General features: G+C 36.3%; 2 protein-coding genes and 1 pseudogene across 3 annotated transcripts; 1 reads left to right on the forward strand and 2 right to left on the reverse strand.

Moving 5' to 3' along the window:
* Nucleotides 1-13,494: 13,494 nt before the first annotated feature.
* On the forward strand, nt 13,495-103,769 carry Tdo2 (tryptophan 2,3-dioxygenase). Of its 2 annotated transcripts, none has more exons than XM_077803467.1 (12): nt 13,495-13,579; nt 13,772-13,877; nt 14,837-14,927; nt 18,889-18,959; nt 20,087-20,214; nt 21,454-21,640; nt 22,860-22,967; nt 25,603-25,714; nt 33,725-33,782; nt 35,061-35,140; nt 35,640-35,730; nt 103,705-103,769. In XM_077803467.1, the coding sequence occupies exons 1-12, from the start codon at nt 13,545-13,547 to the stop codon at nt 103,730-103,732; spliced, it is 1,095 nt and encodes a 364-aa protein (XP_077659593.1). In that variant the 5' UTR covers nt 13,495-13,544; the 3' UTR covers nt 103,733-103,769. The 2 variants fall into 2 exon arrangements, with proteins under 2 accessions (XP_077659593.1, XP_026240520.1); XM_026384735.2 differs by lacking the exon at nt 103,705-103,769 and adding an exon at nt 37,353-37,869.
* Ctso (cathepsin O) lies at nt 40,307-65,401 on the reverse strand. Its single transcript, XM_026384737.2, has 8 exons — nt 65,267-65,401; nt 55,796-55,904; nt 55,031-55,170; nt 52,408-52,575; nt 50,697-50,818; nt 44,690-44,853; nt 43,922-44,014; nt 40,307-41,745 (listed from the first exon to the last, which is right to left on the reverse strand). The coding sequence occupies exons 1-8, from the start codon at nt 65,390-65,392 to the stop codon at nt 41,711-41,713; spliced, it is 957 nt and encodes a 318-aa protein (XP_026240522.2). The 5' UTR covers nt 65,393-65,401; the 3' UTR covers nt 40,307-41,710.
* LOC113179972 (polyadenylate-binding protein-interacting protein 1 pseudogene) lies at nt 74,043-75,199 on the reverse strand (annotated as a pseudogene).
* Nucleotides 103,770-144,179: the final 40,410 nt, after the last annotated feature.

Consider the following 144,179-nt stretch of genomic DNA (forward strand, 5'->3'; position numbering starts at 1 on the left):
AGTTGTATGAGAAACAAGTCAGGGATTAGAATGAGGGGTGATGGGATATGCTTTACTGCTCCTTGTGCTCCTATGGAAAAAAATCAGGAGACAAGTTTACATGGAAAAAAAGAAATTTTCTTCAAGGCAGGGTTTGAGAAAGATAGGAGATAGGAGACATCTTTCTTTCTCAAATTTCAATCTTCCAGGGCTCAGATTAGCATTTTATAAGAGGAGAGAATATACAGAGGTACACAAGTTAGGGAATAGACCGAGTAGATTTAGCTAGACTGGATTAATCAGAAACATGTCACAATCTCAAGTCCCTTAGCACCTGTCGGGGACAGGAGGCAGCCCCTCAGCCTTCATTCTCCCTAGGAGGAAGTCCAGAAACAATTAAAACAATTCAGAGCTTTTCATTTTAAAGGGGGTCTGCTTTAGGTTGAGTCTGGAATTTCTGACCTGAGGCATTTAGAAAGATAAAATTACAATCAAATGAAATAGAGAAGGCTTTCTGTACAGTAGATTTTGTGGAAGGGGAAAATTTTACTCAATTCTAGACACACTGAGCTTGTAATGTCTGTTAGTCATCCAAGTAGAGATGTTGAGTAGACAGTTGGAGAGATGATTCTGGAATCCAAAGAGGAGGTCTAAGGTGGAGATAGACATTTGGCAGATGGTGGCAAATAGATGGATTTGAGGCTAGTAAAATGAATTACCAAGGCAGGGAATGTAACTGGAGAAGAAGACCGTTGAAACCCCCATTTCAAAATACTTTGGGAAAATGGAAGAACCATTAATGTGATGTCCAGTAGATATGAGAATAACCAGGAGAATGAAATATTCTTGATTGCAAATGGAGAAAGACTTTCCTTTTTCTATCTCTGCTTCTTCCCTTCATTCTCCTTTGTTTAATGAATATCTATTCTTCCCCCTCGCCCCACCTTTATTATGGATTAGCTTCCACGTATCAGTGAAAGCATCTGACCTTTGGCTTTGGGGAATAGGATATTTCACTTAGCGTGGTAGTCTCCAGATCCTTCCCCTTTATGGGCAAATGACATAAAGCCATTCTTCTTTGTGATTGAGTGATGTGTGTGTGTGTGTGTGTGTGTGTGTGACAATTTCTTTATCCATTAATCTGTTGAAGGTTGATTCCATAGCTATTAGGAATTGAGCTGCTTTTTTTTACAAATTTTAACAGAAATGAAAATTTTCCTATAATTATAATTATATAAAATTCTATAAAATTTCTTATAATTATTAATCTATAAAAAGAATAATTGTTTTTTTCTAAGCATGAAACATTGGAAAAGATAAGAATGAACTCAATAGTTGCTTATTTCTGGAAGGTGGTACTTTGGTAACTTCTAATTTCAAAATTGTGTATTTTTAATCTATTTTATCATAAAATGTATATTTGTGTTTCAATAATAAAAAAACATTCAAATAGCAAGTCTTTTCTTGAAGTTCTTTGAATTCATATAACCTGAAGAAATACTGAGGATTTCAAAAGCATTTCTAAGTGAATGAGTTTGTTATCATTTTTAAGTACCCACTCAGATAATAAATACAAAGTCAATAACAATTCTGAGAGTTCAGTCTATACAGTGCAAACAGCAACTTAGTCTTCACCAAGAGATGCAAAAACTGCTCTCAGGATCCAGAGGTAAAGCAAGCATTTGCCAGATGAGTTTTACAAGTAGGTGCCCTCTGAAGTCAGGAGTCGTTTCCCTGTGAGTTACTGGTGCTACAAGAAGACACCGTGGTAAAGGAAGGATTTCCACCACTTCCTGGAGAGTTAAGGACACTGTTAGAAAGTTATCAGTGCTATTTTTCGCCAAGTGAAGAGCTTTTCCTTCTGCAGCAAAGGAGATCACATCCAATGAATTCAAGCTCCCTCTGCTGCTAACACCAGAGACTCCTACTTCTCAAAGAAAGCTCCAGCCCTGCTTTTTCCTCCTGCCTCCTGGAGAAAAATTCACAGCACCCAACCAACAATCGCTAATAGGAGCATAATCATAGTTCCTCTCCTTTTTCTTTTTTCATTTATTTTACCATGCCTGCATAGGAAAATGTAAATTTACAAATAAGATGCCAAGGTTCTAATGTGAGAGAGGCAGTATTTAGAATTTCTAGTACAGGATTGCCCCAATTGTGCCCTATACAACACTAGTTCATTGGTAAATTCCTTTGAATTTTTAAATGAGAGTCCCTAAATTTGAGATTCACCATATATTTGGCAATTATAAAGGTTTTAAGAAACCACACAGGATCTTAATGTATTTGTGTACAGCCAACCTTTGATTATAGAGCCTTTATTTCTATAATTCCTATTAAAGGTAATGGAGGAAATTCTTTTCCAGACCTCTCCCTAAAATGATGAATTAAAACTATAGCATATCCCTTTAAAAATAACCAGAAATTGAGGATTTGGGTTGTAATTTGGTGCTAGAGCACTTTACTAAACTACGTGAGGTTTTGGGATAGACAGAGAGGACAGAAAGAGAAAGCTACAGATTGAGATTAATGCCTGACTCATCCATATTCTATTAGGACAAGAATTTTTTATTTTGTATCCCTAGCAGAAACTTTGGTGGATTTCCTGACAATTGGGTTGTTTTCATTCAATGAAAGTAAATCATATAGTTATGCAATTTTATTTATAGGAAAAAGACAACACAAGATTTGTTACATGCTTAAGACAGAAGGGTATTAACCTTGTGCATATTTATTTTGGCTACTTTTTTTCTCTTTTCATATTCATTAAATGTATGTTGTCACATGTCTTTAAAGATTTCTTTTTCTTTCTTTTTTTTTTTGAACAAAAAGGGTATAAATGATCAACCACTCTGTTTTAACAGAACCTGCATACATGCATTTTCTTTAAGAAGCCCTCTGTCATTTTAGCAAAGGAGGATAACAGAGGAGAATGATGATTGCACACTTGGATCCAGAACATTTTTGAATGACTGTCTCTGTTCCTCCTCTGCCTAGCTGATGCATTTATGTGCTATTCTGAAATTCTCTGGGCTTTCATTTCCTATCAGTGAGTGAGTGTGTTAGAAGTAGATAACAGAGCAAGTGATTTTGCCTGATAGGCACAATGAAGCCTCAACTGTAGAGAAGAAAATAGAATAAGATGGGGCTAACTTTTTTCAGATGTGGGGTAGAAATAGGGTTGGTCTTTTATGTGAGTAACTTAGAGTTAGCTAAAAGTTTAGTAACTATCTAAATAGACATTTTATAGATTGAGTTGTTTTTGTTTGTTTGTTTGTTTTTTGTTTTGTTTCCCTTTTGCCTGTACAGGCTTTATTTATTTTTTATTGATTTTTTAAAAAGTACATGACAGCAGTTCTTATTACACATGTAGAACACAATTTTTCATATCTCTGTATATAAAGTCTATTCATGCCAATTTATGCAGTTATACATTTACTTTTTTTGCATTACAATTCTTAATACACATACATACCACATTTTTTCATATCTCTGTATATAAAGTATGTTGACACTTCAATTCAAGTCTTCATACATGTTGTTTTTATTTCTTGGGGTTTTTGTTGTTGTTGTTTGTTTGTTTTTTGTTTTGGCAAGAGCAAGGAAAAACAAGTTATCATTGAATCAGAATTGTTTTTAAAAAGATTCGCAGTAGCCAGTCATGGTGGCACACACCTGTAATCCCAGCAGCTCTGAGGCCAAAGCAGGAGGATCAGGAGTTTAAAGACAGCCTCAGCCTCAGCAACTGAGCAAAGGCATAAGCAACTTCATGAGAGCAAGTCTGTAAATAAAAATATAAAAAATGATTGGAATGTGGCTCAGTGGTTAAGTACCCCTGGGTTTAATCCCTGGTATAATAAATAAATAAATAAATAAATAAAAGAAAATTCACATATGACTCATTGCCAATATCTGAAATGCAATGAGTAGTTTGGAAAACTTCAGAAACAGCATCTTTTATTTTTTCTTCCACCTTTAAATTCTTGTGAAACTAGCATAAAAGAATTAAAATGACATTAAAATGATTATTCCTACTAAACAGCAATATTTATGCTTTATTCAGTCTCAGCATTTTAGCTGACTGCACTATACCTGCTAATGACCAAGAATGTTCAACTGCAAATAGGTGGGGGCTAATGAGAATTCTTCCCCTAACCTTCCCAGCTTTGAGGATGCTCTTTTTGTTAGCAGAGAAAAGCTCCAGTTACATTTTATCAGTGACACAGTGGGCTTATTTCTAAACTGTTCTGGGCAAATGAGACAACAACATAGGTGTACTTAGTAGGTATATGACAGCCCATAGCAAGCAGAAGCCAGGTCTCAACACTGTGCCTTAACAGAAAAGTTGTTTCAACAATTGCATGAATAGACGAAAGTACTGAGATAATTGAGATGTCATGTGGTCCTGTTACTATAGGGCAGCAAAACTCAGAAAAACTTATTTTGCAATATGTGTAAACAGTCACACTGTGGCTTATTCCACAGTTCCTCCACACAAGACATTATATTTGTGAATTTAAATATATTGATTGTTCAACTTTCTAGGTATAACTTTTCTTTATAAATTTGCTTTGACATTAAAATGCTATAAAAGGTACCAGCATCATTCCATCTGACCTGATGGATCTGATGTTCACTCAGATCTGTGCCAGGCTGATTCCTAATCCTTTGAGGTCTCCAAGAGAACTTTCCTCATCTCCTCTGACCCCTATTATTTCATCTTATCCACTATTTCATTTTTCTCATAGTCATACTGTAATCTAAAGTCATCTTCTTTTTTTCTTAGCTTATTGTAATTTCCCTCATGGATTTTAGTTTTATGATAGAACAGATTTTTCCTGTCTGGCTTCATCTTTTTGATCTTAGCACTGGAAGGTTGCTTGTCTTTAAGAGCTGAGTGGATAGTTTTAGTAGAAATCTATCTATAATCTGAGCAGCTTGGGAGGCTGAGGCAGGAGTAGCATAAATTCAAAGCCAGCCTAAGCAACTTAGTGAGGCCTTAAGCAAATTAGTGGGACCCTGTCTCAAAATAAAAAATAAAAGATAAAAAGACTAGGGATGTGGCTCAGTGGTTAAGTGCCTCTAGGTTTGACCCATGGTATCAAAAAAAAAAATCTATATTTATATTTTAGAAATATAGTTTATGTTTGTTTGATTTTTTAATTTTTTTATTCTGTTATAGCAGAATGCATTACAATTCATATTACATATATCGAGCACAATTTTTCATATCTCTGGTTGTACACAAAGTAGAGTCACACCATTTGTGTCTTTATACATGTACTTAGGGTAATGATGTCCATCTGATTCCACCATCTTCCTCTAATCCTCCCATGTTCCCCCCTCCCACACCCACTATGAATCAGCCTCTTTATACCAGAGAAAACAAAAATCATGGAATTTGCAGGTAAATAGAAATATAATTTAAGTCAACACATAAGAATATGAGCTAAAGATGTAACTCATGGGAAAAGCACTTGCCCAGCATGTTCAAGGCCCTAACTTCCATCTCCTGTAACACACACACACACACACACACACACACACACACACATTATATTTTGATACATTATTTTAAAGGTTTCTCCATTATTGGATAGATCATGAACTTTTCTACAACCTGTAACATATTTAAAATGCCTAAAAAGTACAAAATAAGTAATACTATGTACAGAATAATAACCAGCTCATGTTTTATTGTATCAGAAACATGAATCTTTAGGTGTCCTATTAGTATTTTATTCTATTAACATTGGAAACATTTCTCCCCATTTGGCTGTTTAAACAAGGCTGTCTTAAGGCAAATTTGGAGTGAATGAGACTTATTTTTTCACAAATGTCTTATTTCCTGCAAACACCAGTGAACTTGTCATATGAACGAGACTCTGGATCTTACAAATTTGTTCATGCAACAAAATAAAAATTGAAATCTAAGTCAAGTGAGCAAATAATCATTGTAAAAATAATTTTTTAAATTACACAATGTAATTAGAAATACTCCTAGATGTATAGCAATACAAAACCTGGGTTTTATTGTTGATACAAGGAATGATAACAGGGCCCCACTGAAATTAAAAGTTCCAAGTTTTTTTTTTTCCTAGTTGTCATTTTCTGTATCTCAGTGGAAGGTAAAAATTTGACCTCAAAGTATAGACAGTACCAGCAAGAATAGAAAAACAAGATTCATAATGTGTTTTCTGGCTAACACAGCCTAGTTAAATCTATGTATGTGTATTTCCTGGCTTTTGTTTCTACAAATTGTACCTGTTTCCATAGGACCAGTGAAGGGACAGACTGAGTCTCCCCAGTTTTGAACAAACTGCCTTATATTTATTTCTTCTTTCTACATTATTTGTTTATTTCTTATGGGGGTGGCAACCCAATCTAGCCAGCCGAGATCTAGTCAGATTCCCTGGCGTGGTAGCCGGTAACAGAATCTGGAAAGATATGTCATGAAGTCTAACAGTTGGGAATTTAAGGCAACCTTTGAAGGAGAAAGAATACAGACTTCAGCTGAGAAATTTCTAAGTTTATGTCTGACTCCATTAATTAACACCATGTATAACCCAGGCAAAGTTAGTTCTGAGAGTTGTAAATGTACATATATATTTGGTTGCTGTGATATACATCTCAGATACTAGGAAAGCTAAAATTTGAGCCTGATAGTTCAAGGTCAGCTTGGATAACACAGTGAGCCCCCGTCTGAAGAATAAAAAAAAAGAAAACCTATATTAATAAATAAATGCATGAATATATGAAATAGCTCTATCATAGTGTCTGGCATGAAAAGAGATTTCAAAAATATAGTTCTATTCTCCATTTTTAAATTTTCTGCACCCATATGTCCAAATAATTTCACACATTTCCAGTTATTTGAAAATAATCAATTTAATCTTGGACTTATGAGAATTTGAAATGCACAAATCAGAGTTCATTACACCTGAACTTTTAATGAGAAGGAGTTCAGCAAAAGTTGTTGACTTACTGACACCCCTCTCTGTAATGTTATGTATAAACAGAGCTCCATTGTGCTTGAAGCTTCATAACTTTAAAACAAAATTCAGCTGATGTATTTTGCGAGTCCCCACGTTTATTCTTTCCCAGGATTCCAAATATTATTAGTATGCTGCAGAATGAGGCTTTTGAATTCATCCTGACTCTGTTTGAACAAAGAGTGATGGAAAGATGAGATTCAATTTTCTTGAGAAATTTTTTCGTGTTCTTATATACCTGACCTCTGCTGAGTTCAAAGAAAAGTGATGCATAGTGCTGACTAAAAGGAAATATAGGCTTATGAGCAAGTCAGGCACAAACCAAAAGATGAGAATCAAATGTGATAAGTGCTAAGAATTTGAATAGGAACCAAGTTTGCTGAATCACTGTTGAAGAAATTGTTCTTTTTGGAGGCACCTTGGAAAGCATCCCAGTGAAAGGGTATTTGAAATGAATTTTAATTACAGTAAAATTCAGATGAAATGGAAGGAGGTCAATCTAAGCATGAAGAATTTAGAAGATTCCAGGACTTAGTCCTTAAATTCTGGGTTCATCATCAGGTGTTTCACTGGGAAGTCATGGGAAATAAGATCTCCTTATGATGTGGATCAGAAATGTCCCCCAAAGGCTCATGTCTTGAAAGCTTGTTTACTAATTCAGCAATGATCAGAGGTGGAGCTCTTGGCAAGTGATCACATCGAGAGAACTCTGACCTCATCAATGAGGGATTTATGATTTTAATGGACTATTGGGAGATGGTGGAAACTGTAGACAGGTGGGGCACAGTTGGAGGAATAGGTCACTGGGAGCATGCTCTTGGGGACAGTATCTTGTTCAACATCACTCCACCTTTGCCGCCGCCGCCGCCTCCTCCTCCTCCTCCTCCTCCTCCTCCTCCTCCTCCTCCTCCTCCTCCTTCTCTCCTCCCAACCTCTCTCCTTTTGGTTGCCATGAGCTTCTGGTTTCCTCTGCCAGGCTCTTTTACCATGATTTTCTGCCTCACTTCAGGCCCAGAAAAAAATGGAGCCCATCAACAGTGAACTGAAAGTTCGGAAACCATGAACAAAAATAAATCTTTCTTCATTCAAGTTGTTTATGTCAGGTATTTTGGTTAAAGAGGTGAAAAGCTGACTACACAGATCTGAAAATTATGCAGTCTACTATAAGAGAGTGAAGTCTTGGGTTCTCTGTTAAATGCATGTGGGTATCATGCGTATTTTGTTGATTTTCTAAGGAGATAACTTATCATGGAAGCATCAAAATATGCTTTCTCCTTCCTCTTCCAAAACAAACTTCTCTATTTGAGCCCTATGAAAATATGCTTGACTTTCAAATTGCCTTTTATATTATTTTTCCTGTGTGATGTTTATTATGACTGTAATAGTAATAATAGGATGAATCATATGAAATCACTGATATTTAAACATTTTGGCCTATAAGTTATAAATTTCATATTATTCCAATAGTGTGTTATGACAACAAGACTGAAACTTTTTAATTATTCTGCTTTTTATAATAATAAAATAATTTCTGTCTTATAATTTATAAGTTATTCATATTTTATGAAATAGTTTTATTTTGACAATAAAGATGCTTTTTATTGCTTTAAAAACTGTGTAATATATGATTGCAAGTTCAAGAAAACTTCACACTAATTAATTTGTATACAGTTTACCCCATGTAGATAATTTTAATCATTTCTGATTTATAAATAGTACATTCATTTTTCTACTAAATTGAAAATGTATATATTTTATTTATAAAATTCATCAACTAGATGAAGAACATTATCTGCTGACAAGTTTTAAATGGCAATATAAAATGTAGGACTTGGAAAAAATGAATGTTGATTCAAATTTTACCACAAAGTGCTCCATCAAACAGCAAACCAAAGCAATTTTCATAAGCCTGTGTTTGAAATAGCTGCAATTTATATTTAAAATCTCAGTGGAATTATTTTTGTAATAACCATGGCTTTTAATAAGTTAAGAAAAAAATACAAGTTTATCTGTAAGTATTTCTCTGCAAACACATATTCCACAGTTCAAAGTAAGAAAAGGATCTCTTGTATTTGGATTTGCGTGTGTGTGTGTGTGTGTGTGTGTGTGTGTGTGTGCGCTATTTTTGCTGTGTGAGGCATATAATTTTTTTTCTTTTTTCTTTTTCCTTTTTTGGTACAGGGGATTAAACCTAGGATTGCTTAAGCACTGAGCAATATCATCAGCTCTTTTTAATTTTTTTTTTAATTTTGAGACAGGGTCTCATTAAGTTACTGAGGCTGACTTTGAACTTGTGATTCTTCTGCCTCAGCCTCTCAAGCTGCTGGGATTACAGGCGTGTGACACCACACCCAACTGAATTTCTTTATATATAAGACTCCTTAAGTTAACTTTATCTACACACAACTTCCAAGAATTTTTTCCCCCCTTTGGAAAACAGTAAAGAAATGGTGTGGTAATTGATCTATGGTTAGCAATGCAAGTCCTCTTCACTTGAAATCAGTATCTAAATTCTTTTTTTTTTTTGTACTGGGTATTGAATTCAGTATGCTCTACCACTAATCTACGTTCTCAGCCCTTTTTGTTTTTTTATTTTGTAATAACTTCACTACGTTGCCCAGGGTGGTCACAAAATTTTCCATCCTCCTGAGTCAGCTTCCCACAGCTGTTATCTGCCTTTTCTGGAGCAGGCCATGATTATCACTGAGCAAACGCTGCTTTTTGGGTCTGGGGTTGTGGCTCAGTAGTAGAGCGCTCACCTAGCAAGTGTGGGACACTGGGTTCAATCCTCAGCACCACATAGAAATAAAAAATAAAGATATTGTGTCCAACTAAAACAAAATATTTAAAAAACAAAACAAAAAACATTACTTGTTGATGGCTGGTACTGGACCTTACCAAGTAAGACTTTGAAAAGCTCTTACATGTATGACTAAGGTAAAACCTAACTAAGGAATTTTCATTACCTTCAGATTCTGGGATGTAGCGTGAGACAAAAGCATAACACCACTAATAACAAATGACTTCACAAGACAAATGGTGAGTCACTGTCCCAGGTAAACTTTGTTGAATGGCATCTATGTTCATAAATGCTTTTTTGCTTAGAAAGAGCAAATGTTTTGAAGAAAAGTAACCATTCAATTCCTAAATGTATGATCTAAGTATAAATAAGTATATATCAGTTTGGCTTTCACCCAAGCAGACCCTGAGATAAGGACTTAAAGGGAGAATTTATTTAGGACGTGATTCTGGAAAGAAATCATGAAGGATAGGGAAGTAGAAATAGGAAGACAAGAAGGAAAAGCAAAATAAGAATAAATTCTTTATGTCAATACTGTGAGCAGCTAGGAGTTCCTCAAAGATATTTGAAGGAAGGTTCTGTTATGATTTGGATATGTGGTGTTCCCCATAAGTTCCTATGTGAGATGATACAGAAACATTCAGAGGCAAATTAATTGGTTACAAGAGGCATGACATAATCAATGGCTTCATTCACTGATGTGGATTAACTGTGTGGTAACTACAGGCAGGTAGGGTATGCATGGAGGAGGTGGGTCACTGGGGTATACACTTTGTTCCTGATGAGTGGATCTTTCTTTCTACTTCCTTGTTGCCATGTCCTGAGCATCTTTCCTCCAACACACCCTTCCACCATGATGTTCTGTCTCACTGTGGTCCCAGAGCAATGGAATCAGCCATCTGTGGAATGAGACCTCTGAAACTATGAGCCAAAATAAACTCTTCTTCCTCTATGTCGTTCCTGTCAGATCTCTTGGTTACTGTGACAAAAAGCTGACTAAAACATAGTCCTTTCAGAATTATCTCTGGAAAACAGGACGCTGGGTCATTTATCCACCAGAATGCTCCTCTGGGCAGGTTTCTGGGACTGTTGTGACCTGTTGAGTAGGAAAAATTTGGACAACTGGGTTGGTGGGGTTGCATTTTACCAGTTATAATCATCAGGGGTAGATGAAATAAGAAAATGTACCTAATACAATAGATTACAGATGATGTTTTGCAGAAATAAATATTGTGATGGCTAAAAAAAAAAGTAGTTTTTGCAAATTCCTATTTACATTCCAATTTAGCCCCAAGACCAGTTTCTGTTAATTCTTCTCTGCTCTATTCTCATGAGGTTACTTCTGTTCTATAGCATAGCCTTAAGAAATCACAAGGAAAAAAAACATGAGATGAACATTTTGGTTTTAATGGGCTTAATTTATTTTTCATATTCTTTTGATACTTTTACTGCATAACTGAGGGAAAAAAGTTATTTTATCTCTTACCTTTTCAGTGCTTTTACTTCTGAAACAAATTAGATGGTTTCTGGGGACCATTTGAGCCCAGAATTCATTGTGATTTGCATTCTTCAAGCTAGATCATCAACCAGTCTTGCTTCTAGCATATTACTTCCATAATCCATCTGTACAGAGTTAGTGCATGTGGATATATTATAAAAAGTTTAGAAGATTACTGGAGATCATTGCTTCTACTCATATTTTCTTTGGAGTCTGTTAGAATGCCTGAGGTTTCTCATTATATTTGCTTCTTTGAGTTAAAGTGCATTTTCACAATGTCTGTGGAAGATATCCATTATAGGGGCCAAGGGTGTAGCTCAGTGATAGAGAGCTTGCCGAGCACGTACAGGACTCTGGGTTCAATCTCCAGCAATAAAGAAAAAAATCAGTATATGAAATGTACTTGGAACAGTAGATATTATTGTTTAAAGAAGTTTAAAACATGATCATGAGGAAAAATCTCCCAATTTGAGGTACACATCAGATTGAAAAATTGGGTTCCAACTAAAAAAACTTCCGTATTGCCTAGATAATGACCAGAATATAACCAATCATAAATTTGATAATTCTTGCAATGACAAAAATTAACAGGAGTGCATGTGCTGGAGAAGCTGTCTTTGTAGTTATAAAATCACACCACTAAACTAATACCACTTGGGAGATGCAAGTAGAAAGCTACTTTTTAAAAAGGCAAATTATTTTTTTCCTAGAATATCCATTTCTTTCTAATTTATAGGGGAAAAGCCAATTTCCTTATTAGTTTCACCAGTATGTTTACCAATAGGGGAAGAACACTTCTCAGCTCAAAAGGCTTAAGGAGAGTGCAATAAATTATTTAGCTCTGTTCTTTAAAAGCACATACCTACTTGCAAAACCAAATGGAGAAAGAGGGACAATCAGATATTCTCTGCTTTCAAAAACTGTGGCCCAGGACACCAGAAAAAGGAACAGTGACTCCATCCCTTTCCCCTGTAAGGTCCTGTCCCATGTGCAATCAATTACCAGGGTCTGAAAATCCCAAAGGAATTATGACCAGTGTAGGATATGATTTTGATGATTTCCTGCTTCTCTTATAGTATTTTTATGCCGTTTATTCGACAATGTTTACACATTAAAATGATAATTTATTATTCAATGATACAAATCAACACTTTAGGGTATAACAGGATCTTCAAAATTACAATTAATTCGAACACTTTCATTATCTTTTCTTGAGGAAGTCGATAGGTACAGAAGTTAATCAGGTTTCCCCATATCACACAGTAAATGGTAAGGTCAAGACTAGAAATGATGTTTCTGACTTTGGAAAAGTGGAAAAGTACCTATCATGTTTTTTTTTTGGGGGGGGGAGTAAATAGGAAGTGCTGTCTCTGTGGACAGTTCTTAGTGAGCAGCCAAGGCAGGCTAAGGTCAAGGCTAAGAGCTTCTACCCTGATGTGAGGGTCCCTGCAGCAATTCTTTAGAGCTTTAAAAAAAAAAAAAGTAAAAAAGACAAACAGGATGAAATTTAGCTCATTGTTTCTAGAAAGCATTTTTTTTTATTGCTGACATTGTTTCAAATTGTGGACCCACAGCTATTATTGTTTTTAAATTCTCTATAGACAATGTGTCCTGATGTGGATGACTCCTATTACCTGTCATTGGTGTGACAGGATGAAGCAATCCACTTCAAATACAGTGCAATGTGTTGAGAGCTTAACTGCTCCTAATTATTAGAGGAGATTTTGGCCAGGATAACTCTGATAATAAATGCAAGTGAGTTCTGAGCAGGTACTAGCCTCTGTTGTAGAGTGCTTTCTTTTCCCCAGAGTCATTCAAATTCAGTTATTGGCTTAAGATTCAAAAGAATAAGCAAATATGAGAGAATAAATACTTGTTTCTTTTTTATAATCTGATCATCATTGCAAACCCTAACACTACACCAAATTGTTACTTGAAACTGAATGAATGTTTGTTTTTTTTTTTAAATTGGACTATTGATTTATTTAAATTTATTTTTTTCACTTTGAAAATAAAAGCAGAACTTAGCAAATCAGGTGATTAAGTTTGGCAGAATAGCTGCTGTACTAGCAAACAAATTGTGCCCAATAAAAATCCACTCTGAATTTCCCTCTCTGTACCAGTAGAAATGAGAAACTAGCTGGGAATATAAGAAGAATGCTGATTGGCTAGGTCACAGTAAGCAGGATGCATAAAAGGCAGCTGTATAACATCTGGGTAGGTCAATGATACGTCCATCTAGACTCAACTCCCCGCTCTTCAGTGTCTTTTTAACATGAGTGGGTGCCCATTTTTAGGAAACAACTTTGGGTGAGTATTGACCTGTATTCTAAGTGGAGTTTAGCTCTTACAGGTGCCAGGTATGATCATTTTTAATCTCTGAATTTAAAGAGAATTGAAAATTATCACCTTTCTTAAATTAGAAGTTTAATCACTCAATTATTAGTTAACTGTGTTTTCTCAAGCTCTGTTTTTTTTTCTCCTCGTTTATTAAATCCGCAGATATGCTTTTAAAAATCTATCTATAGAAGGCAGTGAAGAAGACAAATCACAAGCTGGTGTTAATAAAGCCATCAAAGGGGGTCTCGTTTATGGGGACTACCTGCAGGTAAGTAGCAGGGTCTTAATGATATTTCACTTCCAGTGTTAGGTTCTAAATTCTGCTATATGACTTTGTTTTTCCTGCATCATCAATTGACCAGACTTAAAGATACCTCCTTTTCATGAAAATGTATGCTTTTTCAATTTCTGATTGAAAAGAAAAAGAGATTCTATATGAAAAGTCACCTCTCTCATAGAGGTGTAGTAAAAAGCACAGAATTCAGAATCTGGGCAGAAGAGTATAAAAGATAAATTGCAGTTTAGATAACAGGCAGACATTGCACAATGTAGATAAATAAGACGTGGTCAATGAATCACAACCTAGGTAACTGGAAGTGTATCTCAAAAATGAATTATTTTTATAAACTCTCTTCATAAAGGAGAAATATAAAGGGCAGTGAGAATCTTCTTGAAATCATTAGTAAATAAAAGAGAAATCTCAAGTCTCAACAGGTGAAGTATGTGGATATTATTCTGAGCTAAATTTCATCCTGTTTGTCTTTTTTACTTTTTTTTTAAGAAGCAAAAATAAGGGACTTTGATGCTTTGATCAATGGGCTTCTAAGGATGAACTGATAAAGAATGTTAAGAACTTCACAGACTAGGCTCTTTAGTAGAATAAAAGAACAAAGGACCAGAAGATGCAGTCAGCTAAGCCAGTTGTCAAGCTTTTGTCACACTCCCATGATGAGACAGGCAAGATGAGACTTCTCAGTGATGTTATTGCACTTGTTATGACAAAGTTCTACCAAATCAAATTTTTCTAAGGACAAAAATCCCAAATTCAACTCACTTTTTATGATGAAACTTCCTACATTCATTTTTTGAAGGAAACTAGATTGGTTTCTGAGAATCTGGGACTTTGGGGACCTTTTCCAGAGTTATACTCTACTTCTTATTAAAATTGATTAAAAAAAACTCAAGTTCTGTAATTCTAAAATCAGTCTTCCTATTTTTCATTTAAAGTTGGATAAAGTTTTGAATGCACAAGAACTTCAAAGTGAAATAAAAGGAAATAAAATCCACGATGAACATCTTTTTATCATAACTCATCAAGGTAAGTTGCAAAGGGCTGGACAATAACTAATTGTTGGGTATTTATTATTGAAAATGAGGACAGCTACCATTCTTTTATCTAGAAGATGGTGAAAGATCAAGGAGTTGTTTTTGTTATTGGTGCTTGAAAATATTTTGCTCACAGATTAATTCTCATAGTATCCTTTTGGGGCATCACAATAGTCATTTTTATGTCTCTTCATTGCTAATTGGGTCAAATAGGACTTCAGGTTTATCCTTAACTCCAAGGGGACTTTTCATCGCTTGGAATTTCACAAAGAATTTTCAAGTTAAGATGGTGCTATTTCTTGATTTGTAACATTAAAAATCTACTTTCAAGAAATAGATTGTTCAAATTTATTGCAGATTTACATAATTTTAGAAAAATCTGGTACTGGGCAAAAATGTGAATCTATGATCAAATGTGTTTATCCTTTCTGTATTTCCAGTTTCAGAGCAGCAGTTTTAAGGAGTTATAGACCTTCTAAATTTGGAAGTTCCCTGCACTCTGAAATTGTGTGCAAATTTCCATGAATATGTATCTTAAAGAGTTCTATGACCCATGATATCTCGAACACTTACTCTATGATTGTCAGTGCCATAATACAGTCCTGTATCAACCAGGACCCAGTAACTCATGCTTGTCCATGTCCTATTTCTACACATCTTCCTCTTTCCTACTAATTCTTTGTGTTCTTCTCTCAAATGGGTGATTGCCTCACTAGTGGGATAAAATGGCAAACTCTGCCAAGTAAAGAAACTAAAGGTGTAAAATACTTGGTTTTATGTGTTTTTCTCCTGTTTTATATATGTATTTTTACTAGTTGCTTATCCCAACACAAAATCAATAGGAAGCCAGGCATGGTGGTACACACCTGCAATCCCAGTGACTTGGGAATCTGAGGCAGGAGGATTGTAAGTTTGAGGCCAGCCTCAGCAACTCAGGAAGAGACTCAGTAAATTTTGTGTGACCCTGTCTCAAAATTTAAAAATAAAAATACAAAGGGCTGGCAATATAGCTTACTAGTAGAGGGCCCCTGTATCCCCAATACTAAAGAGGGGAAAAATCAATGAGAGAAGAATCATGGCATAGTATTACAAACTTGAAATTCAGAATCTATTTAGAACACTATCTCTACTATTATGTGACCTTAATCAAGTTGCTTAGGTCTGAGAACCTCTTTTCCCCCCATCAGTAAAATGGAGAGAATAACTGTATGTTCCCATTATAGAAATTCTAGGAAAATGAAATAGATAATGTTCATTAAGCAATTAGCCTGAGTTTTAGCACATAATGAGCATGCAATGAATGGTGGCTATCATTATTTGAAAAGGACACTTTCCTTCCACCCTTAAGTATAGTATATAGGCAATAGGTTATGGGAATAGCCACCTGCAAGGTGAGACCTGTAAAAGGGATACAGAAGATAAATAATCTTACCAATAAATATTTTCTCTTTACCCAAACATGAAAATAAGATCCCTCATATCTCCTTAAACATAGATTGAGATTATAACTGGATTTTCCCATTATCATAGAAACATATCCCTTATCCATATGATAGAGCTAAATAGAATGCACCAGAGACATCTAAGATGATTGACTTCAGTGGTCACTAATTAATACATTGACTGACTATTTATTAATTTATTTGTTATACAATTACCCAGTATTTATATTATGTAAAACACTGTGCTAAGTACTGAGGAAAAATATTAGATGAATATGACAAAATCTGTACTTTCTAGGTACTTCGAGTATTAAGGGTAGGATAAGTTAATGGAGAGAACCATTTTTGCTTATCCTGGATAGTCTAGTGACACAAAGGAATCAAAATGTCTCCCATTTCCATCATGTTACTACAAGCCTTAATATTTTGAAACATAGGCTTCTATGTGTAGGTGTCTAATTGATCATTGTACAAGTGAGTCAACTGAAGTTAAGGAAAATTAAGATTTCCACCCCACTTACAATTGTTAATAACTTCCAATGCATTGATTCTAACTATGCTTCTTCCAATACCCCTTGCTCTGTCATTTTTCTTTATTTTTTATTGATTTTATTATTTTTTTAAATACATGACAACAGTGGAATGCATTACGATTCTTATTATATAGAGAGCAGTTTTTTGTATCTCTGTATACAAAGTATGTTCACGCCAATTTATGCCTTTACACAGTACTTTTTTGCATTAAATTCTTAATACACATATATAACACAATTTTTCATATCTCTGTATATAAAGTATGTTGACACCCAATTCAAGTCTTCATACATGTACTTTGTATAATGATGTCCATCATATTCCACCATCCTTGCTAATCCCCTGCCCCCTCCCTTTCCGTCCCACCCCTCTTCCCTATCTAGAATTAATCTAATCCTCCCAAGCTCTCCCTCCCTACCCCACTATGAGTCACCCTCCTTATATCAGAGAAAACATTCTGTATTTGTTTTTTGGGGATTGGCTAACTTCACTTAGCATTATCTTCTCCAGTGTCATCCATTTACCTGCAAATGCCATGATTTTGTTCTCTCTTAATGCTGAGTAAATTCCATTGTGTATATATGCCACTTTTTTAATCCATTCATCCACTGAAGGACATCTAGGTTGGCTCCACAGTTTAGCTATTGTGAATTTGTGCTGCTATAAACATTGATGTGGCTGTGTCCCTGTAGTATACTATTTTTAAGTCCTTAGGGTATAGTCCAAGGAGAGGAATAGCTGGGTCAAATGGTGGTTCCATTCCCAGATTTACAAGGAATCTCCATACTACTTTCCATATTGGCTGCACCAATTTGCAGTCCCACCAACAGTGTACATGTGTACCTTTTCCCCCACATCCTCGACAACACTTGTTGTTGTTTGTCTTCATAATAGCTACCATTCTGACTGCAGTGAGATGATATCTTAGAGTAGTTTTGATTTGCATTTCTCTCATTGCTAGAGATGATGAGCAGTTTTTCATATATTTGTTGATTGATTGTATATCTGTAATTTTTCTTTTCTTTTTTTTTAAAGAGAGGGGGGGAGAGAGAGAGAGGAGAGAGAGAGAGAGAGAGAGAGAGAGAGAGAGTTTTAATATTTATTTTTTAGATTTTTGGGCGGACACAACATTTCTGTTTGTATGTGGTGCTGAGGATCGAACCTGGGCTGCATGCATGCCAGGCTAGCGCACTACCGCTTGAGCCATATCCCCAGCCCTGTCATTTTTCTTTAATGACAATTTTATTGTTGTGGTTCCCCATGAAAGGGGAAAACAAATTCATTCAGAAGGTTCTGCTTAAATCCTCCAACAGAGATGCTTTGACAGAACTCTGGCTTAAGCAAATGAGTTTGATCAGAGAAGATGTACTGGACAATGATGAATCAATTGCTGTGAAGTTGCCCCTGGAATTATCCTTAGGACTAATATAAAGCTTTGTCATTATCATTTTACCACAAACATCTGGTGACTTTCCCATTTGTGCCTGTGAATTGCTAGATTTTTTTTTTTTTTTGCAAATAAACAGAACAGAGCATTTTAAGTAACTCAACCTTAAGTTTTCAATTTTACTACCCTACACTATTTCATTTAAGTTAATGATTATTAATTTCTCACCTTGTAATTGAAATTGAGTATCACTACTTTTTCCCTGCATGCCTGTGGCTTCCACATAAGAAGTGAGAATTAGGTTGCATTCTATGTTCTAAAAGACCTAAACAATATTTTGATTAAGAGGAACTAGTGTAATAATAGTAAATATAAAGTATATAGGTAAAAGGCCTGACATATTTAAACAATCAATAAATGAGGCTATTATAATGTTAACACTAATATTTATAGCCTAAATGGGTCTATATTAATATTGATTGGTTTTAAAGTTATATTTTCATTTCTTTTCAATATGTTAAATGTATCTTTTATATAATTATCGTCCAAGAGTTTCTTGTAATTTTCAAATTGAGATTTTTTTTTAACAGCTTATGAACTCTGGTTTAAGCAAATCCTTTGGGAGTTAGATTCTGTTCGAGAGATCTTTCAGAATGGCCATGTAAGTTATGACATGATATTCTTTGGAAAAATGTAGAAATTACTAATGTGAAAAACTTAATATTGAAACCACTCTTTGATGATTTATTTTTTAAAAACACAGTTTAGACAGTATTTTTCCCCCCAGAGAAGACAGTTTAGATTTATTTTCCCTGTGCCATTGCTTTAAGATTCAAATTTCAGTTTCTAGTGCTTAGAACTCAATAGTTTTCTCTTGAAAGCTAGGAGGAATAAAAAGAAATTACAAATAAGCAGAAAAGAGAAAAAAATTCACAAATAATTTTACACAGAACTGACTAATATAATAATTTTGCTATGGTTCTTTCCAGAACAATTAATATTATATAGTAATACTGGAAAATTAAAAAAAAAAAAAACAGTCAAGTTTCAAAGTAATGGCAGGTGACCAGGCTAACTAACAGAGATCCTTTAATTAATAGGCAGCGGGTTTGTATTCTAATGCATAGCAGCTGTGGGAAGGTAGGAGCAATAATGAGGAAAGTGGAAAAGACAGAGGAGCAGGAAGCTGAGGAAGAGCAGGAAGAAAGTAAAGGGAAGAAGAGGAGGAAGGGTAGTGGGGAAGAAAATGACAAAGAGGACAAAAAGAATGAGAGGCTGGCAGGGCAATGCTTCAGCGGAAGGTGGACGTTCCAAGCTCAGTTTCCCATGTTCTCAAGCCCTTTCTGGATAGTGCCCATGGACAGGAAAGACTGCACACATACCAGACAGCACCCTCTCATGGATATGAGTGCCATTCCCAGTTTTATCTTGGCAACTTCTGCTTTCTCTGAAGAGCAGAATTATTCACATGTTGCTTAATCCTTTCCTAGAAGTCCCCATGTCACCCTGACCTTTCTTCTTTGAAGCAAAAATAAAAGAGAAACTTATTTTGGAATCAGTGGGAGTCGTATTCCAGAATTTATTTCTACTTTACTTCCATGTATTTTCTGTTTATTCTAAAGAAATAAAAAGAAAATTCTGATCTTGCAGAATTTCTATTAGTTCAACATATATTCTGGCAAATTTTAGTGCTAACGTTCATCTTTAATATCTACCTAAAATCAATAGGATGCATCGTCATTTAACTCTACTTTGCATCTTCTCAGAGTTTTATACCTTCACCTCCAGGTCAGGGATGAAAGGAACATGCTCAAGGTTGTGACCCGGATGCACCGAGTGGTGGTCATCCTCAAGCTCCTGGTGCAGCAGTTTTCTGTCCTGGAAACAATGACAGCCTTGGACTTCAATGACTTCAGGTGTGCACCCGTGGGATTCAGAAAACAACATAGTGGGGTTTATGTGACATGAGGAACCTGTTCTGCTGACACTTTAAGGATTTTGAGATCTTTAATCACAAAGCATTTGAAAAATTATTAAAATATTTTATGACTCATTTTTTACTTGTGAAAATAATATGATCAATTGGTTTCAATTTATCATTGTGTGCCATATTTTTTTTCCAAAAAGCATTTTAGATGATTTAATAATTGGCTAAAATAGTTAAAAAAATATGTATAATTAAGTTAAAAATCAAAATCTGAAAATACAAGAAACAGTAGTGATGTATATAAAAACATGTCAATCAAAGTGCCATAACTTATGTATTGAGCCACAAATTTTAGCTCAAAAATTTCAGGCAATTATAGCTGTGTGTGTGCATATATGTATGCTTTTTCTCGCCAAAATTAGAAAATTTTTCTCCAGAAATTTACTTTGAGTGCATTATATCTTGTAATGTGCAATATCCCAAATATATTTGACAATCAAAGGAGCAGTGGTAGAATTCTTTGTGATAGATTAAAAATTTTATTTTTAACATCATTTAGGTGAAGGACATTTATAAGGATATAAGAGTTTGGGGGTGATTTTTAGGGAGTTAGTTGTCACATTTTTATGTTACCTATTTTGTACTAGGCTGTATCTTATTTCTTTAATGTCCATTATCACACTGATGCTTACAATAGTACTAGAAAACAAGATGAATGATAATATCCAATAATGTAACTCATGGAAGGGATTAAATAATACTTGTAAAACATCTTTTAGCATTGTAGAATAAAACAGTTGCCTATGGCTTACCTATCTTTATCTTAGAAAAAATTAGCAAATACTTATATGCACACACACAATTACTAGTATATATGTACATACACACACAGACATATATGCACATGTAAACATACATATATATAGATACATGTGTATATAGCATTCAATATATTTATGTAAATTTATATAATATATAGTATCATGTATTCCAAACTATATATTATACATAGTGAAATATATCTGATATTTCACAAATCTACAATCTGTCTGACTTCAAATTGATTGACAGCTCATTTTCCTTATTTCAATAATGGCCCAATCATAGGTACAATTCCAGGTGGTTCATGTGTCTGCTCTTGGTATTATGCTGACAGTCCCTCACAACAGAAGAAATCATTGCAGTGATTTATACTGCTAACCCATTTCCCTTCTGCATTTATTCTCAGAGAGTACTTATCTCCAGCATCAGGCTTCCAGAGTTTCCAGTTCCGACTATTAGAAAACAAGATTGGTGTTCTTCAGAGTTTGAGAGTCCCTTACAATAGAAGACATTACCGTGATAACTTCAAAGGAGAAGACAATGAACTGCTGCTTAAGTCTGAGCAGGAGAAAACACTTCTGAAGCTCGTGGAGGTACAGGCTCATATACTGCTTGTAAAGTTTAATTCAATGCATTGATCTAATTGATTTAGTGTCTGCCACATCAGAATTTTAAAACTCATATCAAATAGAGATACAATTGTGGTATATAAGGAAAGAATAAAATTTTCCAAAATGCTAAACTTCTAAATTCAATTTATTAAAATTTTGAAAATATCAATACCTTTTTGGGACATCCAGAAATTTTTAAAATCAAGTGTATGTTAATATTTAATAACCTCATGTTATTAAAACAATACCTTTAAACATCCTTGCTGAGCAACTTTTAATCAGCTGATTTTTAGACTGGGTATGAAGAATTGTTCAATAAATTTTATTCTAAAATATAATGTAATATGAAATTTTCATTTCTTAAATAAGTTTAATTACCAAGAACATACTCTTCAGATTTTTTCCCTTCATATCCAAATTCTCTAGGGATATCTATACCTAGTCTTCAGAAATTATTAATTTGATTCTTCATAAGTAAATTACTAAATAAGAATTGTACTATTTTGAATTCTTTCACAAAGCCTTTTACTTTGCAATTTAAACTTTTCTCCTAGTGAATTATACTCTCCTTATTAATCCCCTGGATGTTATAAATGTGTCTTGATTACTACATTTCTATATATTATGATATAATGGCTTATAAAGATGAGGAGAAATTAAATCACAAAGCTATTTTCAAAATTAAATGTAGCTTAAATGATAACTCACAGGTGTGCAAAAATTCATTTTTACTTTTAGATTACAAAGTCTTGTGGAATATAAAAATGATTGGATTTTTTTAAAGTTGCTAAGTATACTATAGTCCTGAAATGAAAAGAGATCATATCTTATGCTTTCTTCAGTTCCTAAAACATAAACTGCTTTTTTATATAAACCAGAATATATCATTAAAACAATGTTTAGATATGTTCATGGATTTCTAGCAGAATATTGGAACTTTTGTAATAGGTATTTCTTAAAAAAAAAGAGTAGATATTATTAATGATGATTGCCTTAATGATTAAGAAAATGAAATATATTAATTGCTCTTTCCTAAGAGAAGAAATTGGAGAGCAAGGAAAATAATTACAAATAAACTTGTGGCATGTTTTTTTCTAATTATGAATATTTCTTGTTTTAATTTTATAAATGATAGTTACAATGTATTTTAATTATTTTAAATTTTACTGTGTATTAACCTACAAAATAATATTTACTTAAGGCATGGCTAGAAAGAACACCTGGTTTAGAGCCACTTGGATTTAACTTCTGGGGAAAGCTTGAAAAAAATATCATCAAAGGCCTAGAAGAGGAATTTATAAAAATTCAGGTATTTATGATGCCATAAATATAAACACAGCTAATATAAATTTACTATAGAAGGAGAATTAAGAGTTTAATATTTTCTTGCTATTTCCTTAAGTTTTCATTTTTTTCTTTCACAAATGTGTCTTCTGGGCTATATTACATGATTAATTAAATTTTCTTCATGTGCAATAAAAATCCACTAAATAAAGACACTAAGATTTTGTGTGTGGTGACAAGCTGAGTTTAGTATATTTTTTCAATTTCAATTGAAAATTACAAATTATGATTAATTCTAGGCATAACTAATCACACAAAGAAGTAGTCAACCAAATATATTTAGCCATTTAACTTTAGATTTTTCTTATAATTTGCCATGTTCTTTCTTTTGACCAGAAATAATTATTTCTGCTTTAAAAATGCTGTTCATTCTTCATTTCCCTCAAGTTGCAAATCTCTCATCCTTTTTTCATGACTAAATTTCTTAAAAGAGTTGTTTAAATTCTCTATCTTGATAGATTGTATCAGAATAGTTCTTAAAAAGTGAACTTTGAAGTCATACTGCATGGGTTCAAATTCCACTTCCACTGTGGAACTGTGTGATAGTAAACATGTTACATAACCTCTCTTTGCTTCAGTTCTTATTAGTAAAATAGAGGAGTCTACCTCACAGAATTATTGTGGGCATTCCATTAGATTGACATTTGTAAAGCATTTAGAACAATGGTTAGTTCCTTATCTCTCATCTAACTCTCAACCTATACCTCATCATTCACAAATGGCGTCCATGTAAATAAACCCAATGGGCATTTTCAACATTAATTTTATTTAGCATCCCAACAACACTCAATATCAATGACTATTTATTATTATGAAATAATAATTAAAATAAAATTGAATAAAATAAAATAGTATTTTTAATAAATAGTGTTTCCATCCTTATTTTTTCCTTTTCTTTGCTTACTCATATATTTTTTTTTCACAGAGCAATAAATGCTGGGGTTTTGAACACATTGACTTAGATCCTTTTTGTTCTATTGCTATATTCTTTCATTAGAAGATCTATTTTATAGCCATGGTTTTAATATCTTTTTATTCACCAATGATTATCTTTTTTACAAATCAAAAAATATTGAACATTTATCTCTGGTTTGGATATCTCCTTAGACTTCAGATCATATATTTACTATTCTATTTTATATTTCCTCCTGGTCCTCTTAAAAACACACCAATAAAACAAAACTTAGAAAATTGCCCCTTCCATCCACTCTCATACCAATGAGATCCTCTCAAAGTTAATCTCATATAAAACATGTAATTATCAATAGTCAACTGTGAGTGATCCTTGTGCCCAACCCCCTGAGCCACTTCTTTAAGCTATTACCAAATCCTACTAATTTTGTCTTCTGCATAACTCTCAAATATTTCTCTTCCACCTACCACCATCACTCAAGCAAAAACTGCCATTGTTTTTCTCCTGGACCGATGGGGTAGTATCTCAACTGTCCTGTCTACCTCCTCAGTATGGCTCCATTCCAGTTCATTTTTGACACTACAGCCTGAGTAACATTTTTGAAATGTACAACTGATCACATCTCCCAATTGCTTAAAGATTTTTTGTGTTTCCCCATTATTTTTAGAATAAAGATAAAAATCCTTAATGTCATCTACAAGACTTTCATGATTTCACTTGGTCTAACCACACTGAGCTTATTCCACTAGCACAGTCTATTTCTTTGTCTTTACACAATATTTTTGTATGTTATTCTCTGAGTTTAGAATATTCTTCACCAGGTAACTCTGTGCCATCTTTTGGGTCTTGGGTCAAGGAAGACTGACTTAGGAAAGCCTTCCCTAATCTCCTTACTATGGGTTACTATGGCACCAATATACTACATAGCACTGTTCATGGTTGCAATTTTATGCTTGGGTAATTATTCATACTAGATAAGGGGTGTGAGATTAGGGAACTCAATTTTTTGCTCACAGTTATTATCTCTATCAACTTCACATGAACATTTACTGGATAAATGAAAAATTAATTGACAATAATACCCAGTCTCTTTTACCACACTGTGTGTTTGTTCTGATGAAGAGAAGATTATTATATTAGCTTATTCACCCCCTTTGGTTAATTGAATTGTAAGTAGAACATGTGCAGTGGTCAGAAAAAATAAATTTTATTTTAAAAAACCAATAGATATCAAATGAATAAAAACATATCTAAATTATATGTACAGAATGCAATACTGGATATAGCATGTCAATGGAGTTCATGTTTTACTGACCAAGAATTCTAAACTTTTCTTAAGAACAATTATTTTAGTTTTATTATAAATAATTGCTATTTAAAATTCAATCATCATTGATCACTTGTTTCTGCAATTTTGTCATCTTGGTCCATTTTCATGATATTTATGAAGAATAAATATACAATTTCAGATTTTTACATCATTTAAACTTAAATAAACACATAGAGCCAGTGCATGTGTTAAAGGTCCCTTTTCATAAGAAATAATTTCCAAATTGTCATATAAAATGACAATATAAATATTCCAAGTATACTTTTTTCTGAATCTGACAGAATATTTCTCCTAAGTGAAATTGGCTTAAGAAGAAATTTATTCTTAGAGAGTATTAACGTAGTATTTTCCCTGAAGGCTAAAGAAGAGTCTGAAGAAAAAGAGGAACAGATGGCTGAATTTCAGAAACAGAAAGAGGTGTTGCTATCCTTATTTGATGAGAAACGTCATGAACATCTCCTTAGTAAAGGTAGGTATTTTTTCCCCCTAAGGTTCCTTTCCCTGGAATGTATAAATGTATCACAATATAATTTTAGAAGACTAGGAAACTTTATTTGGGGAACATAGAATGAAAATTGCTATTCTACTTATTGGAAATTATAGTAACAAGAATTGGATATTGTTGTCACTCATGGTTCTATGTTAACATATTTCTATGCCCAGTGTTCAAAGATACTAGCAACATTTTATAGTATATGCTATACATGAGGGATAGCAAGGTAAATTTAAAGTGTTTTTTTTTTCCAAGTAGCTCACAGCCTAAAAGGAAAAGAAAGAAAAATCATTTCAATTGTACATACTTTTGTAGAGATAAGAGGACACAAGAGCTACTCAGAGTATGAGGATGGCTTGGCAGAGATGTTTCCAAGATGATTTTTGGTGCAATTTATATTGTGCTATAATTTACTGAAACTAATTAACCAGTAAAATCAGTATCCTCATTATTCAATTTTTTCTTGTATTTGTTTCAGTGTATTGTGTTCATTGAATTTTTATTGTCAAGTACCTCAAAACTCAAACCTCAAAACTAGAAATAGACAGTAGAGCCGCACACAGTGGTGCATGCATATAATCCCAGCACCTCTGGAGGCTGAGGCACAATGATTACGAGTTCAAAGCCAGCCTCAGCAAAAGTGAGGTACTAAGCAACTTAGTGAGACACTGTCTCTAAATAAAATAGAAGACAGAGCTGGGGATGTGGCTCAGTAGTTGAGTGCCCCTGACTTTAATCCCTAGTATGAAAAAAACCCCAGAAAGAGTAGCATGAATCTGACATGATTTTCATATGTATGTGTGTGTGTGTGAATATATATATATATATATATATATATATATATATATATATATGTATGTATATATATGTATATATGTGTGTGTATACACACACACACACACACACACACACACACACAATGAATCTCTACATCATGTCCAATCATAAGACTGGGATCCTAATTAGAATGAATGTACTTCGTGTTTGTATGAATATGTCAAGATAGATTCTACTGTCTTATATGACTAAAAATAAAAAAGAAACAGGCAGAATAGATACAACATTGAATTTTTATTAGTACAAGGCATAGCAGTATGTGAAAATAGTTTCTATAAGGTGTAAAGTTGTTATCCTTAGTGTTCTCACAAACCTTGGTAAAGTGTGGAAAATTTTGTTTCTACAATGTAATTAGGAGTGAAGCCTTGTGTAAGAGCACACAGATGCTTTGATGTGGTCCTTATACTCCTTTTTTTTTTAATTATTTTTTTTTATTGGTCGTTCATAACATTACATAGTTCTTAATACATCATATTACACGGTTGATTCACGTGGATTATGAACTCCCGCTTTTACCCCGTATACAAATTGCTGTATCACATCCGTTTCCCTTCCATTGATTGACATATTGCCTTTCTAGTGTCTGATGTATTCTGCTGTCTGTCCTATTCTCTACTATCCCCCCTCCCCTCCCCTCTCCTCCCCTCCCCTTTTCTCTCTCTACCCCTTCTACTGTAAATCATTTCTTCGATTTGTATTATCTTGTCTTACCCCTCCTTTCCTCTTATATGTCCTTATGTATAACCCTGAGGATCGCCTTCCATTTCCATGCGATTTCCCTTCTCACTCCCTTACCCTCCCACCTCTCATCCCTGTTTAATGTAAATCTTCTTCTCAAGCTCTTCGTCCCTACCCTGTCCTTGTTTACTCCCCTTATATCAAAGGGGTCATTTGGTATTTGTTTTTTAAAGATTGACTAGCTTCACTTAGCATAATCTGCTCTAATGCCATCCAGTTCCCTCCAAATTCTATGATTTTGTCATTTTTTAATGCAGAGTAATACTCCATTGTGTATAAATGCCACATTTTTTTAATCCATTCATCTATTGAAGGGCATCTAGGCTGATTCCACAATCTTGCTATCGTGAATTGTGCTGCTATGAACATCGATGTAGCAGTGTCCCTGTAGCATGCTCTTATTAGGTCTTTAGGGAATAGACCGAGAAGGGGAATAGCTGGGTCAAATGGTGGTTCCATTCCCAGCTTTCCAAGAAATCTCCATACTGCTTTCCAAATTGGCTGCACCAATTTGCAGTCCCACCAGCAATGAACAAGAGTGCCCTTTTCCCCACATCCTCTCCAGCACTTATTGTTGTTTGACTTCCTAATGGCTGCCAATCTTACTGGAGTGAGATGGTATCTTAGGGTAGTTTTGATTTGCATTTCTCTGACTGCTAGCGATGGTGAGCATTTTTTCATGTACTTATTGATTGATTGCATATCCTCCTCTGAGAAGTGTCTGTTCAGGTCCTTGGCCCATTTATTGATTGGGTTATTTGTAATCTTATTGTCTAATTTTTTGAGTTCTTTGTATATTCTGGTTATTAGGGCTCTATCTGAAGTGTGTGGAGTAAAGATTTGTTCCCAGGATGTAGGCTCGCTGTTTATCTCTCTTATTGTTTCTTTTGCTGAGAAAAAACTTTTTAGTTTGAGTAAGTCCCATTTGTTGATTCTAGTTGTTAACTCTTGCGCTATGGGTGTTCTATTGAGGAATTTGGAGCCCGATCCCACAGTATGTAGATCATAACCAACTTTTTTTTCTATCAGATGCCGTGTCTCTGATTTAATATCAAGCTCCTTGATCCATTTTGAGTTAACTTTTGTGCATGGCAAGAGATAGGGATTCAGCTTCTTTTTGATGCAAATGGATTTCCAGTTTTCCCAGCACCATTTGTTGAAGATGCTATCCTTCCTCCGTTGCATGCTTTTAGCCCCTTTATCAAATATAAGATAGTTGTAGTTTTGTGGATTGGTTACTATGTCCTCTATTCTGTACCATTGTTCCACCCGCCTGTTTTGGTACCAGTACCATGCTGTTTTTGTAACTATTGCTCTGTAGTATAGTTTGAAGTCTGGTTTCACTATACCGCCTGATTCACACTTCCTGCTTAGCATTGTTTTTGCTATTCTGGGTCTTTTATTATTCCATATGAATTTCATGATTTTTTTATGTATTTCTACAAGAAATGCTGTTGGGATTTTGATTGGCATTGCATTGAACTTATAGAGAACTTTTGGTGATATCGCCATTTTGATGATGTTGGTTCTGCCTATCCATGAGCAGGGTATATTTTTCCATCTTCTAAGGTCTTCTTCTATCTCTTTCTTTAGTGTTCTGTAATTTTCATTGTATAAATCTTTCACCTCTTTTGTTAGGTTGATTCCCAAGTATTTTATTTTTTGGGGGGATATTGTGAACGGAGTAGTTTTCCTCATTTCCGTTTCAGAGGATTTGTCGCTGATATACAGGAATGCCTTTGATTTATGCGTGTTGATCTTATATCCGGCCACTTTGCTGAATTCATTTATTAGCTCTAATAGCTTCTTTGTAGACCCTTTTGGGTCTGCTAGGTATAGAATCATATCATCTGCAAATAGTGATAATTTAAGTTCTTCTTTTCCTATTTTTATGCCTTTAATTTCTTTCGTCTGTCTAATTGCTCTGGCCAGTGTTTCGAGGACTATGTTGAACAGAAGTGGTGAAAGAGGGCATCCCTGTCTTGTACCAGATCTTAGAGGGAATGCCTTCAATTTTTCTCCATTCAGAATGATGCTGGCCTGTGGCTTATCATAGATTGCTTTTACAATGTTGAGGTATGATCCTGTTATCCCTAATTTCTCTAGAGTTTTGAACATAAAGGGATGCTGTACTTTGTCGAATGCTTTTTCTGCATCTATCGAGATGATCATATGGTTTTTATTTTTAAGTCTATTGATGTGGTGAATAACATTTATCGATTTCCGTATATTGAACCAGCCTTGCATCCCAGGGATGAATCCTACTTGATCATGGTGTATAATTTTTTTGATATGTATTTGAATCCGATTCGCCAGAATTTTGTTGAGGATTTTTGCATCAAGGTTCATTAGAGATATTGGTCTGTAGTTTTCTTTCTTTGAAGTGTCTTTGTCTGGTTTCGGAATCAGGGTGATGTTGGCCTCGTAGAACGAATTTGGAAGTTCTCCCTCTTTTTCTATTTCCTGAAATAGCTTGAAAATATTGGTGTTAGTTCCTCTTTAAAGGTTTTGTAAAACTCTGCTGTATACCCATCCGGTCCTGGGCTTTTCTTAGTTGGTAGTCTTTTGATGGTTTCTTCTATTTCCTCTATTGTTATTGGTCTGTTTAGGTTGTCTATATCCTCCTGGCTCAATCTGGGCAGATCATAAGACTCAAGGAATTTATCTATGCCTTCACTCTCTTCTATTTTATTGGAGTATAAGGATTCAAAGTAATTTCTGATTATCTTCTGTATTTCTGAAGTGTCTGTTGTGATATTGCCTTTTTCATCCCGTATGCTAGTAATTTGGGTTCTCTCTCTTCTTCTCTTCGTTAGCATGGCTAAGGGTCTGTCAATTTTATTTATTTTTTCAAAGAACCTGCTTTTAGTTTTGTCAATTTTTTCAATTGTTTCTTTTGTTTCAATTTCATTAATTTCAGCTCTGATTTTAATTATTTCTTGCCTTCTACTTCTTTTGCTGTTGTTTTGCTCTTCTTTTTCTAGGATTTTGAGATGAAGTTTGAGATCATTTATTTGTTGGTTTTTTCTTTTTTTGAGGAATGAACTCCAAGCAATGAATTTTCCTCTTAGAACTGCTTTCAATGTGTCCCATAGATTCCGATATGTTGTGTCTGTGTTTTCATTTAACTCTAGGAATTTTTTAATTTCCTCCTTGATGTCTTCTAAAACCCATTGATCACTCAGCAACCTATTGTTCATTCTCCAGGTGATGTTTGATTTTTCCTTTCTTCTTTTATCATTGATTTTCAGTTTCATTCCATTATGATCAGACAAGATGCATGGTATTATCTCTACCTCTTTGTATTGTCTGAGAGTTGCCCTGTGACATAGTATATGGTCTATTTTTGAGAAGGTTCCATGTGCTGCTGAGAAAAAAGTGTAGCTACTTGATGTTGGGTGGTATAGTCTATATATGTCAATTAAGTCTAGGTTGTTAATTGTGTTATTGAGTTCTATAGTTTCCTTATTTAACTTTTGTTTGGAAGATCTGTCCAGTGGTGAGAGAGGTGTGTTGAAGTCTCCCATGATTATTGTATGGTGGTCTATTAGACTCTTGAACTTGAGAAGAGTTTGCTTGATGAACACAGCTGCACCATTATTTGGGGCATATATATTTATGATTGTTATGTCTTGTTGGTGTATGGTTCCCTTGAGCAGTATGAAGTGTCCTTCTTTGTCCCTTTTGATTAGCTTTGGCTTGAAATCTATTTTATTAGATATGAGTATGGACACTCCTGCTTGTTTCCGCGGTCCATATGAGTGATATGATTTTTCCCAACCTTTCACCTTCAGTCTATGTATATCTTTTCCTATCAAATGCGTCTCCTGTAGACAGCATATTGTTGGGTCTTGTTTTTTGATCCATTCTACTAGCCTGTGTCTCTTAATTGGTGAGTTTAAGCCATTAACATTTAGGGTTATTATTGAGATATGGTTTGTTCTTCTATCCATGTTTGTTTATTGATGTTACTAAACCTGATTTGTTATCCTCTTTGACTACTTTCCCCCCTTTACTGTCCAACCTCCCATTGTTGGTTTTCAATGTTATTTTCCATTTCCTCTTCCTGTAATGTTTTGCCAAGGATTTTTTGAAGAGATGGTTTTCTAGCTGCGAATTCTTTTAACTTTTGTTTATCATGGAAGGTTTTAATTTCATCTTCTAACCTGAAGCTTAATTTCGCCGGATGCAAGATTCTTGGTTGGAATCCATTTTCTTTAAGCGTTTGAAATATGTTATTCCAGGATCTTCTAGCTTTTAGAGTCTGTGTTGAGAGATCAGCTGTTATTCTGATTGGTTTACCCCTAAATGTAATCTGCTTCCTTTCCCTTGTAGCTTTTAAAATTCTCTCCTTATTCTGTATGTTGGACATCTTCATTATAATGTGTCTAGGTGTGGATCTCTTATGATTTTTCACATTCGGCGTCCTGTAGGCTTCTAGGATTTGGGATTCTGTCTCATTCTTCAAGTCTGGGAAGTTTTCTTGTATTATTTCACTGAATAGATTGCTTAATCCTTTGGTTTGGAGCTCTGTGCCTTCCTGTATCCCAATGACTCTTAAGTTTGGTCTTTTGATATTATCCCATAGCTCTTGAATGTTCTGCTCATGGTTTCTTAGTAGACTTGCTGAGCTATCTATGTTCTTTTCAAGTTGAAATACTCTGTCTTCATTGTCTGATGTTCTATCTTCTAAGTGATCCACTCTGCTGGTAGTATTCTCAATTGAGTTTTTAAGTTGGTTTATTGTTTCCTGCATTTCTAGTATTTCTATTTGTTTGTTTTTTATTACCTCTATCTCCCTGTGAAATTGATCTTTTACTTCCTGGATTTGTTTGTCAATGTGATCTTTCATTGTCTGATTTTGCTGTCTCATGTCTTCCTTGAGACTCCAGATCATCTGAAGCATGTATGTCCTGAGCTCTCTATCTGACATTCCATCTGTTGCAGCTATTACCTCTTCTAAAGTTGAGTTGACCTGCATTGCCTGTGGTCCTTTCTTTCCTTGTCGTTTCATACTGCTGGCGTTTCTTTCTGCTTGGTGAAATTGTTGTGTCTTTGATATTTTCCCCTTCTATTTATTTATATTGCTCTTGTATAGTTGAAAAATCACCCTTACAGGGCAGGTAGTGGCTGTGATCCTCCTCCAATTAGTGTGATCCGTCTACCATGCTGGCAGGCCCTAGGTCTGCTTTGCTGGTCGGTCAAAGGTCCACCTACCCAGCAGGCGCCAGGGGCACCTGTGTCACTCCATAGGTTGCTGGGCCTAATCTCCCGATGGGTTGCAGGTTGGCCTAGCTTGCAGGCACTGGGGGAGGGGCCCGTTCCGCCCCTCAGCAGGCTTTGGGCCCGCTCTGCTGGTGTTCACAGTCCCCCTCCTACCTCCAGACACTGGGGGAGGGGACGGGCCTAGCCCTCAGCCGTCCGCCGGACCTGTCCTTGTGGGTCCGGTCTGCGTTCCCCACCGGCGCGTGTAGCTGCTGTCACTTGGCTGGTTGCTGGTCCTGACCCGCCCGCCCGTGGCTTGCAGGTTCGCCTCGCTTGCAGGCACTCCTTATACTCCTTAAAGCTAAGGAAACTGCTTTAAAGTGAAATGGAGAAAAACATTTTAAAATGAAGACAGGAAAGTTCTTGTTTAATTTTTTGAAAGGCAATAACCATACTATTTTACATGGAAAATACATTTTTCATCGAAGTTAAGTAATTTCTTTCATACCAGGTTTTCCTAACAGGACATTTAAAGATTATTAAGTGGGCCAAATTATGCTATGTGCATGTATGAATATATACAATGAATTCCACTTTTAAAAAATTTTAGTTATAGATGGACATAATACCTTTATTTTGTTTATTTTTTTAATGTGGTGTTGAAGATCCTACCCAGTGCCTCACACGTACTAGGCAAGTGTTCAATCACTGAACCACAACTCCAGCCTAAATTCCACTTTTAAGTATAACTGCAATACACCTATTTCAAACACACAAAAAACCAATAAATAAATAGAAGGAAGGCCAGTAGAGTAGAGAAAGGGGTTCAGTAGTAGAGAGTGGGGAGGGAAGGGGAAACAATGGGAAATGAAATGGGACAAATTGTGTTATATGCATTTATCAGTGTGTCCAAATGAACCTGACTATAATGTATGACTATAATGAACTAATAAAATGTATAAATGTGTGTGTATTGTATATGTACAATCTTTACTTTGCCTTTTAGAATTCAATATTCAAACAATTTTTTGAATGATAACGTTTTCAAATTCAAGCAAGGGATGAGATATTTAAGCTAAAACTTACAATGTTTTCTAATAGCATATCAACCATTTTAAAAAGCTAATTTCATTATCTAAGGTAATAACACCATATTAATATGACTGCCCTAAACTACCATTTAAATTACAATTGTGTATCTTGCAGGTGAAAGACGACTGTCATACAAAGCTCTCCAGGGAGCATTGATGATATATTTTTACAGGTAAAGACAAATGAATAGCTTATATATTATAATTTAATATGTAATTTAATTTTTGAAGAAAACAGAAAATAATTAAATTCTATTTTTAAATTTTTACATTTAAATGGCAAGGAATAAAATTTTAACTTTATCTCTGCAGCAGGTCTCTTTCTTTCTCTCTCAAAGTATTTTATGTTATTAATTGTCTTAACAGGCTAAAGTTCAATTTTTCTGAGAAACTCAGTTACAAAATATATTCTCTCATTAAATGGTGTTGCTTGTTTATTTCTGTTTTATAAAATGAAAAAGAATTAATGAAAACATTTTGTTAACCATTGTTCTACTTATTCAACAATTTCAGATAATTTTTTTAACTAAAATGTTTTAAGTGTTCCTTCAATGTCCACATATTCCTTCATGTGTGTGAAGTTTCCATCTGAATCATCCATGTCAAAAACAGGGTAACATGCTAGCAAAAAGGATTCCAATACTTGTATTTTCAGGATGTTTTGCCACCTCATATTTTAAATTTTTCTTTTAGAACCAGGGATAAAATAAAAGACCTCACTCATGCTAGGCAAACACTCTACCACTCAGCTATTTTCTCAGCCTATTTTAATTTCTATTTTGAGAGGATCTCATTAAGTTGCCCAGGGTGGACTTGACCTTGGCATTCTCCTGCTTCAGCCTCCTGGGTACCTGGGATGACTGGCATGCTCCACCATGCCTGGCTCTTTTAATTTTTTAATATCCTCTCAAATCTGTTTCTTCAGACTGTCAGCATAAACAAAACCTTTAAGCTCTTTTCCTAAACTGGAAATACATATATACCATTGAAACTAAGATGTCCCAAGGAAAAAATGCTCTGAGAAAGTTGAAGGATTAGGTGAAAATGGGAAAACAAATATAGGAAATAAAAAGCATGTGTGTGTATGTGTGTGTGTGTGTGTGTGTGTGTTTTGTGTATATGTATTTCCTAGAAGCTTTTGACCTGTACTAGCTGGGAAATATGACATAGTATAAATATGTTTCTTTTAATTAGAATCTGTATTCTTCCTGGTTGTTTTGTGTATACTTCTGGAACTTTCTAGATTTCAAAGAAATACTGCAAAGTGAGTAGTGTTATTTCCATTTTTGAGATGAAGAAACAGAAACCAAGAGAATAATCCAAAAATGCTATGGATCCTGTTAGACAAATATAACATTGCTGCCAGAGCCAACTTATTAATTATAAAACTCATACATTCTTAAGCCATGAATTTTCTTGGATAGATATCTTCTTGTTATTTTCTCCTTTAGGGAAGAGCCTAGATTCCAGGTTCCTTTTCAGCTGCTGACATTCCTTATGGACATAGATAGTCTCATGACCAAATGGAGATGTAAGTCCTCCTCCTATTCCCCAATTCATTCTGATTGGTTACTCAATATTTTTGAGGATTCACAAAAATGTTTCAATTTTATAATCAGAAAGAAAAAAAAGTAAAGTTTAGGTCAAATAAAATATTTTAATATTTAACAGTAATATGCTTATCTTTATGTCAATGCAATTTAAAATATAATTTTAATTATCTTTATTTTTTTGAGTGAAAATAGAGACCCATAAGGCAAAATTGGCATAGACTCATGAAAGTCATTATGTGGTCTTGCCCTTTGTATTCTTTTCACGGGCTAACCACAATGATGCATGTAGCCTAAACTATGTGGGGTGCTAGGCAAACTTACTGTTTCGCTGGTTCCCACAGGTGAACCTCCCATATGGCTAAGTGGTTGCAAGTGTCAGCCTTTCCTCAGAAATAATCATTACCAACACTTGTTTTGAGAACATGGTGAACTAATGGTAGAAAAACATTCATGGCGTAAATTTGTGTGTTTGCCTAGATAACCATGTGTGCGTGGTGCACAGAATGCTGGGCAGCAAAGCTGGCACTGGGGGTTCCTCGGGCTATCAGTACCTGCGCTCAACCGTGAGGTGAGTGGGCCTAGGGGGTTCTTCTCATCTGGTGGAAGTCACCAATCCTTTGTTTCTCCATATACTATGCCCATTATCTAGGAAAAGTCATTTGTGTTTGTTCCTGTCTAAACTGCTGAAGACACATTTGTAGTTAGATGATTATATTCCTACTGATCCTTTGAACGTAATTGTATAAAATCCTCAATTATGAAGCTTCACTCATTTGGTCCAGTGATGAAAAGGAGCGTTGCTACCCGTGGCTGCATGATTAGTGAGAACATAAAAGAATTAATAGTCTTTTTGTCCAGGAAGAAAAGTCTTCATTTCATTCTAGCTCAAGCTTTAACTACACTAAAACTTTCATCACTAACTCCTCTAATATTTTCTTGGTCAGATAAATAACACAGCTAGACTAGTTCCTTGTTTCCTGATATGACTCTGTTTTATATTGTGAAGCTACTTTCAGCTACTCCAGAGGGTTCTTTTTCCACAGTCTTTACAGAGAAAGAGGTCAATATTTACTGAGGTCTTAAAACACATTAAGACAATTGCCTTCTTATTTTATTTAATATGCACATTATTATAGATAAATGTATACACAGGCAGACACACCTAAAAATGAGGAAACATAGCTCTGTGGAAAAGAAGAATCAGCTCAATAAGTTAGACATTCACATTTTTGTCCCTGCATTTTTTATAGTACATTGCTTTTATCCCTGATATTACTACCTGATTGGTTGATTTATAAAATGCACAAGTTGAAATTGTGATTATACATTTTATATATTTTCATTTTCCATGGGAATAACTTCTGTATGCATGAAGTACTAGCTGTCTGTAGAAAATTAGCACATACATCAGTAGGTGCTGGGAATAATGAACACAAATAGTAGTATTTCTAAGTGTGTTATCATCTCATTTAATCATCAAAAAGACCTGGCCAAACCAAGGGATTGTGTTTTTTATTTTACAGTTTGTAACTGGAACACTACTAATGTTTACCAAGTCCAAGGCCCAATGGGTTGGGGTGACAGAACCAGAATTCAAACCCATGTTTATTTGACTTCAAAGCAAATATCTTTGTCTATACAAGTGTAACCATTAAAATAGTCCACTAAAGAATTCAAAAGCAATTTTAACATAAAAACCACTTTTATAGACATTTTAATCAATCCAAGATGGTATTTTAGTTTATTACTCTCTTCATGGCAGTTACACGGTGGCTCCTTTTGCAGCTGGGAAACACTCTTCCATGAACAACCAAGAATGCATGCTTTTAAATATATCACTTTGTGTACCATCCTTTAAAAATAGGAAATAAGAACACACCATTGTCCTTATAATGGTAGCATGAAAGTAATGACTCCAGATTTTCATCTGTATCACTCTAGGTTTAATCTACTGAATATATAATATTGTTTTATGAAAATAATCTTTAGATATGATTTCTAAACTCGGTAATCTTAATACTAAATACTACATAATAACTAATATGATACATATGACATATAACATGCAATATGTGGTAGTGAATATTAACTGTTTAATGGAAAATATTTGAGGAAAGAAATTTGGGGGTACAAATTTTAAATGTTTCATGACAACAAATCTAACACATCTACATATATATGTTTTTTCAGTGACAGGTACAAGGTGTTTGTGGATTTATTTAATCTTTCAACATATCTAGTTCCCCGACACTGGATACCAAAGATGAACCCAATCATTCATAAATTCCTTTACACAGCTGAATACTGTGACAGCTCTTACTTCAGCAGTGATGAATCAGATTAAAGTCATCTGAAATATCATTGAATAATTTTATCAATCTATATTTTATTTTCTAAATTTTCATGAGCACGAAGAGTCTTTTTAATGTAATATTTTTGTGTACATAGTTTTGCAGCATGGTGTTTTGATTAAACTCTGGAAAAGACTTTATTACTTCATGTTTGTAATGATATGATTTAACCATTAAAATAAGAAATAATTGAGTTAAATTGTAATATTGTACACAGGTGTTTTCCTATTAAAACACCTGATACTTTCTTTAATGTAATCACTGAATATCATCATTCTGTTTACCTCATACTTCATAACTTGTAAACCAGATTTTTCTGATATTTTATGTAATAAGTGTCATTCTGTACAAAATTAATTCAAACAAAACTTCAAAAATAATAAATTTAGTCTTTCATTTTATATTATTTTTGAAACATTGTTTTCCTTAACATTCTTGATGACCATTAACAGACATTTTACCTGACACTTGTCTAGAGGGGATCCACTGGACATTTAGTCCATTTAACTCACAGAATTCAAAAGAGTCTGGAACTGGATTCATTTTCTGTCATGGGATATTCCTGGAGACCTTGGGGACTCTTTGTCTCTTCTCTGTGGATGTTAGCTCTATTCTTTCCTTTTGGAGACCACTTCCTTCCTCAGGCTGTGTCCCAACTCTCAACCATTTGGACCACAACAGAGCCATAGTGTACCTTTCCCCAGCTCCAGGGCCCATGGTGTGGGAGATACAGTCAACTCTAATATACAGAAAAATGTTCTCCCAAAGAAGAATGTTCTTTCCAGAAGAAAAGAGATGTAAACAGACTAAATAGTGACCACATTCAAATCTAATTCAAAATATTAAATGAATCATTATTTTAAACTTATTGATTTGGTGATTACATATCACATGTTTTCATTTTCCTTTTTAAATTTTGTTCAAATATTGACAGTATTCAGTTAAATTTATGTTATGGGAAGTAGTACCTAATTTTATCAAAGGAATCTAGAAGGTAGATCAGCCAGGCACAGTGGCACACACCTGTAATCCTAACAGCTCGGGAGGCTGGGACAGGAGAATTGCAAGTTCAAAGCTAGCCTCAGCAACAGTGGGGTGCTAAGGAACTCAGTTCCTATCATTTGATATTCCTGGAAACCATGGGATAAATAAAATACAAAATAGAGCTGGGGTTGTGGCTCAGAGGTTGAGTGCCTCTGAGTTCAATTGCTGGTAGCAAAAAAATTAAAAAATGAAATGTATATCAATTTTAATGTACATGGATTATCTCTAGCAAGAGCAAGCAATAATTCTTGATGGAATAGAACTATTCTTTGATCTCAATTACAAGATTTTTTTTCTTAAAAGGATCATATCCTCTAAGTTTGTCTTTAAATTATTTATTAATTTGACCATACCCATGAGTTCTGCATCTGCAGATACAAGCAACTACAGGTGGAAAATATAAAAATATTTTTCATCTGTATTGAAAATATGTATAGTTCTTCTGTTGTCATCATTTCCAAACAATATAGTATGACAACTATTTGCATACCTTTTACCTTGTACAAGATAATGAGGTAATAAAGTGTGTTATGGATCTATGCCTAATAACAAGAACTATCAAAACGCTCTTCCAGAACCACCATCTCGCATGAAATGTTACCATAACTCTGTACAAAAGTATTTCTGTGAGGACATTTGCACAGTAACTGCCTGTTAACCTTGGACTGATGCCTCCTTTGTTACTGACTCTGGTAGCCAAGGATAATTGTTTCAAAGCAATTTAATCTTCTTCCTTTTACCTCTAAAAACTCTTGTTTTCCTTTGCCCCTGAAGACATGCTCACACATCTGGCCATTACAATTTCCATTCCTGAACAAATTCATTATCTTTGAAGAATCTCTTTCTGCTTGTTATTTTAGGTTGACTGTAGAATACTGAAAAATGGTGTTAAGAGATGGTTAAAAGACCATTTCTTTCACAAAGGACAACAGAAATGGAGAGGTGGCAGAGGAGGAAATGATGGGTTTCCAAAGTGTAGTTTACTTGATTGAATATGTAGGATTTCTTTTAAATTTATTGATTTGGTGATTACATAGTAGCGATACCCTTGACCAAAACTCCAGGAAACGGAGTTTTTTGGTTGTTTTATTTATTTATTTATTTTCTGGCAGGGAGGATGGAGTTTTGGAGGCACTGAGGTTAAAGTTGTTTATGGAGAAAACCAAAAATTGGATATATGTCTTTGGAGTTCGGAAAATTGTGTGTGAATGTAGAGCACATTAATACTACGTTGACAAAATGTTAGCCATGCACTTAAGAAAATATCTTTTTAACCTAAGATCAAAAATATAGCTTGCTTTTTATAAATGTTATCAAATTCCAGAACAGCTGAGAAGTATTAGTCATTTTGAAATTGTAAAAATCCCTTAGTATTTGAAAAAGAATATTAGCAAAACATTTATATTATATAGTAACCTAACACAAACTAGAACAGCAAAAACAATTCCTTCTTAGCTTACTTGATCATTAGAATACTTGTCAATTGAAATGTAAATATTTTCCCTCCTGTAATACTTCTAAACAAGTCCACAATGTTCTTTTGTGTTTGCTTCTGGTGTGTGTAAGTAAAACAAGAATTTTTTTTCCTAATAAAGGAGAAAGATAAAGGACAAAAAATGAGGAAAAATGAGATGTCCTAGAATTTTTTTAGTGGTGACTGCTGCCTTCAAAGTTTCATTTTTGTCAACATCTTCTGCAATAAAAAGCAATAATGGATTTTAGAGAAGAAATGGGTAACAAGTGTATATTTGATACGATTTATTACATTGATGTTTAAAAAACATTTCTACTTAAAATTCAATCAGAAGATCAGCTCTTTTATTATGAGGTTCTTAACACTGCTATACAAGGAGTAGCTGGTTTCCTGGTTGCAGAATAGGAGCTGCACACAGTGTTCCTTCTGTGCACACAGATTTATCAATCACTGCTGAGGATACAAGTTAATCATGACCCCATTAGCAGCATAGCACCTGAAATCACTTATGTAATTAATGACACCAGAATGATCACGGGCATTAAGATCCAGGAGCCAAGTGAACGCCAAAGGGAAACACAAAGAGGCAGTTGGGATGGGAGACCAGGAGAACTAAATGAAAAACTAGAAGTCAGAGGGCCAGGGAAGCTCACATTCTGACTGACAGGCTGGGTTAGGAGATGGGACTCTTTGAGAGGAGAGGTGCCCAGAATCATGGGAGAAAGAAAGAGGTGGAGCCTATGTGGATAAAAACCCAAACCCCAAGGGAGCCAAGTGATTAGAAAATAGAACAGAAAGGTAAACAATGAGGACAATTTCTTTAGTCAAGTGCATTAAACCATGAGAAAAAATGTGGGAATTGTGCAGTAAAGACTAAGAGAGAGTGAATAGGTAGGAAAATACTTTGTTCTCTAATATAGGTAGAAAAAAGTAAGAAGTTAAATCTATTGGATTCTTTTCAACAATAAGAATTTCCCGGCAAAGAAAATTCCAGCATGGCAGGGAGTAGTACTTGAGGCTTCTGACCTCCCAGTTTCCATAACGGTCATTGAATTTCAGTTTGTTTCTTTTAGGAAGGGATTGGTCTTCTGTTTCCTTGCACATGGTCCTTCTACTGTTCAAGGGATAAGCACCCTTTGATGAGGAAAAGCACCTGGTATTTTGAGTCTTTATGATATTCCATCTCAAAAAATTGCTAGTATAATTGTGATAGGCACACTTCACTTTAGGTCAGCCGGTCATGGAGATGGGGGTAATCTAAGGCTAGTGATTATATCCCACAAAGGAAAACAAATTCTTAGAGTCTCTTTGATTTCACCTAATCAAAGTACCTCATTAAAAATAATCAGACAACCATGATAAAAAAAAAAAGAAAGACAGCAAGCAAATCAAAACAAACAGTAGTTTGTTCAGATGTGGTAGGATCTAAAATTTTTCCTAATCTGATCTTCTTCCCCAGCTTGCTTCATAAATTCCCCTAAAGGCTGAGGCACTGGAACTCCTTCAGACTTCAGTTGTCTGTGTATCTCAAAGAACAGACATTCTGTAACTTCAGTACTACTAGGCCCCATAGCATTTTGTAGGTACTTGCTAAATTTGAAGCTGAGTAATGCTTAGAATGTTACATTGTATTATAAAAATCTTCATTTTTGTAGCTTTCTCATGATGTCTCCAATATGTCACACAAATACAACAGAAACCGAATCTGCAATACCTAAGGGGGAAAAAAAAAAGAAATTGTTACTACTTGTCTATTCTCTCTTCAGATACCTTTTAAACAGCAAATTAAAACTTAGTTGTCATTTGGGTTAGAACAAGTTAGTATCTACTAAGAAAACAATTTAATGGAGGCAACAAATAACAACCTCAAAAGTTAATATTAGAACAGATGCCTAATATATTTGTTTCAAGAAACTAAACTAAAACAAAACAAAATAACTCTGAAAGATTTGCTAATTCAATAGGTGAATGCATCTAAGACCTCCATTGCACTAATATATATTTCTTAAAAGAAACAAAATAACTTATGATATTATTTTAAATATAATTTAAAAATTTAAACTAAGATTTGAACTTGTAACTAGTGTCCTCTACTTTCTTAACACAAAACAACAGAGATCTCAACATCATGGTGAATGTAATAAATGGACTACTTGAAGATTGGATTTCATTGTAACTTACCACATCTTTGAAAATCTCTTGGGGCTGTAAAATACTATCTGCTTTACACCAATATTCATTGGAGTTCTATGACCTTCATATAGTCTATAACTTGAGGAAGTACTCTTATGAAAGATATATGGATTCCCGCATGTAATTAATAGCCAGATAGGCCCCTGGAGAATCACATTGTGAATGCAGATAGTAGCTATCATCCCTGGTAGCTGAAGCAATTATGAACCAATGTCTGAATTATGTTCTCGCAACTCTCCGGTCAGAGCTCTGAAAATAGCTACTGCTTGGCACAAATATAGGTGCCTCCACTTTCATAGTTAGGGATAGTGTACATCAGTAGTAGAGGTTCAAAGAATGACTGCAGTAATTTATCTGCCAGCTCTAATGATATAACATCACAGTGATATTGAAAAACAAGAGGCCTGAATGGATTTCTAGTGCTCTGGCCAAAAGACTTCTGGCTCCTTTCAATGAGTTTAAGAAAAACATTTCACTATGGTGACAGAACAGGCCATTTATTAATTTTCATGGCTTCTGCGTATGGAATGATTAGACAATAGTCGCCAGATTGAATTGACATTCATACACATTTTTCTATGACTCTTTTGTCAGTCTTACAATCTAGAAAGTTCTGCAATTTTTTTAAAGTTATACACTACAGATGTTAAAACTTGCAATGAGAGATGATTGTTTTCACACACAAATTAGTTTGGACCTAGTTTAATTCAGAAGATAAGTTGATTTTCTAAACCAAAAATTTTAGGATGTAGTTTTGAATACAGTTATAAGAATACAGTTTAAAATAGTTAGCTTTTTGTTTTAGTTTCATCTATGGTTAATTTTTTTTAAGTTCAATTAAAAAGTATGTTTGGTATTTGGCTAACTCTCTCAATTCCAGCAGGTGTTTTGCTAGAATTTTGTAGGCAAGAAGAGACGAATTAAGTCAGAAACAATGCTATTTCTCAGATTTTCAAATTTTAATACAAAAAAAAAATCTTGATCATGATTTCTGCCTGCCTGACTTCCTTCCTTTTTCCTTTCTCCCTTTCTTCCTTCCTTCCTTCTTTTCCATGCTGAGGATGGAACCCTGGGCTTTGCACATGCTAGGCAAGCACTCTAACACTGAGCTACTTCCTTAGAGATTCTTGATAATCATAGTGATAAAAAGTAGGAGAAATTGAGGGTTATAAAAAGTAAGTTAAGGGGGCTGGGATGTGGCTCAAGCGGTAGTGCGCTCGCCTGGCATGCGTGCGGCCCGGGTTCGATCCTCAGCACCACATACAAAGATGTTGTGTCTGCCGAAGACTAAAAAATAAATATTAAAAATTCTAAAAAACAACAAAAAAAGTAAATTAGGAACAAGGAGACATTTCTGGAGGAGTTCTGTTTCTAAGTCAAGTGCTTATGTGGTTTGAAGTAGTTGACTTTAATAAGTTATTAGTTTATCTTGTACTTTGACATATACATGTATAATACATATAAATTTTCAGTGTAGTCCTCTTCCTTTATAAAAATGTGAATAAGTGCAAGAGTGCCTCTTTTTAAAACATTCTTTATTTTCATCAGTTGGTTAAAGGATGAAAATTATTACCACGATAAGTGCTCTGAGCACACTGGAAACATTCTATAAAATAGACAGGTTTGTATTTCTAATATTTTCAAAGAACCTTCCTTGATATTTAGTCTGAAGTTTTAAACACAAATTCATTACTTACCACAAATATTACCTCCCATTTTTACATGGGCATAGCCATCTACTCCCCATGAACTTCCCCATGAGTTCCGCACAATCCAATATGGAATATCTCCTACAAAACAAAACATAAAATGGTAAGAAACTCTGAAAAACTCACATTTGCTATGAATGCATGAATTCTGTAGTTAAATTTTGTTTTCCTATAAGTATAGTACTTCTGAGAAAAAGATTATCAATGTAATATTACCATTTTCATTATGTTATATTGTATAAATACAAGTAACCTAGTTAAACTTGAGCTGTAACTTGTGTCACACTCCAATCAATAGAAATATGCCTTTGAATTCATTTTGCTTAATACAGATGGTATAGAATCAAAAATCAAAACAATACACCATTTCCAGGGATTTAGGGAAAGAAAAAATCACTCAGTATGTGGTAAATTAATTACCGCTTCTCTTTTCCAAAAAATTATCCTAAATATTTCAGATGGAGAATGTACACTCTTTAAATAGGAACATTATCATTATGATGATGAGGATGTAGCTCAGGGGTAGAGCACCAGTCTAGCATGTGCAAGACCCATATAAAGTCTTCAGCACCACAAACAAAACGAAAATGTCATTATCAAAAATTGGTAGATGAAACCTGATAGGATATTTACACATAGATCATTGACAAGGTGGTTCTTGGACACAGTAGATCAAATTTCAATATTCTATGGACTGTCCATACTCAGGCACAGTTCAATCTGGAAAGCAAGCAATTGTGTCTTATTAGCACTTACCTGTTTTATCAAATCCAGTTATAAGAACTGCATGATTGGCTTCTCCACTAGAGCAATGATGTTGTATTATGCCTCCCAGATAATCTTGCCAGCTCACTGCATCTACTATCACTATTAAAGGGCCAAAGGCAAGAAGTGCTTTTGCCATTTCATCTTCTTGGTCACTACCAAAAGAGGAATTATTTAGGTAAATAATTTAACGTTTAAGGTAAAAATAAAAATGATCCATATATGATTAGGAGTAGGCTGAGTTGCAATTCCAAAAGATCTAAACAACAGAAACTAAAGGACATCTCACAGATTACTATTTCAGGATTGTATGGGGCTCCAGGATATCAGTAACTCACATTCTTCTTATATTATTATTCTGCTATGATGTTTCTATTCTCAACATCTGTGCATAGCCCAATACAGCTGCTGGTGCTCCAGACATTTAACATATATTTCGAACAGCACAAAGTAGAAGAGAGAAGAAGTGCTACACCTCCATCGAGAAGACTTCCCAGAAATAACATCCAACATTTCTGCACATGTGTGCATAGATCTCACTGGCCATAATCCAGTTTTATGGATATATCTGCCCTAAAGGAAGACAGGGAATAGAGTTTTGAAGCTGGCACCAACAAATCTAGTTAAAACACAGGGATTCTTTTAATAATGAAAGTGTTAAGACTATATATTTGGAAAGACTGCCACATGATGCGAGAATCAAGAGATGATGAATTTATGTTAATGAATGTCAAATATAGAAATTATAGGGAAGATTTGCTCAAAACTAGCTAATATAATTAAACAATAGAAGAGAGAGAGAGAGAGAGAGAGAGAGAGAGAGAGAGAGAGAGAGAGAGAAGAAGGGAGGCAGGGGAGGAGGAGAAGGAGGAAGATGAGGAGGGGGAGGAGGGGGAGGAAGGGGAGGAGGGAGAGGGGGAGGGGAAAAAGTGCTAAGATTTAGGGAAGTGCTAAATTGCCAGGGCTACAAAAGACCCAATTATTGCTTTCACAATTGTTCTGGACAGCTACCAACACAATTTCATGTTACACAACATTTGGCCTTCATTGATCTTGCAAGTATGTGATCAAACCATTATTTACCTTTCTCAAAGATCAGCTTTGTGGGTAAAGCACACTGAAACCAAGTTACTGATAGTTCAGGCCATTAAGATAGCATTTGGTAACTTATTGCTTCAGCAAGCCATGGGTGGGTTAATGGCTTGAAAGAATAAATAATCCCTCCTCCTGCCCTGCTGGGGACAGTGTCTAGCAAGGACACAGAGGAGGAAAATCATGAATGCATAACAATGGAATTCACTGAAATAGAAACACTGCATTCATTTCACATATTTGTGCACATAATCTTCTCATCAAGATTTATTTATCTTATCACCTTCCCTGTTACTGCCACTTCATAATTTTGTATATTTCCATCTTATCTTCCTTAGAATTGATTACATTGTACTGTGTCCTGTGTTATTTCTGTAGAATACTTTAATATGTAGTGGGTTTCTTTCCTTTAATTATATTAGATAAAACATTTGTTCATGAAATTTTTTTCGGAGGTTTGTAAGCAGGTGTTTCTAATTTTTGCTCTCCTAAATGGTACTAATTAAGATTATGCAAAGATAGGATATTATTTTTTAAAAATATATAAATTTATTAAAAAGGTAATACAGACTTTGACTTTTCCCAAACCTGAGTTCAAATTCCAGTTGTACACTGGAGTTATTCCACCCATCATGCAGAATGAACATAAGCAAAAAATTACATAATTTTATGGTCTGTGTTATGCAACATGCCTAGAATGAGTTATACAATAAACTTATAAGAAACATTCTTCCCCACATTTATGTCATCTAATAACTAATTCTTTTGAGCACAGGTTTTAGCATATACTGTACAATTTATTGTCTTTAAATTCTTTGAATATTTTGCAGCTTAAACATGACATATGACATAATTTGTGTATTACTAGAACACAGGTGTTTTATATCTACTTGAAATAATTAAAGGTACACTATAGATATATCATGCAGATGATCCAGTTATTGGGACACCAAGGGAGAAGCAGAAAGATTAAGAAGGAGAAATATTCTTTAGAATGTAAAAGATTATTAATTTTGTATCATCAAACATATAACTAGTAAAAATCACTACTTTGAGCCAGGATAAAGAGAGTTATCAAAGATATTAAAAAATCATACATGGGATGACACACCAAGTCACCAGCAGCAGAAAAACATTCCACCTGGGCCTGGAACTGAGTGGCACTGTTGTCACTTGACATATAGAAAGACACTGCCTTTTGGAAAGCCGGGATATATTCCAAATAGCATCTTTATTTCCATGATTAGCCCCATATACAACTAATATAAAAGTGCACACTGTTGCATATATCATATATATATCAAGCCTTGGTTCCAGGCATGCACTATTCATCTCATAGATCAATAATTTACAGAAACTATAGAATCTTTAAAGAATTCTCCTAATTCTCAGGAGGCTGAGGCAGGAGGATTGCAAGTTTAAGGCCAGCCTCAGCAAGTAAGAGAGGTCCTAAACAACTTAGTGAGACCCTGTCTCAGAATAAAAAAGAGTGCTAGGGATGGTGGCTCAATGGTTAAGCTCGATTGGGTTCAATCCCTTGTACCAAAAAAAAAAAAAGTTCCCTTAAACTTTATTGTCATCAAGATCTGTTGCTTAAGTTACATCTTCCATGTCACCACCACTTCATGATCTCATCTTCCCTAGAACTCAGTGCACTGTACTGTGTCCTATTTTTCTTTTTTTTTTTTTCTCCATTGGTATATAGTAAATTTCCTTCATTTGTCAGTTATTCTCATACTCTAATTTTTAATTTTGGAATGCCTCTCTTGGGGTCTGATAAGCAAAGGCTCAGTATGAATGGTTATTTTGCTTATAGACTAGATGATGTTATCTGTGTTATGATCCCCCCCCCCCACACACACACACACACACTTAGATCTTTTCAGTTTCTGCATGATGTTTTATCAAGATTTTGGCTAAGAACTGTGCACTGAAATGACATTTTCCCCAAACCCTGCAAACCATGATCTTAGGATCTTAAGAACAGACAGGAGGAAACAGGTTCAGAGCTGGACAGATCTAAGTCCTAGCCCAGTCCTACAGTTTAACAGGGAGGTGACTCTCAAGCCTCAGGCAGGCGCACACTTCAGATGGAAATGTGTGGTGAAGTGCCACATTATGGAAAGATGCCTAGGAAGACCTTCCACATGCCATGGCCCTCCCCACTGCCATACAGGCCAGCTGGCTTCCAACAAGGAGACCCTGAGTTCTTTGCCTCTGTCTCTTACAGAGCCAGGAAATCAATTAACTCCTTACCTGCTGCCTCAACTGAGGAATCCTTGAAGCCAGTAAGCATTGGCTGGATGCGATGGCTCGATAGAGCACGCTTTGCCTTGGCCCCAGAGTTCACAGGTTAAACACCAGGTCACCAACAATCTAACTAGATTCACAAAGATGCCCTTTCTCTGGTTTTGTCTCACTTCTCCACCTCCTACCAGAGTCTTCTGGAATCACTTCCTACACATTCCAGCAGAATGTTTGATATTTCCTTCTAAATCTCTTGTCTTAGACTTTGTTGCCTGGTTAATGGCTATTTTTTCTCTCTCTCTTTCTTTCTTCTTCTTCTTCTTTTTTTTTTTTTTTTTTTTTTTTTTTTTAGTTCTTCCATCCTCTTTGTCTCTCTTCTCTCCTACCTACCATAAAATCTGCATAGGGCTTGACCCTCTTTGTGGGTTATCTACCTTTTGTCTCTTTCCAAAACCATTCTGCTGATATCCTGTTCTAAGGTCACTTTTTTGGTGGTCAATAGGACCTCTTCTTCTGTGCGAGTTTTGTCCTTCTCTTAACTGTGGCCACTGGCTCTCATCACTATTCTCCACACACACCTGACATGTCCCCGCCTCAGGACTTTACACTTAGGTTGTCTCTGTTTGAAACAATATTCGCCTAGATGACTGCCTGGTTATGTGGCCACACATCTTCAAATATTCATTCCAATGTCACCTACGTAGGGAGGCCCTCCCTGGCAACATTTTCTAAAATTTCAAACTTCCATTTCCCTCTAACGTTTTCTCACAAGCTTATTATTTTCTTTGAGAAATTACTAGAATTAACACACCATACATATTATTGTTACTGCTTGTCTTGACTGCTAAAATATAGTTCATGAAAGCAGGGGTTATGTCCGTTTTGTTCACTGCTGAATCCTTAGAACCTAAACAATGTTCCGTAAATATCTGAATGAATGAATAAATCAATGAATGATTTCTTGCAGTCTAATACAATCATCTGAAGATTGTACTATCACAGAGTACAATGAGAGTATAATGCTCAAGGTTAAAATATGTGTGTGGCTCAGTGATAGAGTGCTTGTTTAGCGTGTGCAAGGCCCTGGAATTGACCCCCACCCCATACTTAAAAAAACTAGGGTTTCTTCCTTGTTAATCAAAGATCAAATGCCAGTGATATTTGCATATGCTCTTTATCTTCCTGCTAATTCAGACTAGTGTATTTTATTTTCCTTCTTCTTAACTTTTTCAATTTGCTACCCATGACAGGGAATCCCCTGGATCTGTTCCACTCACATTTCAGAAATATAATTCCTTTTGCACACATTTCCTTCTACCCTCAAGGAACTGGCAGATTACCAAGGGACACTTTTTCACTTTGGGAAGGGCATACCTTCACCTCCAAAGGAGACAGTGACCAATGTACACAGTGACCCTGCACATTCTATCATAGACGTTAGATGGCTGCCCAGAAGTGGAATTAAGGCTGTCCCATATATGGTTCCCAGGGCTACCCCCGGGACTTGGTTCAGACAGGAGCCACATGACAATCTGCCAGTCCTCTGGCACACTTAGCTTATTTAAAAGGGTTACATATTGTTCAAGAATTAATTTCACCCTTGGGTTTCTTCAGGTCCCATGGGTAGATACCAACTGGATCAAGAAAGAGATTCTTTTATATTTGGGATCAGTTACCTAATCCAAATTTCATTTATTTCCCATTTTCTGTTTCAAAATATGGTATAAATTTCCCATCATAAGTGAAGCAGGAGGTGGCTGAGTTTTCCTGGGCCCTTTTGCCCCTGAACCTTTTTTCGTACTCCACTGAATGGTCCTAATGATTCTCTGCTCAGCTTTGTGTTTTCATGTGTTTTTAAGGCATACTTTAAGGCCTGTTTTCCCCTAAACCTATCCCAAAGTTATCCTGTCCTTCAGTCTCCAACACAAGAGCTTTCCCAGCCCATCTTTATCCATGCCGGTACTCCCAAGGCATTCATACCATGTGCCACATAGTTTATCTTCGGTATTACAGCTTCACCTCTTGTTTTTAATCTGAGAATTTGGGTATATTCAGAAAAAGCTTCAGTTTTCTAAATAATTGAAGCCTTGAGAAATACCGGTACAATCGAAGGTGTTCAAACAGTGCTTCTTGGTGTATAGACTATCTGATGTTAGCCAAAGAATCTACACAAAGTGATTTTGAATTGATTCAACTGTAAGACTGAAATATGCCCATGGCATTATAACATGCAAATTTGGTAAGAAGTATGCTGTAAATATAAATTATACCTTAAGCTGATTTAAATTTGTTAATTTGAATTTTTTATTTCTAGTTTAATGGCACCTGGAAAAATAAGATTACCTTTAAGAAACATCTTATAACACTGTGCTGTGACTGCCAGTGAGACTGTCTGGTAAAAAGTAGGTTCTAAAGTAATTGAATATGTAGTGATGTCCTCAAAAATCAAGGGGTCCCAAATATCTAGGACATCATGCACTAAGAATATGTAGAGAGGGGCTGGGGTTGTAGTTCAGTGGTAGTGCACCTGCCTAGAATGTGTGGGGCACTGGGTTTGATTCTGAGCCTACAAATAAATAAATTAAATTAAACTCCATTGATAGCTAAAAAAAAAAAAAAAAAAAAAGATATGTAAAGAAAACCAAAACAAGATGTTTACCTGAAGTCATAGGCATAATAACCTCTGATTGAAACTCCAGAATGTGAACTGGAAAAGTAATGACACAGGCTGTTGTGGGCTTTAAACGGGTATTCTGAATCTCCCACCAGTTTTACTTGTGTCTAAAAGAAAGCAATCACCCAACATGTTCATGTGTTAGTTATTTTGAAAAATCAAAGAGAACTTAACTTCAGTTGTCAAACTGGGCTCATGTTCACACCACCATCATATGGGTGCACTTTGGGTTCTTATGATCTTAAATTAAATCCTAAGTTCTTGTTGTAGACATCCTAGACAACTAGAATCAGCACAGTTCTTTCTCTTCTACTCCTGTTTCTCTTGTATGTTTCCTCCTTAGAACTAGCACCCATCTGCTAATAAAGTCTCATCATCTTTTTTTTGGGGGGGTACCATATGGTAACTATAGTAACATACTTTCCTTTCAGGACTTCTGACTCTGTCAGCAAGTCTTGGAGATCAGCACAGTGGTGCATACACAGGTGATGGCTAGGCCCAGCATTCTTTCCATCACTCCTCTTTCTGCCACTCATCTAGAATATGTCATGTTATTTTAGGTTGTCTGTACAGAATCCTCCCTTTAGGAATGCCAGGCTTAATGGAAAGGAAGGGACATACATTTTATTATTGTCTATACTGAGTGTTCAAATACAGCAAATGTATAATGGAAGGACCTTGGGTGTGGGAAATTCTAGCTTGACAAGTTCTTATAAAACTATATTGGAACCCTCATTGGCTCGTTTCATGTTGTTGATGTTGGATGTGGAAAAATATCAGAGAGTATCCATAAAACTGAGAATATTGAACAAAGCCCTGAAATTGGAGGGAGGGGATTTAAGGTGCAGTTCTGGCTCAGTGATTGACTAGGAAACATAATCTTGACCTTCGGGTCTCATCTCATCATCAGAGTTACAAAATTAGCTGATCTCTATTGTCCCTGTAACTTTCAGAAATCTTATAGAAATGAGTAATAACGGGCTGGGGATGTGGCTCAAGCGGTAGTGCGCTCGCCTGGCATGCGTGCGGCCCGGGTTCGATCCTCAGCACCACATACAAACAAAGATGTTGTGTCTGCCGAAAACTAAAAAATAAATATTAAAATATTCTCTCTCTCTCCCTCTCTCTCTTAAAAAAAAAATAAAAAGAAATGAGTAATAACATACTCTAATTACTTTCTGGGGCATTATGTATTATGCAATCATGCAAAAATACCTATTAAGAATTGTTAATCTAGGTGTGGTGGTGCATGCCTGTGATCCCAGAAACTAAGGAGGCTGAGGCAGGAGGATTCTGAGTTCAAACTCAGCCTCCGCAAATGCAAGGTGCTAAGCAACTCATTGAGACCCTGTCTCTAAATAAAATACAAAACAGGGCTGGGGATGCGGCTCAGTGGTTGAGTGCACTGAGTTTAATCTGGGTACTACACCCAGCCAAAAAAAAAAAAAAGTGCTTAGACATAAGCATAAATGTCCTTCTGAAAACAAATCTCAGATAAGATTTTTCATCCTTTGATATCTTGATGGCTAATTTTCTTAGGAGCAAGTACTTTTTAGATCCTCTGATTAATTTAAATTTTGGTCATCTACATTTCTGAATATTGAAACAACATTAAATATATGAGAGTAATTGAATTTGGAACACACATTGAACAAGAAAAGAGGAAATCAAGATTCAAAAGGCTGAGACTAGTCACCTTGTTCAACCAGTTCAGAGCACTGACAGGAGAGCCTCCTTCGCAGCCGTAGTTATTATATGAACAGTCGATGACTTGCTGCACACTCAGGTCTTCCAAAGGCTTCCCTCTTATGGCATATACTGATTCCACTGCACCCACCACACTGAAGGCCCAGCATCCTCCACACTGTTCAAAAGTAGAAAGAGAGGTTGTATTTATTATGTAGTAACGTCCAAGTCAAATTTATCAATGTTTCTAAATATAACAACTTATCAAATCCAGCAAAGGTTCCAAAACTTGGAAATCTATAAAATATACATGACCATCCTCTGAATTTTCAAATTAAGAAAGAAAAGAAAACCAAAATCCTCTTTGAGCAATAACATCTCTTAATTGAAGCTGAATTAGTAAGATCATCATTGTAAATCAGATGATGCAAGATAAAGTGAAGCATTAGGGATTGAGAAAACACTTGGACTGATGAATCTTTTAACTAACACATTTTTAAAAATATTTTTTTTTAGTTGTAGATGGACACAATATCTTTATTCACTTATTTATTTTTATGTAGTGCTGAGGATCAAACCCAGTGCCTCACACATGCAAGGCAAGCACTCTACCACTGAGGTACAGCCTTAGCCCAAGACTAGTACACTTACAGAACATATAACTTCTGTTTATAAGTGACTCCACTCCCAGACGCTGTTTACTGACTTTCACACCACACCTCAATCCTTCTTGCTCCCCCCCCCCCCCCCGCCGGGTGCTCTGCTTCTATGTTCATATACCACCTCCATCCCAAAGGTTGTCAGTGATGAGAATGCATGTTATACTCATTGTGCAATAGAAACAGGAGTTGAACAAATTATTATTAGGACTATCAAGATGCCAGTAGATACCTATTAGGTATGCATACCATTAGGTATGTACTTGAAATATCCTAATCATACAAACCCATATTAGTCATTCCCCAAATATTGGCTACCATTTTTAATGATTAATGGGTCTATTAGCTTGCTTTCATTTCACAAAAAAAAAAGAACAAAAGAATGAAAAGGGCCGATCCTAATAGAAAGGAAGGGGACAGAAGGAATGCAATTAAGGATCACATTAAAAGAGGATGATTCACAGAAAAGGCAAAGGATACACTAGAATTTTAAACTGGACAGAACTAACTAAACGATAAAACCAAGTGATATAGAGTTGACATAAAAAAGAACAACTGGGTGCCTTTGTGGAATGATATTTTGAACAACCTTAGGATGCCAGTGCCATCTGTTAAGTGACCCTATAGTATGATCTCTAAACCTTGAGAAATGTGAGTACAGGTTGCTGACACCATACCAATAGCTAGCTTTAGTCAAATCACAAGGCAACTCCTGCTATCAAAAATCTCTCCAATAGGTTCCCTTTTAAAAGATTCATAATTAAAAGTCCCCTTCCAAAACAATGTGGAACTTCTTGGAAGCACTGAGTTGTTATGAACCCAATCATAATGCAGATGATTTGGTTGTAAAATTTAATGCACAGCAATAAATATTGAATTTGAGAATGAATAAAATTCATTCTAAATTGATAGCCATTGAGAAACTTCTGGGTCCATAATACTTTTTACACAAGGGATGGCTGAATGACCTGTTGAGGTTTCCATTGTAAACAAACTGAGAATATCCCCTGTGGTTGGGGCTTCACTTTCCCTGGTGGCCTGCATTCCCTGTGTCTTTGGTGGGGTGCACAGGGGTAAGGATTGCCAAGCACACATACACACTCACGGAGCACAAGGTGGATTACTACCTGCATTGCAGGTCATGCCCATGCACAGCCAGTGTTACCAATTCCCTTCTCATTTGGGATCACCCTCCTTCTACCACTTCACAATCACCCACAGCCTCAGACCTTCCAACTCTCATTTCCTCAAACACACTTGGGGTCTTTTTCAAGGGAACTTGGTTTATTTATTATAATACTTACACATTTCTTGATAATTCAACAAATATAAAATTGTGCTACCATGTTTATTAGTTTCTGATCTGCTTTAAAAATGTAGCACTAAGTTTTTAAGCACCACAACCTAACCTAATTTCTCTCATAATCCCTGCAATTTTGTTGGACAATTGTGCACAGATGGTGATTTTTAGCAACGTATGTGTCACCTTATGGATGAACTGACTGTACTTGGAAAGAGCACTGATGAACAGCTGTGTGATCTGAGCTCATAGGAAGAAGCTGAGAACCCAGAAGGTTCGGCTAGTCTGTTGATAAATGTATTCAGTCTCATTTTACTTCTTCAGACCATACTGTACTCCCTTTTGAATCTCTCAGTGGCCAGGTCTACCTTCTCCAGCCTTTCAGTTGTGAGTCTATAACAGGTGAACAAATGTGGAATATGGGTAGTTACTGAGATAGTATGCTGGTGCAATGGCAATTAATGAGCAAATATACCAAGGAAGATTTACCTTCAGGAAGGAAAGCTTGGGACTGACATCTTCCTCTCATGTCTCAAAGATCCCCTTCTTTGTCATTTTTGGATGACTGAGGCACGATTTTACTCAGATAAATGGATTCACCATAAGTTTGAACTTGACCTCCAAAGCACTTTCCAACCTTTAACTAATGAAGACAAGGAAAATATAAAACTTACCATCTCCTGGTTTCTCACTTGTGTGACAACATGTTTGTCCCTCCAGTCGAATCTTACTGCCAATGACACATTGGGGATGGGTGTCTGTACTCCTGCTGGGTATCTGGGAAACCTGGTAGATGTGCTTCGTAAATATATGGCTAATAGAAACAGGAAACAAAAAAAAAAAAAAAGTCAACCAACAGTCTTTTTTAAGGAGGACCCTTGGGATTCTTTCTGGAGCATATTTTCAAGCAAAAATAGCTTTTTGGTGAACCTGCCATTTGGGTTTTCCCCTCTCTCCTCCCTCTCTCTCTCTCTCTCTCTCTCTCTCTCTCTCTCTCTCTCTCTCTCTCTCTCTTATTTTTTTATATAACAAGAAATGCATTCTGCTGAAGGCTACAAAAGAGAATTCCTATAATAAGTTTGGAGCTGACATATAAAATGACTTGTTTGATAGAAACTGTTTAATAACAAAAATGAGTATAATTGACATCATTTCTTGCCATAATCCAAGAAATCAAGGTATTCTGAATGTAAATGGTACTAAAAAATTTCCTTTATAACCACATAGACATACATATAATATTTAGTTCTTAAGCTTCAATTAACAGACAGTAGCCATTAATTTATTTTTCTTACGGTTAGCCCATGACACATGTATGACAGTAATTATTTAATAAATAACTATTATTTATTCAATTTACAATTAAATAATTCCTCAAAAATCGAGCAAAGAAATTAAAATCAGTAAATAAATCAACAAATAGTACCATCAGATCATACCTTTAAATTCTTCAGGAAGCAAATAAGAAAACTGATTTACTCCATAGAAGGCAGAGGAGTTGTCATGAGGAAAAAAAGAATTCAAGTACTGATGTCTATTAAGGCTTTCCTAAAAGGGAGAAAAAAAAAAGTCATTTTATATCTATTATATCAACTCTCCAAAGAAATCTGTTGATAGCTCACTTAGATACATTTTGCAGGTGCATAAGCTAAAGCTTGATTTATTTCCTGCAGATTATAGTGAAAATTTTTACATGACATCTCCATCAGATTTATGAACATTTTGTATGTAATTACAGACTTCAAAAAAATTTTTTTGAAGCTGGGCAATGTATGTCTTATCCTTTAACAGTTCCTCTTCGCCACACATTAAGAGCATTACAAATATATTTGGCAAACTCCTGACGTAGAAGAAAAAAAAAGAATTGCAGACCAGCATGGTGAGACAATAGTGGCAAGATGTCACTGATGGACTGTCACTGGTGACTAAACAATTATGAATATGGCAAGTGCCCTCTTCATCTTTGTTTTCCTCAGTGGCTGAGTAGTGAAGAGTGTAACAAGGATTAAGAAAATAAATGAATGAAGAAGTCTAATTCTAATTAAAGCTAGAGAGAGCTCTATCTCATTTGGAGCAAAAAGCTTTGTGAAAGAGATGCAAACTTGAAAATGTTCCTGGAAGATTAGCCAGGGTTTTCTATCTGGAGGGAAATATGTGATCATTATTTATAGATTCGTAAACTCTGAATTTTGCTATGATTTATTTTAGACTTGCTGTTTCTATGAAGGCCCTTTCATTTCTTAACACCAACACATGATATGGGATAAATGAAACCTCAGAAGACTATTGTCAGGATTTGGACCTCTAATTGCCACTGTAAAGTTCATGGTTTGAAAGCCTGGTTACCAATCAGCAAGGTTCAGATGTGGGACTCTTAGGCAATTAATTAGATTATGGGGACTGCAACCTCATCAGTGGATTAACCCATTTGATGGGTTAATAATATGAATGGACCACTGGGTGGTAACTGTGGGCAGGTTGGGCATGGCTGGAGGTAGCAGGTCACTAAGGGCATAGCCTTGGACTATTATCTTGTCTCTGCCTTCTTGCTATGTCTCTCTCTGCTTCCTGGCTACTATAAACTGACAGCTTTTCTCTAACATACTCTTCTGCCATGATGTTCTGCCTCACCTCAGGCCTAGAGCAATGGACTCACTGAAACCATGAATCCAAAATAAACTTTTCTTCCTCGAACGTGTTCTTGTCAGGTATTTTGGTCACAGTGATACAAAGGGTATCACTAACACAACCATGGCAGCCATGAGGATGCACCTCACAGACTACAGAGGTCTCCCCTGCTGCTCACTGAATTTTTATGATGGAACAAAGGGAAGCCACAGTCCCCACAGGCTGCACATAGCTAGTGACTGAGCACTGAGGCTGGCTGGCTGGGGGGAACATGGAACTCTCTCCCTCCCGACAGCTGATTCTTAATGATGCCCAGATGGCTTTGCCAAAGCTTCAAACATCCTTTGTACTGAACAGAGTACAGGATGCTTCCCCAACCTCCCTGCCCTCTGGCCTTCACTCAGGGTTGTAGTTACAATGCAGCCAGATAGCTCCCTCTGGCCCACTCCCCAGTCTCTCCCAGGCTCTGCTCCTGTGACTTAATCCCCCCAAAAAAGAAAGAAAAAAATAAAAAGTAGAGAGATAAAAAGAAGATATAAATGACCAATATTAGGAGTGAAAGAACCATGATTACAGATGATTCAGGCATTAGAAAAATAGTATTTTGAGAACTTTACACCAATAAGTTTTGACCTGTATGAAATAAGACACACTCCCTGAAAAACTCAGAAAGCTGAAAGTAAGATAAATAGAAAAGTTGAACAGCCCTTCATCAACTAAAGACATTGAATTCACAACTGAAAATGTACCCATGAAGAAAATACCAGGCCCAGATGGCTTTATTGGTGAATCTATGTAATTAAGAAAGAAATAACACCCACTTCACAGAATATAAAGGAGAAGAGACTACTATACAATTTACACAAGACCAATGTTACCTTAATTCTGAACCAGAAAAAAATTCTCAAGAAAACAGAACTACATACCAATAGCTCTCATAATTATAGGTGGAAAACCCGATAAAATATTAGCAAATAAAGTCCAATAATATATCTAAATGACAACACATCATGATCAAGTGAGGTTTATTAAAAATGGTTGGTTGTTTTAACATTTAAAAATCAATTAATATACTATATTAACAAACTAAGGGAGTAACAAAAATGGAATGTTTTCAATTGCATAAGAAGTTCTAAAAGCTGTTTCCTGATTAAAAAAAAAATTCTCACCCAAAACCAAAAATGACAACATTTCATGATTGAAGAGATTCATGAAAAATTTATATCTTATCTCATAATGAAGGACCCAAAACTTCCTTTCTCAAAACAGAAAAAAGAGGAAGAATGTCTCTTCTCATTACTTTTTTATTTTACAAAGGTACTGGAAATCCTGTTCTATTTGATAAAAACGAATAATAAGTAAAATAAAAACATTTTAATAAATAAGTAAAACTGTCTGTTTTTCTAGGAAACAGGGTAATATAAGTAGAAATCCAAGGAAATATGCAAAAATGCTATTTAATTAATTTATTAAAATAAATGTTTGCAATATGATAAGATGAAAGGTCAGTGTAAAAGACTAATTGCATTGTTTTTTTTAAAAGAGAGAGTGAGAAAGAGAGAGAGAAAATTTTGTTTTTTAATATTTATTTTTCAGTTTTCGGCGGACACAACATCTTTGTTTGTATGTGGTGCTGAGAATTGAACCCGGGCTGCACGCATGCCAGGCGAGTGCACTACCACTTGAGCCACATCCCCAGCCCTGCATTGTTTATACTAGCAATAAGCTATTAAAAAATAAGACTTTAAAATTTAATGATTTTTATTAATATGAAAAATGAAATTAATTTTTAAGTATTTTTAAAAATGAGCAAATTTAACAAAGTTGTAAGATTTGGACATTGAAATCTACAAACTATTACAAAAAAAATTAAGAGATCCAAATTAATGGTTATCCATACCATGTTCATGGTTTCAAAGGCTCGATATTGTCTGTGACAGTGATCTTCCCTGAAAAGATTTACATATTCAATGCCATTCAAATTAAAATCTTAATTTTTTTAAAGAAACTGATCACTTGGCAAGGGTTTTTACAGTTTGATACCAAAGGAAAAACAATGTCAAAATCAACAGAATTGACTGAAAAATAAAATAAAAACTTCAGCATACCACAAAAACCATAAATAAAACTGAAAAGGAAAAGCAAGTTTATGCAAATGGCCCATGAGTAAAAATTAAGAATATTATCATTCAAGTGCCTCTTCTAATGAATAAGAAAAAAAATACCAATAGAATGAAAATATAACAAATATTATCAAAAATAGAAAAACTATTGATTAGTAAAAATATAATTTCTTCAATTTCAGTAGTAAAATGATGCTAAATAAAACAATAATAGCATCTTATTTCTGTTTATGAAATTTGCAAATTGATCAAAAAATAAGACACATTCTTCAGCCATAGGACACTAGAATATACCACACACATATAAGTTGTAAGTTAGCAGAGCCTTGCAAAATCCTTAAAACTGCACAAATTGTTTAACCAAGGAAGTCTAAATCTTGTAATTTATTTTATTATTATTACTATTATCATTATTATTATTTTGTAGTGCTGGGGATGGCCTCACATACCCTAGGGAAGCACTCTATCTCTGAGCTACACCCCAGCCTAGAACTTTATTTTAGATTCATGGGTGTGGGAAGTGTTGTAACTCCAAGCATTCAATGGATGTATTTGCGGGCATTCATATGAATGTGCAATTGGGAAGGGGAGGCAGGAGTCTGGCCTCACTCTTGATGTTCCATTAGAGACATAATGCAATTATATCTTTTCTAGATCATTTTTGTTATCCTATGAGAAAAAGAACATATTATCTCTGAGTTACTAATGTCATACTAAAGCCCAAAAACTTAAAAATCAACAAATTCACACATCATCTTGCTCCCAGTGAATCCCCAAGTACCTCTCTTAATCTCCTTGCCTTATGAATGTCATTTTATCATCCAGTTTTTAGTCATCCTGCTTGTGAAGCAGCTATAACAACACCAAAATAACAATGAAAGAAATGAAATAGTATTGACTTGTTTTAAATATTCATGTCCCTAATTTTCTACAATGATTTTAAAAACAGTTACCTATTTTTGGTATTTTATTTATTTTATTTTTTATTTGTTCTAATTAGTTATACATGACTGCTGCAGTCTGGCTGGGCAAAACAACGGGGGGGGGGGTGCTAAGCAACTTGTGAAGGTTGATACAGCGGGAGCCGCTTTATTGTAGGACAGCAGAGGTATTTATACATAACTGAATACACAGCTTGACTCAATTTAGCATCATCCAGTTACAGCAATCAGTCATTAAGGAATCCTCATCATCTTAATAATTATACACGGCTTAACTTAATTGACATAATCTAGACACAGTAGTCAGTCATTAAGGAATCTCCATCATCTTAATGGCTTGCTGGCATTACTTCTCAAACCACTCCTCTTGGCAAAGTGCCAGGTGCCATCTTGAATTGTCTGTGGCCCACAACACACGACAGCAGAATGCATTTCAACTACTTATTGTTCACAAATGGAGCACAGCTTCTCATTTCTCTGGCTGTACAACTATCTCTCCACATGCACACTTTCTTGGTACTGCCACTTTATATATTGTTCTTTGATTTATGTCAGCAGCACTCATATTTTCAGGGCCTGTGGAAATGTCACTCTCTGCCACTTGTTCAAGTAGAGGTCAGCTTCTAAAAGAATTGCATTTGTTAGACTTGAATGTCATTTCAGTGCAATTACTCCTGTCACTTCAGATTTCTCATGGTCCATTTCAGGGCTACTCAGTATTTATAATTGTTGACTTTTTGCCAAGAGCAAAATATTCTGAACCCCAAAGTGTGCTGCTTCTCCTTCTCCCTACCACCAATCTCTACCCACTTTTGATTCTATTGGGCCACTACTAACATTAAATGTAATTCCTTGGAAGCTTCTGAACAAAACATAATTCTCTTACACATCTACATACATACCACACTCTCTCTCACACTCACACACACACACACACACACACACACACACACACACACAAACACACACATCCATTTATGGATGGAATTCTCAAAACCCTTCTTAGTGGCAAATTGAAATGTCTTACTGTTGCAATACAATATTTGGCTATCTGCTCATTTTCTCTGAGTTTTATCTTTTTCATTGACAAATGAGGTAATTCTAACCTGACAGAATGTAGGGGTTAAATAACATAATGCTTGGAAAACAGTACAGTGGCTGGCAGAGTAAAAGTTCAATTTAAATATCCTCATGCTAGATCTTCCTTGGGTTTAAACATTTGGATTATAGAAAATATCATTCAAGGATCATCCTTTCAGTTTTATTTGGGTTAAAGGGGAGCAAAATTTTCTCATGGTATTAGAAATGAGGAGTAATTATTGAATAAAAGCAATCTGTTACTTTTGTAAAAAAATTATATTATCAGTAAAGTATATCCAACAACATTTATTCTCCTCTTTGCTGTAACAGTAGAACCCACATCAAATCCATCCAACATGGGGTTCACATTATTTAAATTTTAAAAAGCCCTTTATTTCATTTCTTGAATTATCTGTTCATTCAAGTGATTTTCCTGGTTGACTTGGATTCTGGCTGATAAAGCAGACTGCACAAAAGCATCATCAACTGTGAGTGTATATTAGCTTCATGCCCCTCATATCAACCACTTACATCTTAGGATCAAGTGTAGAAAATGATTAATTAACATATGTCTTAACATAGGGCAACAGAGGACATAACAGTGAGCTACTACAGAGTTACTATCTCTAAAGTCTTAAAGATATTAAATTGAAAGACCTGAACCTTTTTTTTTTTAATTTGTTTTTAGTGCTGGGGATAGAATCCAAGGCCTTGAGCATGCTCGGCACATGCTCTACCACTGAGCTACACTCTCAGATCTGAACTTTAATAACATCTAAGAGGGAAAGATTTGAGGAACATACAGGAAACTTCTCATTAGTAGTTGTAAAAGATGCAGAAGTTTGAAAATCAGATAGCTCTTACATGAGAAAAATTAAAGCTGATAAACCACAACAGCCTTTAAATAGAAGTGTTGAAATAGCTACCTTCATATACTTTCTGTTTTATTTTGATGTAAAAGGGATTAATTGATTTACAAGCAGAGATGCCAGATTTCTTCCTGGAAGGTGACTCAGGGTTGAATAACTTGAGTAACTTTACCTGTTATTATAAAACTAGTGAAAACATGTCCTCTGGATGGTAATACATATCCTCTTTCCTAAATCTTAATCAACACTATACTCTGATCCTTTAAAACACTGATGCTAAAGTTACCTTTATAGAGATTCCTATAACTAGAATTTCAAGTTGTCTCTGTGTATGTGTGTGCATGTGTGTGAGCAGTGTGCTCATGTGGTTGAATTGATCGAATATTTGAAATAAAATTTAACTGTGAGATATCCCCAAGCAACCTCTTCAGTTTTCTAATTTGCTGCTTTGCAGATCTACCTAAAATGTTTCATTAATGCTCTGAAGTTCTTACCCACCCACAATCACAAAAGAAGAATAAAATAAGAAACAGGAACCCTTCAGCTTAGTAATGATTAAAAAAAAAAAAAAAGATACTCCACTGATAAGAGAAGCAGTGGAATATGGAGATTAGACTCAAGTTTTAAAATTCTTTAGAGAGCAACATTTTTCTAAAACAATCAGAAAGCCCTTAATTCCATCTCAGGCATCCTGAGCCCCAAAAAACTTTCCAACTTTGATAACAACCATCTTAGAAGTTGCTTGATTAGGATAAGTTGAGAGAGAAATGGGAAATGGCAACTTCTAAGATTAGAAACCTGTGGGGGTGGGTAGGAGGATCTGGAGCTATTTGGTGGTCCTGAACCCACCGCCTGGGAGAGAAATATCAATTCAATCTTTCTCACAGACTGCCTCTAAATAAAAGTAAATGAAATAATGCATTTTTCTTGCATTTACTCAACTGTCTCTTAGGGGAGTAAACAAATCCTTTAACACCAATTGTTGGTCTTTTTGTTTTTCAAAAGAAAATTTTCAGTCACCAATAACACTAATATAGAGTGGAAGCATTTGGAGGGGTTGTTAGATTTAATGCAAGTATTTGTTCGACCTGCTTCATATAAATTAACTTAGCCCTGAATGAAGCTATTGCTAATATTACTTCCCCTTCACAGAAGAATCAGCTGAGGCGCAGACATACAATCTGCCTAAGGTCACACAATGGGGGGTTTGGTGGAGGGATGTGGCCACTCTGCCTGTAGGGAATCCTCAGAAGAACTAAAGACTTTAAGGGAATTTATGTTTATTTTGTTCACTGAAAAGGCACTGCGGGATTTTATCTCTTTTCCTCATTGGTATCTAGGTTTTCTTCTATTAATGGTGATTTATTTTTCACTACATATATATACAAAATATTGTAGTATTCCTCTGTGATGAATCCATGCACACAGGGGTAAGTTATATATTGGAATTGTTAGAGAAGCATAAGGTACTTTGTGAGATAATATGTGCTTTTTTGTTGTTTTGGGCTTGTGGTAGCAGAGGATATCAGGGTGGGAACACAAAGCAGAGGTGGCCTGCTCATCTCATGGCTGCCAATAAGCACAAAAAGACAAAGAAAGGGGCCAGAGTCCCAATATCTTCTTCAAAGGCTTTCTCTCCCACCCAAACCTAACTTACTCTAGGCCTCATCTCCTAAAGGTTCTACTGTCTCAAGAGCACTACAGGCTGGTGACCAAGACTTTAGGCCATGTGTCTTTGAGACATGTGTATGTGTATTTTCCCCTAATATCTGCAGGACTTTTACTGCACACAATAGCAGCTGTGATGACAAAAACCTCCATCCTTCTCTAAACCCATGGTCATGAAAGACACCACTAATGGAGTAGACCCTTTCTCCCAATCTGGTCTCCAGTTGGGATCCCCAAATATTTTCAATGCTGCACAGTTCAGGCTGTATATCCATTAGCCTACAAATATGATGGGACCTATCTGCTATCCCCACTTTTTCAGATATAATTTATAGGTTTTCTCTAGCACAACAAAGAGTGTTTTATTACTCTACTTTTAAAATTTGATTATTAAAAAATTCTCTTCATTATATATAATTAAACTGGTAAATAAACACCATGGATTCTCAACTCAATTCATGAGTTATTCTGAATTTTATTTACCACATATTTTAACCCATCCTGGAGGCCAGAAGAATTCTTCCTAATACTCATGGTTACCAAAGAGAGGGGGCCCTTTCCATCCATCTGTGTCCAGCTCGCTAGCCCAGGTCCAGACAAGCCACATGGATACAAGCGCTATTAAGGCATCTCCACTCAAACCCAGTACCTATTTAGCTTATGAATACACTATTTTCCTCCTGGGGGCTTGGTTCACCAGGAAATGCAACCAAGCTCATGACAAGAATAGAACACAAAACAGAAAAGTCCTGCAAATATTAGGGGAAAATATTCATACACTTCCAATAAGCAGCATCACTGCATTCAAACTTATTTGATTCGGAACGAGTAAATTTTCTTTTATATAACAAATCACATCATAATAATGACATATTTCAAGATCTTTAAGAATGAGTTAAATAATATCAAATATAGAAACATAGCGAGGAAAACTCTAAAGCCATACCCCTTGCAGTTTCCTCAGTTTTGAGAAAATCTTTTTATCATTTACTCAGAAAACTGGTCCTTTGGGGAGTTGTGATGCTACAGTAAAATCGCAGCATGGTTACGAAAATTGCCTAAATAATCTGAAAAGAAAATGTATGCATTTCTTTATCTTCAGAGCCAAAAGTCCCCAGCGCAAGACAACCATTAACCAGCAGGAGTCTGCACTTGGTGTTTCAATGAACTTGGATTACAGGAGGACACTAGCGCCCCCTTCGGGAAGAAAGCTGACACGCTTCTTCCGCCGACAGGCAGCCCCTGTCTCTGGTTCTAGTAAACGCGGAATCTACCCCTTGGGAAGCCAGAGGGAGCCATGAAGGAGACTGCTAAGAGGGGTCGGGGTGCTTTTGTCCATCAACATTTCGTAGCTCTAGCCATCGATTACCTGGGGTTGACAAGTCCATGGTAAAAGATCTTTCGGTTAGAAATGCCTGTTAGAGACCCTGGCGCAGGGGCCACCCAGAACCCCCCGGGGAACACGCAGCTCCTAAGCCCCGGGCGCATCACGCCACCGCGGACCCTCTGGGAGCGTCCACCCGCGGGGGTCCATCTTCCCCGCCCAGACCCGGGACAGGAAGGCGACAGAAGGAAACAGGCGCTGGAGACGCGCTCAGTACCCGGAAAGCGGCTGCCTCGTGCTGGCGGCTGGGCGGCCAGGTGCGGGTGGCGTGGGCGCGGGGACCCGCTTGGCCGCGGCCCAGGAGGCACCAGAAGCTGAGCGTCCAGAGCCACCGCAGCGCCATCCCGCGCCGAGCTCGGCCGCTGCCCTCGCGGCTGCTTTCGCTTTCGCGGCTCCGCCCCCTCCGCGGGCTCGGCCTGCGGGAGGGGCCAGCGCGTCCGGGGTCCCGGGTCCCGGGGAGGTGACCCTCCGTGGGGGTCCCCAGGGCTCCTACCTGGGAATCCTGAGAGCTGGAAGCTGTTGGGATTCTTGCTGTTTTTTTAAATTTTATTTTTAATTATTTTATTTTTTAAATCTTAAGATACTCAAGGACTTGACCACGTGCTTTTGAGCCTGTTTTATGTGACAACAGGAAAGTACAGCAGCTGCCTTTCCCGCACTCCTAGACGGAAACCCTTGATCTCTCTTCCCTTTATGTCTCATGGATGATTCTGGCTGTTGGTTGAATTTAACTTGGCCCCATTTTCATTTCTTTCCATGATGCTTTGCTAATATTCCAGACCTGGAATATAGTGCGGGAACTTACACGGAGGCATCCATGAAGCCAGTTTTTATAAGCACGTGACAAAATGTTCTGGTTGTGCGAAAATAAACACGTGTTCATGTATAATGTTATGGACCTTGCTTTTTGCAAAGGACATAGATGGCACCTACTTCTTAAATTTGTAATGAAATTTTACTTAAGTTCATCATGTCAAGTGCTTTGTAAGTTACCTGATACGTTTTAAGAGCTGTTAGCCGTCTCCTCTGGAAGGAGAGAGCGTGCTTCTTCTTCATACCCGCTTTATTGGGGATCCCAGAGAAGTTTCAGTGAGTGCTGCCTAGGTCCACCTCTTGACTTCTGAGTGACAACATGATGAAGTCAGACTTGCAAGTACCCACTGCTAATGACAACTCTAGGTCACCTTGGCCCATGCTGACCAATTGTAATGGCTTTTCTTTCTGTTTTGGGTAACAGGGATCCAACTCAGGGGTACTCAACCTCTGAGTCACATCCCCAGCCCAATTTTGTATTTTATTAGAGACGAGGTCTCACTGAGTTGGTTAACACCTTGCCCTTGCTGAAGCTGGCTTTGAACTCGTGATCCTCCTGTCTCAGCCTCCAGAGCGGCTCCCATGCCTGGCTCTAATGCTGACCAGTTTTAATTAGAACCATAAATTTTTGCAGATTTTATATGGTTAGGAGGAATTATCCTTATCTCTCTGAACTTGGGGATCTCATCTATGAAAGGGCATATAAAAGTCCTCCCACCCACCACCAGGGTAACTTGGGTTCCTCTTATTGACATCATTTGGGGCCTGCATTTCTCCTGAAGACTACAGGTAATTTGCTGAGGAATGTGATATATCCTGTCCACTTAGGCCAGGCAGGGCTGCAGGTAAATTGCTTCTTGGAAAAGAAAGCATGTGAGGGTCAGCACAGTGGGCCCATTTTACATAATTATTCTCTTAACCTCATGTTCCCGCCATTCCCATCTGTCTGTTCCCTATCATCATGATGTAGTGTCCTTATCAAATGTACAAAGGAGTAGAACTATCCTGTCTTGAGCTGGAACCTACAGATCTATGAACCAAACTTCACCTTTTATCTTTATAAGTGAACTGTCTCAGGTATTTTGTTATAGTAATGGAAAGTTTGCTAATACACCTGGATTATCAATCTGAGATAAATTCCTGTTTGACTTTCTGAGCATTCCATCTCTACATACCCCCTTAGGCTGTAAGTGATAGCGAAAGAGTAATACATACGATCCTCATGGGCTTTAGGGTTGGCTACATAATTTGGAGGGACCAGTGTAAAATGACAATGGAGATTCCCTGTTCAGAAAGTATTAAGAATTTCAAGATGGCAACAGTAGAAGTGATGGGGCCCTTCTAAGCACAGGCTCCTGCACCTGTCACACGGCACATGTCCATGAAGCTGGTTCTCCTGGGCCTTTCATTTCATTATAATCTCTTTTAAATAAGGCTTCCAGATGTATTCACAATTGATTGTCGTAGTTCTCTTAGATTTTTTAGAACGAACATCTGCTTTACATCTTTCGTTTTTACTAGGTACAGTGAGTAACATTCTCTGATGCAAAATTGGTAATAAAAATTATGTACATCTGTTCTGGGTATTGAGAGGGAAAACCTGGGAGTCTTTTTATGTGCATCTCTGCTAAGTCACATTGCTCTTGGAAAGTATGGTGATAAAAATTTTAATTGAGATAATAAGTTCACAGGTCAATGTGGATGTTAACCTCAGCAGTTCTTTTGCACCTTAACCCTTTCTTGAAACTCATTCAAATGCATACTTAAAAAAAAAAAAAAAGCCCCTAAGGTTTGCTTTCAGAGCAAAGTTTCTGTTTGTGGGTAATCCTCTTAGGAAATTTAAATATAGGCAGTCACACTTTCTCCAGGGTAATAGCTATTGTAAAAAAGAAAGAAAGAAAAAAGAACTTTTCTTACTTTCATAATAACAAATATTTATTGAGCACCTACTCAGTGTCAGTCATTGTACTAGGCAATGAGGATACATTAGTGGATAAGGGGCTACTGACACAAAAATCTTTGACCTTCTGGATCTGACATTCCAGTAAGAAGCAGCATTCAATAAAATCATTACAACTGGTAAGGGGCAATAAAACAAGATAAGGAGAGTCTGGAGTATGAAGGGGTGTGGTTATAATTTTTAGTATGGTGTTCAAGACTGGCCCTGCTCATGAGGAGATATTTGAGCAAAGACTTGAAGGAAGAGAAAGTGAGCCACGTGGGTATTCAGATAAATAGGGGAAGAGAAGTGACGATAAAAAGACTAATAATTGTGAGGACCTTGAAGATAGAAGTGTTTGGAATGTTCCAGACACATAAAGAAAGTTAATGTGGATGATGTGAAGAAAAAAAAGAAGGAAAGTGGCAGGTGAGATAAATCTAAGCACACAGGTTATATAGGTCTTTATAGATCATTTAAGAAGGAGATCAGAAGTATCTATTAAATAGTAAACTAAAAACAAATTTTCAGTGGCTTGCAAAAGTTTTCATCTGGGAAAGTAGAAATGAGAAATATCTGCTAATTCTTAGAGTAAATACTTGAAGGAACATATGGTAGGATATAGTTTTCCCATCACATTAGCAAAATAGCACATGGTAATTCCTTTGACCTTGAATTAGTTATCTTTTGCTCCATAAAAAAAAAAATAAGCTCCTAATCTAGCAACTTCAAAATATTTATTGTTATTATTATCCCACATGGTTGCTGTGGGCTGAGGATCTGGATCTGAGCAACGGCTGGGTGTTTTCATCTCAGAGTCTCACATGAGGTTATAGATGAGCTCTTGGATAGGGCTGCTGTGACCTGGAAGTTTCAGTTTAGAAGATTCTATTCAAGCTGTAGACAAAGGGTTCTCAGTTCTTCTGAGGCTTTTGGACAAAGCCCCCAGAATCTCACCACCCAGGATTCTCTTGAGGGCTGCTTGGGCCATGACAGCTATCTTCTTCCCTACCAGTTGATTACAGATTAAGAGAGTGGGCATGACTAAGTAGGAGTGTGTTCTTAACTGAATCCTGAACATATCATTTCTTCTGGAGTTGGTTACTCAGACTTAGCCTGGTACAGTTGTCACTGAAAACTCACTTCTTGTCCCCAGTGCCAATCCAATAACCGGGACACAGTTTTGAGAAAAAAAAAAAGAAAAAGACGTTTCATTGCTTTACGAGCAAACGAGAGAGACACCGAGAAGTCCTGTCCCAGAAGCTGTCCTTCTGGGGGAACAGGGTGTTTTTTAAGAAGTGATTCAAAGGCAACATTCCACATGTCCTCTGTCTGGAGTTGTGATTCAGTTTGGGAGATAGTCATTTCTGAGATCTTCTGGCACCATCCCCAAAGTCTGAACTATTTCATTTCTGTGGTGAGTGTGTGCTCAAGCACAGAACTCTGCCCAGGAGGAGGAAGAAATGTAACCCTATTTCCCCTGGGATTAGGGAGGGGGAGAGATTAGGAAGGAGGAGAAAAAAGAGGAAGAGAAACATGTCCTTTTAAAAATAAATTGCAATGGTAGGGCAGCAAGGGCTGTATTAAAAACATAAGTGGACTACTGTTACACAACTTGGGAGGTGGAGATTATGGGGGGTGTGAATACCAGTAAGTGGGCACCATTGGGCACCATCTTGGAGGCAGCTACCACAGCCTTATATTTGATGTTTGCAGCCCAGTAACAGACACGGTCATTTTTGTGTGTGTGTTTAGGAAAATACTCCAGAACTTATTCCATTCTCATAAATCCCTCTTAGACTTTCTGATAGTTATATATTACATATTGTAATTTATGTTGTCTCCTGAACCTTCCAGGTTTTTCTGAGTTTTTGATCATTTTACTTCATTCCTAAATGCTTTTGCTGTTAGGCTGTCTGCTTTCAGATTTACTTAATAAATTTTCATGTTTGTAATAAATTGCCAAGCATCATGCCTTCTAAACAGTTTACCAACTTTTTAATTTGTTCTTTTTAGATATACATAACAGTAGAGTGCGTTTGACAAATGATACAAACATGGAGTATAACTTCCCATTCTTGTGGTTATACATGATGTGGAGTTACACTAGCCGTATATTCCCATATGAACATAGAAAAGTCATGTCTGATTCATTCTACTGTCTTTCCTATTCCTGTCCCCTCCCTTTCCTTCATTCCTCTTTGTCTAATCCAATGAACTTCTATTCACCTCCACTCCTTATCCTGTGCAATCATCCTCATATCAGAGACAGCATTCAGCCTTGAGTTTTTTGGGACTGGCTTATTTCACTTAGCATGATACTCTCCAGTTCCACCCATTTATCAGCAAATGCCATAGTTTCATTCTTCTTTATGGCTGAGTAACATTCCATTGTGTATATGTACCACATTCTCATTATCCATTCATCTTTTGAAGGGTACCTAGGTTAGTTCCATAGCGTACCTATTGTGAATTGAGCTGTTATAAACGTTGTTGTATCTGTGTCACTGTAGTATTCTGACTTTAAGTCCTTTAGGCATTTACTGAGGAGTGGGACAGTGGGTCAAATGGTAGTTTCATTCCAAATTTTCTGAGGCATCTCTATAAGGTCCTTGCTTAGCATCTGGATGGCCATCTTCAGTGACAGCTGCCAATTTAAGAAAAAGTTTAGCATTCCCACCCAAGAGCCTTTCACCACTCCCTCATACCAACCCAACCCCTAACTGCCTGCATTCGGACCTGCTGGGCTGTGATTCCTGAGGCTGTCCCATAAAAGTCGTGGAACCTAAGCCTGTTTTGCCTCTCCCTGCCATAGAGAGAGATGGCCTTTATTTGTCAGCTTGACTGTAAACTCTCCTGGTCTCTGTCTTTCATTTCTCACTTACCTGTCTCTCGTTCCTTGCTTTCCCTTCAGTCTCCATACTCTTTTCCAAGTGGTTGCACCAATTTGCTGTCCCACCAGCAATGGATGAGTGTACCTTTTCCCCCACATCCTTGCCATCATTTATTGTCAACTTTGTCTAATCCTCACAATAGATAGTATCATCATTCCATTTTATAGATGAATAAACTGACACACAGAAAAGTTAAGAGCTACTTGCTCCAGGTTATGCATCTAGTAATTGCTGGATCTAATATTGGACTCTAATGGACTCTGGCACTAGTCAGCACAATGTGTCCTCTGCAGTTCTTTATACTATCATTTGTTTCATAGAATCCTGCACTTTCTCAAGGCATTCCTTTTAATTCATGAGTACTCAAGTTACATTAGATAGTCCAAACAGAATCAGCTAAAAATCTTTGAGAAAGATGCAAGGGTTAATCTGGGGACACTTTTTGAATAAATACCCATTTTATAAGAGATGAGTTCTCCAGTGAGTGTTTTCATGCTATGAGGAATTTTGCATGTGGGCAGAACCTCAGGATTACAGGGTTTCAGATAAGGAATACACAGATAAGAAGGAACTTCTCTGTTATCTCTAATCCTTACAATAATTGCCCAAGGTGGAATCATTATCCTCACATTACACATGTGGAGACTACCAGGTAAGGTGATTAAGGAACTCATTCAAGATCCCCAATAGTAAGTGGACGTGGTGAGGTATTTATTGAGTCCTCAAGCTTCTGAGCCCCTACGTGTTCTTTCACCTACATCAGGCTGCCCTCAGGTACTCCAAGACCTATCTTGTTATTTCTTACTGCTATTCTTACTGTGCATTTTCTTTCTTTCTTTTATGAAGCATATAGTGCAGTCTGGGTTTTCTGTGTTCCCATAAAGCTTACAGGAAAGCATGCCATTCAATAACCTATGGGAATCACTGGGCTCCTTTTGAGTTGATTTGGTTTTTATCTTTAAAATTTTTCTCCCTTAGAGCCAGGCATGGTGGTGCTTGCCTGTAATCCCAGGGACTTGGGAGGCTGAGGCAGGAGGACCATGAGTTCAAAGCCAGCCTCAGGAATGTATTAGGGCCCTAAGCAACTTGGCAAGACCCTATCTCAAAACAAAAAATAAAAAGACTTGGGAATGTGGCTCAGTTGTTAAGCATCCCTAGGTTCAATCCCTGGTAACTTCCCACCCCCATTTTTTTTTTTTTTATTATGGCCAGGGACTTTCTAGGCAATTAGTTGCCTAGTGTCTGTGTTGAAGTTTTTTTTCTTTTACTAATTATTGTTTTTAACCTCGAATTTTATATCTAAAATTTTTACTAATGCCATGAACTCTCCTTTTTGCTATTTTTTCCCCCTCATTTTTAACTGGGTTCTCAGTCATTGCCAATTCCTTGCCCTTCATATTGGCAACATTCTTTACAGATGATATAAATTCTGAACAAGAAATTATGTTACATAAATTTCTAGGTAAGAGACATTCAAACTTTCTTTCTGGCCAAAAGAGAAGAAATGTGTGATCAGCTATCAGTAATAGCAGCATTTCTCGAATTGGCTCTGTCGATTTTCTTAGCCACAGAAGAAAAGCTGTGAGAGGGGCAGCCAAAAATGTAGAATATCAAAGGGGAAGGCAGAAATCCACCAGCTAAGCTCTGAAGATGAAAGAAAACTGCACCCATGAAAAGCCACAGCATGTAACTTTCTCCAAACAGTTAATGCAACAAATGCCCCGAGAATCACCTGAAACCATGAGTGGTTTCTATGGAAACCTCCATCCATTTGTGTTCTGATGACATTTGAATAAACGTGAATAGACCAATGCTTTAGCTCTGCTGCGTGCACACACAGTGGAGATGGCACTAATGGGTTTACCTGAGAATCATTATTAACCACAGCAGCAAAATAGTGTCATTCTGTCTTCACGCACAATTCCACACTCCTCCTTTCTTGCAAAGAATCTGGGATCAGTCGGCAAAAACAGTACTTCTAACATGACTAGAACATATTGTAGGAGGCTAAAACTCCTTTTTCTCATTCCTGTAATAATTCCAAATAGCAGACAATTGACATTTTCATAGTCTAAGAAAGTAATTCCGGTGTCTTTTATTCTGTGGATATCATTTGTGCCAAGGCCACATTCTGCTTTAATAGCTGTCTGTTCCCCTCCAGTTAGATGGAGCCTGCAAGAATTACATGCCTAGGACTTCTCTTTCCTGTACAAATATCACTTTATCCCAAGGGAGAGATATAAGAAAAAGAAAGGCTGACAGCAAAGGGACAAACAGAAAAACTAGTATTAGATGAAACTTGTGAAAACAAGGGTGACCCATACTGACTGTAAATCATACCCTATCCTTAAAAATAATAGGAAAACCTTTATCTCAAGCAAGATATGATGAAGAGATTTGACTTGCAATCAGATCACAGGCTGTGAACTGCAGAATAATTTGCTAGTATTGCTTTGAGGGAATACTTGATTTAAATGACTTGATTTGATTAGCATTCTCAATATCACATTTGCGTACAACAGAGTCTCTAAGGCAATTCTGGAGCTAAGACCCTAGGTAATGCCAAATGACATAATGGAGTGGATGCAACACGTTCTTGGATTTGAATAAACATGGTTTTTTGCACTTGTTTGCTTACTGGCTTTGTGACCTTAGAAAAGTTATTTATGCTTCGTGAGCCTTAATATCATCATGTATAAATTAGAAATACTAATTTCTAGTTCTGGATTTGTTATGAAGATTAGAAATAAGGAGTAAACAGTGCTTGGATCATAGGAGTTGATTCATAATGGTGGCTACAATTATTTGACAATAAAGTTTCCTTTTGGGGAAAGATTCAGAACCAGTACTCAACTATATATATTTGTGTGTGTGTGTGTATTTATTTATTTTAGTTCTTGATGAACCTTTATTTATTCCTTTGTTTATATGTGGTGCCAAAAATTGAACCCAGTGCCTCACATATGCTAGGCAAGTGCTCCACCACTGAGCCACAACCTCAGCCTATTATTTCATTCTTTGTTAAGTCCCTGGACAAAAATAATTTCATACTTGAAGACTGTTTCCCTTCTATTTCTATTTCTTTTTTTTTTAATTTCAAAATCAATTTTATTGTAGCCAAAACAATAGAATTAACTGTACATAATAAACTATTTCATATATACACATTGAAAGTTATAGGAAATAAAGTTGATTTTGGTAGACAGTGTTAAACAACATTAAAATTGCATACATTAGTAACATAACTCAACATCCTTAATTTGGTATAAGTGGGACACATTTTCTTGTGTTCTGCTCAATCACCATACCTAAATTGTTTTATAAAACTGATATGCTGGAATTTAACTTTACTGTTTTTGCTTATGCTCTGATTCCAAACAAAAACTTTTCATCAGCTTCCTCAATTTCTGGGTCCATCTCATCATCAATATCATCCAAATATAGATCACCACTCCCTGATAAATCTCTTCCATTTTCTTCATAATCTGGAGACAAGTCCTCTATTTCAAGTAGTTCTTGATATTTCTCTTGGTCATCTGCATCAGCTGCTGCAGTGAAAGCAACACCATCAGATGTATAAAATGTTGGTTCATTCATAAAGTAGGATCATTTCAGGTGTTGCTCCTCTGTATGTTGAAGTTACATGGACTCTAACCCAGTCATGTGCCCAGAGTTCTACATGCTTCAAGAGCATCTGTTTTACATCTCTGCTGCAGTTTGCCTCTAGGACAACGTTTTCAATTCTCTGAATAATTTCTTCCATATAAGCCTTTCCTTTTTCCTTCCAGGCATCTTCCAAAACTGACCCTGTCAACTTCAGTAATTTCACTGCACAAATTAAGTTGTCATCCATCAGATTAGAGAAGAGGGCAGTCAGCAATTCCTGCAGACCAACCTGAAGGATATCTGCTCTTGTAACCTGTCCATTTGTTCCCTTGATTTCCGAATTAAGATCAAGTTCTCCCAGAAAGAGTACAAACACATGAAATCATTTTGGAGTCGTTTCATCTCCTTTTGCAGCCTGATCTTTAACTTCATCTTTGAAGTAGCAATTGGCGGAAGTTGCCATGCTGTGGGCTTATTGTCACATGATGGGGCAGGTAATTACTTAGGCCAGCTCCCATATAAGAGAAATTTGGAATAGAAGTAGCCTGTTGGTAGATGAGTTCCACCAGGTCTTGCAAAGCATCATCTATTATAACCCAGCTATTCGGGGTCTCTGCAAACTATTCAACTTCAGTTTTGAAATTGACAGGCTGCTCTGTAAGATGATTCAAAACATCCTGAACATATTCTGATAGAGTGGGATAATCCTCACAACCATCCTTGTAGGATTCCGTATAATTAGAAGAATAACCTAAAGGCTAAAATTCAGGGGCATTCACAAACAGTTTAGACATTAACACAGGAGCCACAACCACCTAAGGTGTAGCCATTTTGCTGACTCCAAGTTCTGCTGTGGGATTTTATCCTGTGAACTAGATGGAGCTCTCAGGGGACTTGTTTGTTCTGCCTCCCAAATGAACGCTTGAGAGCTTTTCTTTTCCCCTCCATCTTTTTCAAGGAGTTGGTTAAAAATGGGGAGGGGGACTTCTTTTACTATTTCTTAATCATCATCTTTGCTAATATCAATGCTATATGTGTAATTGTGTAGTATCTGAGCCAACTTTCATTAACACCAGGGAAATAAAGTAATTTTCTAATGACCTTAACTTGTTTAGGTTTTATACAGATAGTCATTCCTTCCCAGCCATAATTTCCTCTTATATTCTCACTGACTCTGCAACCTAGAGAATTTTTTTTATGATGGCATTGAGATTACACATATACAGCAAAAGGTGTTATGAGACCTAGTATGGATGGCAGACTGGGAAGCATGATTTCAACTGTGAGATTTGGAGACAGAGACTTTGAACCCCTGTCCCTCCGTATCTGCATGGTCCTTTAAGAAGCACAGATGGAATGTACTGTGGCATTAAGTTATTATGGACAGAGATAAGATCATTAGCCTCAAGTCTTACAGAAGTGGCTGACAAATAGCAAAGTGAGTTCCATGCAGCTTAACCAAACATCATCCTGCCAAGGGGGTTTTCCTTTGAAACCTAACCCACAAGTCCATGGAGGGGGCTATGACACAATGAAAGTGGGCCAAAAAATAAGGTGGAGAACTTTAGAATCATTGCAAAAATGGAGTGGGAAAGCTAGCAGTGCACATACAAACCCTCAGTCTTGTCTCTTTAGTTTGCAGATGAGAATTTTCCTGATGAAATGAAGAGCACCTAAAGGCATCCAGCTCTTGCTTGGAGAGTATGAATTTTACCTGGTATCATCTCCCACTTTCATCTTTCTTTCAAGGTCATATGTTGCATCTTGTGGGTAGATAGGCCCTTCTTGCTTATAAAACTAAAACTGACTTTATTTTTTTCTTTATGCAACTTAAAACACTGCTACTGCTCATCTATTTCATGAAGTCATTACATACAGCTATATAACTTTAAAAAGTTCCCCTTGATTATGAAATTTTATAGCTCAGTGGTAGAGCATGTCCCTAGCATATATGACACCCTCAGTTCTATCCAGTATTTCAAAAGGAAAAGAAAAAAATCAAATACATATTTTCACACTTACCAGTGATAAAGTTTGAGCTGCCCCCAAACTGTTAACTCATTAATTGCATAAGATCTATTATCTATTGAATCATATCATGATTGATAAAGATGATAATTACCAAATGAAGAATATATGACTAACAAGATGATATATAATTAAAAAATGTCCAACATTCTTTGAGCTCAAATTTTCGTAATAGTCCTTGTGTTTATGCATGTGCTATCCTACATTTTCAAGCATTTTGTCTGTTTTCTTATGAACATCTCAGTAAGAAAGCAATGTTAGAGAACTAGACTTTGTAAATATATAATTGTTGAGTGAGAATTAAATGGTAAAAGATTTGGTCTTTGGGGTCAGACAACTTGGATTCAATGCTGGCCTTACCATTTGTTTATTGTGATATTTTGGCCCATTTCCCCACTAGGTTTTAATGTTTTCATCTGAAAAATGATGCATTAGGGAAAAAGAATCAAATGATATGAAATACATAAAATACTTGTAGTGATCATTAATTTTGACTAATATTAATATTTGGATTGGGATTATTATTGCTGTATGAAAAATTTGCAATACTGATTAGATAAAATCTTGACAATTTTTGTGAATGGATGTTTCAAATTAATTCTGTTATTGACATTTTTTGAATTTTAGTGCAGGATTTACTCTAGCAGGTGTAGGATTTCACTTACTGTTCATTTCATTCAAACAAAACAAAATATACGTTTGCTAGTTTAACTAATCATTTGTGTGCTATTTTAGTTCTGACCACATGGGGGCAATATGGTACCTTTTATGATAAGGCATACAGCTGGAAGAAAAAAAATTGTTTTAAAGCCATTAAGAATCATGGATACAAAATTAAAACTAAAGGCTCCATAATGATCCTCTTATCCAAATTTTCACTTACCAGTTGAAGGAACGGAGTTCCAAGGAGGCCAATTAGCAAGTCCAGTCACTCAACTGATGTCTTTTGAAGGTAGAACAAAGAACATTTGACATTAAGAGTAGCAATAATAATTACATTATTGAAGCACCTAGCTATTTTAGAAGATTATTTTTATTATATGTTAATATTTTGTGTGACCATGTTTGGGAGGAAATTGAATATTACTGATAATGAATGAGCCTCGGAAATGTTCCTTTTTGGAAAAGTAGAAAAACACAAAGAATCTCATTTGTGAAAAGACTTAAATGTGCACTTGAAGGCAGGAGAGTGAATTGTGTGACTTCTCAAGGTTGTCATTAATATTTTGCTCACAACCATTTGTTTGTGACTTGTCTCAGAACTGCAGCACTGTGTCCAGGGAACAGCAGCAATGGAAGGGCACATGTTGGTTTTGCCTGGAAATTTCCCAGTTTTATTTTTGAATCTCCTTTTCTCAGTCTCCCAATTCCAGGTACATGGCATTTATGTACAATCACATATGCAATAGAATCATACAAATACCTACTCACAAATGGTAGCTCCATAGTGGCAGGACCTGGGGCAGGGGATTGATTTAATTTTACTAGTTTTCCTCATGCACTCCCCTTTCCCAAACTTCCTAAATAAACACTTATGACGAAGTATAGGTCAATGGCATGTTTTCTCTAGAAATCCAGTCCTCTGTTTCCTTCTACCTCCTTAATATCTTTCAAATCTTTGTCATCCTTTTCTTCTCCTAGTCCATCATTTTGTCTCATCTCTATTACTGCATTAGCCTTGGAAATGGAAACTATGCTGAATAATGTTTCACTCAACAAGTTTACATAGTTAATTACATAGTTAGTTTATGTGTCAACTTGACTGGGCCATGAGGTGCACAGATAATTGTCCAAATAATATTCTAGACATTTCTGGATAGCTACTTTGGATAAGATATTTGAATTATTAGACTGTATGAAGACAATGGCCCTCTGTAATGTGGGAAAGACTCATCCAATCAATAAAGGCCTGAATAAAGCTAAAGACTGACCCTCCCTGAGTGAGAGGATTGCTCCTGCCTGCTTGCCTTTGTACTGGGACACTGGCTTTTTTTCTGCCTTTAGACTCAAATGGATCCATTAGTTTCCCCTGAGTCTTCGACCTGCTGGCCTTACTTTTAGAACTACCCAGCAGCTTTTCTTGTTGTTAGGCCTTCAGACTCAGACAAACAAAATCACTGGGGCCTCCTGTTTGCTGACTCACCCTGCAGATCCTGGGACTTGCCAGCCTTTCTAATTGTATGAGCCTATTCCTCCTAATAAATCTCTCTCTCTCTCTCTCTGTGTATATATATCCTCTTGGTTCTGTTTCTCTGGAGAATTCTAATACAGGCACATATCTCTTCAATGTATTTTCATTTGAAATCAGAGCATCCTTGGTCCAATAATTTATAAATCGAAAATTATCTGCTCAATACAGAAGCCCAGGTTCATGCTAGACACCAACCTTGAATCCTCAATTATTATCATGGTGGTGGGCATTTATTAGGTATTTAACAGATACATGTTGAATGAGTGAAAACATAAATTTTATCAGTTATCTTGTGAAAGAATTTGTTTCTTTCAGAGTGACAGCATTTTTTCCTTCTCTCTATGAGCGAGCCTTTTGAGGTTATTAACTTACTGCAAAGAAAGTGCTTATCATTTTGTTGCTAGGATACCACTTGGTCCAGCCACAAAGCTATACATATTATAATTTTAGGCCAAAGGACAAAACAGATTCCAAGTATGATTGACCTAAAATAAAGAGGCTTGATACAAATGTTAGTGTTTCATCCATATGTTAAATCAAGAGGTTTTTGTTTTATTTGATCCATTAAAATCTATTAAAAAAACTAAAATCTATAATACCTTGAGAGGATATAGACTCCCACATTTCCCAAGTTATAAAGATGAAATCCACATCAGTGTTTTATTCAACAAGTTTACTTAGTTAATGAATGGGAGAGTGATTAGTAGAAACTGAGTCCTGGCTGTTTATTCAGAGGCAAACTGCTTGCCCTTGGTGGTCTGCATACACGCTACTCCCGGAAGTCATGGTCATTCATGTCAAAACTCACACTAGGTGACCAGCTCCCTGCCCACCTGAGTCCAGAGTCCAGAGCTCCTGACTGCTCACTGTCATCAGCATCCCGCCTTTTCTTACCCATGTCTCATGAACACCTCAAGCTCATCCATCCAGGAAGGTCTATCTTTTATTTACCACTAAACTTGAAAATGCTCTTCTCCACCATCTCCACATTTCTGGCTCTTTCTCCTTTTCTTCCTTGAGATTTCAGGTCCCATGTCTTTTTCCACCTCTTTGTTTGAAGTAGCACCCGTACTGGAAGTCAAACATCTAAAAATATGGTTAAATCTGAATAATAAAGAAAAAGTAGTTATTTAAGTATCTTCTAACTTGGAAACTGTTATTATTATGAAATACAAATTTGTTAGATTTGTACGGATTTTCTAAATGTTTAAATTGGAAGATTTGCATATGCATGATATTGGGATTAGATTTGAATAAAAGATACATATGTCTTAAACTAAAAAAAAAAGAGACTTTCAATATCATGTCTCTGATATTTAATATCAGTTGAGTAGGATTATATAGACCCTTTAAAGCTCACACTTTGCCATCATTTGAATGAGGTTACCAAGAAATCAAATACAGGACATATGCCATATGAAGAGAGAGATTGCAAATCTGCAAATTATTTTTATTTTTATTTTTTGGTACTGGAGACTGGATTTAGGGACATTTTACTATTGGCTACACCCCCATCTCCTTTTAAGAACTTTTTAAAAAAGTTTTCACACTCGTGATCCTCCTGCCTCAGCTTCTCAAATCTGTAGGATTACAGCCAAGTACCACTGTTCTAGAAAGATTCTGTAAATCTGAATGATAGACGTTAAGATAAAAGCATATACTGTCTTTTTTCTACTATGTATCATGAATTCTTTGGTATTTAGGATGCCCCACAACTTATATTTACTTTTAAAAAATATAATGTATAAAATCATCATAATTTTATGTACAATAAATGGTCTAAATTCATAACATTTTTGCTGACTTATAACTGCTATATTTCAAGGTTAATTATTATTCTCCACAGGATGTTGGATCATTTACGCAGAAGGATCCCAAGTTTGAGACCAGTCTGGGCAATTTTAGCGAGAACCTTTTTCAAAATTAAAAATAAGGCACTCCTGAATTCCATTCTCAGTAAAAAAAAAAAAAAAAAAAAAAAAAAAGTCGGATCATTTAAATGTAAAGAACACAGCTTCAGGGGTCATAGTTTTGTGGTCTAAGTCCAAGTGCTGATGGTGAGAGCTTGGATGTTGGAAATGCCTGACCCAGAGTGAATGAGTAAAAATAAGGGATTTGTTAAAAATGAATATGTGGAGCAAAAGCTAGCAATAAGCCCAGGAGAAAAGCTGCCAAAATACTAAGTTCAAAAAAGGTGAGGAAAGTGCATGTACCTGAGTCAAGGAGGAATACACATTAGTTCTTGGAAGGATTGACTGCATGGGAACGGAGCTGCTCCTGATCTGGACACAAGCTCCATTTATACTTTTTAAGCAATTCGAATGGCTGCATCCTAACCTCTTTTGCAATTGCAATGTTCTTAGCATGATGTTTGCATATTATTACATGATACTAGGTTTTATTTTCTCTTTATTTGCATCATTGGGGTATATTGTATTAAAAATTCCTAATTCATTCTCTCTCCTACTGAATAGAATTTCCCTAGAGTTGGCATTTGGTCTCCCCATTGGCTTGGACATGTGTTATCTCCTTTAATTAATGAAACAGTGATCAGAAATAATGATATTCCTGTTCTAAACCAAAGTTTTAAAAGCTTTGAAAGATGCAGCCAGTGCTCTTGAAATGCCTCAGGGAGACTTCAGCCTGGATCCTTAAATGCAACCTAAATTAACCAAGCCTAGTGAAAAAAAAAAAAAATGATGGCTGGTAAAATCCATCAAAACATGATGGGTATTTGTTACATAGCATAATTACAGCAGAAGCCTAATTTATTTACCTATTGATATAGTACCATTAGCAACATCATACCTTTATTGAAGATAAAACAATTAACAAAAAAATGCTTGTAATAGTTGAAAATAATATCTGATGTAATTAGCAAAAATGCTATCATGAGGCTGGGAATGTAACTCCATGGTAGAGAACATGCCTAGCATGTGCAAGGCCCTTGGTTCACACCTTAGCACTGCAGAAATACAAAACAAAACAAATAAAGATATCATTATTATTTGGTTTAAATGGCCGTCTAGGTATCCACAGGATGACTATAATAATTCACCCATAACAATACCTAAAAACAACCTAGATTGGATAGGGATAACTCTGGCCTTAGAGGCATTGTATCATTTTTTTACGCAGAAAGCAATCCTGGGGCAAGATTCTATTTCAGGAAAGGGCAGATCAATAAGCTTGTACAAGACACTGGAACCTGTGCATTGTGATCATGGAATTGGATTTTCCCAGTGAGCTCTTTAGAAGAGCACGGTATTACCAGTTTGATAAGCCATTTGTTCCATGTACAAATTATACAGGAAACTGTTGATTCCTCAGACGTTGGAAGTCTGTTATTATTCCTCTGTATAATGTACAATGACCTTGTATTTTTTGCACTCAATTTTTTTTTACTAGATGGTCTGTTCCAAACAAGAAAATAATTGCACCAATATTCTCATCTCCAAAAGCCGTTGTGCTACAAACAAAAACTATGACTTCTCCATTTGTCTGTTTCTAAAATGCTAGCATTGTTATTCATGTGAATCAGCACTGTTCCTTTTAATTTTCAACACATGATGGCTGAGACTGTTGCTCTCTTTAAAGCTAGCCACAGGACATCCTAGAAGGGTTTGTGGAAAGTGAGGCTTAAGGAATTGCTGCTAATTGCCTCTGTTCACCACTTCTTATTGCTGCCACAGACCTGGCCAAAGACTCTTTGTCTGAATGAATCCCATCTTTGTTTCCAGCTAATAATCATTCTTTGAGAAGAAGTGAACATTGCTATTTAAAACGAGTTAATAAATAGGCATCACACACTGAAGGAACACTCTCGTTGGTACATGAGAAACAAAAGAAACAAGAACCAGAGTCAAGGGAAAACTATTTTATTCTTCTGATTAGCCAGACAATCCAGTTTCTGAGACATTTTTATGTGATGGGCTTAATGAATATGACCATATCACACTTTAATAACTGAGAGTTTTAGTTTTTATGTAGCATAAATATCACAAACCTAAAAATTCAAGTAATATTAAAATAAATCAGTGAAATACATGAAAATGATTTCAAAGAGAGTTTAGGCCATAGATGGTTTAAATCTACTCCAGCTGCAATTTTCAAGTATTGGTTCTGAGGCTTCAAATCCTTCACTTCCAATCCCACTTTGTTCCTACGGAATGCAAATGGACATCAAGAACATAAAATGGATCTGAGGACCCATTTCCTTTGCTTCTTCAAGATTCTGTGAGTGTCATATGTTCTCATGTTCAACATTATCTAGAAAGGAACATAAAGATGGGCTGGAGAGGAGAAATAATAGATTGGAGAAACAAAGGATAGATGGTAGATATGTAACAGACACTTTCATTCTGGTTGGCCACTGTATGAATTGGATTAACAATTGTTCACATCTAGGAGCAGAGCTAAATTCTAACTCAGAGAAGCAGTGATCAGCAGAAACACAGGAACATTTTTCTTTAAAGAAAATAAAGCATTTGATAGGGGGCGGGTGGTGGAGAATATGATACAGCAATGCCAGTCATATGGATGTTTGGAGGGACAGGGGAAACTCTCATCCAGAATTCTGGGGAAAAAATTAAAAAAGAGAAAAGAAGAATCATAAAAATCTGAAGAACTTCAAACTTCACCATCAGACAGATAGACAGTTTGAGTAGGAAGGAGATTTAAATACTGTGTAACAAAACAGCATAACTCAGGACCAGATCTGTACTCCCTCCTAGAGACTCTAAGATCTGGGTCCAGGATTCATCTTTGAAAGGACACCTTTGTACGTGTGCAAGATCAGAGATCATCATACTTTTTTTTTTCCCTGTGTATGTTTTTAACATTCTATTTTTAACATCTCCAAGAATCTGCAGACTCCAACAATTCCCTTCCCTTCTGTTCTTTCTCTCTCAAAGGAACAACAGGTATCTGATCCCCCCCCAAAAAAAATTCATCCAGGAACAGAACTAAGATGGTGGTGCAGTCCCCCTGGGAACTATGCAATCCAACAGGCTGAAAGGTTGAAGGCAAGACCCGTGACTTGGGTGGTTTTGTGCCACGGCCTGGCTGGCCCAGTTTGAACTCTCCATAGTTTTGAGTAGGTGGAATTGTCACAGGACTCTCAGAGCCCTGCTGCCTATGCAGGAGTAGGGGAAGAGAGAGAGAGAGATATTGAGAGACAGAGAGACCACAAGTGCTACTACTATCAAGCTAGGAGTAATGCATAGTGTGGGATTCTAAGAGCTACTACCATGGGACACCTACTGCAACAGAGGGGGTTAAACATGGGAGATGCTCAGATCCATTTTTAAGCCCAAAGTAGAGCAGAACAGCTACCTAGTGGCAGCTGCAGAGAATTAGCACATGAAGCTAACAGTGTCATATTGGCTGGCTGTTTACCATGGGGAAACTAGCAAATGAGCACCTGTTGCACCTGTTGGGATTCACCAGGTCTTGCCAAGTCATCCATCCTCTGACCCCTCCTCCAGGACAGAGGGCCCTGTTCAACTGAGGAGGTTCAACTCCCAGGTCTTTCAAACCCAACAGAACCACCCCAATAGGGGAACAGGGAACAATCTGCAGTTAGCCCCTGGAGTACAGCATTTCATTCAGAACACAAATCTGTTCTTCCAGGAGGGGAAAAGAGAAGCCCACAAAGCTGAAGACGCTTAAGAGACTTTATCAAACCATCCTCAGAGCTTTAGGTGTTAGGGAATATCATAAAAATTCTGTAGTCACATAAGCTCACACAAAGGCATACAGGTGGAGACCATCATGGAGAAGTACAAGAACTTGAACAAATGGAGGTCTTTGAGGCAGAAATCTGATCTAGAAATCACATGCAGCTAAGTGGATCAGTGCAGTTGCTGCTGCCACACTCAGAATCACTCTGAGATTACACCTTGGCAGTCTGAATATCTACTATATAATCTACTACATAATCCAAAGAAGAAAGTCTCACTAAGAACTCCCTCCATCTCCAAAACTTTGGCAAGGAATAAATTCTGATGTTTTTATATTGGCCTCTTTTGAAATTATTATTTCATTGGTATAATTGTATGTATCGATGTGATAGATTTCCCTCATTCTATTGGAAATAACATTCCTTGTTTTATTCTTATGGGCCTTTATATATAATGCTATATATATATGTTAATTAGAGATACTCATGCTACTGTTCTCAATTTTGATAATATTCTCCTATCCCTCTTTCTTTATCCAAAATATTTCTAAAAGATATTGACACATTTCTAGACAAATATGACCTGACCAATTTGAACCAGAAAGATAAAGAAAACCTAAACAGAGATTCTAAGATGGCGGCGAAGGGAGTGCATCACCCCAGGGCGCCGCGTCACTAAGTGGGAGAAAGACGATGCAAAACGGCTGAAGGCTATCTTTGGGAAGTTCCAGTGAAATTAAGGTGCTCCAGAATCTAGTGGACAGATTTCCATCGTGCGAAGTTCGGCTCTGAGAGCTCCATTTCTCGGCTCTGAGAGCTCCATTTCTCCGCACGGAGGGTCGCATAGCCTGACAGGCGATCGCCCCGCGGCTGGAGTCTGTGGCGCGAGCCGGGGAGCGGCAGGGTGCCGGAGCGGGGAACAGCGATACGGATCCAGGGGGGCTCCCGCCAGTGGTACATCAGAGCCCTTAGTGCTGAGTTCCGGCTTTGAAATAGAGGAGAGAAGCGGCCCAGTTTGGTTCCAGACACCGGTCGGACCACAATGGAGGACAGCAGCCGCCATTTCGGAGAGATGATGTAATCATCCCCGTGTTCTACTGATCTCAGCCCATTCAACTACGGAACAGGTGATTTCAGGCTGGTATTTGCATGCGTCTAGCAGACAGATGTCTTGCTCAGGCTCGGGACTGGGGTTCTTGTGGAGAATACTCCTAGAGGCACGTGCTGGGCAAGGCGTGCGCCGGGCACTGAGCAGCTGGATTCTGGTTCCCGGGGCTAACCTGGCCCAGGTCTGAGGAAACTGCGGAGACTGCCGGTGGAGGCCAGCTCCAAGTGGAGCGTGCGCTGAGCTTGGGGCGACTGGGTTCTGACTCCCGGAACAGTTTTGGCCTGGGGCTGGGGAACCCGTGGGGGTCGCTCGCTGGAGCCAGCTCCCAGCGGAGAGTGTATCGGGATCGGAGAGGCAGGGTTCTGGCTACCTAAGCTGCTTTGGCCCAAGGCTAGGGAACCGGCGGTGACTGCTTCTCAATCAGGGTCCGGCGGGGTGCTGTAGGGGCAGAGTGGAGATTTCACCTGCGCCCAGAGCAGGCCAAGTGACCCGCCGGCATGGTACCATGACACCCCAAATGCAGCTGGGGCTGAAGAGAGTAGTGGCCCACGCCTAGAATAGGACCGGTGATTCCGCGGCGTGGTAGCCAAGTAACCTCATTTGGAGTAGGGGCTGTGCAGAACTGCCATCTGAGCAAGTAGGGCAGGCAGACCTGCCGCCAACTGGCAAGACAGGCCAGGTAGCTTGCCAGCGTGGTGGACACGTAACACCGAGGCAGTTGCGTCACACTGGTTGGAGTGGGGGTGGAGCAGGGTCTCCGGCCGGGTCCGGAGGGGGCTCAACGACCTGTTGGAGAGGTAGTCAGGTACCCCCATTGGGAGTGGGGGCTGTGCAGAACTGCGACCCACCGGCCTAGAGGTCTGCCAGCACGGTAGACTCATCACACCAATTGAAGTGGGGGCCCAGCAGAGCCGCCACCCACATCCAGATCAGGACCAACGACCCCAGGGCGTGGTAGTTACGTTATCACAATTGGAGTGGGGGCAAAGCAAAGCCGCCACCCGGGCCTGCAGCGGGGGCAGACCTGCGACCGATCAGCGGGGTAGACAGACCACCATAATTAGAGGAGGAGCACAGCCAATACCCGTCCTGCAAGGGAGACTTCCCAACTATATAAGAGCAACATAAATAAATAGGGGGTAAATTTCAAAAACACAACAGTTGCACCAAGCAGAAAGATACGCCAGCAGTATGAAACGACAAGGAAAGAAAGGACCACAAGCAATGCAGGTCAACTCAACTTTAGAAGAGGTAATAGCTGCAACAGATGGAATGTCAGATAAAGAGTTCAGGATTTATATGCTTCAGATGATCTGGAGTCTCAAGGAAGACATGAGACAGCAAAATCAGACAATGAAAGATCACATTGACAAACAAATCCAGGAAGTAAAAGATCAATTTCACAGGGAGATAGAGGTAATAAAAAACAAACAAATAGAAATTCTAGAAATGCAGGAAACAATAAACCAACTTAAAAACTCAATTGAGAATACTACCAGCAGAGTAGATCACTTAGAAGAGAGAACATCAGACAATGAAGACAAAGTATTTCAACTGGAAAAGAACATAGACAGCTCAGCAATTATGCTAAGAAACCATGAGCAGAACATCCAAGAATTATGGGACAATATCAAAAGACCAAATTTAAGAGTCATTGGGATACAGGAAGGCACAGAGCTCCAAACCAAAGGAATAAAAAGTCTATTCAGTGAAATAATACGAGAAAACTTCCCAGACTTGAAGAATGAGACAGAATCCCAAATCCTAGAAGCCTACAGGACGCCGAATGTGCAAAATCATAAGAGATCCACACCTAGACACATTATAATGAAAATGTCCAACATACAGAATAAGGAGAGAATTTTAAAAGCTGCAAGAGAAAGAAAGCAGATTACATTTAGGGGTAAACCAATCAGGATAACAGCTGATCTCTCGACACAGACTCTGAAAGCTAGAAGATCCTGGAATAACATATTTCAAACACTGAAAGAAAATGGGTTCCAACCAAGAATCATGTATCCGGCGAAATTAAGCTTCAGGTTAGAAGATGAAATTAAAACCTTCCACGATAAACAAAAGTTAAAAGAATTCGCAGCTAGAAAACCATCTCTTCAAAAAATCCTTGGCAAAACATTTCAGGAAGAGGAAATGGAAAATAACATTGAAAACCAACAATGGGAGATAGGACAGTAAAGGGGGGAAAGTAGTCAAAGAGGATAACAAATCAGGGTTAGTAACATCAATAAACAAATATGGATAGAAGAACAAACCATATCTCAATAATAACCCTAAATGTTAATGGCTTAAACTCACCAATTAAGAGACACAGGTTAGTAGAATGGATCACAAAACAAGACCCAACAATATGCTGTCTACAGGAGACGCATCTGATAGGAAAAGATATTCATAGACTGAAGGTGAAAGGCTGGGAAAAATCATACCACTCATATGGACTGCGGAAACAAGCAGGAGTGTCCATACTCATATCTAATAAAATAGATTTCAAGCCAAAGTTAATCAAAAGGGACAAAGAAGGACACTTCATACTGCTCAAGGGAACCATACACCAACAAGACATAATAATCATAAATATATATGCCCCAAATAATGGTGCAGCTGTGTTCATCAAGCAAACTCTTCTCAAGTTCAAGAGTCTAATAGACCACCATACAATAATCATGGGAGACTTCAACACACCTCTCTCACCACTGGACAGATCTTCCAAACAAAAGTTAAATAAGGAAACTATAGAACTCAATAACACAATTAACAACCTAGACTTAATTGACATATATAGACTATACCACCCAACATCAAGTAGTTACACTTTTTTCTCAGCAGCACGTGGAACCTTCTCAAACATAGACCATATATTATGTCACAGGGCAACTCTTAGACAATATAAAGGGGTAGAGATAATACCATGCATCTTATCTGATCATAATGGAATGAAACTGAAAATCAATGATAAAAGAAGGAAGGAAAAATCAAGCATCACTTGGAGAATGAACAATAGGTTGCTGAGTGATCAATGGGTTTTAGAAGACATTAAGGAGGAAATTAAAAACTTCCTAGAGTTAAATGAAAACACAGACACAACATATCGGAATCTATGGGACACATTGAAAGCAGTTCTAAGAGGAAAATTCATTGCTTGGAGTTCATTCCTCAAAAAAAGAAAAAACCAACAAATAAATGATCTCATACTTCATCTCAAAATCCTAGAAAAAGAAGAGGAAAACAATAGCAAAAGAAGTAGAAGGCAAGAAATAATTAAAATCAGAGCTGAAATTAATGAAATTGAAACAAAAGAAACAATTGAAAAAATTGACAAAACTAAAAGCTGGTTCTTTGAAAAAATAAATAAAATTGACAGACCCTTAGCCATGCTAACGAAGAGAAGAAGAGAGAGAACCCAAATTACTAGCATACGGGATGAAAAAGGCAATATCACAACAGACACTTCAGAAATACAGAAGATAATCAGAAATTATTTTGAATCCTTATACTCCAATAAAATAGAAGATACTGAAGGCATAGATAAATTCCTTAAGTCTTATGATCTGCCCAGATTGAGTCAGGAGGATATTGACAACCTAAACAGACCAATAACAATAGAGGAAATAGAAGAAACCATCAAAAGACTACCAACTAAGAAAAGCCCAGGACCGGATGGGTATACAGCAGAGTTTTACAAAACCTTTAAAGAGGAACTAACACCAATACTTTTCAAGCTATTTCAGAAAATAGAAAAAGAGGGAGAACTTCCAAATTCATTCTACGAGGCCAACATCACCCTGATTCCGAAAACAGACAAAGACACTTCAAGGAAAGAAAACTACAGACCAATATCTCTAATGAACCTTGACGCAAAAATCCTCAATAAAATTCTGGCGAATCGGATTCAAATACATATCAAAAAAATTATACACCATGATCAAGTAGGATTCATCCCTGGGATGCAAGGCTGGTTCAATATACGGAAATCGATAAATGTTAGTCACCACATCAATAGACTTAAAAATAAAAACCATATGATCATCTCAATAGATGCAGAAAAAGCATTCGACAAAGTACAGCATCCCTTTATGTTCAAAACTCTAGAGAAATTAGGGATAACAGGATCATACCTCAACATTGTAAAAGCAATCTATGATAAGCCACAGGCCAGCATCATTCTGAATGGAGAAAAATTGAAGGCATTCCCTCTAAGATCTGGTACAAGACAGGGATGCCCTCTTTCACCACTTCTGTTCAACATAGTCCTCGAAACACTGGCCAGAGCAATTAGACAGACGAAAGAAATTAAAGGCATATAAATAGGAAAAGAAGAACTTAAATTATCACTATTTGCAGATGATATGATTCTATACCTAGCAGACCCAAAAGGGTCTACAAAGAAGCTATTAGAGCTAATAAATGAATTCAGCAAAGTGGCCGGATATAAGATCAACACCTGCTCATGGATAGGCAGAACCAACATCATCAAAATGGCGATATTACCAAAAGTTCTCTATAAGTTCAATGCAATGCCAATCAAAATCCCAACAGCATTTCTTGTAGAAATACATAAAAAAATCATGAAATTCATATGGAATAATAAAAGACCCAGAATAGCAAAAACAATGCTAAGCAGGAAGTGTGAATCAGGCGGTATAGTGATACCAGACTTCAAACTATACTACAGAGCAATAGTTACAAAAACAGCATGGTACTGGTACCAAAACAGGCGGGTGGACCAATGGTACAGAATAGAGGACATAGTAACCAATCCACAAAACTACAACTATCTTATATTTGATAAAGGGGCTAAAAGCATGCAACGGAGGAAGGATAGCATCTTCAACAAATGGTGCTGGGAAAACTGGAAATCCATTTGCATCAAAAATAAGCTGAATCCCTATCTCTTGCCATGCACAAAAGTTAACTCAAAATGGATCAAGGAGCTTGATATTAAATCAGAGACATGGCATCTGATAGAAGAAAAAGTTGGTTATGATCTACATACTGTGGGATCGGGCTCCAAATTCCTCAATAGAACACCCATAGCGCAAGAGTTAACAACTAGAATCAACAAATGGGACTTACTCAAACTAAAAAGTTTTTTCTCAGCAAAAGAAACAATAAGAGAGATAAACAGGGAGCCTACATCCTGGGAACAAATCTTTACTCCACACACTTCAGATAGAGCCCTAATAACCAGAATATACAAAGAACTCAAAAAATTAGACAATAAGATAACAAATAACCCAATCAATAAATGGGCCAAGGACCTGAACAGACACTTCTCAGAGGAGGATATGCAATCAATCAATAAGTACATGAAAAAATGCTCACCATCGCTAGCAGTCAGAGAAATGCAAATCAAAACTACCCTAAGATACCATCTCACTCCAGTAAGATTGGCAGCCATTAGGAAGTCAAACAACAATAAGTGCTGGAGAGGATGCGGGGAAAAGGGCACTCTTGTTCATTGCTGGTGGGACTGCAAATTGGTGCAGCCAATTTGGAAAGCAGTATGGAGATTTCTTGGAAAGCTGGGAATGGAACCACCATTTGACCCAGCTATTCCCCTTCTCGGTCTATTCCCTAAAGACCTAATAAGAGCATGCTACAGGGACACTGCTACATCGATGTTCATAGCAGCACAATTCACGATAGCAAGATTGTGGAATCAGCCTAGATGCCCTTCAATAGATGAATGGATTAAAAAATGTGGCATTTATACACAATGGAGTATTACTCTGCATTAAAAAAATGACAAAATCATAGAATTTGGAGGGAAATGGATGGCATTAGAGCAGATTATGCTAAGTGAAGCTAGTCAATCTTTAAAAAACAAATACCAAATGACCCCTTTGATATAAGGGGAGTAAACAAGGACAGGGTAGGGAGGAAGAGCTTGAGAAGAAGATTTACATTAAACAGGGATGAGAGGTGGGAGGGTAAGGGAGTGAGAAGGGAAATCGCATGGAAATGGAAGGCGATCCTCAGGGTTATACATAAGGACATATAAGAGGAAAGGAGGGGTAAGACAAGATAATACAAATCGAAGAAATGATTTACAGTAGAAGGGGTAGAGAGAGAAAAGGGGAGAGGAGGAGAGGGGAGGGGAGGGGGGATAGTAGAGAATAGGACAGACAGCAGAATACATCAGACACTAGAAAGGCAATTTGTCAATCAATGGAAGGGTAACTGATGTGATACAGCAATCTGTATACCGGGTAAAATTGGGAGTTCATAACCTACTTGAATCAAATTGTGAAATATGATGTATTAAGAACTATGTAATGTTTTGAATGACCAACAATAAATAAAAATAAAAATAAAAAAAAAAGAAAAAAAAAGAAAACCTAAACAGACCAATAACAAGCAATGAGGTTGAAGCAACAATTAAAGTCTTCCAAGAAAGAAAATCCCATGAACAGTTGGATTCTCAGCTGAGTTATACAAGACATTTAAAGAACTAATTCCAATTTTCCTCAAATTATTCCATGATATAGAGAGGGAACATTCCTAAATTCATTCTATGAATCCAGAATCACCCTAATACCTAAACCAGATAAAGACAAATCATGAAAACTGCAGAACAATATCTTTGATGATTATAGATGCAAGAATTCTTAATGAAATATAGCAATCTGCATTCAAAAACACATTAAGAAGACTGATCACCATGATGAAGTTGATTTCATCCTAGAAATGCAAATTTGGTTCAACATATACAATTCAATAAATATGATTTATCACATAAATAAACTTAAGGACAAAAATCCTATGATTATCTCACAGATGCAGAAAAATTCTTCAACAAACTCTAATACTCATTTATTTTAAAAACACTGCAGAATATAAAGGTAGAAGTAATTTATCCCAATATCATGAAAGCTATGTAAGACAGACAAACGTCAACACCACACTGAATGGAGAAAAACTGAAAGCATTTCCTCCAAAATCAAGAACAAGGAAAAGATGTCCACTCTTACTACCCCTAGTCAACATAGTTCTTGAAAATCTAGGCAGATAAACCAGGCAGTAGAAGGAAATTAAAGGCAAATAAATAGGAAAAGAAGAAGTCAAGTTATATCTCTTGGCTGATGACATGATCCTATACTTAGTAGATACAAAAATCTCCACTAGAAGATGTCTAGAGTTGATAAAAAAAAATTCAGCAAAGTATCAGTATACAGATAAATATGCAATATTACATAGCTTTCTTATACTCCAATAATGAATATGTTCAGAAAGAAATCAGGAAAACAATTCCATTCACAATAAACTAAAAACAAACAAAAAATTGGGTTTAAATTTAACCAAGGAGATGAAAGATCTCTACAGTAAAAATTATAGAAGAGTGAATAAAAAAAGTTTTAAAAAACTGAGTAAGAACTTAGAAGATGAGAAGACCTACCATGTTCTTATATAACCAGAATTAATATTGTCAAAAAGTAAACATATTACCAAAAGTGATCTACAGAGTCAATGCAATCCCCATCAAATTACCAGTGACAATAATGCTACTATGGAGCTATTATAACAAAATCAGCATACATGAGTACCAATGGAATGGAATAGAATACAAAGAATCCTTAACAAAAGTGCCAAAAACATATGTTGAAGAAAAACTGCCTTTTTAACAAATGGTGCTGGGAAAACTGGATATCCATGTATGGAACAATGAAACTAGATTCCAATCTTTCACTCTGCATCAAAATCAACTCAAAGTGGGTGGAAGACCAGAAACACTTCAACCGATAGAAGGAAACAGAATCAACCCCCTAACATCTCAGTGCTGGGACCACCTTTCTTAAGAAGACTCCTAAAGCTCAAAGAAAGCAAAAATCAACAAGTAAAAAGGCCTCAAATTAAAAAGCTTCTTCACAGCAAAGGAAACAAGAACAAGAAGAGAGAGCCTTCAGTATGGGAGATATTCTGCCAGTTGCTCTTCTGACAGTGGATTAATATACAGAATATGAAAATAATTTTAAAAACCACCAAAAAATCTAATTAATAAAAAAATCCCTAACCCAATTAATAACTATGCTAAATAGGTTTGTCTAAAGAAGAAATGCAAATAGACAACAAATATACTAAAAAAAAACAAAACATTTCAACATCCCTAGAAAACAGGGAAATGCAAATAAATCTAGACTGAGATTTTATCTCACTTCAGTCAGAATGGCAATAGTCGAGAATACAAATATTTGGTGGTGAGGGTGCTGGGGAAAAGTTCCACTTACTTATTGTTGGTGAAACAGTACATTACTTCAATCACTTTGGAAAGTAGTATGGAGATTCCTCAAAAGACTGAGAATAGAACCACCACATGATGCAGATATCCCACTCTTTGGTATTTAATGGAGAGAAGTAAAATTAGCAAAATATAATGATACAAGCATAACAATGTTTATGGAAGGACAACTCACAATAATCAAGTCATGAAACCATCCAAGGTGCCCTGAACAGATGAATGGATTAAAAAAGTGACAATGGAGTTTTCTCAGCCTTAAAGAACAATGAAATTATGTCATTTGCTGGTAAATTGAAGGACTGGAGAACCCAATGCTAAATGAAATGAGCCAAACTCAGAAAGTCAAGGGCTGATTTTTTTTTTTCTCATTTGTGGTAGCTAGAAAAAAAGTGGGCAAGGGAATATCACAAAAATAAAAGAGGGATTAGTGAATCAGAGAAAGGGGATTGAGAGAAGTGAGGAGGAGTCAATAAGAGGAGCTACCAGGCAATGAAATTGACCAACCTATGCTGCATGTGCGTATGAATGCATCTCAATGATTTCCACTTTTATGTATAATTATAATGCGAAAATTTAAAAAAAAATATATATATATATAAAAATAAAGAGAAGGAAGATGGGTAAAGTAGAGCAAGGGTATCAAGGGAAAGGCTGGAGAGGAGAGAGGGGAAGTACAGGGCTTTGGGAACAATAATAAAAAAAATAATAATGTTTTTGACTTCCAACCATCTCATTTAGGTTCTTGAGGTGAGACAAAATGATTTATGCACGTGAAACTGGATTAAATTTTTGAGCGCAATATGCAGGGTGAAGCCAATTTGTGCACACCAAATATGTGTGTTTCTTGCCATTTATTCAATTCTACTGTTTCTCAGACTTTCCGTTCTCATCCTTTCTCGTATGCTGTTGCTGTAATCCAACACTGATTAGGACTTTTCCTTTTAAATGCCATGCCCTGTTTCCCTGCCTAAAACCTAACAGTAGCATTGCCCCACAATTTAGAAAGTGTATGTATGATTGCAGCCAGATACCTTCAGAGTCAGCACCATGAAAGTGAGAACCTGTGGAGACTGAGGAGGTGCCCAAGGAGTGGAAGAGGGAGCTCTCAGCCTACAGGGAAGGACAGAGTGAGCTGTGAGCAAGGAATCACTTCATCCTCAGGGAAGGAAGCAGCACACCAGTTCCAAACCTCAAGCTTATTGACAACAGTGAGGGTTAATGGAGAAGATAAAAGATGGAGAGGGTTGGCTGAAAAGAAAAAAAAAGCCTGGTATTCTGGCCCACACGTGGTTGCCTGTTAGGCAACACTGCTCTTCTCTGCCTTTTGCTCCCTGCGTAGGGGAAGAAGATAGGAGAGAAATGGGGCAGGCTACACCTACCATGTTGAGGGACACTGTGTGCTCCTCATGGGTTCTCAGAAACCTCTAGAAGTAGTTTTCATTTTTGATGGGACCTTGGGAGCTGTGGGCTCAGTGTGGACTACCAGGGGCTGGAGTTGCAGGGGACCGATTCAAGTTTCTTGTTTCAGAGAAGTATGCTCAGGAGCATCTGGAGGGCTTTTTAAGAATTTCACACATGTGCTCAAGGACAGTCAGTGCAAGGTGTCTGCCTCACAGAGGGTCTGGCAGCCAGTCAGCATTAGCTAGAGATGTTACACAGTGACATCTGGCTCTTCCTTCAGTCCATCTCTTCATCATGCTTAGCAGGGGCTTAAACTTACAAGGGCAAGGAGAAGTCCGTGTGTGTGTGTGTGTGTGTGTGTGTGTGTGTGAGAGAGAGAGAGAGAGAGAGAGAGAGAGAGAGAGAGAGAGAGAGAGAGAGATCCGTCCCCTTAGGTTATTTCTCAAGCATAGTCAGAGATGGCAGAAAGGAAAGATTGAAATTTGATATGAGACTGTGACTTTAATTTGCACTGGACTGAATTCTAACAACAACAAAAAATGCTTATACAGTTTTGAAAATTGTCCAAGATGACAATGAATATAGCTAAAAATAGTGACTGAAAAAAAATATAAAGTCATTTCATTTTTATAACATTAATAAAAAACTTTTATAATAAATGAACAATTATAAAGTTAGATCAAAGCAGAAGAAGCTATTTTACAAGGGAAGCAGAAGAGAACCTAACATTTATTGAGTACACATTGATAGGTAAGTAGTTTGCCAGGAGTCTGCCTACTATATCATTTAATTCTTACAACAATTCATTACTCTTCTCCTTTAGACAGAAAGAATGAAGCTGAAAGACTTTAAGTCACTTGCTCAAGGATGCACAGCAATATGAATGACGGATATGGGATAAAACTCAGGCAACTATAATGACCAAGCCAGTGCCTATTCTACTTGCATTATCTGGCCACCAGCTGAGATGGACTGTCAGATTCTTTACTAAAACTTCCTTAGTGTCATCTTTGCTTTTCACCTCTCATCTCGTATGAAATTAATCCTTCAGGTACAGTGTTTAGATTTGTCAAGTACAGATGATGATTCTTTGTCATTTCAGACACTAATTCCCTATTTAAGAAAAAGGCACAGTCTTGCCTTTGCTGTGAATTTCCTTTGTTTGGGTGGTGTGCGCTGGTGCCATGGAGATGATATCCCCAGACAGATGTAACCACGTCATCACCAACACTGCCTGTTCTTGCTGTCTGCTGAAAATGAAGAGTTCTGTTAGTATTTCATGGCACATTGCCATCTGGACTTGACTCAAACCTTCTCGCTTGATACATTTTCATTCTGAATGACTAGTTTCCTCTTTGTGAGCTTCTGGTTCAGATTTCTGAGGTCATGTTTCCATTTCTGTTTTGAACAGTGAATGATGGGAGGAGGACAAAAGGATGGACAGAAATCTTTTTTTTTTAATTTTATTTTTTTTATGTTGGAGATTTTAGTAAACCAACTCTGAAGGCAAGAACCTACTGAGTGGTTTATCCCTATTTCCCCATCTTAAGAATTCCAAGTTTCTAAAAATACAGATTAAATTTTCTTATATTTATTTAGATCCCCTAAATTGATAATCAGCCAATTTGGAGAATTCATATTTGACTCTGTGCTCAGCATTTTATTAAATCTTGTAGTGCATTTATGTTTGCCCTGAGTCTACCTAAGTTTTTAGTTTTATCATTAGAGCTAATACTGACTGTCATCAAATGTCTTTAGTATATCTTTCAATGCTTTCCTCTTTGGAGCCAATCTTCTTCTTACACTACAGATACTTGGTGATTTTATACTTGAGACTTTATTTGCATTTAGTCTTAACTTTTATATCTATTTGGAACATTTTTTCCATTTGCATGCTGTAATAATTTAAAAGATTTGGGACTCATTACTACCAGTAAATATCTGGTCTCAGAGCAGAAGGCAAAGCATTAGTCTCTCATCCATATATAGGAAGTATCTCTGAGTGAATAGGAAAAAAAAAACCATGAGTAAAACAAAATAAGGGTTCTATATAGACCCTAACAATTTAATAAACAAAAATCTAGAGGTTTAGTTCATGTACTTTCTGTACTTGACACTAGGGAGAAAGGGGAGAAAAGATAAATAGAATCTTTAACTACATGTGGAAGTCTCAAGACACAACTTTTGAAGATTTATTTCTAGCCTGCCATAGGGGCCTCATATTTGATCTTTGCTTTCCCAATTGAACCCATGGCTGAATAACTGGAGGCCAGAGGAGGGGGCTGAGTAAGGAAGATGACTTAATCTGTCCATCTTCATTAGGGTTTTGAGACTGTGTTTCTCATAATAAGCATTAGTTCTTTTTTTTGTACCATTTATCCATCTATCTATCTGTATACACATTCATTCATATATATATATATATATATGTGTATATATATGTATTATACACACACACACACATATATATATATATATATATATATATACACACATATATATGTGTATATATATATTCTTTTTTCTTGATACCAGGGATTGATTGAACTCAGGAATATTTTATCACTTGAGATACATCCTCAAGCGCTCTTTCTCTCTCTCTCTCTCTATATATATATTTTTTCTTTTTTGAGACAAGGTCTTAATAAATTGCTCAGGGCCTCACTCAGTTGCTAAGGCTGGTCTCAAGTTTGTCATCCTCCTGTCTCAGTCTCCTAAATCTCAAGGGTCACAGGTGTGCAGCCACAATGCCCAGCTCTATTTTATACTTTTAAAGCACAGAGCAAATGTGCTATAAAAGTCAAAGGGCAAGAAAACATCCAAATAATTATGAAGACCTTGCTTTGTGGACAAAATTGGTGATGCTCTGAAATTGAGTTATTGATCAGAAGGGCATCCAAAATGAGCTAGATCAAAATATTTTCTGTCAGATGCTTTATAGACATCTGAATTTGACAAATGGAAGGTGATTTAGGGCTGCCAATGAATAATAGATATAATTATCCTGTGTATACAAGTTAAAAATTTTCAGTCTAAGTTTTAAACTTGCATTTCCCCCAAATAAGTCCAGACTTTGTGGTGTGTCCAAAAGAAAAAAAAAAGTTACAGAAATATCACCTGGATGACCTTGAGTCTCAAGGTATCAGCATTAAGGGTCATATGTGTCTGCTGAATTAATTGGAAGTCCAAAGACTGTGGCTATCATTGTATGTATTGGAAGAGAATAGATATTGTGGATTGCTTAATGCAGAGACTTGATTGGAATGTAAGGTTTTTAAGAACACCTATTTTAAGCGCACATCACCAATTAAGTGACATTGCAGTGGGCTGATGACATTATCATTAGCATCTGTTCACACTTTGAGGTGAAAGGACCTATGCAATACTCTGGATTCACATTTTAAAATGGTGATATCTATTGAGTCTTTTAGTATTCTTATGAACCTCCCCTTTCAAGCAATATATCCATTCTACTGAGTGGTTATTTGAAAAGCTCAGCGGGTAAAAGCTTTTTGAACTGTATTTTTCTTTTTAGCTGAATGAGAATATCTGAAAGTCCATCTCCCATTTTCTTTCATTGACACTAACTCAGTTTGACAGTCTGTACCCTAGAGAACAATATATCACCATGTGAACTAGAGTTGGCCAGACATTTAAATGCTCTTCTAGCCCTGAACTCACAAGGCAATTTTTAACTTTTATTTTGTTTGTAGACTGCTGTTCAAGGTAAGTTCCCCTGTAAAGTGACAGCCTTTGTTCTATGTAGACTTCGTTTCTATTTACTAAGCAAACAACCTATTGTTTTTTCGCATGTTACATTGCAAAACATTTTAGAAGCCCATGCAAGTAATTTTGTCTTCTTTTTCCTTTAATATTCATTCATGGGTAAATTTATGGCAATCTGGATGTTCAACACAGCCATCAAAATCAGATACTTGACAAATAAATATACAGTATACACTCTAGATGCAGTTTCATCAATTCTGTAGAGTGTACATTTAAGAATTGCTTTATATCTTGACCAAGTTATCTTGTATGTATGTCTGAATATGTAACAACCAATCCTATCATTGTGCATAGCTATACTGAACCAATACAAAATAGAGAAAGAGAAAAAAGAAACTGTTTATATAAGGAGAATATTTTTTCATGATTTTTCTGAAATTAAATCTATCACCATTAGATATTATTTTAAACAGAAATTTAAAATCTAGTACTTTTTTTTTTCATATGACTTACTTTACTTAACTTGCTGGATGACATTCTGTTTAGAACATGTAGCATATATTTCTAATTTGTCATTCTGTCCCTAATTTCTTCCTGACATTCTTGGTCTTTATTCTCAATTCAAATGAAGAGCTGTAACCTGATGAAACCATCTTTGTTACCTAACATTTGGCACTTTTTGAGTGGTCTGTCTGTTGTTCCAAAGCAATGGGGGGCGGTGGTATTTGTTTTAACGTTAGTTTTTAGTTTAAGCAATTGTTTCTAAGCAAAGCCCTTAAACTTGTTCTTTCAAAATACCTTTTTGGGTCTTAATGTGCAAGACACTGATGGAGGAACCTCGGTTCCTGCTGTTAAGGAATTTACCTTCTTGTGGGTAATGGGCATGTCCACATCACAATGCTCTCCAGGAAGTGCTGTGCTATCAAGAGGTAAGAAAAAGTGTTGGAAAGCCCAGAGGAAGCAGAGGTTGTCATTGGACTCCTCTAATCACAGAGAATATGACATATTGAAAGATAGCTCAGAATTTGATATGCAGAAAAGATGTCAAGGGAGGAAGTGGGCACCATACCACAAACATTCCAGTGGCTTGGCTCTGCTCTTAGAATCAAATTCAAACTTTTTTCTTTAGCATACAAGGACCACATCAGTGATTTTCCTGTTTGGCTGAATGTCAGAATCTAATGCCTGAAGTTCACAATCTAATGCTTGAACTTCAACCCCCCAAATTCTGATTTATTTCATCTCAAGGTAATCCTCTTGCACCAGCAGTGCTGATACTTTGTGAGCAGAGTGATCTGGCTCCTGCCTCCCATTCTAGACCCTATTTCCCATCGCATTATCTGATGTTCATTCATCTCCTGACACCTATCCACTCCCTGCCATGCCCATGACTTTGGTTGCCCCAAAGCACAATTTCTTGCAAGGATAACTTGCTGGTACCTGTGTGTGGACTACTTTTTCTGAGATAGTAAACAATAGTTGACAAGTGCCAAGCCCTTGCAATGCCCCAGGCATTGTATCACAATGTGAAATGTATTATTTAATGTTCCCAACAGACCTAGGAGTTGTTGAGAGAGGAAGTAGGCAAGATACCACAAACATTCCCATGCCTGGATTTTCTCATTTTATTCTGAGGCATAAAGCCATGATGTGACCTGCATGTGTGTGGCAGAGCTGGGATTTGAATTGATGTAGGCCCTCTTCAGAGCCCTGACCCCCAATAACCTACATATCATTTAAGCCTTTATCCCAATGTCATCTTAGAAAATCTTTGTTGACCATTCTATCTACAATATTTCCCAAGTCACTCCCATTTCTCTCCAGTCCTGTATGCTGCTGATATCATATTTTTACTTATATATGAAGATTCTCCTCTGGTATAAGGAAAATTATACAAAATCTGAGTATATGTGCTGGTTCACCACTCTATCTCTGGCACCATAACATAGTACAAAATAAGGTTTTCAGCAAATATTAAAGGAAAAATAGGATTTCTAGCACAGTAACTATTCAAGGTGGAATGAGATTGCTCCAGGCATTGTTCTTTTCTCCTGTATATCTGACATAATGATTTCATGGTTGGTGCCTAATGGAGGGCCAACGTTAAGGACTGTTGATTTTATATATCCAGTTGACTTTTCCATATTCTTTGAACCTAAGCTTTACCGTGGGTGTGCACAGCAGACTCTGTTGGTTACTGAAACCACAGCCTTTTTGCCCTGTTTTCTTGGTGGCTGATCAGTAAAATTGTCCTGGTCTTCCTATTTCAAGGGAGCTTGGTTGCATCCTATCCCCATGGGGTAAGTCCTGAGAGTATGAACTCATCACAGGTCTTGTCCCACTGGCTAAGAACTGTCCAGATGACAGCTCTGGCAAGTGAACCCCAAGTGAAGACCTGCAAGAGAGAGAGCTCAGGCAAAGTTCTTTTTCTTCAAAATACAAACAATGCAATGTGTTCCTCTGTTGCCTTAGGCCCTGTCACATATGAAGGGAATTTCGGCTGCTGTGCTTCCATCTTGGGACCGAACCTGAATGATCTAATGCATAAGAATATGAGCTCTAGACTCAAAATACTAGCTTTAGCTTCCAACTCTGCAATTTGTTAAACTTGTAGTCTTGCATTAGTAAGCTAATCTCTCTGTGCTTTCTTTCCATTCTTTGTAAAATGGACAATAATAATAACAATGCCTGTCTTACAGACTATTTAGAAGAAAAATAATTAATATGGACCTAAAGTTCCCTCGTTGTAAAAAAATTTAAATAATAGGAAGTCAATCTCCTCAAGCTATTTGATGACTGCATGAATGAAAATCCAAGGCACTCTAACTATGGCTGGTGCATAGATAGCATTAAAAAATGTTATCTAGAAACAACACAAAATAGCAGAAGACAGAGCCAAGACAGTCAGGAAAGTGAAGCAGAACTGAAGTCCAGATTGCACTGAATTTGGAGCCATCATAGCATTGAAATTCTTTTATATAATGTTTTAAAATTCTGTCCTAATGTGAGCCATTAGGACCAGAGTTTTCTGTATCCTCTGGGGAAATTTATTAACTGAGTTATTACACATAAATATGGAAGTGATGGAACTGATGTCCACCATATCTGAAACTATTGGGTCATGGGCTACTTTCTGCATGAAAATTTAGTTTAGAGCCTGCTGAGGGACAGAGGAGAAACTCTTATTCATGCCGAACATTCGACTTGCACATTCAGTCCTCAACATTTAAATATCCTCAACTTACATGGCCAATATTTCTGATATAACCATAGGTTATAGGTTATGAGTCTGTATATAACTTTCAGACACTGTTACATGTCCTAGAATCCTGCAGGGTTTAAAATCTTTATCTCAGGCTGAAACATTAGGAAAACCATGATATTTTGTTTTCTTCCAAATCTAGCTCCCATGATTAAAATTCTAAGGTCCAGAACATGCAGGGTTTAATTATCTAACAACTACTGAATCTCATTCAAGCAAGAACAGTTTGATCGATGGGTCCAGCTGTGACCATTGTGTAGCCTGAGTTTTCTGATGGCTTTAAAATGTTGACTATACAGCTGTCATCTGGAACTTGAGAATGCACTAGCATTAAAGTGCCAAAGCTATTTTATAGGCCTGTCTGCCTCCACAGAGAGATGGCATTCTTCAGGGAAACTTCAATACACAATTTGTCCCATCTTCCAGTGATGCTGAAATCAGTGTTAATGTTTTTGTTCCTCTTAAATTCCTGTATTAGTTTAATTGAGCAGTTTCGAATGAGGTTATCTCAGGTCAGTTTTGTGCATAGTAAAAGGACTATTTGTGAAAGTCCCATTTTGCTCCTGTCTACACAATGCTGTTTATAATGTCTAAGACTATGGAATTGGATTCCTATTTGGTCCATTCCCACAATTTATACAATTTATTAGGAGGCATGGGAGGAGAGATCTGTTCAGAATCTTTTTCTCCAAGGCTGTCAGTTAGAAGAGATGCAGGAAGATCCACAAGCTGGGAAATCCAGTTCTGTTGGAGTCAGGGAAGCATAGAAATGATGAAGCAGCTGGCTCCAGGTTGGTTTTGAGTCACCTCTGGTTAAACTAATGGTACATTAGTGGAAGTCATTCCTTATTCTCCGTTGAAACCACTCACCAGATCACTCACAGATATACTGAGTATTTCTATAGTAACCTAAGTCAGAAGAAGGATGTGGAGTTTTCAAATGGTCAGGTAAGAAATGACTGTTTTCATAAACTTGACTTTGAATGATGTTTATGACCTTTCACTTTTAATGCAGAAATGGTCTCTGGTTCCCAAGTATATAGAAATAAAGCAATCCAAATGTAACTTGGGTTTTCTGACAATGAATCACTTATTGTCTTCAAGGTTACCATTGTCAAATTGAAGGGGAGAACTGTGATCATTTAGCTGGAAGCATCTTTTTCGATATTTCAGGAAGGTGAAGATATTTCTTTCAGACTCTCTCTCTCTATGCTATATACATTAATAATGTAGTCTGCTATTTGTAAAGCTCAGCTTTTCTTTACTTTTTAAATTTAAGGATATTTCTACTTAAATCCCAAAGGAGGTCTGAAGCCACATAGGAGTGTTTAACATGGAAACATTTTGTGAATCTGACCATAATATTCTTAGTAGTAGATGATTTCTCTATTTTTAGTGATTTTGAGAAATAGGAGAAATAGTTATAGATACGAGAAAGCTTGGTAGCATATTTATTATAGTAGGCATTCAAAATTTGTTGTTTGGAGGCTATTCCACATAAGTAGAAAATCCTCCACGGCTGTCAAGGTTATTTATCCACATAAAATATCTTAAACTTTTTTTTCCTCTAGTTGAGCTAAATTTTCCAAGCAGGGCTTCTCTGTGATCAATTGTGTCTACATCTCAAACACAGAGCATTAGCTGCTAATGGTTTTGGTCCTTTTAGTTCAGAGAAAAATGTTCTTGTTTCTGCTATTTTTCAGGTCTAAAAGTCAAAGGTTTAAACATGTTCATGTTCTTCTTTGCTTATTTCTAGGAAAGAAATCCTACTGCAATGTAGCTAACTCTGACCTCATGAGAAGTCCTGGACAAAGAAGGAAGGAGATGGCATAATTGTAAAGAAAAGGTCCAAATGGACACATTGTTAAGTTCGACTGTTTTTTCCAGGTTTGGGATTCTGGTTAGGAAGGGTGGAAATGAAATAAACTATCAAAAACTATTCTTGCTTTTCCCTTTAATTTCAAGATGTGTATTAGAGGATAGGAAGAGGCAACAAACCTAGGTGGAAAACCCTAAAACTTAAAAATATTGATTAGCCCCTTTTAGATATCTATGCTACCCTTAACCATTATGAAGAAAAATCACATGGAATGTATTTTTTTATACAAAGGTTACTCACTTATTTTTCTCTCAAAGTGGTTCATATTTATTTCTTGAAATGTTTCCTTCTATATTTATTACTTAAAAATTTCTGTGTTTTTTGCCCTTTGACACTAAAAGTATTTTTTACAATTTCTACTTGATATAGAAAACTTTACCTAAGTTTCTATATATTTAAATGGTCAGGTGTACTATATTTTTTTAAATGTGTGTGTAATATATTTTAAAATGTCCTGTATACTATACAAAAATATCTTTCTCCTTGAAGTTGATTGGTGTTTCAGTTTGAATATGAAGTGTTACCCCAAAGTTCCCCTGTTGGTGCAGGCAGAGTCAAAGGTGAAGGGATTAGATTAGGAGATCTGTGACCTAGTCACTTCATCCTAGTTTGAACTGACTGGGTGGTAACTGTAGGCAGGTTAAGGATGTGGCTAGAGGAAGGTGGTCACTGGGATTGTGCCCGGGAAATGTTCATCTTTCTTGCAGTCTCTTCTTTGCCTTTATCTGTCTGCTTCCTGGATGCCATGAGCTGAGCAGTTTTCTTCCACCACACCCTTCTGTCTTATCTTCAGCCAAAAGCAATGAAGTCCATGGACAACGGACTGAAACTTCTGAAACTGTGAGCCCCAAACAAACTTTTCCTCTTCTTAGTTGTTCTTCTTTGTTATTTTGGTGATAGTGACTAACACAGTCACAGGGGGTGGAGGGTGGGGAAGGAATTAAAAGCATAAGGAGGTTGAGACATGAAAGGTAGGGAAAGAGGAACAAGACTTAACTATTGGTTGTTCCAAAAGAAAAGACAATTTAAAATAGAAAAGAAAAATTGGAATGAATGAAAGAGAAATTTTCTAGCCTAATTATGGAAAGGATGTTAAGTCCTGAGGAGTATGTAGACAGGACAATATTATAATAAAACTGTAGAACAATTTAAGTAAGAATATTAAAAGAAGCAGTGGTAACTAACAAATTATAGCAATGAATCACAAGAATTTTAATTTGTTTGACAGCAAATTCCACATTAGCAAAAAATATATATATTGAAAGGATCACCTTGAAGATAATGAGGGAAAATAATTATCAATTAAAATAGTGTTCTATAGTGGGGAAAATATAATTAATACCAAGGTGAATTTTATCTCTGGTAGAATTTTGCTGAATGAACCATAAGAGGATGATACTTATAAAGAAAGAAGGATGATACTTACAAAGAAAGAAACTAAGCCCAGGAAAGGGCTACACTTAAAAAATAAGTTGGTATATGTGTTTATATGTATGTGTGTGTGTGTGTGTGTGTGTGTGTGTGTGCGCGCGCGCATGCATACATGGGGTGATGGGAAAGAGATGGTAATTTAGTAATAATAAAGACAAATTTGGAATTTTGAATTCAATGGGAGAACTAAGATATTAGGCAACTCTTACAAAAGGAAACACATCAAAGCATCCTAAGTTCCTTAGGAGAGAAACTGAAATATTGGTTATTGTATACCTTTATTAAGTAGAGGATGATTAATAAAATTTTAGAGATAACCAATGAAAGAATGGGATACTTTACACAGAGAAAAGGTAAATGAACTGGAAGGTATAGCTAATGGTGTTATTTGGCATGAACTACAAAGAATACGCTTATTTAAAAATGAAAGAGAGTTTGAGATACAAAGATTTAGAAAGTTGAACACAACACTGACTAAAGTTCCATAGAAAGAAAATATGACAGAGAAAATATTTGAAGATATACTGAGCATATAGTAGAGGTGATAAGATTTTTTTGAATCTGCAGATTCAAAAAGTCAAATTAGAAAAAAAATGTGCACATTTTGTGAGACTGTATTTTTAGTCTATGGGAAAAATATTTCTCCACCCATTGAACATTGAATTTGATAGTGAACCTTGCTTTATTTAATGAAATAGAAGCAGAAGTGGTATATCTTTTTAAACACAAGTTTAGGGGCTAGCACATCTTGCTTCCTTTTCCTCCCTCCCTCCCACCCTCCCTCCTTTCCCCCTCTCTCTGTTTCCTTCCTTCCTTCCTTCCTTCCTTCCTTCCTTCCTTCCTTCCTTCCTTCCTTCCTCTCCCTCTCCCATTCCTGCCATGGTTACTGGAAATGCCCTGAAAAAAGGTTCATCAACCTTCTTGGATCCCATATATGGAACAAAGTCATCTGTAGCTCAAGGACAGTGGACATGTAGCATATGCAAGATACAAACATCTGTTGCTAAATTTACTGATATATTTGAGGCTTTTTGCTAATGCAGTTTCAGTTAGTGAGAAGTTGTTAAAGAAAGCCAATCCAACCTCCCCTGGGGAATATGTGTCAATGTCTGGACACATTTTTGGTTGGCTCAACTTGCCATAGTGTTGCTTACAGAGAGTGGAGGCCAGAAATACTACTGAACATCCTGCAAAATACAGGACAATGGCCACAACAAAGATGTCCAGAAGCGACAAGATTGAGAACCCCTGATCTAGTCTACCCTAGCAGATACATGTACCCAGACACATGGCAGTGAAACTGCAGATCACCAAGGGCATGGATTGCTCAAAAGCAACTAAAATGAATTGACTAATTAAAAAAGACTAGCAACTGGACTGCCAGCTAATCTCTCAATAAAAACCAGGAGAGTTCAGAAAACTTCAAAATTCTGAGACAAAATAATCATATACATGGAATTGTATAATGATGTCTTTTAGACATGACAACAAACTAATTTTCAGATAAACAAATCTGCAGTATTTGCAATAAATAGATCATAAGTGAAAAGTATATTCCAATCTTTCCCCACCTCCCAAATCATCCTGCTTGAGAAACCTGATAAGCAAGAGATAAAGATGAACAAGCAAAGTGGTAAATACATGAGCATGTTTAAACAAATGTTGACTATATAAGATAATGTCTGGAGAAGTAAAAAAAAATGTGTCATCAACAATTCAAATATCAGAATCAAATATTCTAACTTTTTATAAAAATTATTTCTAGATTTTGTAAAAATATGAATTAAATTGAGATTTTAAAGCATAGCACAAAGATTATGATTTCTTTTCTTCTCTTTCTCCTTTTTTTCTCTCCCTTACTTTCTTTTTTGTTTTTGGCACCGGGGATTGAATCTAGCAGTGATTAATCACTAAGCCACATCCTTAGCCATTTTATTTTTTATTTTTCATTTTGAGATGGGGTCTCTCTAAATTGTTTAGGGAAGTGGGCTTTGAATTTGACATCCTCCTGCCTCAGCCTCCCACACTGCTGAGATTAGAGAGATGCAGCACCACGCCTGGTTTAGCACAGAAATTATAATCTCTAAATTCTATGAGTCTTGAAATAAATAAAACAAAAACTGACATAAATACAAAGAGAAACTGAGAAATGTATAATTAAGGTGGCAGATTTTTACATACTTCTCTGGAAAGCTAATCAAGCAGAAAAAAACCAGCAGTATTTGAGAAATAAAATATTCAAGCAACAGGATTAGCAACCTTGATATAATGGATATATATTAAACTCTGCATCCAATTAGATAATTTGTTTCCATTTTTGGTACATTTTGATCATATATTAAACATAATAGAAATCTATAAACATAGCTAATAAATCTCTAACATGTAGAAGCTTTTACTCCTCATAATAACACACATGAGAAACAAGTAATGAAAACAAAATAAAGTGTTTTTAGGCCAAAAATGTAGGAATATTACAATTAGAAAACAGTGTCAGATAAAATATAGCTGGAAAATAAAATAAAAAAATATAAAACTGTAGGATTCATTGCCTTAAATAAATTTGTTAGCAAAGAGGGATATTTTTTTGTTAAAATGAAAAACACAAGTAGAAATTGATAAGGTTCAAAACAAGAAATATTCAGAAGGATCAACAAAACCCAAAATAGTGTTTTTAAAGTCAAGTTCTTTAGGAAGTGGCTCTAGGAGTTTTGATCAATAAAAAGAATTTATGAACAGACAATATTTTGGATGAAAAAGGAAGACAAAATATAGAAAAAGCAAAGATAAAATATATTCAGTGATAATACTAAGATGTTAATATTAAGGCACAAACTTTGAAATATGACCAAAGGATAATATGCAAGGAAATTATAAATTGTCAAAATTTGTTCAAAGATGAAAGAAAAAATTAAGCAGAGCTATAAAAATGGAAGAAATTAGCTGCTAATATAAGATCAGGCCTAAAAAAGATTTAGGGACAGGTTACCCAAATGTCAAATAACAGATAATCCCACAATAATATAAAGAATTTCAGAGAACAAAGAGAATAAGAATTTTCTCATTACTGCCTTTGAACTGCCTTTGAATTGGACAATGATGTATAAGAAAGTAAATTTATAGACCACTTAAAAAATATACATGCAACAATTTTGAGAATGAGTGACTAGTTTTATATAAGTAATTCAAAAGAGTTTTAATGTTGGAAAAATCAAATAATTATAAAGAACTACATTAAGAAAAGAAAGGAAAAACTGTATGCTATTCATATACAAGAAGAGCTTTTACAAAACATATTATCATAAACATCAAATCTCTCAAAATTAATCTATAACTCCAATGCAATTTCAATTAAAATTAAACATATTTTTTTAACTTGAAATAATTAAGTTTATAAATACTAAAATTTATAGAGAAGTGAAAAAATACAAAGGGCCAAAAACATTTGAAAATGGAATATGTGAATGTCAGACTTGTTCTACAACATATTAAATGTCACCAGAAATTTATAGTAATCAAAGTGGCATTGATCTAATGAAGCAATAGACAATAAAGGTGATAATGTTGATGATATTAAAGTTAATAAAGCCTTAATTTTGAGTGCCTCTTATGTGCCATAGAATACTTTGTGTGTTTTATATGTAGTGAAGTGTTTAAGTTTTACAATTTCATAAGGTAGATTTAATGGGCCAATTTTATAGACGAATTTTATCGATGAAAAAATTGGCACACAGAAGAATAATTCACTTAGGGTAAAACAAAATCAATGCAGGAAGCAATATTTGAACACAGACAAGTGGCATCAGATTTCCATATTTTTTCGTTACAATATAAAATAAAACAGGGGATCTTAGAGATAGGTATATATGTGAGAAAGAGGATTTAGCAGAAATCATCAATCAGAGGGTAAATAAAGAGATATTCAGTAACAGATGCTATGACTTTATATATGTACTATATAAAAACAATAACTATAAAATAAAAGCTTATTTAGATCTCATGTTATATCTCTGAATTTTAGATAACTTGAAAATATAAATGTCAAGAGCAAAACTTAAAAGAAATCATGGAAGAAAACACACATACACGTGTGTGTGTGTCTTTGTGTGTGTGTGTGTGTGTGTATATATATATATATAATATATATTACATATATATTATATATATATTATAATATATATTATAAGTAAGCATTTGAATATATATATATATATATATATATTCAAATGCTTACTTAACAACAACAACAAAAAACTCAACCTCTATGATAAAACTGAAGTAATTAGAATTTGATAACATGACAGAGTTTGATAATACTTAGTGCTATTGAGTTTTGAGAAAAAGGGAATATTGCCAGGTATAGTGGTGCACAAATTGCAATCTGAGACACTTGGGAGACCAAGGAAGGAGGACTGCAAATTTGAGGCCAACCTCAACAACTTAGCAAGACCCTCAGCAACTTAGCTAAACACTGCCTCAAAACAAAACAAAACAAAACAAAACCAGGATTGGGAAATAGCTCAGTACACACATCCAATGTGGTAGCCAGCCTCCAAATGGCTCCCTGTGAACATACTTCCTGGCATTCACATCCATATATAGTAACCTCCTCCAGGTACCAGGGTTGTAGCTAGTAGCAGAAATCAGAAGTGTTGGTAGATAGTTGGTTTTTTGTCATTAGATTTTAAGATACTGAAACTTTTGTCTTGGGCACTTTCTCTCTTTCCTCCTCCTCTCTTTCTTTTCTCCCTATCCTCAGCCCTTCACCCCATAAGGACCTGCATCACCAGCTCTAGGGAAGGAAAGTCAGCTGTCAGTCATGAAAGCCTCACTATGGATAGGATACCAAGGAAAAGAACAGAAGTCTCCTTTAAAAACCCACAAAAATGAACTTGGAAGTGGATCTTTCTTGCTCTGAGATGACCTTAGCCTTGTCTGACAACTGGCCTGCAACCTTGTAAAAGACCTTGAGCCAGAACCAGGTGTAGCACCTGAAACAGCGTTGATGTTCCCCATGTACAGAGTGGGTGTTCTGGAGCAGCTACAACTTGGGTTATTTTGTCACCCAGTGATAGATGATGAATGCACTTGACTTCTCTGCAATTCTGCTTCTCAGTCTGTACGGCAGGCAGACAGGTGCCTTCAATACTGTCACCATTCCATGGCTCACATAGAATATGGTAATGCCTGTATGAGTAAATAGGCTGTCACCAGCCTGAGGCAGGCCTGCCAACTCAGGGGACATCAGTCCCATCCAAATGCCTTCATTGCTGAGATTACTGTCCCTGCATATCTGTAATCTATTCTTTCTAAGTAATCATTGCTAGAGGGCAATGCAAGTACAGAGGCATTTAAAATAATGTCCAGAGGGGATAGTTTCTTACTTCCAAGCATTTGGACACATTTTATCTTGTATATTAATGTTTGAGAAATAGGGAAATAAACTTGGAGAAAAAAAGCAGTATCCATTTTGTAAAAAACAAAATTTTCCATTGTGTCATCTTGCCTTAGTGTTTTCTGCTGTTTTAATAAGATACAGAAATAGCATGGGAAACAGTAAAGTCAATGAGAAAAGCATCCTTATAAAAGACAAACTTTACACATTTATATTAAATGCTTATTTATATATTATATATTATATTATATTATATAATAAACAATATATATTATATTATATAATAAAAATTGTATTTGTAAAACATAAAATTTGTCATTATCACTTTGATCAGATTTATTTCTCCTTTCATGATCAGCACATTTTGCTCCTTTTCTTTTATATTCCAATTTTTTCCCTGGCAATTGAAGATTTTCCTAAATTAAGCATTCCCATTCTTTCAGACTTAATTTTTTCTTTGATTTATAATATAAATAAATGTTGAACCAAAGTAATTTATGACATATTTTAAATACCATAGTATCAGAACTTCTAAAGAAAAGTAACCCTTCTAGTCCTCCCCAATAATGTTTTCTATTTTCCCTCCAAATCACTTTTCAGCAGTTCCCAAAGTCTGGACTCCATGTTTCTTTCTCCACAAAACTCAAGTTGTCTCTAATTCTGAGTTAGTGGCTGTATTTGGAAATAGGGTCTTGCTGCAAGTTACTAAGTTAAACAAAGTCATAAGGATGAGGCCCTGATCCCATAGGATGCATGTAATTATAAGAAGAGACACCAAAGAGCTCTCTCTCTCTCTCTTTTTCCCTGTCCCTCCTAGTGACTCACACCAACACAGGCCATATAAGGATATAACAAGAAGGTGACATCTACAAGCAAAGAAAAAAACTCTTACATGAATCACCTGGTCATAGACTTCTAACCTCCAGAACTATAAGAAAATAATGTCTATAGTTGAAACCAACTACCCTGTAGTATGTTGTTGTAGAGTCCAGGTTGACTTAGACACCTAATCATTGGATTTTCACTACTGACAAAGAACCATTCAGATTTCTGAACCATTTCCCAAGATAATCTGTAAACTTACCTGTAAAATCCAGATTTAACAAAAACCTTGCTAAATCATTTTAGTGAGAACCCTAAAACCTAGATATCTGACAGTCCTTGATAACTGAATCAGGTTCCTCATCCTTCAACATGCCCATGTGATGTCAGATTACCCTGTCCTTACTTCACCAAGAATCTTGTTAAGTTCAATAGCCAGAATCCCCCTTGAGTCCTCTTAGTAAATTTTCATTCACTGACTCCTTTGCAATTTCTAGGCTGTGAATTTCCATTTGTTCATGCTATATTTGGAGTTGAACCCAAGCTCTCTCAGCCACTGAAAGACCTAGTTTCAGTAGTCCCTCTGACCTTTTGCAATGACCCTCAATTGTTTGCCTTAGTTTTCTTTAGCACATCACTGAATAATAATTTTTTAAGATTACTACATATAAACTCAAGTCATGCCCCCCCACACAAGATACCAGTTGAATTGAGATTATAAACCTTGGAAGTATGAAAATGCAAAATAGGCTTCTTTTAAGTTCACATTTGCTGGGATGTGGGTGAATGTACCCCACAAGTCCATCGGTTTTAACTGCTTGGTCTGGAGTGAGTTGGTAGGTAGTGGATCCTTTGAAAGGTGGGATCTATTGAGAAATCTTTTGGTCACTGGGAATAAGCAGGCCCTTGAAGGTGATTGTGGGACCCTAGTCTCTTTCTAATCTCTATTTTATGGCTCATTGTGTAAGAAGTTTGCTCCAAGGTACACTCACCATTATGTGCCACCCTTACCAGAGGCCCAGAGATCACCTGACCTTGAACTGCAACCTCCTTAATGATGAGCTAAAATAATTCTTTTCTTTTTATAAATCAATCATCTCAGAAACATTGTTATACTGATGCAAAGCTGATTTATACATCATAAACTTTTTTTAACCGTAAGACACGACTTGGATTTATACCTAGATGGGAAATTGTCACTGAAAGGAACATACATATATGAAAATATAAGAAAGGTGATTTTGCAAATCCATGTGTCCAGGTCATTCCTGAGTCAGACTTCAACTACTGTGTGGATTTATGTCAACATACGATTGCCTCCAAACTTAATAGTTTTGTTTTATTCACCAATATTGTGTAGGCATAAGATAAATGTCTTAGTTCATCTTATGTTGTTTTAGTAGAATATTACAAACTGGGTAATTTATTTAAAAAATCATTTAGCTCATGGCTCTGGAGGCTGTGAAGTCCAAGGACATTTGGTGTTTTGTATTATAACATGGTAAAAAGTAAAAGGTGAGAGCAAACCAGCAAGAGAGAGCAGGTTGCTTTCAGAATAACATACTCAAAGTAAGTAGCCCAATTCTGCAACAGTGATTTCAACCCACTGTGAGGGATCCACACTCATGACTCTTCACCTCCTGTAGGCTCCACCTCCCAACATGGGCACACCAGGGAGTCAAGCTTCCAACTTATGAATTTATACACATTCAAACCATAGCAATAAGCAAATCATTTTGACCTATTTCCTATTACAATGCCCAGCTAATATAGCATTCATTAATTAAAATCCCTGGGTTCATCACTAAAATGAATTTTATGCAAACACATAGAAGTATAAAAATTACTTTTAAAATTCATTCCTATGTATTATATACACTTTAGCCAAAGATGATCAACAGCTAGAGAAAAGGTTGTAATTTATAAGCATAAGGTACATTTTCTAATTCTGATATCAAGGGCTATTATAAAAAATAGAGAACAAATTTAAATTATGAGAGGATATCAAATATATAAACCACATTGGATGATGTCCAGAGTTTAGATAGCTGTTAACTTATGTGCATAACCTAGTTGTTAAGTGCTTTCTTCAAGTGATAAGGTGAAAGTATGGTTAAATACAGCATTCATATAATATTACTATAATTATTCTGTTATTAGTTATTGTTGATGGATTGCTTATTCTGCATAACTTATAAATTAAACTTTATTGCAAGTATATTTACATATAGGAAAAATATAGCTTATATAGTGTTAATACTCTCTGCTCTTTGAGGTATCCATTGGGGGTATTGGAATGTTTCCCCTGCAGATAAGTGAGGACTACTATACTACTCTACACTATATTCATGGCCAAAATAAGTATTCATCATATAGAAATAAATACAATAGATGGCATTCCTAAAGGAAAATATGCTTTTTAAATAAAACATATATAAGGGCTGATTGATGAGTCTGTTGATACTGACCAAATCTATTTTCTAGGAAGAGAATTCTACTTATTTCCTTATTACCAGGTTCTGTACAGTAAATTAATAAAGGCCTATAAAGAACTGACACCAACCTCTGCTCTAGGGAATGAACCACTATGAATTTTACATCACTGCTTCTAAGAGATCTTTGTGTATCCTCCATGGTGAGTTGTTTCTCCATCAATCAGTCTTTTAATTCAAGGCTTTTAAAACATACCATGGAGTTCAATATTCTTAATGAACTGATTCATACACTCTTTAATATTACATCTTTACCTCTTGATTATGGAAGAAGATTTATTTTGCTCTCTCTTGCTTAGAAAATACTATGAGACCAAAACAACTTTCTCTCTGTGCATCTTAAGTCGTTTCCTCTCTGTGTTCTCTTTGTGAATTCATTTGCTTTATAAAAGATGAGTTTCCTTTTTATTATGTGGTAATGAGCTGAGGCGCTTAAAGCATTTGGAGAACTTTCTGTTTAAGGTTCCAACAGTAAAGCAGGTTCTCTTGCTTTTAGAGGATGACAAATTTCCTGCATGACTTCAGAACTTACCATTTGTGCCGAGAGCCATAGCCAAGTAGGAAAGAAGCATGGCATTTTTGGTTGAAAGGTGACCCCAGCAAGCCATTGAGATGATAATGATTATGTTAAGATGTGCATTCAACTGGAGATTAGACCCCTGCTGTCTGCCTAGGCCTGCTACTTTGGAGCTCTTGCGGGACTCCCGGAGAATTCCCATTGGTTGGGGAAGTGTGGTAGGAGGGAATTCCGGAGGAGGGATTTCCTGTTGGTGTTGTGTGTCCCAAGAGAACACCGCGTGCGTGGTTCCCAGGAAAATTCCCGGGGAGTGTGTGTGGAGTGTGCTATTGGAGTTCAAAAATAAAGTTTGTTCCTGCTTCAGTGGCTCGTGATTTGTGCCCAGCCAGACTGCGGCAGTTTGATTTTTCTACCTGCTGAAGAATGTATTACTGAAAATGTTGTGAAAGATCCAAGTTATCATGCAAGATTTTACCATATTGTGTGTGTGCACATGAGCACATAATAAAGAGTATAACTCATCAGTTACTACTTTTTATTAATTACTCCCTCTCTTCACTAATATCTTGATTTATGTTCTTTTTCTTGCTCTTCTGGAAGAGTGAGTATCATCCCTGAGTACATCCTGCTTGGACTGCTTCATTATAGGGTATAAAGGGCTCCAAATTTTGTGAGTTTCCCTTGCACTGACCCATAAATAAAGTCTGGCTGCAAATTTGGCTCAAGTTTTCATATTAGCCCATTTAACTCTCTACACAACATGAAGACTAGACAGCTAAACTTAAGGATGATATTTCCCCTTGGGTCTTAGAACGCTTAGAAGTACATTTGCCTTACCATCACTATTTTCTGCATAGTTGTTAATAATGAAGGCAGCATGTTGCTCTTGGTAGCTGGATACCTTCCAAATATGCATTGAGTTCTTTAGAGATGCATTGTCAATTTTTTTCTTAGATGTAGTCCATCTGTGGGCTTCCCCCAGATCCTTACCCTGTGTGTGTGTGAGACACCATGAAAGCTACCACCATCTTACGTTGAATTATTTTTCTTTCTTTTTATATACTAAATTTAGTTTTTATTGATTCATTAAAAATTAAAATTATATGTATATATATATTTATTAATGGGGCAACATGTAATGTTTTGATACATGTATAAATAGTGTAATGAATCAAGTTAAACATATAAGCAAATCAGGTTAGTCCTATTTAACTTCTTAAACACTTATCATTTCTTTATGGTAAAAAAATTCAAAATCTTTTCTTCTAGGTTTTTGAAAAGTATAGTATGTTACTTGGTCTCTAGCCATCCTACTGTACAATAGCCACAAGGATTTCTTGTTCTTATTTAACTGTTAATTAGTGCCTTGCTGATCAAGTTGCCATCTCTACCACCCCTCCTACTCTCCCCAGATTCTGGTAACAACCATGCTACTGGTAGCTTCTGTGAGATCTACTTTCTAAGTTTCTACCTATAGGTGAGACCATATAGTATTTGTCTTCCTATGCCTGGCTTATTTCACTTATGTTTTAGTCAGTTTTTCTGCTACTGTGACCAAAAGACCTGACAAGAACAATTATAGGAGAAAATGTTTTTTTGATGGCTCACACTTTCCATAGTCAGAGTCCCTGGATGGCTGGCTCCACTCTTCAGGGTCTGAGGTAAGGGAGAGCATTATAGTGTAAGTGTGAAGCAAAGAAAAGCAACTGGGGACTTGGTACCAGGAAGCTGAGAGAGAGACTGATACCTAATTGATCCACTTTCTCCAGCCATACTCTACCTGACTACAGTTACTGTCTAGTTAATCCCTACCAGGGGATTAACATATTGATTAGTTTAAGCCTTCCTAGCCCAATCATTTCATCTATAAAATTTCTTACCTTTTCTCACACATGAACTTTAGGGAGACACCAAATTTTTAAAATGTAACAACTTAGCATAATAGTCTCCAGTTTCATCCATGTGGTTACAAATTACAGGACTGCATTCTTTTTTATGACTTAATAGTATTCCTTTGTGTATACCTGCCAGATTTTCTTTATGCATTCATTGGTTGTTGGACACTTAAGTTGTTTCCAATACTTGGCTATTTATGAAGAGTGATGCAATGAACTTGGGGTGCACATGTCTCTTCTACATACTGATGTCATTTCCTTTAGATAAGTATCTAGTAATAGGATTGCTGGATCATATGGTAGTTCTTTTCTTAAATTTTGGAGGAAACTCCATACTGTTCTCCACAATGGCTATACTAATTTGTATCCCATCAGCAGAGTTAGTGTGTGAGGGTCTGCTTTATCCACATCCTCACCAACACTTGTTAGCTTTACTTTTTTTGATTGAAACCATTCTTAACTGAATCAAGAGGATATCTCATTGTGGTTTTGATTTGAATTTCCTGATGATTACTGATGTTGACTTTTTTTTTCTCCAAATACCCATAGAGCATTTCTATGTTCTTTTTTTGAGAAATTTGAGTTATATTTTAAATGATCATTGACTGTGGGGATGCAGTTCAAGACTGAACTGGGAAATAGGGAGAGTAGTTCTAAAGCTATTGCAATGGTTCAGGTAAGAGATTAAGATGATTTAGACACTTTGTTAGTATGGTCAGAGAAAGCCTCCCCTGAGCACCAACTTTTTAGTGGGAACCTGAGGATGAGAAACAACACACAAAGAGCTGAGGGGGAAAAAAGGCCTCCATGCAGATACAGGTATACATGGGGGGAGATGAGCTAGAGAATGAGCTGCAACGGAGATACTGATCCAAGGAGAGATGAGGGATATCCTCATAAATCATTTAAGGGTTCAAAATGCACCCTGAAGCCATTTTGGATCACAATTTATGTATCTACACAAGGAGACAATTATAATAGGAGGCAGAATGAAAGGAGAGCCAATGAACTCACCGTTATACCAGAATTTTAATTTGATTTTGATGTTGTCATAAATCCTTCTGAAAATAAAATAGCATTAATGCCTTGAAGTAGAATTTCAGTGGGTGGGGAGGAAAGAGTTGAGAGCTTTCCATCTTTTTCAGACTGACAAATACTTGGGTCCAGTGAAAAGCTGGCTATTGGATAACCTATGAAAATATATCCAATAAATAAATACTCTCCCACACCAAATAAGCAAAAATCTTATCACCCTCAAAAAAGTAAATTTAAGGCAGTTTTTTAAAAAAATATTTATTTTTTATTTATGTATGACTGCGGAATGCATAATGATTCTTATTACACGTATAGAACACCATTTTTCATATCTAGTTGTATACACAGTATATTCACACCAATTCATGTTAGCCCTCACCCAAGTATATGATGGTTGACTTGTGATCATGTAGGAAAACTCTGAAGGCAATAGTCATAATTTTGTTTCATTTTGAGAATTTATAGAAATCATATAGGGAAAAGGGACTAAGTTCCCCAAGAAGCAAGTATTCCATGCCTGAACTTTTTTTCCCTATATTGTTTCCAAAATTTTTAATTTGTTCTCCTTAGTTATACATGACAATAGAATCAATTTTGTTAAAATTATAAAAGGACAGAATATAGCTATTTCTAATTAGGATCTCATTCTTGTGGGTGGATTCAATGGTGGGATTCACTTAGGTATTTTTATATATGTACATAAAAAAATATGTTAGATTTATTATACTGTATTTCCTATCCCAACTCTCTTCCCTTCATTGCCCTTTGTCTAATTTATGTAACTTCTCTTCTTTCCCTCCCTCTCTTATTGTGGCTTATCTTCCACATATTAGCAAAAACATTTGACCTTTGTTTTTTTTTTTTTGGGGGGGGGTTGGCTTCTTTCAGTTAGCACAATAGTCTCCAGATCCATCCATTTACTGGCAAATGCCATACAGCCATACTTGGTCTTCTAACCCTATTAGGTGGTAGTGAACAACTAGTTGAAGAATATACTCAGCACATTTTATTGGAATACTGTACAATAGTCATGATGATTAATAAGAGCAAATGAACACCTAATACGTGCGAAATGCTTTACATGCATCAGCTCACTCTTCACCAGAACACTTTGAAATGAATAAAATTATGATGTTCGATTTCCAGGTGAGTCAACTGAGACTCAGAGTTCATATGACCTCTGAGGACATTCATCTGTATAATTGCTAAGCAGAGAGCCACAAGGAATTCTGCCAGGGATCCATTATTTGGATACTACATTTAATTGATGGAGTCATTTTTTTTTTCCACTGGATGAGAAGATGCCTTTGCTTTTGAATTCTGTAGAATTTTTAAGCAGGTATGTCAACATCAATTTGGCCTCCTGTCCTAGAAAAAAATCATTGTCTGGACACGTCAAATAAGGTGGAAATAAATGGCTCCAGATAAATAAAGTATATTAACACAAACCAATGATTTTTTTCAAGTGTTAATTTAGTCTCTTTTGTAATGTGCTTTTTAATTTAGCATAAGTTATTTTCTTATATAAGTAAGAGTCTCCCTGGTATGTTGTTTCAGAGCTAGCTTCGTGCTATTTGAACAGAAGGGTTCATATGATGTTGTTGTTTCATTACTTTCAGATTAGTTGATCAACAACCTGCAACACAACATTAAATTTAGTTCCCTGTGAAAATGTTTAGGCTAATAGGTTTCATACGTTGTTGCTCAATTTATCAGGCTATTAGAAGAAGTCATTAAGTAGAAGAAAACAGCTTTTAGAAATAATGAGCTTTCCATTTACTGGTACAGGCATTTTTCTTTAAAAGGCATCATTAATCACATAGTTAAACCACTAATTAAATATGCTTCACTTTGATTTGCTTTATTTTCCTGAACTATATTAAATACTACTCGATCATGTGGATGGCACGCAAAGATCAAAGACCTCTATGCACCCCTTTGTCATTAAAAAATTGATAATGCCCCCCTTTGCACCTCTTTTATCATGTGTCCTTGTGCATAAGCTGTTTGTGGGAGTGTGTGTATGTGTGTGAGAGAGAGAGAGAAAAAGAGAGAGATTGTACAGGATATGGGTGCAGGGAGAAAGAGAGCCATTCAGCTCAAGCACATGAGTGACAGAGATATATTTTCCACTAACATAGAAACTATCTTTCTCAATTTAGAATTAGATCAAATATAGAAGCCAATTATCTGAATATATTAAATGTATGAAAATGTAAATATCTCATAGTCCCTGAAATTATATTTTTATTTCTATGGATGTCTATTTGTTGGCTTAAATGTAAAAAGTTTATTTCCAAATATTTATTTGACATAGATTGTATTTTGAGGAGAAGCTTTTGATTCCAATTTTCTCTCTCTCTTTTTAGTAAATTAATGTAATAAATCATCTAATCTGCTATTCATTTGTTCTGCAATTCAGATTACTGAAAGTCCTGGGCCTTATCTTTCCACAATTGTAAAATGATAATTTTGCAAAGTTAAAGTCCATGATTTTATGTTTTCTTCTATATCTAATGTTCACTGGGCTTAAAATATCTTTTTGTTTTTAGATAATTAAAATATATTTCCAAGAACATAGATGCATACCCTACATTTTATTTCCTTAAATATCCTACTATTTTATTAAGGTTTTATATTATGCGACTTGATTTGAAGGTTCTCAACCACTAAATTAAAGCTGTATATTGAGTGAAAACAAAACAAATAAAAAGGATAAATACCTAGCTTTTACCTTTTTCCTGCAAAACTAGAAGTCTGTAATACTGTATTAAATGTTTTGCATGTGCTAAATCTACATACAAACCTACATATCAATCACACAATATTGCATTGCATGCCAGAGTTAATAAAACTGCACATACACACTTCCGAGAATAATCTTGCACTTATTTTAATTCTCATTTTGGCACATCAAAATTGAGAGCACTAGAGAAATGTAACTGAAGGTATAAATAGATCACCCATCTAGCTCTAATTTATTTGAAAATGTCACCTATTTTTAGTTCAGTCGCTAGGTCGATAGCTAAGTTGTCATTGGTGGGAGTGCTCATAAAAGAAACCATGGCAACAAGTGACACTGGGAAATAGCAAGGAAACTTCTATTCAGAAATACACCACTGTTATTTACCTATGTTTTCCTTTGCTTTTTTTCCTTGAAGATTTCAAAGGAAATGTAAAAGCATAGGGTTGGGAGTCAAGGCTGGCTCTAGTTGGAAAATTAGGCAACTTATTAATCCTTAGTAAATATAATTCATAACATTTGTGAAGTGGGTTTAACACATTTTACTTCATGGTGTTATTTTATGGCTAAATGAAATGCCATCATTCATTCAAGAGCATTCATTAAATGCCTAATATTTCCTAACCACAGGAGTGCAGTGGAGAGTTGTCAGGGTTACCAGCACCCTGAGAGCTAATTCTTGCTTCGAGCTGTGAACCGGCTAGAAAAATTACAGTCTGAAAATAATAAGAAACAAAAACAAGAGGCAGAAAATAGTTTTCAAAACTGGGGCCTGGTGAATCTTCCAGTCCTGGTAGGAATGGGAAAAAGACCCAAAATCTTTGTTGAAGGGAGAACACATCAAAGGTTTCAGTGTGGCAGGCTTCTTGAGGAAAACAGGATAAAGATGGAAAAATCAAGTTTTTGGGGGGCGTGGGGCTACCTCCCATGGGCTGCATTTTAACCTAGCACTGTAAGTTAAGGGAGGGTGTCAGCTTTAATCTGAGCAATCTACAACCAGTGGATTCACACCATGAGTTCTGAGTAAAGCAATCTGCTGCTTTGTGATGGCTCAAACAAACCCATAATTTCTATACAGCATCCATTGGAGAGTAAGGATGGCAAAGCCCCATTCTAATAAATATTATATTCTGGTGGCACAGACAGTATGCAAGGAATAAATATATTATATAGTCCCTTGAAGGGTTAATTACCAGGCATTTATACAATATTTATTAAGCATGATTACATTCCTTACTTTCTTATAATGTAACTATTTACCAAATGTTTAAATACATTGTATAATATATTATTTAATTGATTATTTGTACTTTGCTTGAAATTATGTGTTCAGGTTTATATCACAAGTGTCTCCCAAAGGCCCATATATAAAGGTTTAATCTCCAGTGTGCTACTACTAGGCGGTAGTGGGACCTTTAAGAGGTGGGGCCTAGCAGGAGGAAGTTATGTCATTGGGGGAGTGACCTTGAAAGGGATTGATTGTTGGACTCTCACCCCTTCCTATTCCTCTGGTTTGTTTTTGTTGTTGTTGTTGTTGGCCAAAAGGTGAGTGGTTTTGCTCCCCCACCCACTCCCTGCCATAATGGGAAGCTTTGCCATGGGTCCAAAAGCAACAGGGCCAACAGATCATGGACTGAAACATCTAAAACAGAAACATAACAAACCTTTTCTATTTTTAATTTGATTTGTTTCAGCTACTTGTTATAGTGATGGAAAACTAACATACCATAATAATTAAGAACTTACCAAAACAAACAAGCAACCCTATTTCTTCAGCAGGAAACACTGCATATAAGTACTTCCCTACATGAACTAATCTTTGCTCTATGTAAGAGACATTCAGATACTTGAAGTCTGAAAGGTCTCTCTTCATCACCTTTTCCCTAGAGCAGCACTCTAGTTCTTTGGATCCTTTGCTATGCACACTGTGTTTTGGAGTCCTTCATTTTTAATGTCCTTTAGATTTCTCATTTTCCTCCTAAAACTAAAGCTCCATCAGGCTATGTCAGTACAGAGTAATGTGCCCTTATGAATCTGATGCTAATGTTCTATCTGGATTTTTCTTAATGTTTTAGTCTAATCTCACATTAATTATTTTGCTAACCACATAACACACTTTTTTTTTTTTTTTGTAATACAGGCTACAATTAGAACAATTGAGACTTTTAAATATTTCGCTTCAATTTTAGACCATTCTTAAGCCTTACTCCGACTCTTTTTCTGGAAATGCAGGATTGACCCTACTTTTCTTGGGGCAGGGAGTACCAAGGATTGAACTCAGGGGAACTTAACCACTGAGCCACATTCCCAGCCCCTTTTTATATTTTATTTTGAGACAGGGTCTCACTGAGATGTTTAGGGCCTCAATAAGTTGCTGAGGCTGGCTTTGAATTCTCAATCCTCCTGCCCCAGCCTCCAGAGCTGCTGGGATTAGAAGTGTGTGCCCCTGCACCCAGCTGACCATTATTTTCATAAAGCTGATTTTGAAAGATGGAGGGTATCATCTCACTGTGTCTGAATTATGTTGTGTTTTTATTCCTACCAGGTTCATAAGTGGATCTAATTTAGTATCTTTTTGAAGTGATTGTTTACACATTATGTACTAATTTACGTGCAACTTGTCTTCTTTACCACTATAGTCTATAGGCACATCAGAAATTATGACTCCATTAATCTAAGTATCTTTGCTTGATACATGGGAAGTATTTCATTTTGGAAGTATAATTCTAAATGACAATGCATCTAAGGAAAGACATTACATGGGAACTTGATCTGATTCCTAAAATACTTCAAAGATACTTTATGATTATATTTTAAAATTTAATTTAAAATGGTTATACATATTCCATCCAAGAAATTTAGAATAGATATTTCTTCAAAGTAAGATAATACTTTTATCAATATATTTTCCTACCTTAGTAGTGTCAAGTGAAAAAAAGAGTTGACAGTAGGTCTTACAAAGCATCCTTCTATAGGGATTGCTGTTCCCTTGCAATTGTCCTCCATTCCACTGTCCTTTTTGGGCACAAGGATCTTAATTGCATTTGCCACTTGGGATCACATGCTGCAGATGTCCAGTCACAAACAGTATCTGAACTGTTTTTTATTTTCTTGAACATTATAAAGAAATTGAGCTCTGAAAAAAATCTCAATTTTAGAAAGAAGACATTCTATTCAATTACTCTAAAATTGAACAATTTCTGCATAGTTTACATAAAATTATACATGCTATTCAGGAAATTTGCATATAAATTTTCAATTTCTCTTAATTAAGGAATGATAAAAAAAGTTGTTAGGTTTGTTAGAGGATATGCTTTGCTCTGGTTTGATCTAGATTTGCTTTCAACCTATGTGATCAAATTTTCCTCATATTTATGTGGGAAATATGGTTCTAGTCTATGATTAGGTGGACGCATTGCTAGGTCACTGTCTTCAATCAAATTTCTTAAGGCTCAATGTCTTCTTCTGTAATACTCCAGTTCACGTAAAAAGTGACTTTTCTAGCGACCTGTCTCAGAAGATTTTTTTCCTCTGATTCTCTCTGTATTGTATAACCTTTGCTTTAGAATTTTTTATTTTCTTTTTCCATTTGGGAAGTCCTGAGGCTTGTATTAAGTCTGTGGGGCTGAAAGACTTCATATCTTGGTCCCTATGTTCCATTTGTTCTTAGATGCCAACTTTTACTGTGCTTGATTAGTGTCCTGGGCCATACAGTATGGAAAAGAAGAATGTTTTTGATACTTTTATTGGTAAGAGTAGCTTCTCAATTGAGTATCAAATTTGCAATGTCACAGACATGGACAGAGTTGTTGATGTGGTGGTACATCCAGTATAGCCACATTTAACATGACTTTCAGCAAAAACAATTTTAGGAAACAATTTATGAATTAGAAAGCTATTTAGAAAAAAAAACTGTGTGGCCTTAATTTGCTTTCATTTAAAATATCTGTTAATACTTAGTAATGATAACAATTCTCCATTTTACTCTGGCACCACAGAAATACTCAGAAAATCATCTAGCATTAATACTTATTATGCAATAATTCTATGCACCTGTTTATCTTAACAGTTGATTCAATATGATTTAATGATGACACGCTTCATGATCTAATCCCTTGGGAATTCACTTAGGAAATACTATTTTTCATAAGTTTATTTATTTAGGGTTTTATGAATACTTTACTGGAATTAAACTTTTTTATTTTGAAATGATTATAAATCCACATGAATTTGCAAGAAGTGATACAAAGGGCTTCTGTGTACCCTTTACCCAGTTTCCCCCAATCATAACACTTTGTAAAGTTATCGTACCTCACAAGATTGATCAGGAAGTAGAAACCAATACAGATAAGATAGGGCACATTCTCATCCCCACAAGGATTCCTCCAGTAGCCCTTTCATAGCAGCATGCCCTCGCCCCCTTCCCATCAGTCACAATAACATATACCTAAATAATAAAGAGAAAATAATTATTTTGGTTTACAGTTTTGGAGGTTCTAGTCTATGATTAGGTGGATGCATTGCTCTTTGACCCAAAAGGGGAAGCACATAATGATAGGAGCATGTGGTAAGGCAAAGACACCACATGACCAGGATGGGAAAGAAGAGACAAGAGACTGGGCTCCCACAATCCCTTTCAAGGGCATCGCTCTCCATGATAGGAAGTCCTTCCTCTAGGTCCCACCTCTTAAAGATTCCCACCACCTCCCAAAAGCATCAATCTGAAGACCAAGCCTGTGACACTGTAACACCTGGGCCTTTGGGGGACACACCGGATCCATACTACAGCACCCCTAGAAACCACCAATTCCTTTGCCAACTCTATAATTTTGCAATTCTCAAGAACATTACATAAATGTAGCATTAACCTTTGTGTCACCCTTTGGAATTGGCTTTCTTCACCCAGCATATTTCTCTGATGAGTCATCCCTGTTGTAGTGTTTCAATAGTTCTTTCATTTTAATTACTGAGAACCATTCCTTGGTGTAATTGTACCACAGGCTTCTTTTCTTTCTTTCTTTCTTTTTTTTCTTTCTTTTTTAACCATTTACCAGTGAAGAACATTTTGACATTTCCAATTTGGGGCTATTTTGAATAAAATTACAAGGAACATTTGCCTATAGGTTTTTGTGGAACTGTAAATCTTATTTCTCTGGGAAACCCAGTGCAATTGCTGGATTCCATGGTGGTTGCATAAAATAATAGCGATTTTTATTTTTATAGATATAGTCATAAATTTCTGGAGATTATACAGGAAAAAGATTTGCAAATCAAAGTTTTATAAATTAGTCACATTCTAATATAATGACAGAGTTCTTTATTTTGAAGATGGAGACTGTCTCTATTAGTGATAATTATTCCTTAAGTAAAAATTTATTTCATAGCTCCCTAATTGCTAGCTTTGCTGTGTATATAGACCAATGAATTGATGGCCTCAATTTATTTCTATACCATGTGCTTATTTCATCAAAGTAGTTATTGGAATTATCTCTGTGTCACCCTGTAGACTGTTCTGAAAATCAGTTGTCATGGCCCCAGGTTTTATATTTATCTTATCTTGCATATAAATTGAATTTAAGTAGATAAGTTTTACTTTATTTGGGTTTTTAATAAGAATTTCTCTTTCTCCTTCTCTGCACTGTTCATCATCAAAGGGCAAGAATTTATTTCAACACTAAGGCATTTGGGAGTAACAAAACAAACAAACAAACAAACAGCAACAAAAAGCAAGGATAGAAAGGTCTGGGGTAGTTAAATTGTTTGTCCATTCTGATTCCTTGAAAAATACTTTTCCTTTCTTGAGGTGACAGATATGATGCAATTCTTTTATTTATTTATTTTTCTGTGCTGGGGAATTAACTCAGGGGCTCATGCATGCTAGGCAGATGCTGTACCACTGTGCTTTATCTAAACCCATTATTTTATTTTATTTTGGGACAGGGTCTTGTTAAATTGCCAAAACTGGTCTTTAACTTGGATTCCTCCTGCCTGAGCCTCCCAAATAGCTGAGATTATAGGTGTTCCCCATGGTGCCTGGCTGACACAATGCAATGCTTAATGTAAAACAAATACTTGACTTTGATATAATTTTTTTTTTTTTGGTTTTAGTTTTAACAGAAGACTTTATTGTTCTAGATTACTTAAAGAGTTTTGTTTATGTATGAGATAGTGGGAATGAAACCCAGGTCCTCACACATGCAAGGCAAGTACTCTGTCTCTCACTTATACTCTAATTCCTATGTATTTGTTTATTTTTGAAGTAGATTTTTCACTATATGCTGCCAAGATTTTTTAATTATGTACATATAAATTTCACAGTCAATTATTTTAATTTTGCAAATTTATTTTAATTTTTAAATCAACAAAAATGAAAAACATTTTAGAATTTTGAGATCCATTTAATTTATTTATCTTACCCCTTTTGAAAAGTACAAATTAAAAAAGCATATAGAATTAGATGGCATTAGCAGCATCTGGGTAATACTAAATGCTCACAGCAAATCATTCCTGAAATTTCTACCTGACTTTCATTTGGAGTGCAACACCCTTTCTGTTTGCATGCTAAATTAGAACAAAAGTTATCTGATCTGTTATAATTTCATTCTAAAGTAATGACTCTTATCTGCCAAGTTGTTTGAGGAAGTGAAAGTTACACTAACATCTGGTTGAAATACAATAATTATTTCCAAGATAATCTAAAGAGAATATCATTATTTTGTTAACTGAATTTTAAGTGTAGTATAATTCTGAATCATAAAATAAGTGACAAATGGTCATCATATTCTTATTAATCCCAAACCACTAGGTCTCCCTTCTTAACGGATTACCATGTGTATGTGCATTGTGGATACACAAGGAGAAAACACTTTTTTAATCAATAGTTAAGGGCATTACCCTCAAATCCTAATATGGTTCTTATGTTGTGAGCTGGTGAATTACAAGAAGGAAATTTTAGCTCAAAGCCAAGGGTGAAGCTGACTTGAGCTTCATTTGCTTCTTTCCCAGATCAGTCAAAGAGTCACTTCAGATAAGGGCCATATTGGTATCTGGTCTACCAAGCCAGCTGCACTGAAGTGAAGAACAAGGTGGGGGAAAGCACCAGAGAACAAGCAAAGAGACATCTACAAGAGGAGAGAAATTGATCTCATGTAGTTCTATCGGTTTTCTTCTTTCTGCTATAATCTCTTATTCCCTGGGGAGCCTATTCATGTGTCCTGTGGACCCCACATTTTCCTTGATAATGGAACATATTCATCATGAGCCTCTTTGGGGTTATAGGGAGGGTAGTGATGAATTGAACCCTCTTGGTTAGTAAGTCACATAGCCAAGAGAACTGGACATATTCTCTAAGCAATCCAGCTTGAGGCTTAGAGAAATTTTTCATATGTTTCCAAAAAGCTATTGCAAAACTATACTAATTTCAATTCATCATGTTGCCCACATCTGACATATTTTTCTAAAATTTCTTACTCATTCCCAAACTCAATTCTTACAGGGTATTCTTACAATTCCCTACTCAATTCTTATAGGAAACTACAAATGATACAGAGTAACTGAAGTTATTATGCCTTTAGTTCCCCGGAGAAGCTATGGAATTCCAGCTCTATATAAAGAAGGGAGAGAACAGGATTACTTAGCATTTTTTGGTTTTACTTCATTTCATCCTGCACTAAAACAAGGTACTGACCTGGTGGCTTGTTCTCTTAGGAGGTTCCCAGATTCACTTCTTGGCCCCACTTATGCCTCCTATTCTTCTCATAGGTTCTTGTGAGATTTAGACATTTCCTTTTTCAAAATGCCCGTCCTCTGTTTTATTTTTATGAGGCTTTTTCCCATTAAAGAGTAGCAATCGGGGGCTGAGGGTGTAACTCTTTGGTAAAGTACTTGCCTAGAATGCAGAAGGCTCTGGGTTAGAGCTCCAGAACTGGAGCAGGTGAGGAGGGGTACTGGATGAATAAGGTGATAGAAAATATTCTCTACACACAAAAACAAGCATATAGCTTATTTTTATGCTAATTATTATGAAACAAAGTATGAGATGGAAAGAAAACAAAAATCATAAGTCTGAGTAAGTTACAAATAGTTTATAAATTCAAAATCACAGTGCAGTTCTTTCCAGACCCTAGTACAAAAGAATCTCTCCTGAATTGCTTGTTGGAGCACATCTTCAGAAGCTGAGGCCCCATCATATACCTTTCCAATTGGAACTCCCACTCACTTGGTTCTGTTGTAAATAATATTTTAACAGAACATCAAGGAACTCTGTCTTTGTGTAGAGTCACTTCCGCCCCTCTCTAAGAGGGATGATTCCAGAATTCACCTGTGTCAAGCTCAAAGCAGTTTCTGGGTGATCCCAACTAGAAGGTGTGGAAGAATCTCCAGTCCTTTCCAAATCTTCCTTCCTAATTTGCTTCCTAAATTGCTTTTCTGGATATTGCACTTTGTTATGATTGTCCAATCTCAATTTTCTTCCCTGCATATTATTTAATATTTTAATTTATTTGCATCTCTTCCTATTTCAATTTGTTTGTGAAGACGTCTCCATTTTAAGGGAGATCTTGCTGTCTCTTACTCTTTTTTTATGATCCCATTTTTTAATTTTAAAAAGTTAAGTGTCTGTGTTTATGCACAGAAAGATAGAAAAAGAAAATATTTGGATTATATACTAATATAATCAGTTATCACTAGAGAGTGATTAAAAATTATGTGGAAAAAATTTTGTAAATATTTTGTCACCGTAGAGTGACAAAATCTTTCTGTACTACATTGTCACTCTAGAATGACAACATTATGATTTGAAATTTTAGTTTCTTTTTTTTAAAATTATTTTTGAAGATTTATTATAACTTGTTATATATGGCAGCAGAATGTACTTCAATTCATAGTACACATATAGAATACATAGTACACCTGTACTTGGAGTAATGGTATCCATCTCATTCCATGGTCTTTCCAATGCCCCTACCTCCTCCCTTCCTCTCCCTCCTCTTTGCCCTATCTAAAGGTTGTCTATTCCCCCTCCACCCCTTATGAATCTGCATCCTCATATCAGAGAAAACACTCAGCTTTTGGGTTTTGGGGATTGGCTTACTTCACTTAGCATCTGTCTCCTACTCTTACAGTGCTGTGCTTCTAGGATTCTGTCTGGTCGATGAATAGGAGAACGATATAGAGTTGAAAATGATGAAGCACACTTGACTTTGGTAACAGGTCAGAAATTTCCAGTTTCTAAGGACAGCAAGGAACACAGGTTAAGGGTGATACTTTTTCAGAAGTTCTAAATCTTCAGGAAGAATCCCATTCCTCCAGAACCTATTCCTATAATAGGATTATGTAGAGGAAAAGAGCCAACAACAACAACAGCAAATATATATATAGTGTTCTCATATTTATGAGAGAGAGAGAGAGAGAGAGAGAGAGAGAGAGAGAGAGAGAGAGAGAGGAAGAAGAGGAAGAGGAAAAAGAAGAAGGAGAAGGACAAGAAGGAGGAGGAGCAGGAATAATTAATGGTACAGCCCTAGTCTGGGACAGAGGCCTGGAACCTCTCTGAAGAGTCACTGGTCAGAGTCTGCATGAAGACTGGAAAAGCTGGAGTCCTGTGTCCTCAGGTGATCTCAGCAGCAGTGGAAGCCACCCACTAAAAAGGAACGGTGCTTTCCTACTCATTGGTTTCTTCATTCTTTCCCTTTTCTTCTGTTAGGGTCCCCAGCTTATTATACTGTGCCACTCACATTCAGGACAGGTCTTCTCCCTCAGTTTGCTGTCCCATATGCCAATCATTCCTGGAAACACTGATGCCTAGAAATTTCTCAATCTTAGGCAATTCATTTTTCTTTTAAAATTTGCTCTAATTAGTTATACATGACAGTAGCATGCACTTTGACACATCATACATAGATGGAGCATAATTTCTCATTCTCCTGGTTGTACATGGTGTAGAATCCCACTGGTCATACAGTTATATGTGTACACAGGGTAGTAATGTCTGATTCATTCTGTTATCCTTCCTACCCCATCCCCCTCCCCTCTACCTAATCTAAAGTAATTCTATTCTTCCTTAGCCCCATACCTATTGTTAATTACCATCCAAGTATCAGAGAAAACATTTGGCCTTTAGTATTTTGGAATTGCTTATTTCGCTTAGCATGTTATTCTCCAACTCCATCCATTTACTGGCAAATGCCATAATTTCATTCTTCTTTAAGGTTGAGAAATATTCCTGTGTGTGTGTGTGTGTGTGTGTGTGTGTACACATATATCACATTTCTTTATCCATTCATCCGTTGAGGGTCACCTAGGTTCCATACTCACCTTTAATTGAGCTGCTATAATCATTGATGTGGCGGTGTTACTATAATATGCTGATTTTAAGTCCATTGGGTATAAACTGAGGAGTGGGTCAAATGATGGTTCCATTCCAAGTTTTCTGAGGACTCCTCATACCATTTTCCATAGTGGTTATGCCAATTTGCATTCCCACCAGCAATGTATGTGTGTATCTTTCCCCCCACATCCTTACCAACATTCATTGCTGCTCGTATTCTTGATAATTACCATTCTGACTGTGGTGAGATGAAATCTTAGTTTTAATTTGCTTTTCTCTAATTGCTACAAATGATGCACTTTTTTCATATATTTGTTGATGGATTCCATTTCTTCTTCTGATAAGTGTCTGTTTACTTCCTTAGCCCATTTATTGATTGGATTGTTTGTTTTTTTTTTTTTTTGGTGTTAAGATTTTTGTGTTTTTTATATATCCTGGAGATTAATGCTGTATCTGAGGTGAATGTGATAAAGATTTTCTCCAATTCTCTAGGTTCTTTCTTCATGTTATTATTGTTCCTTTGCTGATAAGAAGCTTTTTAAGTTTGAATACATCCCGTTTATTGTTTCTTGATTGTACTTCTTGTGTTTTAGGAGCCTTATTAAGGAAGTCAGATCCTAGGCTGACATGGTGAAGATTTGGTACCTTTTTTCTATTAGGCTCAGGCTCTCTGTTCTAGTGCCTAAGCTTTTGATCCACTTTGACTTTTGTGCAGGGTGAGAGATAGGGATTTTATTTCATTTTGTTACATGTGGCTTTCCAATTTTCCCAGAATCATTTATTGAATAGGTTATCTTCTTTCCAGTGAATGCTTTGTGCCTTTGTCTGTATGAGATAACTGTATTTATGTGGGTTTGTCTCTGTGTCTTGTATTCTGAACCATTGATGTACGTGTCTGTTCTGATGCCAATGTCATGCTGTTTTTGTTACTATGTATGTCTCTGTAGTACAGTTAAAGGTCTGGTATTGTGACGCCTCCTGCTTCATTCTTCTTACTAAGGATTACTTTGGCTATTCTGGGTGTCTTATTTTTCCAAATGAATTTAATGATTGCTTTTTCTCATAATCCAATAAACTTGACCATCCAGCTTAACCATCACAATAAGTAACCGATTATTACTGATGTTATTGATTATCTATACCCAAATTTCATCTTATTGATGAACTATGGAGTTTATACATAGGAATGTATTTCTGAAAATCATATAAACTTTTAAAACTTTAAATCTGTGAAAATAGAATAGGGGACTGTACCAATAATATATATTTATATATTGGCAAACAAAGGCACAGATGGTAAACACATTCAGCAACTTACTTGCATAATTATGATCAGAACTCAAACTATGTGTGTATTCAGAAAGTCTACTTTCAAGTGCACTGATAAATTACAGGATACGTTTACAATAATTCCTTGGAATGTCTGGTAATGTGTGGATGGGGAGAAGGCAAATTGTTTTGTAAGAGTCTGGAGGGCACTATTTGCAAACAGTAAATGGTATCAGAATGCCAAATGTGCTTTAGTGTTCCAAATACCTTGCACAATTAAGGATTGCCCCACTCTTCCCACTCCTTCTACCTCCATTGTGAAACTCTGTAAGAAGCTTGAAATGCTCCATGCACATGAACAGTCTTGCTCTGATTCTGGGTCCTTCAGAAATATACAGCCGAATTATGTTTGTTTTCTATTGTGAGAGACAGAAATGAGCTGTATGATATTTTTGTTAGATCAACTTTGTATTCTCTGTCATCATTGCAATTCAAAGGAAATAACTCCTTTGTAAAATCCACATTATATTAGTTTATTTGTCATTTGAAAGTATAAAAAGAGCAGATTCATTTTTATGTTTTGAGTAGGAATTACAATGCACCTTTCTTAATAATGAATTTTCGAGGGAGAGAGGTTTTAATCTTTTAGTGCTGATGAAAATTTAAGGACCTGTGAAATATTTCCCACTTGCAATAAAGCGCCATAGGTATTTAACCAAATTTCAAATAAAACAAATAGCTAAGCATAAGGTTTTTCCTAATGATCACAAATAAGTATATGGTTAATGCTACTAAAATTCAGTGAAAAATAGATTTAATAAGACAATGGATAGATGATATAATGACTCTTATTATACACTAATGAGTAATATCTAGGAGCTGATTTACATTATCCCTTTCACTCTTAGTTACAAACTATCTCTATACTAGTAAGTACAAGAACATAACTGCATATATAGTTTTCTTGTGATATAAGATAACATAATAAAGAGGCAAAATGTCAAAAAGTCCCATGTTAGTATAATTCTTACTGAAAATATATATTAGTTAGAAGAAAACTTGTTATTTCTAGACTCAAGGGATATTTTTTCCCTTGAGGAGATGAACAGATCCTCTTTTAATTTTGTGTAAAGAAAAGGGTATAGATTAAGTAACTAACATTTGTTAAAAGTTACTCAAAATTGGTCCAGAAAAACTAAATATTGCCAGGATTTTGAAGTTTTCTTCCATTTTAAATGTCAAGAGCCATGATGTTACATGTAAACAGTCCTCTAATTTTCTTAGAGGTTTAGTTTTCGGCATGCACGATTACTTTACACTTTTCAACCATGCATTTAATAACAATCACAACTCCTGGAACATTCAGAATCAGCTGAAGCCTTCTAAACAACTGGGTAGAAAGGCGTAACTCATAGATGTGCAAACTTGTTATTCTGAAACCAAGATCCATTCTGTTTTTCTTTAAAAATACTGCGTGAAGTCAAAAAGGATCAGAGAGCTGGCAAAATGTTGCTGGTATTCAGACCCTACAGGGACTGGTTGTCATGAGGAAGGGTTCAAAGGGAACAATTTGCTTCCCAAACAAGGTGGAATCATTTTATACCATTTCATATATTATTCTTTGTGACTGTCGGGGTGGAATAAGAATGTTCCCATTTTTCTTTCTCAGCTGGTAATCATTAATATGTATTTGTTAGAATAAACAACTCTTATGCCTTTTAACCCCATTCCTCTATTGTATATTTGGATTTTTCATGCCGGTTAAAAGGCCAAAATAGTACTGTAGACTGCTTTATATTGTCTTGCACTTCCTCTCTCTTTCTCTTCTCTCACCCAATAAAAAGAAAATGGAGGAACAGAATATCTGGCCCCAATCTCTGTGGTATTGCTGTGAGATCCTTATGTTTTAAACATGGAATTCTGAGTCGAAGTTTCCTCTTGTGATGCTGAGTATCAGCACTTAGCATCAGCATCACGAAGCTCTGCTCCATCCAGCCACTCATCCTGTTGGTGGTGTGTTTTCTATTTATGAAGGGTGATTGGAAGGGAATTCTGCCTTCATGTGATTTCACTTCCTATGCATCTAACTTGAGTGAGGCTATATTGATAAAATATGGTTTTAAAGAGCGTTAGTATTAGGCTTGGTTTTACCATTCCTTAACATCAGATTATTTTTCCCCCTTTGGTAGAAAATGAAAATGCCATGTATTTCAAACTCATATATTAAATTACATATATTATGTCATTACCAATTAAACTTTTAGATAATTTATTATGTCTTTTAAACAGATGAGAAAATTGAAGATTGGAAAAGGAAAATAAAGCACACAAATCCACTCCCAAAGACATAGTGAAAGAAGGGATTTAGACCCAAGTGCCTACTCTGGGCCACTACTGAGCTAAAGCTGGGAACTCTACAAATGTCCTTGGCTTCTGAAATACACAAACAGAATTATTCATCCAGTTAAGTGAATCTAATGTTTCCTGTAGGTTTGTAGATGGCACCTTGAGTATTATCTCCCAACTTTGCCCACTTTTGAATTTTTTTTTTTCTAGCTAAGCAACTCTGGAGTGTGTGATTTTCTGAGGACAGGAACAGAGTTCTTCTTCTTTTTTTTTTTTTCACTCCATTGTTCAATTTCTCAATCTCCTCTCTCACCACAGTCACCCATTTCCTTCTCTTAGACCCATGAAAATCTTGGTTTTTTTTTTTATCTGCCAAAAGGCTATTATAGTATTTCAAATGGAAATGGAATCCTTATGGATAATATCTTTGGCTCCCCACCATTGATTTAAATTTTAATTTACAATACTATAGGGATAACTTGTTGAGAATGATGTATCATCTACAACTTCTTATAGGCAAAGCATGTTTTTTTATCATGTGGCTTCTTTGAGTCAGAATATATCATTTTGACACAGGGACAAAAATTGGTGATTACAAAAATTGATCAACATAGTCATGGTAATATTTAGCATATTAAGATGTTGTGTATTTATCTGTAGTCTTCTAAAAGTACATCTTTAGTTCCTGTCCAATCTCATAAAGGTTATAAAATATTTACTAGCAACAAACTATTCTCTATGCTGCCAGAATCCTAAATTTCAAAATGGCTATTCTTTTTCTTTTCTTTTCTTTTTTTTCTAGTACCAGGGATTGAACTCTGGGGCACTCAACCACTGAGTTGCATGCATCCCCAGCCCCATTTTGTATTTTATTTAGAGACAGAGTCTCAGAGTTGATTAGTGCCTCTCTTTTGCTGAGGCTGGCTTTGAACTCCGGATCCCCCTGCCTCAGCCACTGCATGCACCACCACGACTGGCACAATAGCTATTTTCTAGACTTGTTTCATTAACCTTGGAACTCCCATGTGACAATAAGCAGAATTTTACATGTGAAAAAATTAATAAAGATTTGGGCTCTTGTCAAATTCATATGTTTATAGTAGAAATGATCTAGGAGATAGCACATCATGTTGAAAACTTTCAGATATTCTGATTGGCAGTCAGTGATTCTGTTTATTGTAATGAGCTTTTGATTTTCTTTAAAATGGCACAGGACACATAGCTGAGCTATATATCCACTTGCTTAACATTAAATTAAAATTGCATGACTTATTTGTCGTATCTAATTTAATCAGTTTGCCATTTACATTTAATGATTGTTAAGAAAGCCATTATTTTTTATTACATTAAACCAAGGCCTTTTTTTCCTCCAGGTGTTTGTTGTAGCCAAGAAAATGTATAAACTTAAAATTCCATCAAGTCATTCAACAGTTCATGTTTATAGACCACTCACTGTAACTACTGATTAAAAGCAAGGGTCTCCTCCCGGCCATCCCAAACAATTTTTCCTAAAACATTTCCTTATTTCAGTTATACTATTGAATAAAAATGTGTCTGATATTTTTGTAACCTTAGGGAATAATTTAAGGGTAGTGCAAGAAAATAAACTGATAGCTGTAGCAGATGCAAAGTAAGTGAGAACATCTGTACTCACTCGTAGTAACTTTAGAGTCTTTCATAAAACTACATGACAGGTCAGAATACCAGAGACAGTAGATATGAATGGCTGTCAACAACTTCATGTCAAGCAAAATGTCAACCAAGTATGTTATCTGAGATCTCCTTAAGGGAAGATCAATTTTCACTTTTAATTAAATGGAGAAAACCTAACCTTCTCAATGAATTGCGTTTGCTTGGAAAATTACATTGCTAGGAAAAAAAAAAAAAGAGACTCTTAAATTCTTTTGTCCACATCTCCATGTTGCACTAAATCTTCTGAGTGAAAAGCCTTTACATATACATATATGTGTGTGTGTGTGTGTGTGTGTGTGTATACACACATACACACATATTTGTTTTAATCAAAGCAAACTTTTAAACAAAGTGGTGTTGTTTAATGCAGCTGTATCTTTGTATACTTTCAAGACAGATATAACAGGAGATAGAGTAGAAAGGGACCTAGGTGACAGCTTCTCTATCCAAACTTCTAGGGTGCTCTTGGTCACTGCTTATATTAGCTAAGGGGTACATTAGTAATGCTGAACTTTTAAAAGGATATTGTACAATGAGGTAGTTACTCATCAGCAACAGATAGGGACATAAGCTTTTTCCCCCCTCTTTCTTGATTGAGAAGGACTTATTGTTATCTCTGAACTCAGTCTGAAGGAAGAAATATCCATGTGTATTATTTTAAATCATATTTCAAAATATGCATGAAACCCTTTGTAATTCTGAGTTATGGATAGAGCTTACATCAGCCATAAAGAAAAAGCATATTATCTCAATGCTAGCCTCTTCCATAGGAAGAGTCACCCTGTCCTGTGATGATTTAGGTAAGACTATCAGTCATGCAGTTCCACACCTCTAAACTGCAGGTCAAGGCCCTCATCCATACCCCATAATTTCCATGAGTCTCTTCTTCTTGGTTTTCCTTGTCTCCACAAACATTGTGTACTGTGTACCTCCATCCAATATCCAATATTACACTGAGATGTCAAACTTCACCTCTATCATCTCCCAAACATCAGATACTACAAGCATTTTGAAGATTTAAAATGGCAGAGAAGAGGAATCCTCAAACATTAAATGAGTCATCTCTTCCAGTTTGATAATTCAATTCACTCACACCCCAAAACCTCCCAAAGCCCTTGTTAGTGACAGAAGACCTTGTTAGTATCTTCTGGGAAAAGTGGCCCATTACTTCCATTTGTTTTTCATAGCCTCAGATGCCCTGATATTTTGATGATTAAAATGTTCTCCATATAAGATTGGATCTTATTGATAAGCTTGATCTATTAACTTATTATATGCAAAACTATTACCATTCTTTAAAGAACTTTTAGTCTTGGTTGACTTGGGTAAGTAAGATGGTGGAGAACTGCCAAACCTTTTTGCAGGTATTTTTTGTTCTTGTTAATTTGATGAAGCATGCAACTTGCTGGGAGATGGGGCTGTCATTGTAGCTCAGTAGCCCTTCAAAATGTGTGGATTGTAACCAAGGACTACAGGCAAAGATGTAAGGCCCACTGAGAAGTATTTCAAAGCTATAGGTCCTACTTGGGACACTGGACAACCTTAGCAGAAACTTAAAATTGAATTATAAATCCATGCACAGTGGTGTATGCCTGTAAGCCCAATAACTTGGAAGGCTGAGGCAGGAGGATTGCAAGTTCAAGGTCAGTTTCAGCAACTTAATGAGGCCCTAAGCAACTTAGTGAGACTCTGTCTCAAAATAAAAAATAAAAAAGGGCTGGTGATATAGCTCAATGGTAAAGCATCTCTTGCTTAAATTGCCAGTACCAAACCAAACCAAACTGAACAGTAAGGAGGTACAGTCTTCAAGGGTAAGAACCAGCAATTTCAATAGGCTTAATTGAATGGTCATTTATATGTGCTACTACTACTATACTGTGTTAGAAATATGTGTATTTTCAAGTATCAGATTTTATGTGTATATATGTTTATTCAATGAAATAAAATATTTAATTAAAATCACAAATAAATATTTTCAAAATATCACAGGACTCCAAGTCCCATTAAATTTGAATTTTTTATTATTTATATATGACAGCAGAATGCATTACAATTCTTATTACGTATATAGAGCACAATTTTTCATATCTCTGGTTGTATACATAGTATATTCACACCAATTCATGTCTTCATGAATACCTGTACTTTGGATAATAATTATCATCAGATTCCACGATCATTAATTACCCCATGCCCCTTCCCTTCCCCTCCAAACCCTCTGCCCTATCTAGAGTTCTTCTATTCCTCCCTTGCTCCCTCTCCCTAATTGAAAGCACTGATCCTAACAAGGCAATCTAGAAGGATACTATTAGATTAACTCTGTAGAAAAGTTCTTTCATCTGCTCTTTTTAATGTGCAGATAGAGGAATGGCCTGTGAGTACTGGTTCTGAAAGATAGGGCAGTCAATGTTTTGATACCAAAGTTTCAATTTGAATGTTTTTAAAGATCTATAGAAAGCTGTTTCCAGATTTATTTTCCATTTTCTAAATTAAAAACTATTTTATTTTACCAAAATCTTACCTGCTTCTTTCTGCTTGTATTTTTCTACGTTACAATTTTGTTAAAAAAAAAAGAAATCAGGTGCAATATTTATTTTTGATACTCAATCCAACAGGAAGAGATCCCCTATTTTCAATCAAGGAAATTTCTTTTCTTTTTTTGGGGGGGGTAGGGGGTCTTGGGCATTGAACTCAGGGGCACTGGACCACTGAGCCACAGCCACAGCCCTATTTTGTGTTGTTTAGTGCCTCGCCATTGCTGAGGCTGGCTTTGATCCTCCTTCCTCAGCCTCCTGAGCCGCTGGGATTACAGGTGTGCGCCACCGCACCGGGCAGAAATCTGTATTTCTTGATGTTGTTTTAAAATGTATTCTTTGCGAATCATTTCAATTCAAGATTCCATTTTGCCTATTTTTTTTTCAATTTTTAATTATAGAGTTTATTAGCTGAAGAATTTGGAGACATTTAAAAGCAGGTTTTCCAATGCCCTTCTGCATTACCCTCTCTTTCCACTCCTGGGTATTAGTATATATATATATTTTTCTCTTTTAAATATTTTTTATTTTTTTATTAGTTACACACGAAAGTACAATGATCTTGGCAATTCATACATTTGAATCAAATTGTTACTGCTGTTGGCCGGTGACAAGTGCTTGCTTCCCCAATGTTGAAGAATAACACCAGAGAAGCACGCCGAGGCAAGGTCAGAGTAGAAATTAGAAGTTTATTAAAGGACAGCAGAAAAGACTTCTCCCAGAGGAAGAAGGGGACCCAAGAGGTGGAATCCGTTTGGCAGGCAAATGTGTTCCCCTTTTTATAGGTTTGGTGATGGAATGCAAGGGGGAAGGGTTAGGACACAGGTGGGCCAAAGGGGCAGGAAGGACTTAATTATCACTTTTTGGGATGGGCTTATCACTTCTCTGGGAAGGGCTATCTCCAAATCTGTTGGGGGCTGTTTCCTGGGCTCCATTAACATTTCTTTGGGGTGGACTTTGGCCTAGGGCCTTTTCCGGACTTCATTAACATTCCATGAGTTGTCCTGTGATTCCCAGAATCATTGTCAGCATGGCCTCCATTTTAGACTTCACTCACTTGATATTAGACCGGATTTACCTAACTACACTGACTACCTAATTTTAAATCTGGCTTCAGAGCTATGATTAAACAGGAAGGAAACAGAGAGGTTTCTGTTCTTATCTTAAGGTAGAACCTTAGGGAGAAACGGCTCCTATTTTTTTTCCTTTAATTCCGATTTAGCATCACATTCTCTGTGTTAGAAGGAAACATCACTGCAGATTAGTCATAAGACAAAAACAAACAGCAAGAAATTGCCCTTTATAGTAAAATAGGCCTGAATCATGAGGTTTAAGTATCCCCCCTCTCCTCTGTCTCCTTGGCTTGGCCCTCCCACACTCTGACATGGGTTCACAAGGACCTCCAGCAGCCTGTGGGCAGCCCACACTGACCAACAGCCCTCTCTGACTCACACTGGGAGTTCTCCTTGTAGGTCTCATCTAATAAATGATTCAGATTAATTCTGCTGAATTAATGAGCCCCATGGGAGGTTATAGCTCAAATTAGGCAGACTGAGATCTTCCTGTTACCACTGTTGACCGGTGATGAGTCCTTGCTTCCCCGATGTTGAATAACACAAAAGAAGCACGCCGAGGCAAGGTCAGAGTAGAAATTAGAAGTTTATTAAAGGACAGAAGAAAAGACTTCTCCCGAGGAAGAAGTGTAATTGTCCGGCGAATCGTTGGAGAAAGAGACCACAAGTGACCAGCTTCATGCAATGAGCAGGAGGGAGTTTATTGAAGAGGATCCTAATTCAGCGTGCTGAGGCTCAAGCCTCACTCAGGAAGGGAGAGCGGCCCAGAGCCCAGAGCAGAAGTCAAGCAGAGCTTAAGTACACTTTCTGGAGGGGGCGGTGGGCTTTGCATACATCAGAACAAATCATCATGAGGTGTGGGAAAATTGAACAACAATTCTGAGATGTGATTAGCACATTCATTGGCGGGAACAGGTCGGGTGGGGGTGATTGGTCACTCCTAAGCGGGGTACACATTCAAACTGATTGGTTCGGGCCCTGTGACAAACTGCACAGGGCCCTAGGCTAAATGGCCAGTAGGGCGTTGTCTTAACTATCTCAGGAATGTGGGTGTAACAGAGGAACTTAATAATACCTAATCTTTTACATTTTAATTCAAGCTTTCCAGCTTAGAAACTTTACCCTTTCAGAAGGGGACCCAAGAGGTGGAATCGTGGAAGTGTGGTTATTTCCCCTTTTTATAGTTCTTTCAGTGATGGAATGTAGGTGGGAAGGCCAAAGAAGTAGTCTGAGCAGGAAGGACTTCATTAACACTTCTTTGGGATGGACTTTGGCCTAGGGCCTTTTCAGGACTTCATTAACATTCCATGAGTTGTCCTGTGTTTCCTGGAATCATTCTCAGCATGGCCTCCATTTTAGATTTCACTCGGTATTAGACCCAATTTATCTAGCTACACTGACTACCTAACTTTAAATCTGGCTTCATTCCCAGTGAAAAACACCCCGATTATGAAAGACCTCCGTTTCCCTGTCCAAGGAGAATCACACGAAACACTGGCTGCAAAAGCAAGAGGTTTAGGTTTATTGGGACACAGGCGCCTGCGGGTGCCCAGCAGAACCTCAGCCGGAGCTTTGGTGAACTGGCACACCGGGCTCGGGGATACAGAGATTTTTATAGGGTTTGGGACAGGCTGCTCGCGCTCGCAGGAAGCAACAGGTTTCTTATTGGTTTGTTTAAATCTAGCATATAGGCCACCTAGGGGGTACAGGTCTGCATTCCAAACACCACAGGTCTGCATTCTATTCTTTCTGTTCCTGCTTATCTGTTCCTGTTTATTCATTCATGCCTCAGGATGTGGGTGCTCTGTCCTTTCTCAACCGGTTATATGGAAAGCACATCCGGTGCCTGAGCCTGTTTATGACAAGCCCGGTATCTTGATTTCATATCTTGGCCTTAGGTAACTGGGCTAACTGGGCTAGGGTCTTTCACCAGTGTCTAAAAAGTTTTGGAAGAATTTTCTGGAAAGATTTTGCCTACATAGAGTTCCAAACTTTTAAAACAAAGGTCTACTTCTTCTTAGAACTACACTTTATTACAACTGCCTTCTTGTTTAATTAGCTGAGAATAGGTAACATGAATCTTTCTCTTTTTCCCAACCTTAGAATCTCACACAGTGTCTAATGCCTTGTACTCAGTCTACATTTATGTGTATGTATCCTTCCTGTCTGTCTGTCTATCTATCTATTTATCTATCTACGTCATCTACTCACTATACATCTGTCTAGATATATGCTTATTAATGCACTGGGCTCTTCTTATTCTATTCCAGATATTGCTATACATCCCTCAGACCTCAGGGTTTTTATTCCTGCACATCTCTGTAGGGTAGGCATTGCTTCTGAGATTAAACACCTTCCCCAAAGACACACGGGTTTGTGGCTGGGCTACAGTTCAGATAAAGTCCTCTGTGAATTCAAAGTGGTTCCACACTGACTCATATATAGTAAGAAAGTGTATTTGCTCTATTTTTTCCTAAGTAAATGATGTATTTCCAGATATTTAATGAAAACCAGCATTACCTCATTTTTCTAAAAGTAGTAATTCAGCATTATTAGATATTGGCCTCTCATTACTCTCAATTGCTCAGCAAAAAGGCATTGAAAGAATACAGTCATGGAAGTATGAAGGAAAGGAAATTTAGAGATTGATAAGATATAATAATTGAATAAATTTCTGGAAGATAGATGCTGAAGAATACTTCATTATATTGTCCATAAAACTTTCATTGTTTCTGAGGGCCTGGGGTGGAGCTCACTGGTAAAGCAGATGCTTAATGTGCCCAAGGCCATGGATTCTATCCCTAGTACTAGAAATAAAATAATGGGCAAGGGATGCTCCTGAATGGTAGAGAGCTTGCCTCGTATGCATAAGGCCCTGGGTTCTATCCTTAGCCCCTCAAAAATAAATAAGTGAATAGAAATAAAATAATAGCCACTTTGTATCTATGAAACTTAAAGTGCTTACTCCCACAGCATACAATAAAGCAGTATTGTAGATTTTTAAACAGCAGGCCTACATGATAAAATAATGACAATTGAAGTTTTTCCTATATGTAAATTAGATGGTGAAGAAATGTGGATGGTTCTGCTATGACCCTGAACTCAGGACTTGGGATTTCAGCATTTCACCCCACAACTAACAAATTGTAGAAAGTATTTCTTTAAATCGGTTATTTAAAAATTGATTGGAGAAAAGTCTTGTTGCCAGAGCAGAGATATATGTGGAATTTTGAGGAATTCTTTTCCAAAGACCGGTTCACCCAAATCTGCTTATTCCAGAGAGGGGGCTTTTGGACAGAGACACAAGGTGTTTAGGGTCTAGATTGGTAGAGTCCTAACAGAGAAAATTTACATGTTGGCAACCAAAGTTGGCAACCGAGAAGCTTATTCTTAAATATGAACTCAAAATCTAAGCCAGACAAAAGAAGAAACGTGTAACATGGAAAGAAAATAAGATAAATTAAATAGTACAATTTATTGTGGGGGCAAAGTATCAGATAAGATTTGGGAAAAGAAGAAAATTAAAACATACATATACACATCATTCTTAAAAAAGAAATAAATGATAATGAAAAAGCTATATCAGGAGACAAGGAAGAGCTCTTGGGATAATAAGTGCAATTTGGCTAGTGTATGTGAGTGGGCACACATGTGTGTGTGCATATATGCAGAAAATAAATGCTTTAAAATTTTTTATTATGATTGAATTGATTTTATTATTTGAATACTAATATACAGTATCATTTAGAAAGGTATTTATAAACAATGTTATTGGATATGGTTTTCCTTTTGGAAATTAGACCAAATTTTTTTAAATTCTCATATTCCCTGAATCCAGATTTTTCTATTCTTCTCTGTGCATGGGCAACTAAGTCATCGTGCCATATTTAGAAATATGTTTGCAGAAAATAATTCTTGACAAACATATGTAATCTATATTTGTCATTGTATTAGTTTCTGTTAGTGTAATGAAATACCTGAGGCTGAGTAGTTTATAAGGTAAAATGATCTATTTAGCTTATAGTTCTGGAGGTTTAAGAGCATGACACTGACTTTTGCTCAGCTTTGTGAGGACCTCATGGTGGATGATATCAAAATGGCAGGAATATGGGCAAGAAGGAGAGATGTTGGGGCAAGACAGGAAGCCGGAGCATGGGTTGTATCCTAATGGCATGACCACCCAAAGAACCAAGGACCTCTCACTTAACCATATGTCTTACAGTTACCATCTCTCTTCATATCACCACAGAGAGGACCAAGTTTCTGTCACATGAACAACTGGGGGACAAACCACATGCAAACTATAATAGTCATGAATCCAGCATTTAAACTCCATTAATTATCATCTAGTCATTCAAGATTCCTTCTTACTTCAATTTCTTCCTAGATCTAGATACGATTAAAAAAAAAATCCCAACTCTATTACATGCTTAAAATTCTTTAATGGACTAAAGAAGCCTTCTAGGACTCCTGTGATCTGGCATTCCAAATTTTGTCTTTTTTTTTTTTTATTGGTCGTTCATAACATTACATAGTTCTTAATACATCATATTACACGGTTTGATTCACGTGGATTATGAACTCCCGCTTTTACCCCGTATACAGATTGCTGTATCACATCAGTTTCCCTTCCATTGATTGACATATTGCCTTTCTAGTGTCTGATGTATTCTGCTGTCTGTCCTATTCTCTACTATCCCCCCTCCCCTCCCCTCCCCTCCCCTTTTCTCTCTCTACCCCTTCTACTGTAAATCATTTCTTCCATTTATATTAACTTGTCTTAC

The sequence above is a fragment of the Urocitellus parryii genome, chromosome 10, assembly GCF_045843805.1.
Source record: "Urocitellus parryii isolate mUroPar1 chromosome 10, mUroPar1.hap1, whole genome shotgun sequence".
NCBI lineage: Eukaryota > Metazoa > Chordata > Mammalia > Rodentia > Sciuridae > Urocitellus > Urocitellus parryii.

Bases quoted from the DNA above. Each gene is read 5' to 3' on its own strand.
- Ctso (XM_026384737.2), bottom strand. From the start codon at position 65,392: ATGGCGCTGCGGTGGCTCTGGACGCTCAGCTTCTGGTGCCTCCTGGGC. The intron at 44,015-44,689 runs GTAAGTGCTAAT...TTTGTTTTGTAG, and splicing joins AACTGGATTTGATAAAACAG to GAGATATTCCATATTGGATT. The intron at 41,746-43,921 runs GTAAGTAATGAA...TTTCCCCCTTAG, and splicing joins AATGGGAGGTAATATTTGTG to GTATTGCAGATTCGGTTTCT.
- Tdo2 (XM_026384735.2), top strand. From the start codon at position 13,545: ATGAGTGGGTGCCCATTTTTAGGAAACAACTTTGG. The intron at 18,960-20,086 runs GTAAGTTATGAC...CTTCACCTCCAG, and splicing joins AGATCTTTCAGAATGGCCAT to GTCAGGGATGAAAGGAACAT. The intron at 35,141-35,639 runs GTAAGTCCTCCT...GTGTTTGCCTAG, and splicing joins TCTCATGACCAAATGGAGAT to ATAACCATGTGTGCGTGGTG.